The 144,179-nt window shown below is 43.8% G+C and overlaps 1 protein-coding gene across 1 annotated transcript; it reads left to right on the forward strand.

Annotated features, from left to right (window-relative positions):
• The first annotated feature begins 49,277 nt into the window (after positions 1-49,277).
• Positions 49,278-114,954, forward strand: LOC112265703 (melatonin receptor type 1B-B-like). Its single transcript, XM_024443254.2, is given in 3 exon segments — positions 49,278-50,171; positions 113,407-113,525; positions 114,077-114,954. Coding segments are annotated over 3 exon segments (1,104 nt in total). The 5' UTR covers positions 49,278-49,942; the 3' UTR covers positions 114,833-114,954.
• Positions 114,955-144,179: the final 29,225 nt, after the last annotated feature.

Genomic DNA, 144,179 nt, shown 5'->3' on the forward strand with positions numbered 1-144,179 from the left:
GAACAGAAAACCAGCAGGCTCCAAACCTCATAGGGTAAGAGTTGAAGACCCCTGCTCTAAAGCATTGTTTCCCAACTCTGGTCCTCAAGCACCGCCAACAGCACATATTTCTGTTGTGGCCCCGGACAAGCACACCTGATTCTACTTGTCAACTAATCATCAAGTCCTTAACAAGCTGAATCAGGTGTTTTTGTCTGAGGCTATAACAAAAACGTGTGCTGTTGGGGGTACTGGAGGACCGGAGCTAGGAAACAATGCTCTAAAGTACCACACAAGTCATCAAGCAGACCCATAAAAACATTACACAGAGATACATCGGTACACAGTCCAGCACTACAACAAAAAAACATTTAGCAACCCAGTGGACCATAGCACTACATTATGAGTAGCTATAGAAACCATGTAAACAGTGGTACAAAGCGCTATATAATTCTTTAATAAACTGTACTATTTTATAGAATACTATACTTCACACTGAAGTATACCTCAATCATGTAGTTCTTACTATAGAATGTTGTAGTATACAGTACTGTAGAATACTGTAGTGCTTACTATAGAATGTTGTAGTTGTGGAACACTAGATGCCTAACTTGGCTTGACTAGCGTATAACAAAGGAAAATGCTAATTCCAGGAGATCCTTGCGAACTGTCAAAGGCATAGTGTTGTATAGCAAGCATGTGTGTGTGGTCTTTTTGGCAGTTACGCACACTGGTGTACACAAAACAATAATACACGGTGGGAACCAATAGATAGAGCTGCCGACTGACGCGCACACACACACACACACACACACACACATCAGCTTGCATCAGGTGGAATGGCGCACTTATAACTCAAGTCCGTGAACCCACAAGAGAGAGCGAGAGCAAGGCTGTGTGCAAAAGGTGATTGCGCAATACACATAAGATTGTCAATTGACGGTGGGTTTTTCAACAGTTGGAGACTGTAGAATACTATATTGCATACTAGTATCCCTTGATCATGTGTAGTATTTACTATAGAATTACGTAGTAAACTGTAGAATACTACAGTAATGTCTGCAAAAACACTACGTTGTTTTAACTATAGTAATACAACAGTATTGCATTAGCATATATCCCACCCATTCCTCATATACCAGTTTGTTCATCCAATTAGTGAGAAACCTACATGCCAAGTATATACCATATTGTGTTCCCTAAAGGTTAGAGAAAAGAGTAGAAGCTCTACACTATCTGTTTAGATTCCAGATCTACCTACCTACAAGTTATGGAAAATGTGATCTTTTAATATTTGTCCAGTAGTTTTCCTCAAGGAGAAAACCCCCACTTCTATGCTGAAGATAAAAAAAATTAAACACTATAGTAAATACTATCGTAATGTCTGCAAAAACACTACAGTAATTACTATAGTATATGCTATAGTGTTTTTAACTAGAGTAATACTACAGTATTTATACTACTGTATTTATAAACTGTAAATACTACAGGAAAGTCTGCAAAAACACTACAGTGTATACTATAGTATATAAATAACTCCATACCTCATGTGCGTATGTGTTTATGTGTGCGCGCACACAAGGAGAGAGTGTGTGTGTGTGTGTGTGTGTGTGTGTGTGTGAGTCTGTGTTTATTAATAGCACATTAATGCAGTGGAAACCAGATAGGCCTGTTGTTTTCTCAATCTCATATTAATAGCTTAGAGTCACTAGAGACCTTTTCCCTCTGTCCCTCTCTCTCAAATGTTTTCTGTCTGTATGTCTGTCCCTCTCTTTCTCTCAAATGTTATCTGTCTGTATGTCTGTCCCTCTCTTTCTCTCAATTTTTTTCTGTCTGTCTCTCTCAGCTGTTGTCTCTCTCCTCATCCCTCTCTCTTTCTGTAGGCTATTTAGCTTTGTCATGCTAATTTCTCTTACATTTCTATTTTTCAGGGCTGCAATCGGTTTTAGAATAAGTTCCAATGTGTACAGTACATCTAGGCATACAAGTAGGAGGAAATGTCCTTGATTATGGACTTCCTATCTAAACCCTCAATGCCCTGTCTTTGACCTTCAACCTTTGACCTCTAAGCTGAGGTCAGCTGTCAAACACTCTGCTGCACTCTCTGAAGTCTCCTCCCATCTACCTTTTCCTTTCATTCACCTTTATTCACCCCAAAACTATTCCACTTTGTTCACTGTCACATCAGAACAAACTCCTGATGCATTATCAGCCTACAGGAACAACCGTTTGGAGTTTTTTGTTGTTTGAAATGAAAGTAAATAAATATGTAGACACACACAGTAGAGTAGTTTTCTCCTTTTTGTTGAGCTTCAGAGACCTAGGGGTTTCGCTATCTTTTGCTGACTCGTAAAAGAGCACTGACTGAGGTGGAGGACTGACTGAGGTGGAGGACTGACTGAGGTGCAAAACTGACTGACTCCCTCTGGGTTGTCATTGGGTTTCTTCTCAGCTTCAGTGTTTGGCTTTTCTCGCTTTGCAAATCGATGATCTTATGACGTTGACTGACACTCCATGGTTTGTGTGAGGATGATCTTATGATGTTGACTGACACTCCATGGTGTGTGTGAGGATGATCTTATGTTGACTGACACTCCATGGTTTGTGTGAGGATGATCTTATGATGTTGACTGACACTCCATGGTGTGTGTGAGGATGATCTTATGATGTTGACTGACACTCCATGGTGTGTGTGAGGATGATCTTATGATGTTGACTGACACTCCATGGTGTGTGTGAGGATGATCTTATGATGTTGACTGACACTCCATGGTGTGTGTGAGGAGGATCTTATGTTGACTGACACTCCATGGTGTGTGTGAGGATGATCTTATGACGCTGACCTGGTGTGTGTGTGTCTGTGTGTGTGTCCCTTCCTCTCTCTGTCAATGTCTAGCAGTGGGTTACTTTGGTTTGTTAAGTTAGATTTTTAGATTTACAAGACGCATGATGTTTAAACAGCGTCATTTCTACGGTAACTCACACATTCCTTTTCTAATCTGAAAGAGAACAATACCTTTTACTCAGATAAGCTATGGAGTGGATGGTTATCCATCTGTTTCTGACTGTGTTTGCAGAAGTGTGGGTTATTACTAAAGAAGATGATACAACCTCGGGCCACAACAAATGGGATTTAATGTAGTCTGACAATACCTATATGATATACGTATTGTGTTCACTCCTCTGGGAATGAAAATAAAGTGCATTAGGAAAAGTGAGCACTCTTGTAGGTTGTTAATTTGAGCCAGTTTGCTACAGCAGGAAAATAATCCTGCAGCAACAGGAAATGTGAATTATAATTAATGGACATTTTAGTAGGGTTCGATAAATTTTTCAGAAGGGAACAAGTCTGAAATTACTATGTGGAAATTAGAGACTTCAGAAGCATTTTCAAACCTCAAATACTGTCACGTTCTTTCAAAATCGAACCCAGAAGCAGACCAGGACAAGGAGAGTAGGAAGAAGGTGAGTATTTATTTACAAGTGAATGTGAATGGGTAGATATATCCAGGTGGCGTAGCGGGCAGCGGTGGTGAGTTGATGGGAGTAAATAGGTGGATCCAATGGGGTAGCGGAATCCTCCGACGACCAGGCGGGAATGGGGTAAATGATCCGGGTGAGTAACTGAAGACAGAACAAACGGAGGTAAGTTTAAGGCAAGCAATACGTAAAAAACAACAAAACAAATTCTATCCAACTTGAGGCTGATACTCTGGCACAACATACTGTTCATGGCTAACGATCCGGCAGGGAATGGATGTCAGGTCCGGGCTTATGAAGAGGAGAGATGATGATCAGGACCAGGTGTGCAGATAGCTGATGGGATACAGGTGCGGGTAATCAGAACTCCCAACTGGCTACATTGCCCGGCAACCAAACAGGGTGCGTTCCAGGATGCCGGAAAAAACACTCCAGGACAGAACACAGGCAAAAAAACAGACTCAGGAGACGGGATTCGTGACAGTACCCCCCCTCCGACGAACGCCACCGGGCGGACTACCCGGAGCGCCAGGGTGGAGCCGGTAAAAGTCATGAAGCAGGTCATCGTCAAGGATCTGACGCCGAGGAATCCAACTCCTCTCCTCAGGACCATATCCTTCCCAATCCACTAAATACTGGAAACCTCGACCCCGCCGTCTGGAGTCCATGATGCGGCGCACCGTGTAGACAGGACCACCTCCGATCGTCCGAGGAGGAGGAGGACGAGGAGGAGGGGGCAACAGAGGACTGAGGAGAACCGGCTTGAGGCAGGAGACATGAAAGGTGGGATGTACTCTTAGTGTAGCAGGCAACTTGAGTCGGACCACAACAGGATTAATGATCTTCTCCACTACAAACGGACCAATGAACTTCGGTGACAGTTTCCTCGACTCAGTCCGTAGAGGAAGATCCCGTGTAGCCAACCAAACCCTATCTCCGACGGTATAAGCGGGGGCAGGAATACGGCGACGATTCGCCTGGATCTGATACCGGTCAGAAACCTTAAGGAGGGCCTTCCTGGCCCGATGCCAGGTGCGGTGGCAACGACGAATGTGGGTCTGGACAGAAGGAACCGAGAGATCCCGCTCCTGAGAAGGAAACAAGGGAGGTTGGTAACCGTACAGGCACTGGAAGGGAGACATCCCAGTGGCAGATGAAGGGAGAGTATTATGAGCATACTCGACCCAGGGTAATTGAGAGGACCAAGAGGTGGGATCAGAGGAAACAAGACAGCGCAGCGTGGACCATCTTCTGGTTGGCTCTCTCCGCCTGACCATTAGATTGGGGGTGAAATCCAGATGTGAGACTGACTGTAGCTCCAATGGCCAAACAGAAGGATTTCCAGACAGCAGAGGTAAACTGAGGACCACGGTCAGAAACAATGTCACAGGGCAACCCGTGGACCCTGAACACCTCCCTAATCAGGATCTCGGACGTCTCAGTGGCAGAAGGCAGCTTGGAGAGGGGAACAAAGTGGGCAAACTTGCTGAATCTATCCACAATGGTCAGAATAACCGTGTTACCAACAGAAGAGGGCAACCCCGTGACAAAATCCAGGGCCAGATGCGACCAAGGTCGCCGGGGAATAGGTAGGGGGTGAAGAAGCCCAGAGCTGGCCCGATTGGTACTCTTATTCTGCACACAAACAGGACAAGCGGCAACAAACCTCCGGGTATCTTCTCCCATGGCAGGCCACCAAAATCGTCTGCGCAGTAGCGCCATAGTCCGAGCAACACCAGGGTGACAAGCTATCTTGCTGGCATGGGGCCGCCATCACCTCCTCCTCAATCCTCCATGTAACGGCTCCCACAACAATGTTCTGGGGAAGAATCGTCTCAGTCTTGGCCCCACTCTCCTCCGTCTTGGAGAACATCCGGGACAGGGCGTCCGCCTTCCCGTTCTTCGACCCAGGTCGGAACGTCAGGGAAAAATTGAAGCGTCCAAAAAACAAAGCCCACCGGGCCTGACGGGAGTTCAGACGTTTAGCCGATTGCACGTAAGCCAGATTCTTGTGGTCAGTCCAGACCACAACGGTTGGTCCACTCCCTCCAACCAGTGACGCCACTCCTCCAAGGCAAGCTTCACAGCGAGAAGCTCCCGGTTACCCACATCGTAGTTTCTTTCAGCTGGAGAAAGATGACAAGAGTAGAAGGCGCAGGGATGGAGTTTACCGTCAGTGGAGCTACGCTGGGACAGGATGGCGCCCACCCCCACATCAGACGCATCCACCTCCACAACGAACTGATGGGAAGTGTCAGGTTGAGAGAGAATCGGGGCGTTGGTGAATCGGCTCTTCAAATCTAGAAATGCTCGGTCTGCCTCAGGAGACCAACAGAACTTTCTGGTGCAAGACGTCAGTACAGTTAAAGGGGCGGCCACCCGGCTGTAATCACGGATAAACCTCCGATAAAAATTTGCAAACCCCAGGAATCTCTGGAGCTGCAATCTCGTACCGGGCTGGACCCAATCCCGAACCGCCCGAACCTTCTCTTGGTCCATCTTGATCTCTCCCCTGGAGATGATGTACCCGAGGAAGGACGTCGTGTGGGCGTGAAAATCGCACTTCTCAGCCTTCACGAACAGACGGTTCTCCAATAACCGCTGCAGGACCTGCTTGACATGCTGAACGTGGCTAGAAAGCTCCTTCGAGAAGATGAGGATATCATCCAGGTAAACGAACACAAAAATACCAATCATATCTCTCAGAACGTCATTCACCATACTTTGGAACACAGCAGGAGCGTTGGTCAGTCCAAACGGCATCACCTGGTACTCGAAATGTCCCATCGGAGTATTGAACCCAGTCAACCACTCGTCCCCCTCTTTGATCCGAACCAAATGATAAGCATTACGTAAATCAAGCTTCGTAAAAACCATAGCACCCTGTAAAGAATCGAAAGCCGAGCTCATCAAGGGCAGGGGATACTTGTTCTTGACCGTAATATCATTCAAACCCCGATAATCAATACACGGTCGAAGAGAGCCATCCTTCTTGCTCACAAAAAAAATCCTGCTCCCAGAGGTGATGACGAGGGCCGAATGAGACCTGTAGCTAGAGACTCCTTGATGTAGGTCTCCAAGGCCTCACGTTCAGATCGAGAGATACTGTATAACCGTCCCTTGGGAAAGGCGGCTCCAGGAAACAGATTAATCGCACAGTCATAAGGTCGTGGGGAGGAAGGGACATTCATAAGGGTCACAGGAAAACGGGGTCTGACAGGATTCTTGAGAGGTTGAAACTGGCTCGCTAAAATTCCTCCCAAAACTAGCGAGCCGGGCAGTTTAACGGCCGCTGTGGACAAGCGGAGATGTAATGTCCCGAGCTACCACAGTAGAGACAGCTGTTGGTCTCACGTCTACATTGGCGCTCCTCCTTAGTTAGCCCGTGTCGCCCCACTTGCATTGGTTCAGGATCTGGTGGCAAGACCCCTCCACTAATCCCGTGTGGGAAATAACGATCAATACGTTCTGGTTCACTTCCTGAACCGAATGGTAACCGAGTTGCTGATTGATTGGATTGGCCCCACTGCTTCTCTCTCGGACTCTATTATCTACCCGAATAGATAAAGTGACCAAACTATCTAGGTCACTAGGCTCTGGATAGGAGATCAGCTCGTCCTTGAGTTGCTCCGACAACCCCTGGTAAAAAACCGCTTGTAGTGATTCCTCATTCCAACCACTCTCCACAGCCAATGTCCTGAATTCTATCACAAAGTCTGCCACACTGCGAGCTCCTTGGCGAAGAGAGAACAAACGTTTAGCTGCGTCCTTACCTCGGACTGGATGGTCAAAAAGCTTTCTCATCTCTGCCGTGAAACCCTGGTATGACGTCATGCATGTGTCCCGTCGTTCCCAAACAGCTGAAGCCCATTCCAGAGCTCTACCACACAGCAGCTCAATAACAAAAGCTATCCTAGCCTTATCTGTGGCGTAAGAGTAGGGCTGCAGATCAAAAACTAACCCACACTGTAAAAGAAATGAACGGCATCCTCCCAGATCTCCCTCGTACTTCTCCGGTGTCGGAACCTTGGGCTCATGGAAGGAACCTGCTCCCGAATCGGCAGGTGATATGGGTGAAACAGGTGGTGGATGATCCGCCGGCAACCTGAGCTGATCCTGGATACTCGTTAATCGATCCGATAAGTTCCGGATTGAACCTGCTATCTCGTGTAGCGCCGTGTTGTGTTGTCCCAACATCTTCTCCTGCTGGGTAATGGCATGGCAAACGGAGTCCAGGTCCGCTGCGTTCATCCTTGGCCGGATCGTTCTGTCACGTTCTTTCAAAATCGAACCCAGAAGCAGACCAGGACAAGGAGAGTAGGAAGAAGGTGAGTATTTATTTACAAGTGAATGTGAATGGGTAGATATATCCAGGTGGCGTAGCGGGCAGCGGTGGTGAGTTGATGGGAGTAAATAGGTGGATCCAATGGGGTAGCGGAATTCTCCGACGACCAGGCGGGAATGGGGTAAATGATCCGGGTGAGTAACTGAAGACAGAACAAACGGAGGTAAGTTTAAGGCAAGCAATACGTAAAAAACAACAAAACAAATTCTATCCAACTTGAGGCTGATACTCTGGCACAACATACTGTTCATGGCTAACGATCCGGCAGGGAATGGATGTCAGGTCCGGGCTTATGAAGAGGAGAGATGATGATCAGGACCAGGTGTGCAGATAGCTGATGGGATACAGGTGTGGGTAATCAGAACTCCCAACTGGCTACATTGCCCGGCAACCAGACAGGGTGCGTTCCAGGACTCCGGAAAAAACACTCCAGGACAGAACACAGGCAAAAAACAGACTCAGGAAATGGGATTCGTGACAAATACACACGTTTTTAATTTCCTGCATTGCATAAAATGTATCCTGCAACAGGGTGATCACATTAAGTTCCTACATCTGTACGTCCCTATTTCCCAGCTCCAGGTGTGAGATCGGTGTGGGAATGCCGCCCCATACCGTACCCATTCCATTCCCTATTCCAATCCCCTCACACTGCCAGGATATTGACAAGTTTAATCACATACACATATTTCTGCTCGTAAATAAAACAAGCACTCACAAGTGATGTAATTAGAATGAATTATGGAGAAGAGATTAAGATTAGCACCAGCATCATTACACATATTATATTTATAAACTCACGTCGTTATGTTCACCTAGATTAAGCTCAAATAACCTTGAGTTTTTCCCTCTCTCTTCTTAGAAACACACAGATTCATTATATGGATATAAATTATATTAAACATGTTGGTTTGAGGGCTCTTTGTGTGAAGCCTGTGATGGCATGTGTTGCATGCATGATATGTCCATAGAGTGCAGTTAGAGGTCATGTTGAAGGAGTGAAAGGGAATTGAAGAGGAAGAAATCGTAGCCAATTCGAATGATCTGTACTAGGGTTGTTTGACTCTGGTTCTCAAGGGCCACAGAGTACTGGTTTGTGGAAAACTCCTAACTTCTTCAACCTTGACATGGAATGAGACAGAATTTGAACAGGTGTGTGAAATCTATGGCCTATCAGTAACAATGATTGATCAATGAAATAACATGAGGAACTTAAAACCAACAGGGACTGCATCCCTCGAAGGGCTGGAGCAGTACTCCTCGGATTTCAATTTAAGGATGTATTCTATCAAAAGTCGTACTCTCTCTGTTTGACAATAGCATTATCTCTGCAGACTCCATTGCATTATATTCATCCACAAACTGCTCTCATTGAAAAATGTTTTCCTGGCCACATTTTGACGCTTCATTTCTGTCTGTTTGAAGAGAGCTCTTGAAGAGGAAACGCTGATTCAGAGAGATGATTGCTTTTGAAAACCTGAACTACATTTGCACATGTTTAATGTGCATTGCAGTAGTGTGCTTACCACTTTCCATGCAGATTCATTGTGGCGTAGGTGATTACCTGAGAGACTCTTTTTGTTTCGCCCGAGTCTCTCTCTCTGCCAGACAAACAAAACAAGTGTTTATTCATCATCAACCCAGCAGTGTATTTTCCGGGTACTGAGTTCCCTCCCCTCTCAGTAAAAGTGTCTTAAACACTCCTTTCCCATCTAGATAAACCCATAATGAGTGTTATATTGAGGGTGGAATTAGAAGCCGGTGTCCACATGAATAGTCTCTCTCTCTCCCTGCCTTATCGCCGGTCCAGACGGAGCCTAGCTATATGCAAAAGGAAAGCGGACGGTAAGCTTCTTAGAGGAATTTCTCACATCTGTACTGCCTCCTAAAAACAAATACAGAGGACAGAGTTTATAGACAAATTTAAAGGCCTGAGAAAACAGAATTTTATTTAGATTTTATTTCGAACAAGCATGGGATCGGTCCTAGAAACTCCACTACCTACACCCTGACCCTTTTACTCCCTCCCTGTCCGTGTCGAGTCAGCCAATCAAACGACTCAATGGTGTCCTTCACATTACTGTATGGGCAAAGTGATGATCCACCACAAGTAAATTAAACTGGTGGCTTGCCATCCCCAGCCTGTGTGTGTGTGTGTGTGTGTGTGTGTGTGTGTGTGTGTGTGTGTGTGTGTGTGTGTGTGTGTGTGTGTGTGTGTGTGTGTGTGTGTGTTCACAATTGGAGCTACAGGGTCTGCAGGTTTTTGTTCCAGCCCAGCACTAACTCATCCGATTACAGTAACGGTGGACAGAAAATTACTCTCATCAACTGTTTGTGCCTGTAGCTCATCTGGACTATGCTTAATGACCATTATATAAAGGATGGGGGGGGAAAAGGTTTGCAAGTTAATTTGTTGACGTAGTAGCAAGTTGAGTACACCAGTCAGGGTTGGATAAGCACCTTTCATATGTAGATGTTACTTAAGCAGCCGTACTGTGTTTCTCCTTCTGTGGCCACCTCTGTGGCCATCTCTCCCAGGGCTGTTAGCTGTCATTGCAGGTGCAGAAGACAGGAAAGGTGGCTCATTGACTTAAACGGTTTCCTCATTATTAATTTAGCATGTTGCTGAGCGGTTTGAAAGGAGAGTGGTGAGACACCTTCTCCATGGTTCTGGCTGGCAGTGTTTCACTCTATTAAACGCTGTCTGGGGGCATCATTTATTAACATGATCCATGAGATGGATGACGGGGGAAGGCGGAGGGGGAGGAAGGGAGAGGAGGGGGAGAGGGAGGCAGGGAGAGGAGAGGGGGAAGGGAGAGGAGAGGTGGGAGGTAATACTGGGCCGCCTGTCATCAGTGGTTAGTTCAGTAAGAGCATGGAGACATGAACCCCCAACGGGAGAGCAGCAGGCTTTTATCCACCTGCCCTGCACGTCCCCGCTCCCTGCCTACTGTCAGGTCAGCCTGGGAGAGGATCACCCCTTCACCCCCACCTGACCTCTGGGTCTACGTTCATGGATAAGGGGAGAAAGACTGATGAGTAGACGCTATGGACACTGGGGATCCTGAAGATGACTTCCTTTATAATGGGCTTCTAGGGTTAGCCTGAAGAGGGCATGTAATGTCCAGAGTTTTAGTTATCGCCGCCAAAAGACTGTTTGTTACAGAGTGTAATTTTTATAGATGTTTGGCATAATGGACCGCAGTCATTTGAGAGCCAACTCAACTCACTGTTGGCTGTGAAAATACTGCAGCTCAGACTTTCTCTCACCCTCTCTCTCCCTCCCCTCACCTCACAGCCCTGCATTCTCGAACACTTCAACAGACCTCCCTGTGTCTTATTGTAATAAAAACAGTTTAACAGCTCGGTCCTGTAGCTCCTTCCACTTTTTCATGTCAGCCGGTTACTTCCTGGGGTCTGGTTAGATCCTGGGGTCTGGTTAGGTCCTGGGGTCTGGTTAGGTCCTGGGGTCTGGTTAGGTCCTGGGTCTGGTTAGGTCCCAGGGGTTCTGGTTAGGTCCTGGGGTCTGGTTACATCTGTCTGAAAAGCCCAGACATGTCATCAGGGTCGTCTCATTCAGTCTGACCTCCCGAGGTCCAGTAACACACTCACACACACCATGCCTTTATGTTACACCATTCATACAGTGGGGCAAAAAAGTATTTAGTCAGCCACCAATTGTGCAAGTTCTCCCACTTAAAAAGATGAGAGAGGCCTGTAATTTTCATCATAGGTACACTTCAACTGACAGACAAAATGAGAAAAAAAATCCAGAAAATCACATTGTAGGGATTTTTAATGAATTTATTTGCAAATTATGGTGGAAAATAAGTATTTAGTCAATAACAAAAGTTTATCTCAATACTTTGTTATATACCCTTTGTTGGCAATGACAGAGGTCAAACGTTTTCTGTAAGTCTTCACAAGGTTTTCACACACTGTTGCTGGTATTTTGGCCCATTCCTCCATGCAGATCTCCTCTAGAGCAGTGATGTTTTGGGGCTGTTGCTGGGCAACACAGACTTTCAACTCCCTTCAAAGATTTTCTATGGGGTTGAGATCTGGAGACTGGCTAGGCCACTCCAGGACCTTGAAATGCTTCTTACGAAGCCACTCCTTCGTTGCCCGGGCGGTGTGTTTGAGATCATTGTCATGCTGAAAGACCCAGCCACGTTTCATCTTCAATGCCCTTGCTGATGGAAGGAGGTTTTCACTCAAAATCTCACAATACATGGCCCCATTCATTCTTTCCTTTACACGGATCAGTCGTCCTGGTCCCTTTGCAGAAAAACAGCCCCAAAGCATGATGTTTCCACCCCCATGCTTCACAGTAGGTATGGTGTTCTTTGGATGCAACTCAGCATTCTTTGTCCTCCAAACACGACGAATTTGGTTTCATCTGACCATATGACATTCTCCCAATCTTCTTCTGGATCATCCAAATGCTCTCTAGCAAACTTCAGACGGACCTGGACATGTACTGGCTTAAGCAGGGGGACACGTCTGGCACTGCAGGATTTGAGTCCCTGGCGGCGTAGTGTGTTACTGATGGTAGGCTTTGTTACTTTGGTCCCAGCTCTCTGGAGGTCATTCACTAGGTCCCCCCGTGTGGTTCTGGGATTTTTGCTCACCGTCCTTGTGATCATTTCGACCCCACGGGGTGAGATCTTGCGTGGAGCCCCAGATCGAGGGAGATTATCAGCCTGGTGCAGGTCTACAATTTTGTTTCCTTTTTGTGTCCTTTGACAGCTCTTTGGTCTTGGCCATAGTGGAGTTTGGAGTGTGACTGTTTGAAGTTGTGGACAGGTGTCTTTTATACTGATAAGAAGTTCAAACAGGTGCCATTAATACAGATAACGAGTGGAGGACAGAGGAGCCTCTTAAAGAAGAAGTTACAGGTCTGTGAAAGCCAGAAATCTTGCTTGTTTGTAGGTGACCAAATACTTATTTTCCACCATAATTTGCAAATAAAATCATAAAAAATCCTACATTGTGATTTTCTGGATTTTTTCTTCTTATTTTGCCTATCATAGTTGAAGTGTACCTATGATGGAAATTACAGGCCTCTCTCATCTTGTTAAGTTGGAGAACTTACACAATTGGTGGCTGACTAAATACTTTTTTTGCCCCACTGTATGTGCTTCCTTCTATAGCTGGGGGACACTCCAGGAGTGATAAGTATAATTTTTGTCCTAATGTGTTGTTGTCAAGTACTGTCTTTTTCCTAGCTAGGGCCAGCTAGTGCTGCATGTCTTCCCAGTAACATACTTGGTGTGTGAACTGCTTTAAAAAATATTAAAAAATAACCTAGGCAAGTCAGTTAAGAACAAATTCTTATTTACAATGACAGCCTACCCCCCCCAGACAAACTCTCATGACTCTGGGCCAATTGTGCGCCGCCCTATGGGACTCTCGATCATGGCCAGTTGTGACACAGCCTGGGAACGAACCAGAGTCGGTAGTGACGCTTCTAGCATTGCAATGCAGTGCCTTAGACCACTGCACCACTAGGGAGGCCAGGTTATGAACTGACTGCTCATATCTTGCAGATGACAGTGACACATCAACCAGGATTAAAGGTCAGGGCAATTACGTTTGACTTCGTCTTTACTAGAGGCTGTTCGCCTACTAATCTCACTGCAACCCCCCTCCAGGTCTCTAATTATTTTCTTTTTCTGTCTCTCCTCCAACCCTAGCCACTCAGCCGCTACCCAGATGGTCATGCACTGTTGCAGTCTTCGCTCTCTCTCTCCCACTACTCTCTTCTCTTCTATCCTATCATCTCCTTTCCTTCTCCCTCCTATCTCCTGTTTCTTCCTCTTCGCCCCTACTCTCCTCCCTTTCCGCATCCTATGACTCGCACTGTCCCCTTTCCTCCCGGGTCGGCTCAGCCCTCCCCTCCATCTCCGTCGCTGAGTGACTCATTGCGAGCTTACAGAACAGGGCTGCAGGCAACTGAGCGAAAATGGAGGAAAACTAAACTCCTTTCACTCCCCCCTCTCCATGTTTCTGCTGCTAAAGCCACTTTCCTTCGCTCTAAATTTCAAGCTTCTGCCTTTAACCCTGGGAAACTATTTTCCACCTTCTCCTCCCTCCTTAATCGTCCACCATTGTCAACATCTTTGAAAAGAAGGTTGATGACATTCACTCCTCATTCACTCACCCACAACTACCCTACGCCTTGGTCTCTTTTTCCCTTCACTCTACAAATGAAATCCTGTGACCAGTGAAGTCCGGCCACCCGACAACCTGCCCGCTCGCCCCCATCCCCTCCTCCCTTCTCCAGATCATTTCTGGAGACCTTCTCACTTCCCTCATCAACTCATCCTTGACCACAGGCTCCTTCCCCTCTGACTTCCAAATGGCCAGAGTCGCTCCCCTCGTCAAGAAATCAACACTCGACCCTTCTGATGTCAAAAACTACAGACCGGTATCCCTTCTTTCTTTACTTTCCAAAACACTTGCGCACCCTGTCTCCGATCAACTTTCTCGTTATCTCTTGTACAACGATCTTCTTGACCCTAACCAGTCGGCCTTCAAGATGGGTCACTCAAATGAGACCGCTCTTCTCTGTGTCATGGAGGCTCTCTACACTGCCAACGCTGACCCTCTCTCCTCTGTGTCACGGAGGCTGTCCTCACTGCCAACGCTGACCCTCTCTCCTCTGTGTCACAGAGGCTGTCCTCACTGCCAACGCTGACCCTCTCTCCTCTGTGTCACGGAGGCTGTCCTCACTGCCAACGCTGACCCTCTCTCCTCTGTGTCACGGAGGCTGTCCTCACTGCCAACGCTGACCCTCTCTCCTCTGTGTCACGGAGGCTGTCCTCACTGCCAACGCTGACCCTCTCTCCTCTGTGTCACGGAGGCTGTCCTCACTGCCAACGCTGACCCTCTCTCCTCTGTGTCACGGAGGCTCTCTGCACTGCCAGAGCCGACTCTCTCTCCTCTGTGTCACAGAGGCTGTCCTCACTGCCAACGCTGACCCTCTCTTCTCTGTTCTAATCCTTCTGAATCTCTCCGCTGCCTTCAACATCATGAACCAACAGATCCTCCTCTCCATCCTTTCCAGATTGCATTCTATCTGACAGGCTGCTCCTATCAGGTGACGTGTAGAGGATTGGTGTCTGCAACACGTACTCTCACTACTGGTGTCCCACAGGGCTTGGTTATAAGCCCTCTCATCTTGTCTCCATACACCAAGTCACTCGGCTCTGTCATATCCTCACATCGTCTCTCCTATCACTGTAATGACGCTCAAATACTTTTGTCCTTGTCCTCTTCTGACACCCAGGTTGCGACACGCACTCTGCGTGCCTGGCAGATATCTCAGCTTGGATGTCAGCCCACCACCTCAAGCTCAACCTTGACAGAGATGCTCTTCTTTCCGGGGAAGGCCTGCCCGCTCCAAGACCTTTCCATCACGGTTGACAACTCCACTGTGTTCCCCTCCCAAAGTGCAAAGAACCCACTCACTGTTTGCTTGGCTCCCCGCTTGTGCCATCAAACCCCTGCAACTTATCTAGAATGCTGCAGTCCACCTGGTATTCAACCTTTCCAAATTCTCCCATGTCCCCCCGCTGTTCTGCACACTCCACTGGATTCCAGTCAAAGGTTGCATCCACAACAAGACCATGGTACTTGCCTACAGAACAGCAACAGGAACTGCCTCCCTACCTTCAGGCTATGCTCAAACCCTACACCCCAATCTGAGCACTCCGTTCTGCCACCTCTGGTCTCTTGGCCCTCCCACCCCTACGGGAGGGAAGCTCCCACTCAGCCCAATTCAAGCTCTTCTCTGTCCTGGAACCCCAATGGTGGAACCAGCTTCACTCTGAAACAAGGACAGTAGAGTCCCTGTACCTCTTCCAAAAACATCTTAAACCCTACCTCTTGCTCTGACTTTGCTGATAGCTACCTTATTGAGGAACAATTGACTTACTATGACTGTGATATGGGGTTGTCCCACCTTGCTATCTTAAGATGAATGCACTAACTGTAAGTTGTTCTGGATAAGAGCATCTGCTAAATGACTCAAATGTAAATGTGAGGAAAGTGAGCCACAGCGGACACACCTCTGTGGTCAACCCAGGGCAGAGCAGCTGCTCTCAACATAGGAGTCGATGGGAGGCCAAGGGCTTTGGCCCTGAACGCTTTGGCCTTGGCCTACTGTAATTATCACTCAGCTGGGAGGAGGGAAGTAGGGAAGGAGGGAGGAGCTGGAGGTGAAAAGTCATGGGGTGCGGTAAGAGGAGATATAAGTACTCTGTAGAGATACTACTGCAGTTAATAAATAAAAAAATGTAACCTTTCTTTTTTCAGGGAGTCATGCTGAGACCAAGGTCGCTCTTTACAGACAAACCCTGAATTACAGAAATTACAGAAAATAAAAACTTAAAAATACAAAATGCAAGCAGAAAGAAAGAAAAACACAGTTATTCATCAGTAATAGTTGTACAGTACCAGTCAAATGATTGAACACAGCTACTAATTTCAGGGTTTTTCTTTATTTTTACTATTTTCTACAATGCAGAATAATTAGTGAAGACATCAAAACTATGAAATAACACATGGAATCATGTAGTAACCAAAAAAAGTGTTAAACAAATTATGTATTTTATATTTGAGATTCTTCAAAGTAGCCACCCTTTGCACACTCTTGGCATTATCTCAACCAGCTTCATGAGGTAGTCACCTGGAATGCATTTCAATTAACAGGTGTGCCTTGTTAAAAATTAATTTGTTGGATTTCTTTCCATCTTAATGCGTTTGAGCCAATCAGTTGTGTTGTGACAAGGTAGGGGTGGTATACAGAAGTTAGCCCTATTTGGTAAAATACGAAGTCCATATTATGGCAAGAACAGCTCAAAAAAGCAAAGAGAAATGACTGTCCATCATTACCTTAAGACATGAAGGTCAGTAAATCTGGAAAATTTCAAGAACTTTGAAAGTTTCTTCAAGTGCGGTCGCAAAAAACATAAAGTGCTATGATGAAACTGGCTCTCATGAGGACTGCCACAGGAAATGAAGACCCAGACCTCTGCTGTAGAGGATCTTTCGAGGTCCCAGCGTCAGAAATTGCAGCCCAAGTAAATGGTTCACAGAGTTCAAGTAACAGACACATCTCAAAATGAACTGTTCAGAGGAGACTGCATGAATGAGGCCTTCATGGTCGAAGTGCTGCAAAAAAAAAACAATACTGAAGGACACCAATAATAAGTAGAGACTTTCTTGGGCCAAGAAACATGAGCAATGGACATTAGACCGGTGGAAATCTGTCATTTGGTCTGATGAGTCTAAATTGTTGGATCTATTTTGGTCTTTGTGAGACGCAGAGTAGGTGAACAGATGATCTCTGCATGTGTGGTTCCCACCGTGAAGCATGGAGGAGGTGTGATGGTGTAGGGGTGATTTGCGGGTGACTCTGTCAGTGATTTATTTAGAATTCAAGGCACAGCATTCTGCAGCGATACGCCATCCTATCTGGTTTGCACTTAGTGGGACTATCATTTGATTTCAACAGGACAATGACCCAAAACACACCTCTAGGCTGTCTAGGGGCTATTTGAAAAATAAGGAGTGTTTGAGAGTGATGGAGTGCTGCATCAGATGACCTGGCCTCCACAATCACCCGACCTCAACCCAATTGAGATGGTTTGTGATGAGTTGGACCGCAGAGTGAAGGAAAAGCAGCCAACAAGCGCTCAGCATATGTGGGAACTCCTTCAAGACTGTTGGAAAAGCATTCCTGGTGAAACCTGGTTGAGAGAATACCAAGAGTGTGCAAAGCTGTCATCAAGGCAAAGGGTGGCTACTTTGAATAGTATAAAATATAAAATACAAACTTTTGACTGGTACTGTACGTAGCACGTGTCTCTTCTCATTTGCCAAACCGTTGATACATAGAAACTTTGGTCTTAACAGTGCACAGGTATTCTCCTTTCTGTTATCCGGTATACCCTGCATCTTTTATATCTGTTGGGTGTGTGTACTACAGCAACTGCAAATGTGAAACAGAATGAGTCAAGAGTGAAGGTTCATTTATAGGAGTGGAGGAGAGTGATAGTGTCCTATTGTCCCAGACAAAGTTAGAGATAGAAGGCAAAGATATAAAAAGACTGAGCGATGAGGCACAAGTGTAGGAGAGGTAGAAAGAGATGAATAAAGACAGATCAAGCGATTGCGAGTGACTTACAATGTGCTTTCACAGCATATGTCTGTGTGTGTGTGTGTGTGTGTGTGTGTGTGTGTGTGTGTGTGTGTGTGTGTGTGTGTGTGTGTGTGTGTGTGTGTGTGTGTGTGTGTGTGTGTGTGTGTGTGTGTGTGTGTGTGTGTGTGTGTGTGTGTTATTGCAAATCCAGACGTATGTGTATGTAAGGTAAAACTGACCCAGATGTATTGGTACTGTAGTGGGATCTTTCCTGTCCTTACAGTGACACAATGAGTACTATAATGTATACTATTTCCAGTTAATCTAGACACACAGACTCATAACTGTATCTATGAAGTGTCCCCCTCACCCTACCAGCCCTCCCTGCTCCCTCCTCCTCCTTCCCTCCTCGTCTTCCCCATCTTTTCCTCACATTAGAACGAGCTCTGCATTCTCCTCGGCTCTGCATGAGTCATGACATTAATTGAAATACATTTACATTGCAGGCATGCACATATTATAATGGTATTTTTCATTGCCAGGTTCCACAGAGAATAGAATGCATCACAACTTGTCTCGCTTACAGTGAAATTGGTGTATGCTGATAATGCTACCACATGTCTGTGCTTTGTAGCACCTACACGAAAGGGAATACATTCTGAAATAAACTGCTCACGGTCATGAAAGCATATCCGTTCTGCTCTTGAAAACAAGTTGTTTATACATACAGTATTCATAGATTATGATTTTAAGAAGTCGCTCTGGATAAGAGCGTCTGCTAAATGACTGAAATGTAAATGTGTAATGTGTCACGTTCTGACATTAGTTCTTTTATTATGTCTTTGTTTTAGTATGGTCAGGGCGTGAGTTGGGTGGGTTGTCTATGTTCCGTTTTCTATGTTGTGTTTGCGTTTGGCCTGGTATGGTTCTCAATCAGAGGCAGGTGTCGTTAGTTGTCTCTGATTGAGAATCATACTTAGGTAGCCTTTTCCCACTTGTGTTTCGTGGGTGTTTATTTTCTGTTCTGTGTTTTATTTCACCGTTCAGGACTATTCGTTTGTCGTTTTATTGTTTTTGTTTCAGTGTTCACTATTCATATTAAAAATCAAGATGAACACTTACCACGCTGCGCTTCGCTCCTCTCCTTCATACGACGACCGTTACATAATGCTTCTACTCTTTTTCCACAAAGGCTAGTTTGAAGTTAGTTGCAGAAAAACAGACATTGGGAAAGAGTTAGTCAAGCCAAATGCCTTACAGGGACTCTTCTTACATTAACAACATAGTCAATCAATGTTTAACTGACTTTTCTGTTAATTGTAGTTTGTGGGAGAAAATGGCCAACTTAAACATCATTGAGTGGTTCCCTAATGGTGGATCTGTGAACAGTGGAATGATGGCTCTAATTGAATTATTCCACAGTAAGAGAAACAGTGAAATAGACTCAGTCAGAGACAGGCAGAGTTGTTAAAAGCAGGGTGAGGAAGGGAAAGGAAACCAATTAAACCACAACAAAAGAAATCAACTGACCGAAGCAAGTGACAAAATAGGATAATTGGATATTAGATAAGAAAAGCAAGGCTTGTATCTAAAATAGGATAATTATATATAGAAAAGCAAGGCTTGTACCCAATTTAGTGGAGGATCAAAGAAACTCTGAGAACTGCCAGGTGGTGAAATCCAGCATCATAACCATCATAACCATTCAGAAGTTTGATATGATTGTATGCCTCAATGTACTGTTTTAGTGCTGCATTCAGCCTTTCTGGCTGTGCTTGTGAAGTACTACCAGCCCTAGGTGACTCCGTGTCAATATAAACCACCCAAAGTTTGGGTTGGCCAGACTACCTTCGACTTGCCTGAATTCCTGCATGCTCTCTAGAGTATGACATGTAATAGTTCTCTCCTAAAATCAGAAACCCTAACAACTTTGCTATCTTTCATTTTGAAGGCAGGCAGTAGAGATGATATCATATTCAGAGACTTATTCAGACTGACAGGGCAGATAAAACTTTGAGTCTGAGGCGATATGTGTTGTTCAGCCCTTTCACATTGCTGATTAGTCATTGTCCTGCTGGTGAGGTGGGTTGTGTTGTCTTGGTGGTATTATACTGTGGTGGGCTGTGTGTGTGTGTGTGTGTTGTCTTGGTGATATTATACTGTGGTGGGCTGTGTGTGTGTTGTCTTGGCGATATTATACTGTGGTGGGCTGTGTGTGTGTGTGTTGTCTTGTTGATATTATAATGTGGTGGGCTGTGTGTGTTGTCTTGGCAATATTATACTGTTGATGGGCTGTGTGTGTGTTGTCTTGGCGATATTATACTGTGGTGGGTTGTGTGTGTGTATGTTGTTTCAGTTACATCATCTTTGTTTGCTTTCACATTAAGCGCTAAAGGGGGTTTGGTCTATTTGTTGACTACAGCACCGCCAGTTTCCACGAGTGTCAACAGAGGTGTGCTTTGATGAACAGTTCATTAGACCACGTTGCAAAATGTAAGCGCTTCTCATTAGGGTAATAATAGACTAGAATGTAACACAGGAGACATACACACAGGGATGTCCAGGTTTGTATAAACCATGTATGTTCTACACGGACATTCTACGAACACTCAACAGGGCCATCACCCAACAGTGTTGCTAATTGGATGGAGGGGGTTGTTTGTTTCCCATCCATCAACAGTGTGTGCATGTGTGTCGTAAAATGGAGGTACTCTTCAATTTGTTATAATGGCTTACAGTACAGGGTGGATAAGGTAAGGGAAAGAAAAAAAGGTTTGTAGACTAGAGCTTGTACAGTTAACAGTGGGCTGGGGAAAGACCTGTCTCAAGGAGGAAGAACCATAAGCTGTATAGAACACAACAGAGGATATTAATTACTATTATTGTCAGGTTGTCCACTACTGGTATAGAAGTCAGGGGCAGGAGAGCAGAGAGTTGTGATCAGGCGCGCACTTTATTTGACAGAAGCAACAAAAGACGGATGAAACTGCGTCTAAAACCTCTAGCCAATGGCAAAAGTGAAAAGCGCAACAACAGTCACAATAATGCAAATGTTTAACAATTAAACATACTTCAGGTTAAACATAGTACCCGGGGGAAAAACAGCCTGGCGAGTCACACAAAACATGTAACAAAACAATTCCACACAAAGACATGGGGGGGAACAGAGGGAATATATATGTAGTGTGATTATGGAATGTAAACCAGGTGTGCGGGGAAACAAGACAAAACAAATGGAACAATGAAAAGTGGAGCGGCGATGGCTAGAAGACCGGTGACGTCGACCGCCGACCGCCGCCCAAACAAGGACAGGAGCTGACTTCGGCGGAAGTCGTGACAATTATATTAGCATTACAGTATATTACCCAATTCATTTTTAACTGGTAAGACAATCTCCCCTCAGATGACCGAGAGGTCTTTGAAGAACAGTTTCCCCAAAGTCACATAATGGAGGTAATGGTAATAGGGAGCAGGGGGAGGATAGAATAGGTATGATATAGGTCAAAGTTCACATTAAACATGTATAGAACAGGACGACCACTTAGGGAAGAGGACGGATGAGGGAGCTATACCACTATGTGCTGGCTGCTTAACGAGATTCTTGGGAAATTGGACTTGTTTTTCAATACATGGTTTGTTAGGACCATGGGAAGTGTATTTTTTACCGTTTTCCTCCCCAATTGGTAGTTACAGTCTTGTCCCATAGCTGCAAATCCTGTACGGACTTAGGAGAGACGAAGGTCGACACACTGCTCGCTTAACCCAGAAGCTAGATGCACCAATGTCAACCGGAAACACCGTACAACTGGCGAACATGTCAGCGTGGATGAGCCTGGCCCGCCACATGAGTCGTAAGAACACGATGGGACAAAAACATCCCGGCCGGCCAAACCCTCCCCTAACCCGGACGACGCTGGGCCAATTGTGCACTGCCTCATGGGTCTCCCGGTCTGTGACAAAGCTCGGGATCGAACACGGGTCTGTAGTGATGCCTCAAGCACTGCGAAGCAGTACCTTAGACTGCTGCGCCACTCGGGAGGCCAGAGAAATGGTTTGTTAGGGCCGTGAGAAGTGGTTTATTAGAACCGTGAGAAGTGGTTTGTTAGGACCGTGAGAATTGGTTTGTTAGGACCGTGAGAAGTGGTTTGGTAGGACTGTGAGAAGTAATTTGTTAGGACCGTGAGAATTGGTTTATTAGGACTGTGAGAGGCATTACAAACATGTTACAAGACCCATGAGTAGAGAGTGTAGTGCCACATGTTTATCATCAAGGGCTCTTTTTCAAGGAGCTGACTGTCATTTCCTTTATACGTTTATGAAAGTGCAATACAACGCTTTACTGCTTCGTTTGGTCTTTTGCGATGCTAAGGGTAAGTGCCTGTCGAGGGCTCTCTGAAGCCCAATCAAACGCAAGAGTCAGCGAACTGTCAGCTTTATGGAGTTGCAAAAGCTTTTTAAAATATAAAATGGTCCTGATTTTCCCTGGCAATTTGTTAACCCTTCAGACCCCAATACAATTCTAGAATGCTGTTGTCGATTACTGAGAATGTTCACGATGAAGCTCATTTTCTCACACATTTCAAACAAACAAGCATAGCTCAAAAAACAAACAAATGAGAATTACAAGTTCACTTAGTTTCAAAGAACACAACCTCTTCTTTATTATTCATGTCAATAGGAACAACACTCATTTTGTTTTCCATTTGGTAAAGACTCTCACTATCAAAAAACTATTAACACTCAACACAAACAAATGTACAAATACAAACTATTCAGAGACTATATCAAAATAGAATAGATATGATATAGGTCAAAGTTCACATTAAATATGTATAGAACGGGACGACCACTTAGGGAAGAGGAGGGATGAGGGGAGCTATACCACTATGTGCTGGCTGCTTAACGAGATTCTTGGGAAATTGGACTTGTTTTTCAATACATGGTTTGTCAGGACTATGGGAAGTGTATTTTTTACCATTTTCCTCCCCAATTGGCAGTTACAGTCTTGTTTCATTGCTGCAACTTCCTTACGAACTTGGGAGAGACGAAGGTCTACACACTGCTCGCTTAACCCAGAAGCACCAATGTGTCGGAGGAAACACCGTACAACATGTCAGTGTGGATGAGCCCGGCCCGCCACAGGAGTCGCAAGAACACGATGGGACAAGAACATCCCGGCCGGGCAAACCCTCCCCTATCCCGGACGATGCTGGGCCAATTGTGCACCACCTTATGGGTCTCCCGGTCGCGGTTGGCTGCGACAAGGCCCGGGATCGAACCCGGGTCTGTAGAGATGCCTCAAGCACTGTGATGTAGTGCCTTAGACTGCTGCGCCACTCGGGAGGCCAGAGAAATGGTTTATTATGACAGTGAGAAGTGGTTTGTTAGGACCGTGAGGAGTGGTTTGTTAGGACCGTGAGAATCGGTTTATTTGGACCGTGAGAAGTGGTTTGTTAGGACCGTGAGAATCGGTTTATTAGGACCGTGAGAAGTGGTTTGTTAGGACCGTGAGAAGTGGTTTGTTAGGACTGTGAGAATCGTTTTATTTGGACCGTGAGAAGTGGTTTGTTAGGACCGTGAGAAGTGGTTTGTTAGGACCGTGAGAAGTGGTTTGTTCGGACCGGGAGAAGTGGTTTGTTAGGACCGTGAGAAGTGGTTTGTTAGGACCGTGAGAAGTGGTTTGTTTGGACCGGGAGAAGTGGTTTGTTAGGACCGTGAGAATTGGTTTATTAGGACCGGGAGAAGTAATTTGTTAGGACCGTGAGAATTGGTTTATTAGGACCGTGAGAATTGGTTTATTAGGACCGTGAGAATTGGTTTATTAGGACCGTGAGAAGTAATTTGTTAGGACTGTGAGAATTGGTTTATTAGGACCGTGAGAATCGGTTTATTTGGACCGTGAGAAGTGGTTTGTTAGGACCGTGAGAAGTGGTTTGTTAGGACAATGAGAAGTGGTTTGTTAGGACCGTGAGAAGTGGTTTGTTAGAACCGTGAGAAGTGGTTTGTTCGAACCGTGAGAAGTGGTTTGTTAGGACCTTCAGAAGTGGTTTGTTAGGACCGTGAGAATTGGTTTATTAGGACCGTGAGAAGTAATTTGTTTGGACCGTGAGAAGTGGTTTGTTTAGACCGTGAGAAGTGGTTTATTAGGACCGTGAGAAGTGGTTTGTTAGGACCATGAGAATTGGTTTATTAGGACCGTGAGAAGTAATTTGTTAGGACCGTGAGAATTGGTTTATTACGACCGTGAGAATTGGTTTATTAGGACCGTGAGAAGTAATTTGTTAGGACCGTGAGAATTGGTTTATTACGACCGTGAGAATTGGTTTATTAGGACCGTGAGAAGTAATTTGTTAGGACCGTGAGAATTGGTTTGTTAGGACCGTGAGAAGTGGTTTGGTAGGACCGTGAGAAGTAATTTGTTAGGACCGTGAGAATTGGTTTATTAGGACTGTGAGAGGCATTACAAACATGGTACAAGACCCACGAGTAGAGAGTGTAGTGCCACATGTTTATCATCAAGGGCTCTTTTTCAAGGAGCTGACTGTCATTTCCTTTATATGTTTATGAAAGTGCAATTCTGTTTCATTTGGTCTTTTGCGATGCTAAGGGTAAGTGCCTGTCGAGGGCTCTCTGAAGCCCAATCAAACGCGAAAGTCAGCGAACTGTCAGCTTTATGGAGTTGCAAAAGCTTTTTAAAATGTAAAATGGTCCTGATTTTCCCTGGCAATTTGTTAACCCTTCAGACCCCAATACAATTCTAGAATGCTGCTGTCGATTACTGAGAATGTTCACGATGAAGCTCATTTTCTCACACATTTCAAACAAACAAGCATAGCTCAAAAACAAATAACAAATGAGAATTACAAGTTCACTTAGTTTTAAAGAACACAACCTCTTCTTTAATATGACACCACATTCATGTCAATAGGAACAACACTCATTTTGTCTTTCATTGTGTAAAGACTCTCACTATCAAAAAACTATTAACACTCAACACAAACAAATGTACAAATACAAACAACTATTCAGAGACTATATCAAAATGTAGATAACTTATCTCAATAAGATTTAGTATAGACCAGGCCTGAAACAAAATGTAGAAATAGTAGCCTACTTTGACAACAATTCAGTGAATGCAACAAGTATTAGATAGAGACAGATAAAGAGACAAGATACAAAACTCTTCAGCGACAATAAAATATTTGTAAGACAAATTCATATTTCACACGGTCACTTTAGTGTTTGCATTTAGCCTACAACATATCATGGAACTTCTGGAAGCACGGCCTCATCCTGCAAAGTGGCTCAGAACACGTAGAGCCCCCAAAGGAGGTTTCTACACATCTGCCACTCTTTGCCCTGCGTCCACTCCAGATGCACACCACACAACCTCTCTTGTGCCCTTCAAACTTCACCTGCTTTCAAATGAGTTACAACTTGGTCTACACGCCCTGGTGCCGCCCTGGTGCTCTCCTCTTCCTGCCACTGTAGCCATATCACAAAGTGACTGCACAAGCTGCATTTTAAATGTCTTCAGGGACCAGCGCCTGCGGTTTCTGGGAAGGGGCCTTTGTAGGGTGCCCCACACAATGTACGCATTTATGATGGCAATGTTGAGCATCCCGCAAAACACGTACTTCCCCACCCCCATCCCCCCCCATTTTCTTATTGTAATCCATTACAAGCTCCGGAGCAGTTATAACTTCCTACCACTTTTAAAAACAACTCCAAAACAAGTCACTTTAGTCCCTGGCTGTGTGGTACAAGGGTGAATGGTGGGACATGCGGCAGATACACTCCATGGAAACATAGGCTCCCCTCTCGTGTGTGATCTCCCTCTTCCCCACCCTTTTCCTTCTCCTCCTCTCTCTGCTTCCTCCTCTCCCTCTGATGGCTCCTCGCCTACTGATTCTTCCTCCTGTTCCTCCTCCTCTTCCTCATCATGTTCCTCTCCCTCCAATCTCCTCTCCTTCACTCTCCTCTTCCTCTCTCCCTCCACTCTCCTCTCGCTCTACATCTCTATCCCTCCAGTCGTCTCTAACTCCTCTTCCTCCCTTCTCAACCATACACACTGACTTCCTAATAAGGGGTTTCCATAATAAAGTGTATTATACAGTTACAAGCCTCCCAGTCAACACACACACGCTCTTGCTGCGGGCAATTCCCTGATCCACCTCTACGCAGACGACACCATTCTGTATAGTTCTGGCCCTTCCTTGGACACTGTGCTATCTAACATCCAAACAAGCTTCAATGCCATACAACACTCCTTCCGTGGCCTCCAACTGCTCTTAAACGCTAGTAAAACCAAATGCATGCTTTTCAACCGTTCGTTGCCTGCACCCGCACGCCCGACTTGCATCACCACCCTGGATGGTTCCGACCTAGAATATGTGGACATCTATAAGTACCTAGGTGTCTGGCTAGACTGCAAACTCTCCTTTCAGACTCATATCAAACATCTTCAATCCAAAATCAAATCTAGAGTCGGCTTTCTATTTCGCAACAAAGCCCCCTTCACTCACGCTGCAAAACTTACCCTAGTAAAATTGACTATCCTACCGATCCCCGACTTCGGCGATGTCATCGACAAAATAGCTTCCAATACTCTACTCAGCAAACTGGATGCAGTTTATCACAGTGCCATCCGTTTTGTTACTAAAGAACCTTATACCACCCACCACTGTGACCTGTATGCTCTAGTTGGCTGGCCCTCGCTACATGTTCGTCACCAGACCCACTGGCTCCAGGTCATCTACAAGTCTATGCTGGGTAAAGCAACGCCTTATCTCAGTTCACTGGTCACGATGGCAACACCCACCCGTAGCACGCGCTCCAGCAGGTATATCTCACTGAACATCCCTAAAGCCAAAACCTCATTTGGCCGCCTTTCCTTCCAGTTCTCTGCTGCCTGCGACTGGAACGAATTGCAAAAATCTCTGAAGCTGTAGACTTTTATCTCCCTCACCAACTTTAAACATCTGCTATCTGAGCAACTAACCGATCGCTGCAGCTGTACATAGTCCATCAGTATATAGCCCACCCAATTTACCTACCTCATCCCCATACTGTTTTATTTTATTTACTTTTCTGCTCTTTTGCACACCAGTATCTCTACCTGCACATGTTCATCTGATCATTTATCACTCCAGTGTTAATCTGCTAAATTGTAATTATTCACTCATATGGCCTATTTATTGCCTACCTCCTCATGCCTTTTGCACACAATGTATATAGATAATTTTTTTCTGCTATGTTATTGACTTGTTTATTGTTTACTCCATGTGTAATTCTGTGTTGTTGTCTGTTCACACTGCTATGCTTTATCTTGGCCAGGTCGCAGTTGCAAGTGAGAACTTGTTCTCAACTAGCCTACCTGGTTAAATAAAGGTGAAATAAAAAAATAAAATTTTAAAATTAAATTTAAAAAAATAAAACACACACACACACACACTCTCTCTCTCTCTCTCTCTCTCTCATGACAAACAATAACCTAAGCCCAACAAATAAACACAAATTATTCTAGCCTAGTAAAAGTGACAGCTGAGGTTGACGCTTCGTGAGTGCAGCTCAAATTTACAGCTACATGCAACTTGTCTTGCCTGACAGACTAACAAGCTTGCTACAGTAGCTAGCTATAGCAAGCAGCTTGGGTCGTTTCCATATGATTTACATAGAAACAACACAAAACAACCAACTAGTTAGCTGACTATATACAGTTAAACACTGCAACTATTTCCATGAGACTGTCACGACTTCCGCTGGAGTCAGGCCCTCTCCTTGTTCGAGCGGCGTTCGGCGGTCGACGTTACCGGCCTTGTAGCCATCGCCGATTTCATTTTCCATTTGTTTTGTCTTTGTTTTCTACACACCTGGTTTCAATTCCCCCCCATTACATGTTCATTATTTAACCCTCTGGTTTCCCCCATGTTTGTGTGCGTGTTTGTTCTATTGTTCAGGCTGTTACTGACGGCTGGTATTTTGTTGCCGGGTTTCGTTATTATGCCCGTTTAATTCGTGGTACTGGTATTGTTCCCGCACCATAGTATTGTGTTTATACTGGTGTTATCTTGTATTAAATACCTTGTCCACGCATCTCAGCTCTCCTGCGCCTGACTCCTTTCACCAATTACCCACAGCCTTGACAGAGACAGAGAGCAATCATTAGAGCTCCACCGCTGATGTGCTCGCCTGTACCAACCAAGTTGTCATGACAGGGATTTGCTAATCTGAGAGCTATTCCCCTAGTTTCCCAGCATCAAACATCGACAACACCAAACATTAATCTGCTGTTTACTTATTTCACTCACCTTGACATCATCGCTTTTCAAAGTGTAAGCAACTGTCCGAATTTGTATCTTCAACCAGAGAGATAAAGCCTCGTTCACAGTGAAAAGTCGTGTCCCCTTCGGCACCCTCATTTTGAGTAATTATGTGCATAAAACTTTGAAAAGTCTGGTTGATGACAACCGCCACGCGAATATGACAACAGGTTGTTAGCAAGTTAACTTTGTGATATTGACACAGATATTATTGTTAGAAAAACAAGGCCATTCACGGCCGCTATAGTAATTTAAAGAAAGGCCTTCAACGACCACTTTGGGTTCTAAAGAGTTAATCAGAGAATAATTGCAGTCAGGGAGTAAGCATGGACTCAGACTTCTCCATCGGATGCTACTGAAGTTGTTTTATACAGCAAACGAGACAAACAAACACACACAATAACACTGACACTTCACTGACAGTCTGACAACCTCAGTCTTGTCAGCTTTCCACCTCCTCCTTATTAGAGTGGTTGTTTATGTCCTTTTTACTACCCACCCCCAGTGTAATTCCTTTTCCCTCAGGCTCATCTTGTCCAGAACAATTTATAAAGTAATTTAGAAACTATGTGTTTTGTCACTCTCAGAGTGTGACTCATCAGGCAGTGAGTTAGAGAGGGACTCATACAGACAGAAGCTCTTTCCCTGGCATAGATAGTTGTGGCTCTTTTGGCTTTTGTTTATATATGGTTGTTATTGTTTGAAAAAATCGTAAAAAATAAGTGAATAAAATAATATAAAAAGAGAGTTTTGCGTCTGTGTTGGGAAGCTGCCACATGGACACGTGTTTGAACTCTGAATCACTTGACCAATAGACATACAGTTGAAATAGGAAGTTTACATACACCTTAGGCAAATACATTTCAACTCAGTTTTTCACAATTCCTGACATTTAATCTGAGAAAGAATTCCCTGTCTTAGGTCAGTTAATTAAGATCACCACTTTATTTTAAGAATGTGAAATGTCAGAATAATAGTAGAGAGAATGATTTATTTCAGCTTTTATTTATTTCATCACATTCCTAGTGGGTCAGAAGTTTACATACACTCAATTAGTATTGTCACGCCCTGACCATAGAGAGCTTTTTATTCTCTATGTTGGTTAGGTTGGGGTGTGACTAGGGTGGGTTATCTAGGTGATTATATATATCTGTGTTGGCCTGGTATGGTTCCCAATCAGAGGCAGCTGTTTATCGTTGTCTCTGATTGGGGATCATATTTAGGCAGCCATTTCCACATTGTGCTTTGTGGGATCTTGTTTCTGTGTAGTGCCTGTTAACACTGCACGGTTGATTTGTTTCCTGTATTTGTTTTTGGGAGTTTTTTTATTAAAACATGTGGAACTCTAGGCACGCTGCGCCTTGGTCCAATCATTCTAACGATCGTGACAGAAGATCCCACCATGACCGGACCAAGCAGCGTGCCCGGGAGGAGATGTCATCATGGTCTTTGGAGGAGGTCGAGGAGAGAATATCCTGGACTTGGGAGGAAGTCTTGGCAAGATACAAAGGCCTGCCGTGGAAGCAGGCGGAGGCAGCGAAGGAGCAACATTTGTTTTGGTGAGTTTTTTTATTAAAACATGTGGAACTCTACGCATGCTGCACCCTGGTCCAATCATTCTAACGATCGTGCCAAGTATTTGGTAGCATTGCCTTAATTGTTTAACTTGGGTCAAATGTTTTGGGTAGCCTTCCACAAGCTACACACAATAAGTTGGGTGAATTTTGGCCCATTCCTCCTGACAGAGCTGGTGTAACTGAGTCAGGTTTGTAGGTATCCTTGCTCACACATGCTTTTTCAGTTCTGCCCACAAATTTTCTATGGGCTTGAGGTCAGGGCTTTGTGATTGCCACTCCATTACCTTGACTTTGTTGTCCTTAAGCCATTTTGCCACAACTTTGGAAGTATGCTTGGGGTCATTGTCCATTTGGAAGACCCATTTGCGACCAAGCTTTAACTTCCTGACTGATGTCTTGATGTTGCTTCAATATATCCACATAATGTCCCTTCTTATGATGCCATCTATTTTGTGAAGTGCATCAGTCCCCCCTGCAGCAAAGCACCCCCACAACATGATGCTGCCACCCCTGTGCTTCACGGTTGGGATGGTGTTCTTCAGCTTGCAAGCCTCCCCTTTTTTCCCCCAAACATAACCATGGTCATTATGGCCAAACAGTTCTATTTTGTTTCATCAGACCAGAGGACATTTCTCCAAAAAGTACAACCTTTGTCTCCATGTGCAGTTGCAAACTGTAGTCTGGGTAATTTATGGTGGTTTTGGAGCAGTGTCTTCCTTTGCAGAGCGGCCTTTCAGGTTATGTCGATATAGGACTCGTTTTACTGTGGATATAGATACTTCTGTACATGTTTCCTCCAGCATCTTCGCAAGGTCCTTTGCTGTTGTTCTGGGATTGATTTGCACTTTTCGCACCAAAGTACGTTCATCTCTAGGAGACAGAACGCGTCTCCTTCCTGAGCGGTATGACAACTGCATGGTCCCATGGTATTTATACTTGCGTACTATTGTTTGTACAGATGAACGTGGTACCTTCAGGCGTTTGGAAATTTCTCCCAAGGATGAACCAGACTTGTGGAGTTCTACAATTTAATTTCTGAGGTCTTGGCTGATTTCTTTTGATTTTCCCATGATGTCAAGCAAAGAGGCAGTGAGTTGGAAGGTAGGCCTTGAAATACATCCACAGGTACACCTCCAATTGACTCAAATGATGTCAGTTAGCCTATCAGAAGCTTATAAAGCCATGACATAATTTTCTGGAATTTTCCAAGCTGTTTAAAGGCACAGTCAACTTAGTGTATGTAAACTTCTGACCCACTGGAATTGTGATACAGTGAATTTTAAATTATATAATCTGTCTGTAAACAATTGTTGGAAAAATTACTTGTGTCATGCACAAGTCCTAACCGACTTGCCAAAACTATAGTTTGTTAACAATACATTTGTGGCGTGGTTGAAAAACTAGTTTTAATGACTCCAACCTAAGTGTATATAACTTCCGACTTCAACTGTATCTGCCTCTCTGTACTGTTAGCTGAGTCTGACTTTCAGTTGGTAAGGCAGAGGGTCCTGAGCTAGGACAGGCTTGTCTGCCATGCTCCGATTTGGTCTGCTAAACATGGTCTATTTCTACAGACGATTGTGTCTTGGGCTTTTGCAGTGGTGAAAAAGGGAGAGGGAGAGAGCAGAGCGTATGCCACAAGAGGAGAGGAGTCAGGAAAAACGACCCCTTTCAATCTGACATTTACACATCTGACACAGCTGCATGGAGCACATATGCACTGGGAAGATTACCAATTGGAGGACAAGGAGAGAACATGTGCATACATACAACAAACACACAGATAAAGACACACAATGTACAATGTATACACAATGTATAGAATAAACACACTGTATGCAAAAACACACACTTTTACAGAGGGGTGTATGGAGTCCCCCAGGTATATTTGGGGGAAGGCATAATCCCTCTGCATGTGTCGCTCGCTCGCTCACACAGGCACGCACACATGCATGCATACGCAGTCGCTCTACTTTGTAGAGCCAGTGAGGCCAACATCAAAGCAGATATGCCTTGGTGTTCATTCAGAGACAGACAGGCAGTTACATAACCTGTGAGCTCTTAACGAGACGGGCGCTGGAACAATCAAACTCTGCCCCCGCGTGCGCACCAACACCAGGCAGGCACTGAGAAAACAACTAACGCTTGAATGCTGTGTCCTCTCTTCTCAAGGGAAATGTTTTATCTGCCATGTTTTTACCTATATTTATTAATGCTGATAAAACATAATAACCTAACCTAAATAATTATAGTAGTTCTGTTTCATTTCTAGAGGTGGAAGTGTTTCACACTCCGTGAGGCTGCTCAAGTCTGGACAGCAGGGTTTGTCACCTCCTTATCAGCTGTCGAACTGTGTGCTGAAGCCAAGTCTACATTTTTATATGTATAATTTATATAGCTGACAAATGTGACTCCGAAATCAAGAGGGCATGCTGTATCCACAAGATAATAGTTTTTTGCTCCTTAAAAATACAACATTGACATATGATCCATCAAACAGCTCTGTTGATTTAGGATTACTTAACATTCATGAGAATAGATAGGCCTACAGGGAATGTAAACATACAGCACAAAGGCTTTGTGCTCCCTCCAGGCTGAAGTAAGGCGGGAAAGTGGGTGGTAGGTGGCGCTGGTAAATAACCGAAGAAATGTATAGACTATGTATGACCGTCTTCCAGCACAGTCAAACTTGTGTCTGTCACACTAGCTCACCTCTTTGTGTCCCTAGACAGCAAACTCACTGATATACCAGGTGGCCCTACTGATAGTCAGAAGCTCACAGCAGGGCTGCCAGTGCCGACAGGAGAAACACTTTGTAGCCTACATATAGGGGAAAGAACACTCTTGAATTCCACACAGTTCAAGTTTCATTTGGAGAAGATCAGCTAGGATATAACTTGTGGGCAGGCCTTATTTGAAGAGTTGAAAGGATGGTTCTAAAATCAAGTGTCCTCATGGTGTGAGGGCTGTAGCTTTGAAACAATGCTTTTGAGACTCTCAACCTTTTCTCCAACTTCATTTGTCCCTTTAACATCGTCATAGAACAATATATAGTCTCGGATATCCTAGACTTTGGAGCAGCGTATTTTAGGCAACGACACGAAGTCTGGGGAGGATATCGTGTCGGACAATTCGAAAAGGGGACATACATTGGTCAGGGGAGGGTCCTTTTCAGGCAGACAACTCTCCCAACAAATCATGAATTTGGGGAGGCTGGGCTTTTAAAATGCCAGCTTGAAATGTTCTCATGTTTAGCTAGCACAACAAGTGGATACGGAAGTGAAGTTACCGGTGACGCACTTCCCATTTCCGACTTGTCCTCTCTGTCCCAACCAAGGACCCAGGGTTCTGATCTGGAAGTACGGGTTTGACTGTGCCCAGAGGAAGGTATTGCAGTGATTATCTCTGACTCTATTCTGAGCGTGCACTATGTTGCCTGTGATAGGCCTATACAGGATAGTCGCGGCGCGCCAGCTCTGTTTTCACACCCTGATAACGTTAAATTGATGTTGTGAGAGAAGCTTTAGCTTGGCCCTCATTTGCCTTCAATTGTGTTCAAATCAAGATAATGGAGACTTTAACATGTGCGGGTGTGACAAATGCTGCTAGGGAAGTTTCATTTTGTGCAGTCTGCAGTTATCCTCGTGCCAATACATTTCTCACTCTGTCTCTCGCTCAATTTAATTCAATAGGCTTTATTGGCATGGGAAACATATGTTTACATTACCATAGCAAGTGAAATAGATAATAAACAAAAGTGAAATAAACAAATGAAGAGTAAACATTACACTCACACAAGTTCCGAAGGAATAGAGACATTTCAAATGTCATTATGGCTATGTACAGTGTTATAATGATGTGCAAATAGTTAAAGTACAAAAGAGGAAATAAATTAACACATGGGTTGTATTTACATTGGCGTTTGTTCTTCAGTGGTTGCCCTTTTCTTGCGGCAACAGGTAACAAATCTTGCTGCTGTGATTGCACACTGTGGTATTTTACCCAATAGATATGGGAGTTTATCAAAATTGGATTTGTTTTACAGATTCATTTTGGGTCTGTGTCATCTGAGGGAAATATGTGTCTCTAATATGGTCATACATTTGGCACGAGGTTAGGAAGTGCAGCTTAGTTTCCACCTCATTTTGTGGGCAGTGTGCACATAGCCTGTCTTCTCTTGAGAGCCAGGTCTGCCTACGGTGACCTTTCTCAATAGCAATAGCACTGAGTCTGTATATAGTCAAAGCTTTCCTTAATTTTGAGTCAGTCACAGTGATCAGGTATTCTGCCACTGTGTACTTTCTGTTTTGAGCCAAATAGCATTCTAGTTTGCTCAGTTTTTATCTTTTTGTTTACTCATGATTTGGTTGGGTCTAATTGTTGCTGTCCTGGGGCTCCGTTTGTGTTTGTGAACAGAGACCCAGGACCAGCTTGCTTAGGGGACTCTTCTGCAGGTTTATCTCTCTGTTATGGAAGGTTTGGGAAACACTTCCTTTTAGGTGGTTGTAGAACTTAACAGCTTTTTTCTGGATTTTGATCATTAGCGGGTATTGGCCTAATTCTGCTTTGCAGTCTCAATTTGGTGTTTGTTCCCTTTTAGTAATTATTGGTTGGTGAGCGGACCCCACACCTCACAACCATGAATGGCAATGAGTTCTATAACTGATTCAAGGATTTTTATTCAGATCCTAATTGGTATGTCCAATGTTATCTTCCTTTTTGCCTTGTCTCTCAGATTATTCACAGCTTTGTGGAAGTTACCTGTGGTGCCTTGACAGCGTTGCACACTCTTGGCATTCTCTCATCCAGCTTCACCTGGAATGCTTTTCCAACAGTCTTGTAGGAGTTACCACATATGCTGAGCACCTGTTGGTTGCTTAACATTCACTCTGAGGTCCAACTCATCCTAAACCATCTCAGATGGGTTGAGGTCGGGTGATTGTGGAGGCCAGGTCATCTGATGCAGCACTCCATCACACCCCTTCTTGGTCAAATAGCCCTTACACAGCCTGGAGGTGTGTTGGGTCATTGTCCTGTTGAAAACAAATGCTAGTCCCACTAAGCACAAACCAAATGGGATGGCGGATCACTGCAGAATGTGGTGGTTGCCATGCTGGTTAAGTGTGCCTTTAATTCTAAGTAAATCACTGACAGTGTCAATAGCGACGCACCCCCACACATCACACCTTCTCCTCCATGCTTCACTGTGGGAACCACACATGCAGAGATCATCCGGTCACCTACTCTGTGTCTCGCAAAGACACGGCGGTTGAAATCTCAAATTTGGACTCATCAGACCAAGGACAGATTTCCACCGGTCTAATGTCCATTGCTCATGTTTCTTGGCCCAAGCAAGTCTCTTCTTATTATTGTTGTTCTTTAGTAGTGGTTTCTTTGCAGCAATTTGACCATGAAAGCCTGATTGACGCAGTCTCCTCTGAACAGTTGATATCGAGATGTGTCTGTACTTGAACTCTTGAACTCTGCATTTATTTGGGCTGCAATTTCTGAGGCTGGTAACTCAAATGAACTTATCCTCTGCAGCAGAGTTAACTCTCGGTCTTCCTTTCCTGTGGCGGTCCTCATGAGAGCCAGTTTCATCATAGTGCTTGAGGGTTTTTGCGACTGCACTTGAAGATACTTTCAGTTGTTAAAATGTTCTGGATTGACTGACCTCAATGTCTTAAAGTAATGATGGACTGTCATTTCTCTTTGCTCATTTGAGCTGTTCGTGTCATAATACGGACTTGGTCTTTCACCAAATAGGCCTATCTTCTGTATACCACCCTTACCTTGTCACAAAACAACTGATTGACTCAAACACATAATTTGTGGAATTTCTTTCCTTTTTTAACTTTTAACAATGCACACCTGTTAATTGAAATGCATTACAGGTGACTACCTCATGAAGCTGGTTGAGATAATGCCAAAAAGGATCAGCCCCTTTTTTTCAACATACCCAAATCTGACTGCCTGTAGCTCAGGCACTGAAGCAAGGATATGCATATTTGAAAGGAAACACTTTGACATTTGTGGAAATGTGAAATGAATGTCGGATAATATAACACATTAGATCTGGTAAAAGGAAATACAAATTTAAAAAATAATGTTTGTATTGTTTTTGTACTATATCTTTGAAATGTAAGAGAAGTCACACATTCAGCTAGGAATCTGGAGGTAATTTAGATGGTGTCCACAAGAGGGCAACAGTGTATGTGCAAAGTTTCAGACTGATAACTTCAAGAATGAGCAAGCTACATTACATTTAGAATGAAGTCTCCGATGGTGTCCTTAACGATTTGCCCAAATGTACTCAAGTGGCCTCCAAGTGGCGAATTGGTAGATTGATACATTTTCAAGAAAGTTTACACACTCCCAGGAATGTCATACATTATGGATCATTAGCTTCCCCACATAAAATGTATTAAAAGGAGATTCGACAAGAATGATCCAATGTCTGCAAACACAGAAGTGAAATATTAAAGATAAGGGCCAAGTTAGCAGCCAACGCTGATCTAATATAAGTGAACAAACACACCATACACATGGTTAGCAGATGTTAATGCGAGTGTAGTGAAATGCTTGTGCTTCTAGTTCCGACAATGCAGTAATAACAAACGAGTAATCTAACCTAACAATTCCACTACTAGCTTATATACACAAGTGTAAAGGGATAAAGAATATGTACATAAAGATACATGAATGAGTGATGGTACAGAACGGCATAGGCAAGATGCAGTAGATGGTATCGAGTACAGTATATACATATGAGATGAGTAATGTAGAGTATGTAAACATTATAATAAGTGGCATTGTTTAAAGTGGCTAGTGATACATTTTTTACATCAATTGTCATTATTAAAGTGGCTGCAGTTGAGTCAGTATGTTGGCAGCAGCCACTCAATGTTAGTGGTGGCTGTTTAACAGTCTGATGGCCTTGAGATAGAAGCTGTGTTTTCAGTCTCTCGGTCCCTGCTTTGATGCACTTGTTCTGACCTCGCCTTCTGGATGATAGCAGGGTGAACAGGCAGTGGCTCGGGTGGTTGTTGTCCTTGATCATCTTTATGGCCTTCCTGTGACATCGGGTGGTGTAGGTGTCCTGGAGGGCAGGTAGTTTGCCCCCGGTGATACGTTGTGCAGACCTCACTACCCTCTGGAGAGCTTTACGGTTGTGGGAGGAGCAGTTGCCGTACCAGGCGGTGATACAGCCCGACAGGATGCTCTCGATTGTGCATCTGTAGAAGTTTGTGTGCTTTTGGTGACAAGCCGAATAGGCGCTGCTGCGACCTTCTTCACAACGCTGTCTGTGTGGGTGGACCAATTCAGTTTGTCCGTGATGTGTATGCCGAGGAACTTAAACCTTACTACCCTCTCCACTACTGTCCCGTCGCTGTGGATAGGAGGGTGCTCCCTCAGCTGTTTACTGAAGTCCACAATCATCTCTTTGTTTTGTTGAGTGTGAGGTCATTTTCCTGACACCACACTCCGAGGGCCCTCACCTCCTCCCTGTAGGCCGTCTCGTCGTTGTTGGTAATCAAGCCTACCACTGTTGTGTCGTCCGCAAACGGGGGTTTGTTGTGAAGCCAGAGAGAGCAGCGGTCAGAGGAAGTGGGGGATGGAGGACTTGAATGTGGTCTCTTTGAAGTCAGTCTTTACCACTATTAAAGTTTTTTTTTTTAATCCAGTAAGAACTCAGGAAATGTATTTTATTTAACCTTTATTTTAGCAATGCATCAAATAAACAACACATCTATAAACATATATTATATAGAGTGGAGAACACTGTGGTGAAGTGTTTGTACCAATTATTTTTTATTAACCTCTCTGCGCACAGATCCTGTTACCGGGATTAAATTGGACAACATACGGTGAGCGCTACATAAATAGTCATATTAAACATTCCTGAAAATACAAGTGTCTCACATGGTCCGAAAGCCTAGAATCTTGCTAATCCAATTGCGTTGTCAGATTTAAAAAATAATTTACTGCGAAAGAATACGATGCGATTAACTGAGGACAGAGCCCCATAAACAAACTTCAACCAGCACAGGCGTAACCAAATTGCAATAAAATAAATTGTTTATTAATTTTGCAAATTATGGTGGAAAATAAGTATTTGGTCACCGACAAACAAGCAAGATGTCTGGCTCTCACAGACCTGTAACTTCTATAAGAGGCTCTTCTGTCCTCCACTCGTTACATGTATTAATGGCACCTGTTTGAACTTGTTATCAGTATAAAAGACACCTGTCCACAACCTTAAACAGTCACACTCCAAACTCTACTATGGCCAAGACCAAAGGACACCAGAAACAAAATTGTAGACCTGCACCAGGCTGGGAAGACTGAATCTGCAATAGGTAAGCAGCTTGGTTTGGAGAAATCAACTGTGGGAGCAATTATTAGGAAATGGAAGACATACAAGATCACTGATAATCCCCCTCGATCTGGGGCTCCACGCAAGATCTTACCCCGTGGGGTCAAAATGATCACAAGAACGGTGAGCAAAAATCCCAGAACCACACGGGGGGACCTAGTGAATGACCTGCAGAGAGCTGGGACCAAAGTAACAAAGCCTACCATCAATACACTACGCAGCAGAGACTCAAATCCTGCAGTGCCAGACGTGTCCCCCTGCTTAAGCCAGTACATATCCAGGCCCATCTGAAGTTTGCTAGAGAGCATTTGGATGATCCAGAAGAAGATTGGGAGAATGTAATATGGTCAGATGAAACCAAAATATAACTTTTTGGTAAAAACTCAACTCATCATGTTTGGAGGACAAAGAATGCTGAGTTGCATCCAAAGAACACCATACCTACTGTGAAGCATGGGGGTGGAAACATCATGCTTTGGGGCTGTTTTTCTGCAAAGGGACCGGAACGACTGATCCGTGTAAAGGAAAGAATGAATGGGGCCATGTATTGTGAGATTTTGAGTGAAAACCTCCTTCCATCAGCAAGGGCATTGAAGATGCAACATGGCTGGGTCTTTCAGCATGACAATGATCCCAAACACACCGCCCGGGAAACGAAGGAGTGGCTTCGTAAGAAGCATTTCAAGGTCCTGGAGTGGCCTAGCCAGTCTCCAGATCTCAACCCCATAGAAAATCTTTGGAGGGAGTTGAAAGTCCGTGTTGCCCAGCAACAGTCCCAAAACGTCACTGCTCTAGAGGAGATCTGCATGGAGGAATGAGCCAAAATACCAGCAAGTGTGTGAAAACCTTGTGAAGACTTACAGAAAATGTTTGACCTCTGTCATTGCCAACAAAGGGTATATAACAAAGTATTGAGAAACTTTTGTTATTGACCAAATACGTATTTTCCACCATCATTTGCAAATAAATAAATTAAAATCCTACAATGTGATTTTCTGGATTTTGTTTTCTCATTTTGTCTGTCATAGTTGAAGTGTACCTATGATGAAAATTACAGGCCTCTCTCCTTTTTAAGTGGGAGAACTTGCACAATTGGTGGCTGACTAAATACTTTTTTGCCCCACTGTATTGTGGATTAGAGGGAGCATGGCTGAGATGCGTGTGTCTGCCACTCCACCCCACCCCCACATGAAATGGCTTATTTGAGGCTGTTGCCGGGAGGGCAGGCCCACAACAATGGCCAAAGTGAAATGGAGACCGTATATACAGCTGGTCTGTTGTTATATAATAAAGACAGTAGATCTAGCTGGTCTATAATAATATATTCAACCTTATGTTCCCTGTACTGTTGATACAGGACTCATATGTGAAACTATTCTAACTGAACATTTTCTTTCACAGTGACACTGACTCCGAATGGGAGCCCCCAGTGCCAAGGTGTCCATCCCCACTGAAGCTGTTTCATTCAGCCGGACACCTGTTGTCTCTGGCTCCACACCTCCCGGGCCATCTAGAGGTGTGAAGGCACTGACAAAGAAAAGGAGGAGGGGACAGGAGGGCGTTGGCACACTGTCCTAGAAGATGATGTGGAGCCACCTACACCAACATTTAGGCCGAAAAGGAAGCCAGCACCTCAGCTGAACATGACTGCTACGTACAGCCCCCTTCAGCTTTTTCAGCTGTTTTTCATCCAATCCGTTGTTGATTCGCTCGTGTCTAACACGAATAAGTATGGGAAGAAGCAAGCAGGCAAAAAATTAGCATGGAAGCCCATATCCATGTCAGACTTTCTGCTACCTTTCACTGGTCATCTACATGGGGCTGGTGAAGCTGAAAACCCTGAGGGACTAGTGGAAAACGTCATCTCTCTACCAACTGCCTTTCCCCATGACTGTTATGTCTTACAAAAGGTTTCTGGTTATCTCACAGGCACTTCATATCAGTGACCCAAAGGATGATGAAGCTTATGACCAGAAGAGAGGCACAGCATCGTTTGATAGACTGTGCAAAATCAAACCTCTCTACCCCAGCATTGTTGAGGCCTGCAAGACCTATTTTCAGCCAGCCCAGAATGTGTCAATAGATGAGAGGATGGTAGCCTCAAAGGCCAGAATTGGACTCAAACAATACATGAGATAACAACCAAGTGGGGTTACAAGCTGTTTGTGTTGGCGGATTCTGTGTGTGCATACACATGCAATTTTTTTGTCTATGAGGGGAAGAACAGTTTTGCTACTCGTAAGGGACTTAGCTATGACTCTGTAATGCAGTTATTGGATTTTCAACTGCTAGGGAAGGGCTACAAACTGTTTGTGGATTACTTCTACACAAGCCCTACCCTGTTTGCAGACCTTGTGTGGGCTTGGATGTGTGGGCTTGTGGCACCATTCGTACTAACAGGGTGGGCTTTCCGAAGACTAAGTTGAACGATATGCCTAAGCGGGCTGAGTGGGGGGACCATGCGATGGATCCGTGAAGATGGCCTGCTGTTTGTAAAGTGGATGGATACCAGAGAGGTGGTGATGTGCACTACAATCCACAAATCCTTCAGTGGCGATCACGTCGTCAGGCGTGTGAAGGGCGTTACTGGGGCATGGACCGCAAAAAATGTCCCCATTCCAACTGCAGTAAAGGACTACAACAAGAGCATTGGAGGTGTGGACCTGTCAGATGTGCTGATTAGCTATTACAATGTTCTCCATAAGACGATGAAATGGTACAAGACCTTCTTCTATCATTTCATCGACATTGCTGTGGTGAATGCATTCATCCTACACAAGGAAATGGTTAAGAGCTGTGGAAAGCCACCCATCTCACAGCTAGCCTTCAGAGAGCTGCTCATCAAGGAGCTTGCTGGCTACAGCACCACCGCACCACGTTCTGGCCCCTCTACCTCTGTCCCTTCTGCTCCTGCCACAAGTGGTGTTCATCTGCCCAAACGTATTTCTGCAGGCATGGATGTGCCTCAGGGCCAAAAGGGCACAGCATGGAGGTGTCGCTGTGTTCTTTGCAAAATGAAGCCCCCCATCACCTGCACCATATGCTTGGTGACCCTCTGCTTTACAGCAGAATGAGACGGCTATGGCCCCTGGCATCAGCAGCACAATATTGTGTAGAGGACTGAGGGTCTTCCAAATATTGAAAGTGTGTAAATAGTTACCCTTCTTATTTTGTAAATGTATATATTTTTTTCATGTTTTTTCTCAATTTTTTGGGGGGTGTGTTAGAATACTATTTTGGTATTTTGTATATAGTTATTTGTTTCAAAATGTATAACTTCACCAATTTGGCCACTTGGGTACATTTGGGCTACTTGTGTGGGACACCTGGGTGACTTCATGATAAATGTCATGTAGCACACTCATTTTGGAAGTTATCATTCTGAAACTTTGCACAAGTACTGTTGCCCTCTTATGTTTTTCACTGAAATTGTCCCCATCATTTTCATTTTAAAGATGATGATGATGATACAACAATAAAAATAAAAAACACATGTTTTTTTCATTGTATTACCTAAACCAGATCTATTGTGTTACATTTTCCTACATTCAATTCACATTTACACAAACTCCAGAGTTTTCTTTCAAATGGTACCAAGAATATGCATATCCTTGGTTCTGGGCCTGAGCTACAGGCAGTTAGATTTGGGTATGTCTTCAGGTGGAAATTGAAAAAAAAAGTCGGGGGTAGCTTTAAGAGGTTCCATTATTTAAATAGGCAAGTCAATAAAAAATCGTATTTACAATGACACCTTTTTTAGCAATACATCAAGTAAACAACACTTCTATAAACATATATTATATAGAGTGGAGTGTGTGAAGTGTGTGGACCAGTTATTTTTTTTAATGAACCTTTATTTAACTAGGCAAGTCAGTACAAATTCTTATTTACAAGGACGCCTACCCCGGCCAAACCAGAACGACGCTGTGCCAATTGTGCGCCGCCCTATGGGATTCCCAATCACGGCCTGGATTCGAACCAGGTACTGCAGTGTGTTCGCTCACTGTGCCAGTCGGGAGCCCAATGTGTATTGTATGTTGACTTTGACATGTTGTGGCTTTCGGATTTACAATATAAAAGATATACATATAAAGACTGGTATTTCACTTAGCAGTCTAAAGTAACTTTAGCGTCCTCTCCTTTAGCTGTTGTCTATGACACTTTCCCGGTAGATTTCTGCTAGAATATCATCCAAAATCTGTATACCTGGACTTTGATTTAGCTTTTCCAGTATTAATAGCCATATTCTAAGTTCAAAATTTGCAAAACACTTAGTTTTCATAACTTACAGATATAGTGCCTTGCAGAAGTATTCATCCTCAGAGTTTTTCCTATTTTGTTACAACCTGTAATTTAAATGGATTTTTATTTGGATGAATGAACATACATGAATAATACACACAATATTAATGAACATACACACAATAGTCCAAATTGGTGAAGAGAAATGAAAAAATAACTTTAAAAAAATATTATTTTTTAATTCACGAGAAGTGGTGTGCGTGCATATTTATTCACCCCCTTTGCTATGAAGAGCCTAAATGAGGTCTGGTGCAACCAATTACCTTCTGAAGTCACATAATTAGTTTAATAAAGTCCACCTGTGTAACAGGTGTTGTCTTCTGAAGAGGAGGAATCGGACCAAAGCGCAGCGTGGTAAGTGTTCATGACTTTTTATTTAACTGAACAAAATGAAACCGAAACAGTCCTGTCAGGTGCAAAACACTAAACAGAAAACAACTACCCACAAAAACCATGTGTGAAAAAGCTACCTAAGTATGGTTCCCAATCAGAGACAACGTTAGACAGCTGATTGAGAACAATTACCCGGCCAAAATAAAGAAATACAAATGCCCACCCAAATCACACCCTGACCAAACCAAAATGGAGACATAAAAAGCTCTCTACAGTCAGGGCGTGACAACCTGTGCGCAATCTAAGTGGCACATGATCTGTCACATAATCTCATTATATATACACGTGTTCTGAATGGCCCCAGAGTCTGCAACACCACTAAGCAAGGGGCACCACCAAGCAAGCGGCACCATGAAGACCAAGGAGCTCTCCAAACAGGTCAGGGACAAAATAGTGGGGAAGTACAGATCAGGGTTGGATTATGAAAAAATATCAGAAACTTTGAACATCCCACAGATTACCGTTAAATCCATTATTAAAAAATGGAAAGAATATGGCACCACAACAAACCTGCCAAGAGAGGGCCGCCCACCAATACTCACGGACCAGGCAATGAGGGCATTAATCAGAGAGGCGACCAAAGTTAACCCTGAAGGAGCTGCAAAGCTCCACAGCAGAGTATCTGTCCATAGGACCACTTTAAACTGTACACTCCACCGAGCTGGGCTTTACGGAAGAGTGGCCAGAAAAAAGCCATTGCTTGAAGAAAAAAATAAGCATACAAGTTTGGTGTTCGCCAAGAGGCATGTGGGAGACTCCCCAAACATATGAGGGAAGGTACTCTGGTCAGATGGGACAGAATTTGAGCTTTTTAGCATCAAGGAAAACACTGTCTGGCGCAAACCCAACACCTCTCATTACTTGGAGAACAGCAAGCCCATAGTGAAGCATGATGGTGGCAGCATCATGCTGTGGGGATGTTTTTCATCTGCAGAGACTGGGGAATTGGTCAGAATTTAAGAAATGATGGAGGGTCAAAATACAGGGAAGTTCTTGGGGGAAACCTGTTTCAGTCTTCAAATGATTTGAGACTGGGACGGAGGTTCACCTTCCAGCCGGACAATGACCCTAAGCATACTGCAAAAGCAGGGGTTTAAGGGGAAACATTTAAATGTCTTGGAATGGCCTAGTCAAAGCCCAGACCTCAATCCAATTGAGAATATGCCATTGGCTAGATGTACCAAGGTTATAGAGACATACCGCAAGAGACTTGCAGCTGTAATTGCTGCAAAATGTGGCTCTACAAAGTATTGACTTTAGGGAGATGAATAGTTATGCACGCTCAAGTTTTATGTTTTTTTGTCTTATTTCTTGTTAGTTTCACAATTTAAAATATTTTGCATCTTCCAAGTGGTAGGCATGTTGTACAAATCAAATGATACAAACCCCCCCAAAAATACATTTTAATTCCTGGTTGTAAGGCAACAAAATAGGAAAAATGCCAAGGGGGGTGAATACTTTCGCAAGCCACTGTATGCATAACGCACTTCGACATATTCTTGCATAAATGTCCAAACAAAACAAGACTCTTAGCGCGCGAGGTTAGCAGAAAGATTGTGTGATGGACAAATAGTTTCCACCTACTCTCATAAAGCACAGCTCATTGGCTATCTAGCTAGCTTGGTTTGAAAATGATAGGTGGTCATTTGACAAAGATACATTCAATCAAGTGAACACCGCCCGTGTCATCGGTGCACAATGACGCTGTATCTTCCTTGCTAAAATTGGCTTTCCAGTGGATATAATGAATGCAGAATGATATAGCAAAGGCTAATTACTTTTTATGGTGTCTGAGGAATATATACGAACGGAATTTGACTAGTTGAAACAACGTTCAGCATTCAATTTTCACAGATTTCCTTCTTGGCAAGTTGAACGAGTGGAAACACAAAATCGATTGTGCATACAAAATGGACCGTTTTAGGATATGAAAAAGGATTTTATCTAACAAAACAACACTACATGTTATCTCTGGGACCCTTAGGATGACAAATCAGAGCAAGATTTCAGAATGTAAGTCAATATTTTACCTTCAGATGTGAATGTATCAAACCTGTTACGTTGAAAAAATGTTTTTTGTTGTTCTGCACTCTCCTCAAACAATAGCATGGCATTTTTTGCTGTAATAGCTACTGTAAATTGGACAATACAGTTAGATTAACAATAATTTTACCTTTCTGCCCATATAAGACACTTATATGTACCAACATTTTTTTTCCCGCTAAAAACAACGTTGTTGAAACATTATGCTAATTGAGTAACACTTGTCCCATAGACGGGACAGCAATCCCTAACTTTTAACAAGGCACACCTGTTAATTGAAATGCATCCAGGTGACTACCTCATGAAGCTGGTTGGGAGAATGCCAAGAGTGTGCAAAGCTGTCATCAAGCCAAAGGGTGGCTACTTTGAAGAATCTAAAATATATTTTGACTTGTTTAACACTTTTTTGGTTACTACATGATTCCATACGTGTTATTTCATAGTTTTCATGACTACGCTATTATTCTACTGTCACGTTCGTCATAACGAGGAGACCAAGGCGCAGGGTGAGATGAATACATTCTTCTTTATTTAAACAAAGAACTCTAAACAAAATAACAAAATGAACGTGAAGCTATGAATATGAGTGCTGACATGCAACTACACATAGACAATAACCCACAAAACCAAAATGGGAAATGGCAAACTAAATAGGATCCCAAATCAGAGACAACGATAGACCTACATTTACCTAGACAAACCAAAACCCCATAGATGTACAAAAACCCTAGACAAGACAAAAACACACATACCATTCCTTGTCACACCCTGACCTAACCAAAATAATAAAGAAAACAAAGATAACTAAGGTCAGGGCGTAACATCTACTTTGTAGGAAATAGTAAAAATAAAGAAAAACCCTTGAATGAGTAGGTGTGTCCAAACTTTTGACTGGTACTGTATACAGTTGAAGTCAGAAATGTACATACACTTAGTTTGGAGTCATTAAAACTTGTTTCTCAACCACCACATATTTCTTGTTAACAAACTATAGTTTTGGCAAGTCTGTTAGGACATTTACTTTGTGCATGACACAAGTAATTTTTCCAACAATTGTTTACAGACAGATTATTTCACTTATAATTCACTGTTTCACAATTCCAGTGGATCAGCAGTTTACATAGACTAAGTTGACTGTGCCTTTAAACATCTTGGAAAATTCCAGAAAATTATGTCATAGCTTTAGACGCTTCTGATAGGCTAATTGACATCATTTGAGTCAATTGGAGGTGTACCTGTGGATGTATTTCAAGGCCTACCTTCAAACTCAGTGCCTCTTTGCTTGTCATCATGGGAAAATCAAAAGAAATCAGCCAAGACCTCAGAATAAAAATTGTAGACCTCCACAAGTCTGGTTCATCCTTAGGAGAAATGTTCAAACGCCTGAAGGTACCACGTTCATCTGTACAAACAATAGTACGCAAGTATAAACACCATGGGACCACGCAGCCGTCATACCGCTCAGGAAGGAGAGGCATTCTGTCTCCTAGAGGTGAACGTACTTTGGTGCAAAAAGTGCAAATCAATCACAAAACAACAGCAAAGGACCTTGCGAAGATGCTGGAGGAAACAGGTACAAAAATATCTATATCCACAGTAAAACGAGTCCTATATCGACATAACCTGAAAGGCCACTCAGCAAGGAAGAAGACACTGCTCTAAAATCCCCATTAAAAAAGCCAGACTACGGTTTGAAACTGCACATGGGGAAAAAGATTGTACTTTTTGTAGAAATGTCCTCTGGTCTGATGAAACAAAATAGAACTGTTTGGCCATAATGACCATCGTTATGTTTGGAGGAAAAATGGGGATGCTTTCAAGCTGAAGAACTCCATCCCAACCGTGAAGCTAGGGGGTGGCAGCATCATGTAGTGGGGGTGCTTTGCTGCAGGAGGGACTGGTGCACTTCACAAATAGATGGTTTCATGAGGAGGAAAATTATGTAGATATATTGTAGTAACATCTCAAGACATCAGTCAGGAAGTTTGGTCGCAAATGGGTCTTCCAAATGGACAATGAGCTTAAGGACAACAAAGTTGTCATATAAATAAAGTCATATAAACTTTGTTATAGAAATATCTTGGAATTTTAATTGATGACGGCCTCTCTTTTAAATTGCATATTCAACAACTTACAAAAAAATTGAAGCTGAAATTAGGATTTTATTTTAGGAATAAGGCCTGTTTTTCTTTTGAAGCCAGAGGAGGCTAGTATCAGCTACATTTATGCCTTTACTAGACTATGGGGATATTTTATATACTATGAATGCTTCTGCTCAGTGTTTGAGATCAATTGACACTCTTTACCATGGCACTTTGAGAATTATTTTAAACTGCAAAACCCTTACGCACCACTGCACTTTGGATACCAGGGTTGGCTGGCCTTCTAGTCACTCGTAGGCTCAGTCACTGGTATACTTTTATTTACAAAGCCATTTTGGGTTTACTACCTTCTTATTTGTGCATTTTTATTGTTCAGAAATGTGGTGGGTACTCTCTTCGTTCGCTGGACTTTATCCTGCTAACTGTTCCAAATGTCCGAACTGAATTTGGTAAAAGGGCTTTTATGTAGGAAAAAGGAAAAGCCTCAGGACTACCTGACATGATGACTCCTTGCTGTCCCCAGTCCACCTGGCCGTGCTGCTGCTCCAGTTTCAACTGTTCTGCCTTACTATTATTTGACCATGCTGGTCATTTATGAACATTTGAACATCTTGGCCATGTTCTGTTATAATCTCCACCCGGCACAGCCAGAAGAGGACTGGCCACCCCACATAGCCTGGTTCCTCTTTAGGTTTAGTCCTAGGTTTTGGCCTTTCTAGGGAGTTTTTCCTAGCCACCGTGCTTCTACACCTGCATTGCTTGCTGGCCACCCCACATAGCCTGGTTCCTCTTTAGGTTTAGTCCTAGGTTTTGGCCTTTCTAGGGAGTTTTTCCTAGCCACCGTGCTTCTACACCTGCATTGCTTGCTGTTTGGGGTTTTAGGCTGGGTTTCTGTACGGCACTTTGAGATATCAGCTGATGTACGAAGGGGTCTATAAATAAATTTGATGTACTCTGCGCCATCGTCTTGGAACACCTTACAAAATACTGAAAGAACTTGTCCTGATGTGTTTTTAAATCACTGATGAAGGATTTTGAGGCTGATTCCCTGACCTGTCAATGTTTTTAATTTGCTGTTTTATACTCTAGTGAATTCAATGGTTTTTACTAGACTACTTGTAGTTTTTCATGTTGTCTTGGTGCTGCTATCTTGGCCAGGGTGCTCTTGAAAAAAATATTTTAATCTCAAGGAGCCCTTCCTGGTTAAATAAAGGTAAAAAATAAATTTAAAAAGTCAAGGTATTGGAGTGACCATCACAAAGCCCTGACCTCAATCCTATTTAAAATTTGTGGACAGAACTGAAAAAGCGTGTGCGAGCTAGGAGGCCTACACACCTCATTCAGTTACACCAGCTCTGTCAGGAGGAATGGGCCAAAATTTACCCAACTTCTTGTGGGAGGTTGTGGAAGGGTACCCAAAACATTTGACCCATGTTAAACAATTTAAAGGCAATGCTACCAAATACTAATTGAGTGTATGTAAACTTCTGACACACTGGGAATGTTATGAAAGAAATAGAAGCTGAAATAAATTATTATCTCTTATTATTCTGACATTTCACATTCTTAAAATAAAGTGGTGATCTTAATTAACTGACCTAAAACAGGACATTTTTACTAGGATTAAATGTCAACATTTTTGAAAAACTGAGTTGAAATGTATTTGGCTAAGGTGTATGTAAACTTCCGATTTCAACTGTATATATATAAATCATATATAGTTGTTGGGGGAGAATATAGCACACTAGAACTGGTTGAGGGAACTCATAGGAGATGGTGCTCCCCAGAAGCCCAGAGAGGAGGTGCACAATACCCCCCACCCCTCTACACAGACATCATGTCAACATCTAGTTGTGATTCATATTTGGTTGAGTTGTCAACTAACGTGAATTCAAGGTGAAATCAACAAAATTCACAATGTCATTGGATGTTGGTTAAAAGTTGCGTGAAAAGACGAAATTCCCTTTCATAGATTACTTCTTGCCAATCCAGTCAGTTTTCCACGTTGATTCGTCGTCATCGCATTACATGTTTTAATTGAAATGACATTAAAAAAATATTGATTCAACCAGTTTTTGTCCAGTGGGTCTGACATTCCAGTCCCTCATATCCAATTCGCGCTCCGTGGTCACTTTTTGTTGTGAAAAGGTCGGTCACAGCCAGAATCTGTTGTGGAATAATAGTAATTTCGATGTCATACAACATTGTTTCCAGACGGCGCACCGCAGGCAGACAGACATCTTCAAATGAATGAACAAAATATTGTCACCGCACTGAGCGAAACAATAATCATGAAACAAACGCACGCTTCACTGAGCTCGTGTTCGAAGCACGAGTTAATGAATCCGCTCCCCCGATATATCCTCTTTCTGAATACAAACCAACCGTCTGGCTCTCGCTCGCTAGTCTGATTGCGCTGTGGATTCGCAATTCCGAGACAATTTGAAAACAAATAATTCAGATCCCAGCCAGACTTTGCCAAAGGCAAGACACACGGCAGCTCACAGCACTGCGGGCAAGGTTCGGTCCGACCGGAACAGGAGAGAGGAGGATTGAGAGAAAGCGATAGGCGCGTTCACACAGGGATAACAGCTGGACTGGATATGCAAATAAGCTGCCAGGAATGAGGGCACGGAGCACCCACGAGTCTTCTCAAGTATTTGATCGATAGGGGATATTAGGGTCAGCTAGCCAGAGCGGGCGCAGTTATAAACAACTCAATGAAGGCGCGCTCACTCGGAGCAAGTTGAGAAACTGTGCATCACAGACTGTCAAAACCCAACGCGACGTTTAACATAGTCAGCTATCAAATAGGCTACAAGTCTACTTTTGCAACAACATGTCAGTGTTTTGTCAGAAGGACAGCAGGGTTTGAATGTCTCGGACTGGGAGGAAATAAATTGGCAGCCCTAAGGTTTTCGAAATGCCAGAGAATGTTTCGTTCTCCAGGAACCGCACAGAACTGGAAGCGCGGCCGGGGGCGCGTCCCGCATGGGCTATCACTGTGCTGGCCAGCGTGCTGATCTTCACCACGGTGGTGGATGTCCTGGGCAACTTGCTGGTTATCATTTCAGTGCTTAGGAACCGGAAACTTAGGAATGCGGGTAAGTGGATAATTATTGTTTGTGTCTGTGTGTGTGTGTGTGTGTGTGTGTGTGTGTGTGTGTGTGTGTGTGTGTGTGTGTGTGTGTGTGTGTGTGTGTGTGTGTGAGAGAGAGAGAGAGACGGAGAAAGATGGCAGCCCTGGTTATAGCCTACCTTAATATTGTTGAAATTATTTGGCATAACATTGATTTATCGGCCAATCAAATATATATTTATATCATAAATGCAATGACAAGGAGAGATTCTGAAAATAGGATTTCGGTCTTATGCCAAATCTGAATCACTGAATGGTCTCATTCACATCAATAAACCTACATTCAAGACCCCATATGAATGAGACTGCTGAACATACTGAACGTATTCCTCCTATGCGGATGGTGTGAACCACATATGCATTTAGTTTACTTTATGCACAGAGAAAAACTATGATTGTATCGAATATTGATGATTGTTATGGGAAAATGTTGTCTTATTGTCTGTAAGGTGTTTTAACCTATGGCAATGCTTTGAGAGTCATTCGGGAGTCACTTGTGAAGAGCCACAGGGAGTTCTCAGATCTTATTGTGGCGCTCAATTCCTACCAAACAATGTGCACAAAGTATACATAGATTATGATTAGCACAACATATTTAAATCTCATGGGATTATTTTAGCTTGCTTTATTGTTGCCTTAATCCATTGTTCTATCAATATTGACCTTAATTGTTATTTAATAGTATTGTTATTAAATAATACATAAGCAAATATACATGTTTTTTTGTTTGTGTATAAACAGAGGCCTACACTTTTTTTTATTTCAAATTGGATTTTGACAAAATTTCTAAACTAGAACTGTTTTCATAGGTGTCACGTTCTGACCTTTATTTCCTTTGTTTTGTCTTTATTTAGTATGGTCAGGGCGTGAGTTGGGGTGGGCAGTCTATGTGTGTGTTTCTATGTTTTTCTATTTCTGTGTTTGGCCTGATATGGTTCTCAATCAGAGGCAGCTGTTTATCGTTGTCCCTGATTGAGAACCATATTTAGGTAGCCTGGGTTTCACTGTTGGTTTGTGGGTGTTTGTTTCCTGTGTCAGTGACACACGGGTCTGTTTCGGTTCGTTTATAGTCACTTTATTGTTTTTGTATTTCATAGTGTTCAGGCTTTTCTTATTAAAATCGTCATGGACACTTACCACGCTGCGTATTGGTCCAATCCTTGCTACACCTCTTCAGACGAAGAGAAGGAAATCTTCCGTTACAATAGGCCTGTCGTGTCCATAGTGAAAATGCAAAAGTAACACCGTATAAAACCGATGGATTCCCGCCAGTGGTATCCACCAGCGCGGAAAAAAAGGCGCACGAGCACCAATTATACCAACACAGGTCAGCTGTGTTACAGTTGCTGTAACATTATGTGCCCATTCGGGTGACTTATAATATATTTATTTTGTTTGGCGTTTTCTGACCGGGCTAGGTAGCTGTCATCTAGGTTACTGATTAATATTGTAATATATGTTTGAAAACAGAAAAACAATTCAGTTGTGATGGTTTGGGGATGTAATGCAGGGGCCGGGGATTAGTTGTAATATTTTCAGGTCAATTCCAGTCTTGTTCTCAACACTGAGCTCTCAAATCTCTGTAGCACTTTGACAGCAGTCACAGTCGTGATTTATCGTGCTCGGTTCACTTGCTTTTATTCAGGCATCATCTACTAGGGGTGTCATGCACCCTAAAAGTCTGAGGGGCAGTTTATTCCAGGAATCTAGAGCATAATTGTTAGGCTTAATTCTATGTATTTTTCTGCATATGTTCTGAATTTACGAACGCCCAGAGCACACTTTGAGCGCCCTCTGGCACTCCAGAGTATATTTACTAACACTCCCTAAATATGCTTCTCTACATCTTTTCTAAAATCTGGGTAAACAATTGAAAGGCATGTGAGTCTTATTCAGAACAACTTCATAGAACAACTTCATAAAACAACATACAATTGCAAAGTGGCTAGGAGTATTACAAAGAATCAACAAATAATATATAAAAAATATCAAAAGTTTGGACACACCTACTCATTCAAGGGTTTTTCTTTATTTTACTATTTTCTACATTGTTGAATAATAGCGAAGACATCAAAACTATGAAATAACACATATGGAATCATGTAGTAACCGAAAAAGTGTTAAACAAATCAAATATATTTTAGACTTGAGATTCTTCAAAGTAGCCACTCTTTGCCTTGATGACAGCTTTGCACACTTGGCATTCCCTCAACCATCTTCACCTGGAATTATTTTCCAACAGTCTTGAAGAAGTTCCCACGTCAGCTGAGCACTTGTTGGCTGCTTTTCCTTCACTCTGTGGTCCAACTCATCCAAAGCCATTTAAAAATATATATATATATATTTCACCTTTATTTAACCAGGTAGGCAAGTTGAGAACAAGTTCTCATTTACAATTGCGACCTGGCCAAGATAAAGCAAAGCAGTTCGACACATACAACGACACAGAGTTACACATGGAGTAAAACAAACATACAGTCAATAATACAGTATAAACAAGTCTATATACGATGTGAGCAAATGAGGTGAGATGAGGGAGGTAAAGGCAAAAAAGGCCATGGTGGCAAAGTAAATACAATATAGCAAGTAAAACACTGGAATGGTAGATTTGCAATGGAAGAATGTGCAAAGTAGAAATACAAATAATGGGGTGCAAAGGAGCAAAATAAATAAATACATTAAATACAGTAGGGAAAGAGGTAGTTGTTTGGGCTAAATTATAGGTGGGCTATGTACAGGTGCAGTAATCTGTGAGCTGCTCTGACAGTTGGTGCTTAAAGCTAGTGAGGGAGATAAGTGTTTCCAGTTTCAGAGATTTTTGTAGTTCGTTCCAGTCATTGGCAGCAGAGAACTGGAAGGAGAGGCGGCCAAAGAAAGAATTGGTTTTGGGGGTGACTAGAGAGATATACCTGCTGGAGCGTTTGCTACAGGTGGGAGATGCTATGGTGACCAGTGAGCTGAGATAAGGGGGGACTTTACCTAGCAGGGTCTTGTAGATGACATGGAGCCAGTGGGTTTGGCGACGAGTATGAAGCGAGGGCCAGCCAACGAGAGCGTACAGGTCGCAATGGTGGGTAGTATATGGGGCTTTGGTGACAAAACGGATGTGATAGACTGAATCCAATTTGTTGAGTAGGGTACTGGAGGCTATCGCCAAAATCGAGGATTGGTAGGATGGTCAGTTTTACAAGGGTATGTTTGGCAGCATGAGTGAAGGATGCTTTGTTGCGAAATAGGAAGCCAATTCTAGATTTAACTTTGGATTGGAGATGTTTGATATGGGTCTGGAAGGAGAGTTTACAGTCTAACCAGACACCTAAGTATTTGTAGTTGTCCACGTATTCTAAGTCAGAGCCGTCCAGAGTAGTGATGTTGGACAGGCGGGTAGGTGCAGGTAGCGATCGGTTGAAGAGCATGCATTTTAGTTTTACTTGTATTTAAGAGCAATTGGAGGCCACGGAAGGAGAGTTGTATGGCATCGAAGCTTGCCTGGAGGGTTGTTAACACAGTGTCCAAAGAAGGGCCAGAAGTATACAGAATGGTGTCGTCTGCGTAGAGGTGGATCAGAGACTCACCAGCAGCAAGAGCGACCTCATTGATGTATACAGAGAAGAGAGTCTGTCCAAGAATTGAACCCTGTGGCCATCTTTGAATTGTGTTGAGGTCGGTGATTGTGGAGGTCAGGTCATCTGATGCAGCACTCCATCACTACCCTTCTTGATCAAATAGCCCTTACACAGCCTGGAGGTGTGTTGGGTCATTGTCCTGTTGAAAACAAATGATAGTCCAACTAAGCGCAAATCAGATGGGATGACGTATCGCTGCAGAATGCTGTGGTAGCCATGCTGGTTAAGTGTGCCTTTTAATTCTAAATAAATCACAGACAGTGTCACCAGCAAAGCACCCCCACACATCACACCTCCTCCTCCATGCTTCACTGTGGGAACCACACATGCAGAGACCCAACCAGGGTCAATGTTAGCTAGCAAACATTAGGCTATAACTAGCAAAGCAAATGGTTCTGAGATATGAATAACCAGATCATACATGTAACGTTAGCTAGCGAGCCAGCGAGCTAATGTTAGCTAGCTAGCTAACACTATAGTTTAACTTGAAATGAAAATGACTTTGTCAAAATTAGAAACGTGTAATATCTGAAAATGTAACAGGCTAGACTATCTTACGGTGCTCTGAAATCAGAGTGGATAGCCAGAGTGAATTTACCAGCTACGTCTATCAACCATTGTTGCAGTGACATTCTATTGAAATTGATACTTGCATTTTGTCTTTTGTTATGTCTTTTGTTAAGACATTTAGCTAGCTAGCTAGCTAGCTAAACAATGTACCATAATCCCAACTCATGATGATACTACCCTGCATGAATCTGCAGGTAGGTAACCAATCAAGTTCAATGTTAGCTAGATAACATTAGGCTATAATTAGCAAAGCAAATGGCTTTGAGATACAAATAATAAGATCATACACGTAACTTTAGCTAGTGAGCCAGCCAGCTAACATTAGCTACCTAGCTAACAGTGCACTTTAACTTGAAATGAAATCAACTTTCTGTTGAAATTAGAAACGTTTAATATCTGAAAATGTAGCTAGCCGTTAGCTATACTATCTTACCCGTCCGTATACAACATGGATGGATGGACGCTTCTCCCTGTCACGGATGCCATGGTTTCCCTTAGTTTGAAAATGTAATCCGGAGACAGTTGTTTTCTCCATTCCCTTAGCTATCATACTCTAATTCCACTGATTTCAAAATTTGGTCCTCCAGAAAGTGGAGAGCAACACGAATGCAGTTCTACTACACGATATAACACTATATATATATATTTAAACACTATTACCTACAGATACTGACCAGCTCAAATAGACAAAGCGTGCTATATGGCAGACTAATCCGAAGTTATCTCTCGGCATATCCAGCCCACTCATTATCTCAGCCAATCATGGCTAGATGTTGCTCCCTTTTTCTGTGGTTAAAGCAACCAAGCTCATAATTTAAAAATGTTATTTGTATTTACAGATGGCATACATGTTTGCTATTAAGGCACATGAAAGTTCATATGTTCAAGAAGGCATCTCTGCAAAAAAACACATTTTGATTTAAAAAATGTTACGTTCAAAAGGCTCTCCTGTGAAGTAGTGACCCGCGACATACGCCTACTTTCCTGAACCGAGTCACATTTGGGCTGTTCTTGCCATAATATGGTCTTTTACCAAATAGGACTATCTTCTGTATACAAACCCTACCTTGTCACAACACAACTGATTGGCTCAAACGCATTAAGAAGGAAATACTTTCCACCATTAACTTTTAACAAGGGACACCTGTTAATTGAAATGCATTCCAGGTGACTACCTCATGAAGCTGGTTGAGAGAATGCCAAGAGTGTGCAAAGCTGTCATCAAGGCAAAGGGTGGCTACTTTGAAGAATCTCAAATATAAAATATATTTTGATTTGTTTTAACACTTTTTTGGTTACTACATGATTCCGTATGTGTTATGTCATAGTTTTGATGTCTTCACTATTATTCTACAATTTAGAAAATAGTAAAAATAAAGAAAAACCCTTGAATGAGTAGGTGTGTCCAAACTTTTGACTCGTACTGTATATACAGTGCCTTGCGAAAGTATTCGGCCCCCTTGAACTTTGCGACCTTTTGCCACATTTCAGGCTTCAAACATAAAGATATAAAACTGTATTTTTTGTGAAGAATCAACAAGTGGGACACAATCATGAAGTGGAACGACATTTATTGGATATTTAAAACTTTTTTAACAAATCAAAAACTGAAAAATTGGGCGTGCAAAATTATTCAGCCCCCTTAAGTTAATACTTTGTAGCGCCACCTTTTGCTGCGATTACAGCTGTAAGTCGCTTGGGGTATGTCTCTATCAGTTTTGCACATCGAGAGACTGAAATTTTTTCCCATTCCTCCTTGCAAAACAGCTCGAGCTCAGTGAGGTTGGATAGAGAGCATTTGTGAACAGCAGTTTTCAGTTCTTTCCACAGATTCTCGATTGGATTCAGGTCTGGACTTTGACTTGGCCATTCTAACACCTGGATATGTTTATTTTTGAACCATTCCATTGTAGATTTTGCTTTATGTTTTGGATCATTGTCTTGTTGGAAGACAAATCTCCATCCCAGTCTCAGGTCTTTTGCAGACTCCATCAGGTTTTCTTCCAGAATGGTCCTGTATTTGGCTCCATCCATCTTCCCATCAATTTTAACCATCTTCCCTGTCCCTGCTGAAGATAAGCAGGCCCAAAGCATGATGCTGCCACCACCATGTTTGACAGTGGGGATGGTGTTCAGGGTGATGAGCTGTGTTGCTTTTACGCCAAGCATAACATTTGCATTGTTGCCAAAAAGTTCAATTTTGGTTTCATCTGACCAGAGCACCTTCTTCCACATGTTTGGTGTGTCTCCCAGGTGGCTTGTGGCAAACTTTAAACGACACTTTTTATGGATATCTTTAAGAAATGGCTTTCTTCTTGCCACTCTTCCATAAAGGCCAGATTTGTGCAATATACGACTGATGGTTGTCCTATGCACATAGTCTCCCACCTCAGCTGTAGATCTCTGCAGTTCATCCAGAGTGATCATGGGCCTCTTGGCTGCATCTCTGATCAGTCTTCTCCTTGTATGAGCTGAAAGTTTAGAGAGACGGCCAGGTCTTGGTAGATTTGCAGTGGTCTGATACTCCTTCCATTTCAATATTATCGCTTGCACAGTGCTCCTTGGGATGTTTAAAGCTTGGGAAATCTTTTTGTATCCAAATCCGGCTTTAAACTTCTTCACAACAGTATCTCGGACCTGCCTGGTGTGTCCCTTGTTCTTCATGATGCTCTCTGCGCTTTTAACGGACCTCTGAGACTATCAAGGTGCAGGTGCATTTATACGGAGACTTGATTACACACAGGTGGATTGTATTTATCATCATTAGTCATTTAGGTCAACATTGGATCATTCAGAGATCCTCACTGAACTTCTGGAGAGAGTTTGCTGCACTGAAAGTAAAGGGGCTGAATAATTTTGCATGCCCAATTTTTCAGTTTTTGATTTGTTAAAAAAGTTTTAAATATCCAATAAATGTCGTTCCACTTCATGATTGTGTCCCACTTGTTGTTGATTCGTCACAAAAAAATACAGTTTTATATCTTTATGTTTGAAGCCTGAAATGTGGCAAAAGGTGGCAAAGTTCAAGGGGGCCGAATACTTTCGCAAGGCACTGTACATACATTGAGTGGACAAAACATTAGGAACACCTTCCTAATATTGCGTTTCACACCATTTTGCCCTCAGAACAGCCTCAATTCATTGGGCATGGACTACAAATGGTCGAAAGTGTTCCACATGGATGCTGATCGATGTGGACTCGAATGCTTCCCACAGTTAGTGTATGTCCAGTTGGCTGGATGTCCTTTGGGTGGTGGACCATTGATACACATAGGAAACTGTTGAGCGTGAAAAACCCAGCAGCGTTGCAGTTACTATCATACCCCATTCAAAGGCACTTCAATCTTTTGTCTTGCCCATTCACCCTCTGAATGGCTCACATACACAATCCATGTCTCAATTGTGTCAAGGCTTAAAATTCTTTTAACCTGTCTCCTCCCCTTCATCTACATTGATTTGAATTGGATTTAACAGGTGACATCAATAAGGGGTCATAGCTTTCACCTGGATTCACCTGGTCAGCTTATGTGATAGAAAGAGCTCCAAGAGGACCACTGTGAGAGGGCACGTGCCTCTGCGCCCCCTATGGACATGACACCTCTACCCTGATCTAACGCATGGGTGCAGCCAGTCAAGATGCCAAGATGTGACAGTTTGCCTCTAGCCCCAATGCACAAAGAAAAAATAAGTGCTTGTGTCCTAGCCGCCTCCTAGTTGCATAAAAATTGCATTCCAAAGACAACATCTATTGATAACATTTCTTGAGTACTTGTTGGTAGTATAGGTTTTTATGTCATTATTGTAATAAGAGAGAAATTGCTTTAGTCTGGGAATGGAGAGAGAATTCATTGGAATGGCTGTGCTAAACTGTAAAGAGCTAGTTCATTGTGCATTGTATTGTCTTGTGTTGTGTAACAGAGCAAGAGAGTTGTCAGCATCACTGCACACACACACACACACACACGGATGTATGTAATCCCATGACTCTGGATCAGAAAGTTGTTTGATATCTGTAGTGGAGGCTGTTTATTTTTTAGGGGAAGCAGCTCATGCCGCCTCTGTGTGTGTGTGTGTGTGTTTTTTTGCACGCGTGTGTGCACGTATTGACCGATAGGAGAAAAATTGACATGTTTTATTCCCACATACACAGAATAGGGGCAGTGAAATGTGTTGTTTTACTGGGTCAGCCATAGTAGTACAGATCTCCTGGAGCAAATTAGGGTTAAGTGCCTTGCTCAAGGGCACATCAAAATATTTTTCTCCTTGTCTGCTCGGGTATTCGAACCAGCGACCCTTCGGTTACTGACCCAATGCTCCAACCTTCGGTTACTGACCCAATGCTCTAACCTTCAGTTACTGACCCAATGCTCTAATCTTCAGTTACTGACCCAATGCTCTAACCTTCAGTTACTGACCCAATGCTCTAACCTTCAGTTACTGACCCAATGCTCTAACCTTCGGTTACTGACCCAATGCTCTAACCTTCGGTTACTGACCCAATGCTCTAACCTTCGGTTACTGACCCAATGCTCTAACCTTCGGTTACTGACCCAATGCTCTAACCTTCAGTTACTAACCCAATGCTCTAACCTTCAGTTACTAACCCAATGCTCTAACTGCTACCTGAGATGAGGGTGAATATCTAATTGAACCTCTTATAAATATGCCTGGCTTGTTAACAGGTCCCAGAGCTCTCCTATCCCCCACTCTTAATGAGCAGGAGCCAATTAAGGGCAGGCACAGAGGTATTCTTCCTAAATGTGCCAGGGGGGAGACCTTCCTAGAGCCAGACCTCATCCCAGACACAGCGCCCGGGCCCATTGACAGCACGTCGCCAGACATTGCCTTTGAAGCCTACATGGCACTCTATCTCACCCCAGATTCTCTCTCTCTGTCACTCTCTCTCATCTCTCTCTCTGTCTTCTCTCTTACTCTCTCTCTCTCTCTCTCTCTCGCTTAACCCTGCTCTTTCTCCATGTTATCTATCCCATTCCTCTCTCTTTCCCCCACTCCTCTGTTTATTTCCCTCTCTCTCTATCTCCCTTGTGGAGTGTGCCAGAGCTGGTGAGTTGGTAGTGTGTGTGTGTGTGTGTGTGTGTGTGTGATGTGTTTTGTGTGTGTGTGTGTGTGTGTGTGTGTGTGTGCGCAGCGCTCTACCCCTGCAGCTTCTCTTTTTTCCCCTCCAAAACTTTTTGAACGTCTGTTCTATGTGCTCATAATTGCCTTCCCCTGTGTGATGTTCTCAGGTACTAAAGGTTAGAGGCTAAGATAACTGAGTATTAGGCATAAACTTATAAACATTTTAACATCCTATTTTCGGACTGCCAGCCACCCATGCACTGTAAAACCTTCCCCCTAAATACCATTTACAGCTCTCTCCATCTAACTCTGCCCCTCTTTTACGATAACCATCGACCAGAAAATCTGTCTATTAATACCTTTTGCCACCTGATGTCTGAATATTTAATTGGTAGAGATATTCAAACTATTTTGGTTTGGAAAAAGTTCAGTTAGAATTGATTCCATTAAAAAGTATTTATCAGGGTTATGGATATATTGCCTAAAATCTGTCTATTAATACCTTTTGCCACCTGATGTCTGAATATTTAATTGGTAGAGATATTCAAACTATTTTGGTTTGGTAAAAGTTCAGTTAGAATTGATTCCATTAAAAAGTAATTATCTGGGTTCCGGATATAATGCCTCAGTTTATTATCAGTCTGCACCAATAATCACATTCTCTCTCTATTACACCTCCCTCCCCTCCTCTACCTCCCTCCCTCTGTTCCACTCCCCCCTCTCTACCTCACACCCTCTCTGTGCCTCCCCTCTCTCTCTCCCCTCCATCCCTCCCTGTGTCTTTCCTCCCTCCACCACATGTTTCTGTCCATCCAGTGAGATGCGTGTGGTTTGAGTTCAGAAAATAGGCCACCTTTTCGTGTGTGTGTGTGTGTGTGTGTGTGAGTGTGAGTGTGTGTGTGAGTGTGTGTGTGAGTGTGTGTGTGAGTGTGTGTGTGAGTGTGTGTGTGTGTGAGAATATATATATATATATAGAGAGAGTGTGAGGGAGGGAGGGAGGATGGTAAAGTCAGGGAGTTAGACAGAGATAGGGAAAGAGGGAGTGAGTATGCGTGTGTGTGTTAAATGTTGTGCAAATGTGTGTGTACACACTTGTGTGTGTCTGTGTTTCTGCGTATTACAGTGTGTGGTTTGAGTGTGGCCAGTGCTGTAAGTTGGTTGACCGTTCCCAGAAAACCGTTGGGGGCTTTGATCTGTACCCCTCTCCTCTGCTGGTTTTCTGACTGGTTTCTGAGTGCACTACTACTATTTTCTGATTGGTTTCTGAGTGTACTACTACTATTTTCTGATTGGTTTCTGAGTGCACTACTACTATGTTCTGATTCGTTTCTGAGTGCACTATTACTATTTTCTGACTGGTTTCTGAGTGCACTACTACTATTTTCTGACTGATTTCTGAGTGCACTATTACTCTTTTCTGATTGGTTTCTGAGTGCACTACTACTATTTTCTGATTGGTTTCTGAGTGCACTATTACTATTTTCTGACTGGTTTCTGAGTGCACTATTACTATTTTCTGACTGGTTTCTGAGTGCACTACTATTATTTTCTGATTGGTTTCTGAGTGCACTACTATTATTTTCTGATTGGTTTCTGAGTGCACTATTACTATTTTCTGACTGGTTTCTGAGTGCACTACTACTATTTTCTGATTGGTTTCTGAGTGCACCACTACTATCTTCCTGAGTATGCTTAGGCACAGGTTCTCTGAATGCACTAAAGCAGACTGGTCTCATTAAAAGGGCTTTGAGTCTTTTTCATGGTCGTAGAGTAACGATGAACACCCTGTCACGTACAGCAGCGTACATGCCTACACAAATCTACCCACCGACAAACTCTCTCCTTGGTCATCTTTATCGTGGGTTTGAGTTCAGAAAATAGGCCACCTTTTCGTGTGTGTGTGTGTGTGTGTGTGTGTGTGTGTGTGTGTGTGTGTGTGTGTGTGTGTGTGTGTGTGTGTGTGTGTGTGTGTGTGTGTGTGTGTGTGTGTGTGTGTGTGTGTGTGTGTGTGTGTGTGTGTGTGAGAATATCTGAGTGCGATTCAGAGAAATACATTAGTTTGTCTTGGTAAAAAGACAGAACCGTAGAGAGAGAGAAAAAAAATAGCTTCATCGGGAGAGAGTGACAGAAAGATTCAGACAGCAGGTTCAAGTGCTGTATCACCAAGAAGTCACTCAAAGCAGGCTTTCAGCTTTCAGCTCGCTGTGTCTCCTAATGAATCCCCAGTGGATGTGTATGTTGTGTGTGGGGATATTCTTTATCTATAGTGTGTGTGTGTGTGTTTGACATTGTGTCAGTATGTCTCTATAGGATCTCTTCTCTGATAATGGATCCTTTCAGTGCTTCACTGTCACTGATGTATGACTTGTATGTTATTAAGTGTAGCTCTCCATTGTGCTGTGCTCTACCTGCTGTGTGTGTGTGTGTGTGTGTGTGTGTGTGTGTGTGTGTGTGTGTGTGTGTGTGTGTGTGTGTGTGTGTGTGTGTGTGTGTGTGTGTGTGTGTGTGTGTGTGTGTGTGTGTGTGTGTGTGTGTGTGTGTGTGTTTAACGTGTTTAACTATAAGTCCCCACAAGATCAAATGCTATTTCTAGGGGGTTTAGGGTTAGTAGCTAGGTTTAGTTTTAGGGTTAGGAGCAAAGGTTAGGTTTTCAGGTTAGGGTTAGGAGTTAGGGAAAATAGGAATTTGAATGGGTTTGAATTGTGTCCCCCCGCAAGGTTAGTTATACAAGACTGTGTGTGTTTTGACTGATCATATAAGTGTCTTCTTGTGTACGGAGAGCGAGAGTGTGATGAGACAGAAACAGAAACAGAGCCATTGCTGGTGTAGCTCTCTCTCTCTGTCTCTCTCTCTGTCTCTCTCTCTCTCTGTCTCTCTCTGTCTCTCTCTCTCTCTCTGTCTCTCTCTCTCTCTCCCGCTCTCTCTCTCTCTCTCTCTCTCTCTCTCTCTCTCTCTCTCTCTGTGTGTCTCTCTCTCTCCTCTCTCTCTCTCCCGCTCTCTCGCTCTCTTCTCTCTCTCTTACTCTGCTGCGCTCTTCACTAATGTAACGTGATTTGGAGGATTCCCATGACATTTACTTATCTGAAAGAGTGCAGGCTCCGTCACTTCACAGGCGTGTGCGGCTCTGCTCTGCCAAAAGCCTCCTCCTCCTCCTCCTCCTCGCCAAACCAGGGAGAGACGCCGGGTCCACTAAGACTTCTGGCTGCTCCACTCCAGACCCCATTTACATGATTATATTCATGAAGTGTACCCAATGGAACCTCTCCAGAGCTCACTACAGAGAGCCAGAGAAGGTAGGCGTGACAAGGCCATGAAGATGACTGCAACGCCCCCTATCCTTCCCATTCCAGAATTATGTGAAAGAGGGAAATGAGACAATAAGAGAGTATTAGAGAGCATTATAGAATATTATAGAGTAACTGTAATGGGACTAGTGGCTGTAATGGGACGAGTAACTGTATGGGACTAATGTCTGTAATGGGACAAGTGACTGTAATGGGACAAGCGACTGTGATGGAACTAGTGGCTGTAATGGGACCAGTGACTGTAATGAGACTAGTGACTGTAATGGGACTAGTTGCTGTAATGGGACTTGTGTCTTTATTTATTTCACCTTTATTTAACCAGGTAGGTTAGTTGAGAACAAGTTCTCATTTGCAACTGCGACCTGGCCAAGATAAAGTAAAGCAGTGTGACACAGACAACAACACAGAGTTAAAAATTGAGTAAACAATAAACAAGCCAATAACACAAACAAGTCAATAACACAGTAGAGAAAAGAAAGTCTATATACAGTGTGTGCAAAAGGCATGAGGAGGTAGGCAATAAATAGGCCATAGGAGCAAATAATTACAATTTAGCAGATTAACACTGGAGTGCTAATTTAGCAGATTTTTTTATCTTTATTTAACTAGGCAAGTCATTTAAGAACAAATTCTTATTTTCAATGACGGCCTAGGAACAGTGGGTTAACTGCCTGTTCAGGGGCAGAACGACAGATTTGTACCTTGTCAGCACGGGGGCTTGAACTTGCAACCTTCCGGTTACTAGTCCAACACTCTAACCACTAGGCTACCCTGCCGCCCTGGCATGATGATGTGCAAGTAGAGATACTGGTGTGCAAAAGAGGAGAAAAGTAAATAAAACAAAAACAGTATGGGGATGAGGTAGCTAGATTGGGTGGGCTATTTACAGATGGACTATGTACAGCTGCAGTGATCGGTTAGCTGCTCAGATAGATGATGTTTAAAGTTTGTGAGGGAAATTAAAGTCTCCAACTTCAGCAAATTTTGCAATTCGTTCTAGTCACTGGCAGCAGAGAACTGGAAGGAAAGGTGACCAAATGAGGTGTTGGCTTTGGGGATGATCAGTGAGATATACCTGCTGGAACGTGTGCTACGGTGTAACGGCCGTCGTCGGTGGAATAAGGTGAGGACCAATGCGCAGCGTGATACGTGTTCATCTTTTTAATAAAGTGAAATGAACACTGAATAACGAAACAACCGGAACAGTTCTGTCTGGTGTAGACACACAAAGACTGAAAACAAAGGAACTAAGGTCAGAACGTGACATACGGGTGTGTGTTGTTATTGTGACAAGTGAACTGAGATAAGGCGGAGCTTTACCTAGCATAGACTTATAGATGACCTGGAGCCAGTGGGTCTGGCGACGAATATGTTGCGAGGGCTAGCCGACTAGAGCATACAGGTCGCAATTGGGGGTGGTATAAGGTGATTTGGTAACAAAACGGATGGCATTTTGTTGCGAAATAGAAAGCAGATTCTAGATTTGATTTTGGATTGGAGATGTTTAAAATGAGTCTGGAAGGAGAGTTTACAGTCTAGCCAGACACCTAGGTATTTATAGTTGTCCACATATTCTAGGTCAGAACCGTCCAGGGTGTTGAAGCTAGACGTGCGGGCGGGCGGGTGCGGGCAGCGAACGGTTGAAAAACATGGTTTTACTAGCGTTTAAGAGCAGTTGGAGGCCACGGAAGGAGTGTTGTATGGCATTGAAGCTCATTTGGAGGTTAGTTAGCACAGTGGCCAAGGAAGGGCCAGAAGTATACAGAATGGTGTCGTCTGCGTATTTGTGGATCAGGGAATCGCCCGCAGCAAGAGCAACATCATTGATATATACAGAAAAAAGAGTCGGCCCGAGAATTGAACCCTGTGGTACCCCCATAGAGACTGCCAGAGGTTCGGACAACATGCCCTCCGATTTGACACACTGAACTCTGTAAAGTAGTTGGTGAACCAGGCGAGGCAGTCGTCAGAAAAACCAAGGCTATTGAGTCTGGTGATATGGTGATTGACAGAGTCGAAAGCCTTGGCCAGGTCGATGAAGACGGCTGCACAGTACTGTCTTTTATCAATGGCGGTTATGATATCATTTAGTACATTGAGTGTGGCTGAGGTGCACCCATGACCGGCTCGGAAGCCGGATTGCACAGCGGAGGAGGTACGGTGGGAAACGAAATGGTCAGTGATCTGTTTATTCACTTGGCTTTCAAAGACTTTAGATAAGCAGGGCAGGATGGATACAGGTCTGTAACAGTTTGGGTCTAGGGTGTCACCCCCTTTGAAGAGGGGGATGACCGCGGCAGCTTTCCAATCTTTAGGGATCTCAGACAATACGAAAGAGAGGTTGAACAGGCTGGTAATAGGGGTTGCAACAATGGCGGTGGATAGTTTTAGAAAGAGAGGGTCCAGATTGTCAAGCCCAGCTGATTTGTACTGGTCCAGGTTTTGCAGCTCTTTCAGAACATCTGCTGTCTGGATATGGGTAAAGGAGAAGCTGGGGACGCTTTGGCGAGTAGCTGCCGGGGGGGCAGAGCTGTTGGCCGGGGTTGGAGTAGCCAGGAGGAAGGCATGGCCAGCTGTTGAGAAATGTTTATTGAAATTTTAGATTATCATGGATTTATCAGTGGTGACCGTGTTACCTAGCCTCAGTGCAGTGGGCAGCTGGGAGGAGGTGCTCTTGTTCTCCATGGACTTTACAGTGTCCCAAAACTTTTTGGAGTTAGAGCTACAGGATGTGAATTTCTGCTTGAAAAAGCAAGCCTTTGCTTTCCTGACTGACTGCGTGTATTGGTTCCTGACTTCCCTGAACAGTTAGTGGGGACTATTCGATGCTATGGCAGTCCGCCACAGGATGTTTTTGTGCTGATCAAGGGCAGTCAGGTCTGGAGTGAACCAAGGGCTATATCTGTTCTTAGTTCTGCATTTTTTGAACGGGGCATGCTTATCTAAGATGGTGAGGAAACTACTTTTAAAGAATGACCAAGCATCCTCGACTGACGGGATGAGGTCAATATCCTTCCAGGATACCCGGGCCAGGTCGATTAGAAAGGCCTGCTCGCAGAAGTGTTTTAGGGAGCATTTGACAGTGATGAGGGGTGGTCGTTTGACCGCGGACCCATAACGGATACAGGCAAGGAGGCAGTAATTGCTGAGATCCTGATTGAAAATAGAGGAGGTGTATTTGGAGGGCAAGTTGGTCAGGATAATGTCTATGAGGGTGCTCATGTTTATGGATTTAGGGTTGTACCTGGTGGGTTCCTTGATGATTTGTGTGAGATTGAGGGCAACAACGATCATTGAAGTCAACAAATGAGGGTCCCTGGGGACTAAAAATACAACTAAAAATTACAAAATTACACGAGAGGATGAACAAAACACATCTGCACTGCTACGCCATCTTGGATACAAGCTGTAATGGGACAAGTGACTGTAATGGGACTAGTGGCTGTAATGGGACTAGTGAATAAAATGGCGCCGGTAGAATTGTGCTATCTTACGGCAAAAAAGAGCTTCTGGATATCAGAACAGCGATCACTCACCTCTGATTAGACTAAGATTTTTTCGTCAACAAACAGGAAGCACAAGACGTCCTCCAAACGGACCGACATCCACGTTATTTGCAAGAGGAAACAGGTACAGAGGACAAAGAGCCGGATGCCTGGTCAGGACCCGGCGAAGGCGACTGGGAAAGATGCCGTTACAGTCAATACTACGTGCAATCATTGGACAATAAACTAGACAAGGTACGATCATGAATATCCTACAAACGGGACATCAAAAACTGTAATATCCTATGTTTCACGGAATCGTGGCTGAATGACGACATGGATATTCAGCTAGCGGGATGCATGCTGCACCGGCAAGATAGCACAGCACACTCCTGTAAGACGAGGGGGGGTGGTCTGTGCATATTTGTAAACAAGAGCTGGTGCACGAAATCTAAGGAAGTCTCTAAATTTTGCTCGCCTGAAGTAGAGTACATTATGATAAATTGCAGGCCACACTTCTTGCCTAGAGAGTTCCCAGCTATACTTTTTGTGGCTGTTTATTTACCACCACAGACAGATGCTGGTACTAAGACCGCACTCAGTGAGTCAGCTGAAAAAGGAAATAAGCAAACAGGAAACCACTCACCCAGAGGCGGCGCTCCTAGTAACCAGAGACTTTAATGCAGGGAAACTTAAATCAGTTCTACCAAATTTTCATCAATATGTTAAATGTGCAACCAGAGGGAAAACAATTCTAAATCACCTGTACTCCACACACAGAGACGCGTACAAAGCTCTCCCACGCCCCACATTTGGTAAATCCGACCACAACTCTATCCTCCTGATTCCTGCTTACAAGCTAAAATTAAAGCAGGAAGCACCAGTGACTCGGTCTATAAAAGAGTGATCAGATGAAGCAGATGCTAAACTACAGGACTGTTTTGCTATCACAGACTGGAACATGTTCCGGGATTCTTCCGATGGCATTGAGGAGTACACTACATCAGTCAATGGCTTTATCAATAAGTGCATTGAGGACGTCATCCCCACAGTGACTGTACGTACATACCCCAACCAGAATCCATGGATTACAGGCAACATTCGCACTGAGCTAAAGGGTAGAGCTGCTGCTTTCAAGGTGCGGGACTCTAACTCGGAATCTTACAAGAAATTCTGCTATGCCCTGCGACGAACCATCAAACAGGCAAAGCGTCAATACAGGGCTAAGATACAATCATACTACGCCGGCTCCAACACTCATCTTATGTGGCAGGGCTTGCAAACTATTACAGACTACAAAGGGAAGCACAGCCGCGAACTGCCCAGTGATACGAGCCTACCAGACGAGCTAAATCACTTCTATGCTCGCTTCGAGTCAAGCAACACTGAGGCATGCATGCGAGCATCAACTGTTCCAGGCGACTATGTGATCACGCTCTCCAAAGCCGATGTGAGTAAGACCTTTAAACAGGTCAACATACACAAGGCTGCGGGGCCAGACAGATTACCAGGACGTGTGCTGGGGCATGTGCTGACCAACTGGCAGATGTCTTCACTGACATTTTCAACATGTCCCTGATTTAAGTCTGTAATACCAACATGTTTCAAGCAAACAGTTTTTACACCCAAGCCATAAGACCCCTGAACAGGTAATCAAATGGCTACCCGGACTATTTGCATTGTGTTCCCCCCAACCCCTCTTTTTACGCTGCTGCTACTCTCTGTTTATCATATATGCATAGTCACTTTAACTATACATTCATGTACATACTACCTCAATTGGGCCGATAAACCAGTGCTCTCGCACAGTGGCTAACCGGGCTATCTGCATTGTGTCCCGCCACCCACCACCCGCCAACCCCTCTTTTACGCTACTGCTACTCTCTGTTCATCATATATGCATAGTCACTTTAACCATATCTACATGTACATACTACTACAATCAGCCTGACTAACCGGTGTCTGTATGTAGCCCTGCTACTTTTATAGCATCACTACTGTATATAGCCTGTCTTTTTACTGTTGTTTTATTTCTTTACCTACCTATTATTCACCAAATACCTTATTTGCACTATTGGTTAGAGCCTGTAAGTAAGCATTTCACTGTACCTGTTGTATTCAGCGCACGTGGCAAATAAACTTAGATTTGATTTGACTGTAATGGGACAAGAGACGGTAATGGGACTAGTAACTGTATGGGACTAATGTCTAATTGGACAAGTAACTGTAATGGGACACGAGACTGTAATGGACTAGTAACTGTAATGGGACTTGTGACTGCAATGGAACTAGTGACTGTAATGGGACTAATAACTGTAATGGACGAGTGACTGTAATGGGACTAGTAACTGTAATGGGACTATTGGCTGTAATGGACTAGTGACTGTAATGGGACTAGTGACTGTAGTGTGACAAGTGATGTAATGGGACTAGTGGTGTAATGGGACTGTGGCTGCAGTGGGACTAGTAGTGGTAATGGAACTAATGACTGGAATGGGACAAGTGACTGGAATGGGACTAGTAGCTATTAAGGGACTAGTGACTGTAATGTGACCACTGGCTGTAATGGAACTAGTGACTGTAATGGGGCATGTGGCTGTACTGGGACTAGTGCCTGTAATGGGACTAGTCACTGTAATGGGACTAGTGGCTGTAATGGGACCAGTAACTGTAATGGGACATGTGCTCTATAATGGGACTAGTGACTGTAAAGGGACTAGTGGCTGTAGTGGAACTTGTGACTGTAATTCGACTAGTTGCTGTAATGGGACTAGTGGTTGTAATGGGACTAGTGACTGTAATGGGACTGGTGATTGTAATGGGACTAGTGATTGTAATGGGACTAATATCTGTAAAGGGACACATGGCTGTAAAGGGACATGTGGCTGTAATGGGACTAGTGTCTGTAATGGGACTAGTAAATGTAATGGGACTAGTGACTATATTGGGACTAGTGACTGGAATTGGACTAGTGGCTGTAATGTGACTAGTGACTGTAATGGGAATAAGGACTGTATCGGGACTAGTGGCTGTAATGAGTATAGTGACTGTAATGGGACTATTGATAGTTATGGACTAGTTCTCTAATGTGACTAGTTGCTGTAATGGGACTAGTCACTGTAATGGGACTAGTGAATGTATTTGGACTAGTGACTGTAATGGGACTAGTGACTGTATTGGGGCTAGTGACTGTAATGGGACTAGTGACTGTTATGGCAGTAGTGGCTGTAATGGGATAATTCGTGACATAATTTATGACATCATCTGAAAGTTAGTCAGAATGAATCTTAAATGTTAATCATAGATTGAATGAGAAGGATGTGTAACGTGTTGAATGACTGGTTCCCAGGAAGTCAGGCGCAGGAGAGCAGAGATGGGTGATAACAGGAGAATTTTAATATACACCCTGGCCCAAAGGTACAGTTGAGGCAGCACAAAGCACAACCACGGTAACATGAACCAAATTAAACAAAACAAACAAACCTAGGTTTGAAACAAACCTAGAGCAAGCCAGCCTGTAGTGTAACACCCTACACAAAGAACAATTTCACACACAGACATGGGGGAAACAGAGGTTAATATACATTTCGTCTGATGAGGGAATGTGAACCAGGTGTGCGGGAAAACAAGACAAAACAAATGGAAAATGAAAGGTGGAGAGGCAAAGGCTAGAAGACCGGTGACGTCGACTACCGAACGCCGCCCGAACAAGGAGAGGGACCGACCTCGGCGGAAGTCGTGACAGGATGTTCTTTTTCAATATTTAGGTAGGATGAGGTCTGAGAATTTGGCCATAAAAGCCTTTAAAAGATTTGGCCGTTCTTGAATCGTATCAAAACAAGTATTGTTATTTGTTGTGATTTGCTATCGGGCTTAGCACCAGCTATCCCTACCTGATGGTATATCAACTGTCACCTCTACACCCTACGGTAGCTGAGTTTGTGTGTGTATGTGTGTGTTTGGAACTGCTTCCCTTGGAGGTCACCTTCTATCATACTGCCATTCACACTGTCATTCTATGAGGCCGTTGAAGAGGGGCTCTCGAGGGGTTGGGGAAGTTGTCTTGTGACTTCTAATACAACTGATGAGGGAGGAAGGGAATTCAGAGAGGGTATTGTCGGTGGCCATCATGCTAAGAGCTACACACACACGGAACAAGCCAAGGGTGTGGGGCATCAACGCTCTGTCGCCTCTGCTAGCACTCCCCTCCGTTTTCCGTGCTGTCAGCAAACAGCTTACATGCACACTATACTTGCGTGCCAAGGGACACACACACTATACTTGCGTGCCAAGGGACACACACACTATACTTGCGTGCCAAGGGCCACACACTAAGCCTGTGAGGGGTGCAAGGTGACTTTGAAATGTCAGCCTCATTTTCATTTCATGATAAATATGGAGGGCTGAGTCTGGTTTCAGACGATGTGAAGCGTAACCCAACACAAAGGCCCTCATCCCTCCAACCCTTCATCCACTCCCTCATCCAACCTCTCATCCACCCCCTCATCCACCCCCCTCTCTCACCTCCACGTATTTGGGCTGATAGAGGTGAATGCGGCTGGCCCAGTGAGGCCCAAGTAAGAACCCAGCAGTCTCTGTGTTAGCACCCGGAGCTGAGCTAAGTTGGGATGTGTGCCGGCTGCTGGGGAGCTTGACCAACTGACTCACTGGCTGTTTTGAAGGGGATGACTGGACTGGACTGGACTGAATGGCTCTCCTTCTCCTTTCCGTGGGTGGAGCGGATGCGTCAGTATAGAGACAAAGTAGAATCTCAATTCAACGGCTCAGACGCAAGAGGTATGTGGCAGGGTCTACAGTCAATCACGGACTACAAGAAGAAAACCAGCCCAGTCACGGACCAGGATGTCTTGCTCCCAGGCAGACTAAATAACTTTTTTGCCCGTTTTGAGGACAATACAGTGCCACTGACACGGCCTGCAACGAAAACATGCGGACTCTCCTTCACTGCAGCCGAGGTGAGTAAAACATTTAAACGTGTTAACCCTCGCAAGGCTGCAGGCCCAGACGGCATCCCCAGCCGCACCCTCAGAGCATGCGCAGACCAGCTGGCCGGTGTGTTCACGGACATATTCAATCAATCCCTATACCAGTCTGCTGTTCCCACATGCTTCAAGAGGGCCACCATTGTTCCTGTTCCCAAGAAAGCTAAGGTAACTGAGCTAAACGACTACCGCCCCGTAGCACTCACTTCCGTCATCATGAAGTGCTTTGAGAGACTAGTCAAGGACCATATCACCTCCACCCTACCTGACACCCTAGACCCACTCCAATTTGCTTACCGCCCAAATAGGTCCACAGACGATGCAATCTCATCCACACTGCACACTGCCCTAACCCATCTGGACAAGAGGAATACCTATGTGAGAATGCTGCTCATCGACTACAGCTCGGCATTCAACACCATAGTACCCTCCAAGCTCGTCATCAAGCTCGAGACCCTGGGTCTCGACCCCGCCCTGTGCAACTGGGTACTGGACTTCCTGACGGGCCGTCCCCAGGTGGTGAGGGTAGGCAACAACATCTCCACCCCGCTGATCCTCAACACTGGGGCCCCACATGGGTGCGTCCCTCTCCTGTACTCCCTGTTCACCCACGACTGTATCACCGCCTGGTACGGCAACTGCTCCACCCACAACCGTAAGGCTCTCCAGAGGGTAGTGAGGTCTGCACAACGCATCACCGGGGGCAAACTACCTGCCCTCCAGGACACCTACACCACCCGATGTTACAGGAAGGCCATAAAGATCATCAAGGACAACAACCACCCGAGCCACTGCCTGTTCACCCCGCTATCATCCAGAAGGTGAGGTCAGTACAGGTGCATCAGAGCTGGGACCGAGAGACTGAAAAACAGCTTCTATCTCACGGCCATCAGACTGTTAAACAGCCACCACTAACATTGAGTGGCTGCTGCCAACACACTGACTCAACTCCAGCCACTTTAATAATGGGAATTGATGGGAAATGATGTAAAATATATCACTAGCCACTTTAAACAATGTTACCTAATATAATGTTTACATTACCCTACATTATTCATCTCATATGTATACGTATATACTGTACTCTATATCATCTACCGCATCCTTTTGTAATACATGTATCACTAGCCACTTTAACTATGCCACTTTGTTTACATACTCATCTCATATGTATATACTGTACTCGATACCATCTACTGTATCTTGCCTAAGCTGCTCTGTACCATCACTCATTCATATATATTTATGTACATATTCTTTATCCCCTTACACTGTGTATAAGACAGTAGTTTTTTTTTTGGAATTGTTAGATTACTTGTTGGATTATTACTGCATTGTCAGAACTAGAAGCACAAGCATTTCGCTACACTCGCATTAACATCTGCTAACCATGTGTATGTGACAAATAAAATTTGATTTGATTTGATTTGCTTAGTCAACAAGTTGAACAGAGGCTCAAAATGCTCAACTCTTTTTATGCCAGAGATTCCATTTATTGTAGTTAAGAGCTTGCTTTGTGTGAAAATAATTTGTTTGGTGGATTTTCTCATTACTGAAAGAGGGGTTATGTCTGTTGCAACCTCGCCATACTACCCAGGCTTACCCATTAGGAAACTGGCCATTGCAGTGCGACAGTGGTCATCGTATGAGAATGGAACATGGCTTATGTAACCTGCGAGGTTCAGCCACAGGGGAGGTGTGTGTGTGTGTGTGTGTGTGTGTGTGTGTGTGTGTGTCAGGGTGGGTGGTTAGAGGTTATATAGGCTAGGCTTTGAGGTGGACCCAACATTTCCATGAGCCTTTAAAAAGAACGGCAATCATTAGTGCACATTACACCAGCCACGGTACACACACAAACACAGAAACACACACACACACACACATACTCTCCCTCAACAGTCATCTTTATTCAACAGCAAGCTTTGTCACAGCTAAACCTCCCTGATGGCATGGTATAAAACTGAAGGAGCATCTCTCCCAGACAATTGGCTCCCATTTCAAAGAGATGATCCCTCTGTACCCATGCACCCATAGAGTGGGTAGAAGGGAGAGGAGAGGAGAGGGAATGGGGATAATTATGAATAGACAAGAGAAGATGAGAAAGGAAAGGAGAGATCAGGGGAAAAGAAGCATGGAGAGGGAATGAAAGGGGACAGCAGAGAGAAGATGAAGAGGATGAAGCAAGGGGAAGTGTAGGACACCAGAGAGGAGGAGTGGTGAGGAGGGGAGGAGAGTGGAGGAGAGTGGAGGAGTGGAGGGATGGGAAGGAGGAGAGTGGAGGAGTGGTGGTGGAGGAGTGGTGGGGAGGGGGGGAGGAGAGTGGAGGAGTGGTGAGGAGGGGAGGGGAGGGAGGAGGAGTGGCGAGGAGGGGAGGAGTGAAAGTGGAGGAGTGGGAGGGGGGAGGGGAGGAGAGTGGAGGAGTGGTGGTGGAGGGATGGGAAGGAGGGGAGGAGGGGAAGAGTGGAGGAGTGGCAAGGAGGGGAGGGGAGGAGAGTGGAGGAGTGGCAAGGAGGGGAGGGGAGGAGAGTGGAAGAGTGGAGGGATGGGAAGGAGGGATGGGAGTGGTGAGGAGGGGAGGGGAGGGAGGAGGAGTGGAGGAGTGGAGGAGTGGTGAGGGGGAGGGGAGGAGAGTGGAGGAGTGGCAAGGAGGGGAGGGGGAGGAGAGTGGAAGAGTGGAGGGATGGGAAGGGGAGGAGAGTGGAGGAGTGGTGAGGAGGGGAGGGGAGGAGAGTGGAGGAGTGGTGAGGAGGGGAGGGGAGGAGAGTGGAGGAGTGGAGGGTGGGAGGAGGGGAGGGGAGGAGAGTGGAGGAGTGGAGGAGGGGGGGAGGAGAGTGGAGGAGTGGGGAGGGGAGGAAAGTGGAGGAGTGGCGAAGGAGGGGAGGGGAGGGGAGGAGAGTGGAGGAGTGGTGAGGGGAGGGGAGGGGGAGGAGAGGGGGGGATGGGAGTGGAGGGATGGGAGTGGAGGAGTGGGAGGGGGGGAGGGGAGGAGAGTGGAGGAGTGGCAAGGAGGGGAGGGGAGGAGAGTGGAGGAGTGGCAAGGGGAGAAAGGGAGGGGAGAGTGGAGGGGAGGGAGAGGGAGGGATGGGAAGGAGGAGAGTGGAGGAGTGGAGGGTGGGAAGGAGGGGAGGGGAGGGGAGGAGAGTGGAGGAGTGGCAAGGAGGGGAGGGGAGGAGAGTGGAGGAGTGGCAAGGAGGGGAGGGGAGGAGAGTGGAAGAGTGGAGGGATGGGAAGGAGGAGAGTGGAGTGGTGAGGAGGGGAGGGGGGGAGTGGAGGAGTGGGAGAGGGTGGAGGAGTGGAAGTGGAGGGATGGGAAGGAGGAGAGTGGAGGAAAGTGGAGGAGGGTGAAGAGATGAGAAGGGAAAAAGAGAAGGATAAGGGGGATAGAAGAGAGGAAAGGACATTGGAGTAGAGAAAAGAACAAAGTGCGTACTCACACCAAGTTACTCTAGGGGGTATAGTGAGCTGATAGCAACCCAGTTCACGTTCCTGTGTGTACCTCCAAATCCCCTGTGTGTTATTTTGGTAGGGAGCCATGGCCCAGAGCATATGCTAGAATGCTCTAACATCGTGTTTGCTTCCAGTGATGTATGATTCATTTGAATGACTTTGGCACCTAGGCCATCCTCTCTGATAAATTATTTCAATTAAACCTGCTGGGACTATGCTTAATGCTAACTCTAGCCAGTTAACACATACTAAAACACACACGAGGTGGAAAATGGCGCCGACAGAGAGGGCTGCCTCACTTCTAGTCCTTAGGGAACTTTGCTGTATTTTGTTTTTTTATGTATTATTTCTTACATTGTTAGCCCAGAAAATCTTACGTTTTATCACATACAGCCGGGAAGAACTATTAGATATCAGAGCCACCCCAACTTACCAGCACTACAACCAGGAATACGACTTTCCCGAAGCGGATTCTTTGTACCGCACTACCCAGGGCATTTGAACTGATTCCAGAGGCTGACCCAAAACAACGCCGCTGGAGAAGAGGGAGTCGGAGCCACCGACGCGGTTCGCTACCAAGGCGTGTGGGCTCTCCTTCTCTGTTGCCGACATGAGTAAGACTGCACACTGCCTTATCCCATCTGGACAAGAGGAATATCTATGTAAGAATGCTGTTCAATGACAATAGATCAGCATTCAACACCATAGTACCCTCCAAGCTCATCATTAAGCTTGAGGCCCTGAGTCTCAATCCCGCCCTGTGCAATTGGGTCCTGGACTTCCTGATGGGCCACCCTCAGGTGGTGAAAGTAGGAAACAACATCTCCACTTTGCTGATCCTCATCACTGGGGCCCCATAAAGGTGCGTGCAGAGTCCCCTCCTGTACTCCCTGTTCACCCATGGACTGCGTGGCTATGCACGCCCCCAACTCAATCATCAAGTTTACAGACAAAACAAAACAGTACTGTAATAGGCTTGATTACCAACAACGACGAGACAGCCTATAGGGAGGAGGTGAGGGCTCTTGGAGTGTGGTGTCAGGAAAATAACCTCTCAATCAACATCAACAAAACAAAGGAGATGATCATGGACTTCAGGAAACAGCAGAGGGTGCACCCCCCTATCCACATCGATGGGACAGCAGTGGAGAAGGTGGAAAGTTTTAAGTTCCTCGGTATACATATCACTGACAAACTGAAATGCAGACAGCGTGGTGAAGAAGAACAGCGCCTCTTCAACCGCAGGAGGCTGAAGAAATTTAGCTTGTCACCTAAAACCCTCACAAACTTTTACAGATGCACAATTGAGAGGATCCTGTCGGGCTGTATCATCACCTGGTACGGCAACTGCACCACCCACAACCGCAGGGCTCTCCAGAGGGTGGTGTGGTCTGCACAATGCATCAACAGAGGCAAACTACCTGCTCTCCAGGACACCTACAGCACCCAATATCACAGGAAGGCCAAAAAGATCATCAAGGACAACAACCACCCAAGCCACTGCCTGTTCACCCCGCTACTATCCAGAAGTCGGAGTCAGTACAGGTGCATCAAAGCTAGGACCAAGAGACTGAAAAATAGCTTCTACCTCAAGGCCATCAGACTGTTAAACAGCCACTATCACAGAGAGGATGCTGCCTGCATGCAGACTTGAAATAATTGGCCACTTTAATAAATGGATCACTAGTCACTTTAATAATGCCACTTTAATAATGTTTACATATCTTCCATTACTCTCATATGTAGATACTGTATTCTATACTATCTATTGCATCTTAGCCTATGCCGCTCTGACATAGCTCATCCATATATTTATATTTAGGTATTCTTATTCCATTCCATACTTAGATTTGTGTGTATTAGTTATTTGTTGTGGAATTGTTATATATTACTTGTTAAATATTGGTGCAGTGTCAGAACTAGAACTAGAAGCACACGCCTTTCGCTAAACTCGCAATAACATCCGCTAACCATGTGTATGTGACCAATACAATTTGATTAGATTTAATGCTAACTCTAACCATTCAAACACACTCTAAAACACATGCTTTGCTAATGCTAACTCTGTCTGTCTGTCTGTCCTCTCCGGGAGTGAACTGCCTCTTTTCCTCTATACACAGAACCTGAGTCTGCCAGGTTGGTCTTCATGTCATTTTCAGGATCACCCTGGCAACTGACGAGCTCGTTAACTCACAGCAGTGATGTCAACGCTGGAAAGTTACATAGATACCTATGTTATGTAATGTCAATGAAAATATAATAACTGCCAAAGGCTTGTGTTCTCACAGGCACAGCATGTACACTGATTGTACAAAACATTAGGAACACCTTCTCTTTCCATGGCATAGACTGACCAGGTGAAACCAGTTGAAAAATATAATCCCATATTGATGTCACCTGTTAAATCCATTTATGAGTGTAGATGAAGGGGATTACACAGGTTACAGAAGGACTTTTAAGCCTTGAGACAATTAAGACATTGATTGTGTACGTGTGCCATTCAGAGGGTGAGTAGGCAAGGAAAAATATTTAATGGGGTATGGTAGTAGGTGTCAGTAGGTGCCAAGCTACTGCAGTGCTGCTGGGTTTTTCACACCGAACAGTTTCCCATGTGTATCAAGAATGGCCCACCATCCAAAGGACATCCAGCTAACTTGACACAACTGTGAGAAGCATTGGAATCAACATCGGCCAGCATCCCTGTGGAACGCTTTTGACACCTTGTAGAGTCCATGCCCCAACGAATTGAGGCTGTTCTGAGGGCAAAAGGTGGTGCAACTCAATATTAGGAAGGTGTTCCTAATGTGTTGTACATTCAGTGTATATATTGTATATACAGTGGGATTTTTTTTTACATCCCTGTTAATGAGAATTTATCCTTTGCCAAGATAATCCATCCACCTGACAGGTGTGGTATATCAAAAAGCTGAATAAACAGCATGATCATTGCACAGGTGCACCTTGTGCTGGGGACAATACAAGGCCACTCTAAAATGTGCAGTTTTGTCACACAACACAATGCCACAGATATAAGTTTTTCTGCAGGAGTGTCCACCAGAGCTGTTGCATATTAATTTATCGACCTTAAGCCGCCTCCAAAGTAGTATTAGAGAATTTGGCAGAGTGTCCAATCGGTGAGCAGTTTGCTGATGTCAACACTGTGAACAGAGTGCCCATGGTGGCAGTAGGATTATGGTATGAGCACGCATAAGCTACGGACAACAAACACAGTTGCATTTTATCATTGGCAATTTGAATGCACAGAGATACCGTGACAAGGTTTAGTGTCATGCCATTCATCCGCCCAAGGTTAGCAATGTGGTTAGGGTTAAGGTTAGGGTTAAGTTTAAAATCAGATTTTCCAACTTTGTGACTGTGCCAGTTTGTGACCACTCTGCAGAGCTGCCTCCAGAATAAGATTTGTGACCGACTGGCTCAATTCGATCTTATGTAGCAAAATTTGAAATGCTGTTTTTTTACATTGGATGGAGGTAGAGACTCAGAGCTATAAAATTGTATATTATCATACACTACAGTTGAGGAACAATGGGAAAGTAATTCTGCTTTGAAAGTGTATAAACTTGTAACCTCACTTTTGAGAAAATGACCCTTGAATGTTTTAGTACTACTACTGGAGAGCCCTTCTTTGTGGACACCCATTCAGCACCCTCCACACACTTTTAAGCTTTAGCCCCACCCATCTCTTTAAGGATTCACATGTGAAACAACCAAAGATTTCAAGACTAAAGGCTGGATTAAACACTACAGGTGTTTTCGTAATTTAATCTGGAGTGCCAGAGTGTGCTCTTAACGCTCTTAAACACAGAGTGTTGTCAGATTGGCTGTTCGTAAATGAAGAGCGTTTTTCTCTGGGAGCATTCAGAGCCCACACTGGAGGCTCTGGCCGAAAAGTATGGTTGATCCGAGCGTTCTGACCTAACAGCAGTCAAACACCCAACGTAACTGGCTAACGTTGGCTAGCTTGCTAGCTACTTCCAGATAGACTCTGATCATTTTACTCACCCTAACAGAAATGGTTAGGGTGTTTTTATGTTATCCAGAGTGTTGGTGACTGCAACTGTGCTGCTGGCAACAATTTAATTACACTTTTTTTGCCAATGTTTACTGACACCGGCCATATTCAACGGATGTTGACCGTACATAAATTCATGAGTTATTCTGCGCTCTTTACCAGCTATGTCTATCATCAGTTAAATTGTTGCCATAAACATTCTATTGAAATAGTTACTTGCAGAGTGGAGTCTTTTGTTTAGACATGTAGCTAGCTAGCTAAACAATGAACAACAATCCTGAACTCATAACCTTACTACCCTGCATGAATCTGCAGGTAGCTAACCAACCAGGTACAATGTTAGCTAGCTAACATAAGTCAATAACTAGCAATGCAAATGGCTCTGAGATACGAATATTTCTACACAGGTCATACACGTGATGTTAGCTATCAAGCCAGCCAGCTAACGTTAGTTAGCTAGCTAACAATACAACTTAACATGAAATGAAAATGACTTTCTGACTAAATTAAAAATGTGTTATATCTGAAAATGTAGGTAGATAGAATCACTTCCTAATACATGGATGGACGCTTCTACCTCTGTCATGGATGCCATGGTTGCCTTTAGTTTGAAGATGTAATCCGGAGACAGGTGTTTTATACCACTTCTCATTTCGACGCCGTCTGCATATTTGCAATCAAATGCCAGAATTTTCTCCATCTCTTTAGCTATCATACTCGAATTCCACTGATTTTAAAGCTCGGTCCTCCAGAAAGTGGAGATCAACACTTATGATGTTCTACTACGTGATGTCTGTCAAAAAAGTTGTGTTATAAAGGACTACCTACACATACTGACCAGCTCATATTATAGACAGAAGCACGCTACATGGCAGACCAATCCAAACTCCAGCCCACTCATTATCTCAGCCAATCATGGTTAGCAGTAGGTCGCTGACTTTTTCCAACCAACTTGGCTCGTAATTTAACAATTGTATTCGTATTTACAGATGGCATACAAGTTTGTTATTAAGGCACATTGAAGTTCACATGTTCCAAAGGGCATTTCTGCCCAAAAATGTATTTTGATAAAAAAATAAGTTTACTTTCAAATGGTGCTACTGTGAAATAGTGACGCGAGACATATGCCTAGTTTCCGGAAATTAGTCACATTTGTGACAAAAATCTCTAACCTGCATGGATATAGCAGCTCTAACGTGGTTCCACCTCCTCCACTGCCAAAACAACCGCTATGCAGATGTCAGCTAAAACGGATTGAATAGAGCCTATCATCTAAAAATAATAATTCTTTAAGAATGACCCACCGTTCCAATGAATGAAGCACATTCCACGGGATGAGATTCATTTAGAGACTTCTCTGTATTCAGCAGTTTGGCCCCGTGTTTTTATCCAGAACATTTGTTTTTAATTTCTTATTAAGGATTAACAGCGTTGGCAGGAATGATGAGGGGAAGAACATGCAGAGCGAAAAGGTCAAAAGTTGAGGGATTTTAGAGCGATGCCAACTCAATGCTTGGCCTCAGGGGTACGGCTTTTGATTGGCTACCTGAAACTAAAGGGATGAAAGGAGTAGAGAGGGCGTCTTTTTGCTGCCACAGGGAAACCGCTCGGTGTCAGATATCGCTTTGTGTGTGTGCCTGCATTTATGATCGCCTTTGCGCATGTATATGCGTACATGCATTCCTTGATTTCCACTAACTAAAAATGTATGAGAGAGAGAGAGAGAGAGAGAGAGAGAGAGAGAGAGAGAGAGAGAGAGAGAGAGAGAGAGAGAGAGAGAGAGAGAGAGAGAGAGAGAGAGAGAGAGAGAGAGAGAGAGAGAGAGAAAGAGAGAGAGAGAGAGAGAGAGAGAGAGAGAGAGAGAGAGAGAGAGAGAGAGAGACTTTGACTTTTGGTCTTTCTTTATTGAAACATTCTCAATTCATTTAAAACTCACCCCCCCACTCCTAAAATAAAAATATAAAAACCCTCTCCTACAACCGTATATCCAAAACATCTTCCCCAGCAATACAGACAGCCCCCCCAACACACCATATCTCCTCAAACATCTCCACACATTTGATCATTTTATAGAACTCAAACTCAACCCTAAGGCGCGCAGAGACCATCCCATTAAACAGTAGTAAAGGGTCTGTTATCCCCCACCTTTGAACCTGTTCCTCCTTGTTAGCCAAATAGCTAACTTTGCCTGAGCAAACAGAAAATTCAACAAAACACATTTTTCTTTCTCCTTACTCGAATACCTGTATCCCATTATAAACATCCCAACAGCAAAAACCACCCCCAACCTGTCACACAGACATTCCAACAGAGACATTAATGGCATTAACCTGGTGCACACAGAAAACACATGAATTACAGTTTCTTTCATTTGACAGAAAGGACACCCCTGCCCAATTCCCGGATCAACCCGTGCCAACCAGCTGTTAGTGGCCAGGGCTCCATGAAGAACCCTCCACTGGAGGTCCCCTGACCTCTTTGGTACTGGGGGTTTGTAGAGCGCCCTCCATCTAAAACCCACCATACTCTCCGCCCCACATACCCCCTGCCACTGATGAGCCTTCACTCCTGTTAGGCTTCTAATGCTCCTAACCTTAACGCAGAGGTTGTAGAGGGCTTTACCTCCCACCCCCTCAAACTCCCCAGGCTCGGAGTGTTAAAATCTAACAAGTCCTCCAGACCCCCTTGCCAGTCTCCAGTCTCTGCCGTCACCTGCAGTGGCGGGAACATTGGTGGCCCCTCTCCCTTTGGCCTCTCAAACACCCCCCTTACCGGCTCAGACAGTGCCTCCTGGACCTCCTCCAGGAATCTCTCCAGCAGCCTAAGAGACGTTATTCCTGTTTGTTGCGCCAGGACCTCCGGGGTTTTCCACCCCTCCTCTCCCAGCAGTCTCAGGTCACCCAGCCTTTGTAAACCCCCTGCCATCAGTTGCCTCTGCAGGGTGGCCGACTGAACCGATCTCAAAGGGATGGCTGGGTTGTGGAAGATAGGCTCCTCCCACACCCACTGCCCAGGCTCCACACCCCCTTCTCGTGTGGGCCTTAGCAGCTGCCAGGCCCTCAGCACCGCAGAGTAAAACTCTGAGAGACCTGCTGTACTCAGCCTCTCCAGCTTCATGAGGAACAGCTGCCGGTCCAACCCTAATCCGCCAGCTCTCCTCAGCAGCGCGCATGCTGGTTCCCTCCAGCCAACATCAGTGTGGTACAGCAGTCTCTGCACCGCCTTTAGTCGGAAAGCAGCCATCCTGCTCTCCAGTTCCACCAGGCCCTGTCCTCCTTCGTGGACGGTCATGTACAAAACTGTTGCCTTCAGCCAGTGATGTCCCGACCAAAAGAAGTCCACCAGCTTGCGTTGCAGGTCTGCAAGCAGACCGGCGGGGGGGTTGAGGACAGCCAGTTTATGCCACAAGGAAGATGCCACCAGGTTGTTGATTATCAGCACCCTCCCTCTATATGACACTTGGGACAGGAGCCACCTCCACCTGGCCAGTCTTGACACCACTGCCTGTGACAGCCCCTCCCAGTTCTTGCTGACCCACCTCTCCGAGCCCAGGTACACCCCCAACACTTTAAGCCCTTCACAACCCCACTGCAAACCCCTGGAAGCAGAGGAGGAGCCCTATCCCCCATGCCCCACATAACAGAGCTTTGCTCTTTCCCCAGTTTACCTTAGCTGATGAAGCTCCCTCGTACACCTTCAGACTGGTCTCTAGTTCCTGCATATCTTGCCCATCCCTGACCATCACAGAAACATCATCTGCATATGCTGAGACTGCTATTCCTGTCACCACATCCATGCCTGTCCAGCACACTCCCCGCAGTCTCCTGCGTAGCAGTCCTAAAAAAGGCTCAATGGCTAGTGTGTACAGCTGCCCAGATAGAGGGCATCCTTGTCTAATGCCCCGTCTCACCCAGACTGGCCTACTGAGCCCCCTCCCACCTTAACCATACATGACGCCCCAGCATACAACAGCTTCACACAGGTCACAAAACTCTTCCCAAACCCAAACACAGACATCACATTAAACAGATACTCATGATCCACTCTATCAAAAGCCTTCTCTTGATCTAAAGAGACCAGTCCAAAGTTCACATTAGAACCTCTCGACAAGTCCAACATGTCCCTAATCAAGAACAAGTTGTCCGTGATTGAGCGTCCCGGTACACAATATGTCTGGTCCTTGTGTATTATAGAGTCCAGATGGGACTTCAGTCTGTTAGAGAGGACCTTGGCAAAAATCTTGTAGTCCGCACAGAGTAATGCCACAGGCCTCCAGTTCTTAAGTTCACACAAGTCCCCTTTTTTGGGCAGGAGAGTCAGAGCCGCCCGACGGCAGCTCATCGGCAACTCCCCTACCCCGACGCATTCACGCAAAAGAAATCCTGTCCAATTGTTCCCCAGAATTTTTTGTAAAATTCCACTGGAAGTCCATCGACCCCGGGTGCACGACCGGGGGACATCTGGGTTACTGCCTCTGCCAGTTCATGTGACAACAGAGGAATGTCCATTTCATCCCTCTGTGCCCGAGAGAGCTTAGGGAGTCCTGCGAACAAGACCTGAGCACACATAGGATCACACATTTCTGCCCTATACAATTCAGTATAAAACTCCACAGTCCGCTCCCGCATCTCCCCCACCACAGAGGTCACCCGCCCATCAGACAGCCGTAGACAATGCATACCCTTGGCTTCACTGCTCTGTCTTTCCAAACCAAAGAAGAAGGAGCTGGGAGCATCCATCTCCTTGAGCATGGAGAACCTAGCTCTTACAAGTGCTCCCTTTGCTTTAACCTGGAAAAAACTGCCCAGGTCCCTACGTATTCGGCTAAGTTAGCCTGGAGGCCTACATTGCCTTGCCCCACCATCTCTACCTCCATCTCACTAATACACCGCTCTAGTTCCCCCAATACTCTCCTAGCCTCTGAGGATGAGAGAGCTGTGTACTGTTGACAGAAAAGCCGAATTTGCACTTTCCCCACATCCCACCATTGACTCAGAGACTCATACTCCTCTCTTCGCTGCCCCCATCTTTCCCAAAAAGTCTGGAAACCTGAGCAAAAAGTGGCATCTTGTAAGAGCTTTACATTGAACTTCCAATAAGATGCCTGCCGGGGCCCTGGTGAAATAGACAGCCGAGCCATGGTTATGTGGTGATCCGAAAACCCCACTGGGAGAATGGTAGCACCCAGCAGCCTATTGCTCTGATTCCTGGACATGTAAAAACGATCAAGTCGAGCTGCACTCACCCTAGCCCCAAAAACCTTCACCCACGTACACTGTCTTGTGTTTGGATGTTTAGTTCTCCAAACATCCACTAGGTCAAACTGATTAAAGATATCCCTTAACACTCCCACTGACACTGAATGAGGCTCTTCCCCATTTCTGTCTTTTGTAAAATCCATTGTACAGTTCCAGTCACCTCCGATCACCAGCGTCTCCTCAGGCGCTACTTGTGAGAGTTCCTGTCTAAGACTCCCAAATAGAACCCCTCTTTCTCTCCCTGTGTTAGGTGCATACACATTTATAAAGACAAAACACATGTTGTTAATTTCTGCTTTAACAACAAGCAACCTACCCCTACACACCTCCTTTGAGGAGCAAATTTTTATAGCCAGACCCGGTGCAAAAAGGACTGCCACCCCTGCACTAAGATTTGTCCCATGGCTCAACACACTTGCCCCTTTCCACCAGAGCCCCCAATCAACTTCATTCACCACATCACTATGCGTCTCCTGCAGAAACAACACCTGTACTTTTTTTTGTTTTACATATTCACCCAACACACTCCTCTTTCCCGCATCTCTGGCGCCATTTATATTGAGCGAGCCTACCCGAAGAGTCTCCATAAGAAGTGGGAGAAAAGCTAGCAGAGAAATAGACCAATAGCAAAGCTCAAAAAGCCCCAGTGTCAGTAAGAAATTAAACATTTAAACAGTGTCTGAAGGTAAACCTTTACGCACTGTTGTGACCCACTTCCTCAACCTAAACCGTTTCCTGGGTGAGAGGACACCATGCCCCTCATTTGTCATAGCATGTTGTACTGATCTTACAAACTTTCTAGGATCCGGAAAAAAAGCCTCAAGATTAACTTTTTTCCCCTTAGTCTCATTCAGGAACCTTGTCAGTTCTCTCAACGTGTACTTAGACCCCTCTGGTTGACTGGCTGTCAGCTCCGGGCCAATTGAAGAGGAGTCTGAAAAAAATAACTCCTCATCCTCTTCCTCAGACTCACTTTCCTCCTCTTCTCTATCTCCCACCCTGACCACCTGCCCTTTCTCTCTGGTTAGGGCCTCACCCACAGCAACAGGTAACATTTCCATGGTGCCTTTGTCCACACCCTTTTTCCTTTTCCTCTTGACACCCTCCTCCTCCCCCCCTAATCTCTTACACTTCCCCACTATACTCTCCTCATCCACTAGAATAACCTGACTAGACGCAGTATCATCTGCACCACCCTCCATAGCATGACTAGGGCCAGCCTCAGCTACACCACCCTCCATAGCATGACTCTGGCCAGCCTCAGCTACACCACCCTCCATAGCATGACTCTGCCCAGCATCATCTGCACCACCCTCCATAGCATGTCTAGGCCCAGCCTCAGCTACCCCACCATCTCTAGCCTGACTAGACCCAGCCTCTGCTTCTCCACCATCTCTAGCCTGACTAGACCCAGCCTCCACTACCCTACCATCTCTAGCCTGACTAGACCCAGCCTCTGCTTCTCCACCATCTCTAGCCTGACTAGACCCAGCCTCCACTACCCTACCATCTCTAGCCTGACTAGGCCCAGCCTCATCTACACCACCATCTCTAGACTGACTAGGCCCAGCCTCTGCTGTCTGCATCTCCTTACCCCCTGCATTTTGACCTCGATTTCCCCCACTTGCGCTTGTACCCTCACCTTGTCTATGGCCTTTATGTGGGCACGCAAAACTCTTGTGCCCCAAATCCCCACATTCAAAACACCGTAGACTGTGCTGGCAAAACCTGCATAGAGCCCCTCCCCATGCCTCACTTTAAAATGCACATTTAGCTGTTGCTCATTATTGTTCAGAAACATAAACACTTGCCTCCTGAACGAAACAACGTGCTTAACGGCATCTGCCTGAAAACCTGCTGACAGTACACGGAAACCGCTAGCAAACTTACCAAAACGACTCAGCTCTTTCCTAATTTGATCATCCGTAATAAACGGAGGCAAATTTGCCACTACAACTCTTGTTGAAGGGGTAGAGAGAGGTGAAATTGACACCAACACATCCCTTACAAATATTCCGCTAGCAATTAGCCTACCGACCAAATTAGCCCTTTTCATGAACACAACCACAGCTTTGTTCATTCTAGAAGCAGAATGTATAAACTCAGCTCCTACCTGTTCACCGACCGCGAGCAGAACCTCCTCCACCTTAACTCCATTCTCAGGAACACACCTGAATCCATGCTGTATCGACAGCGTCTCCTCCGCGCTAGGCTGAGAAGCCATTGCGCACACTACACCTTCCAACCCCCAGGAAAGTTACTCTGTCCTCTTCCACCCTAACTTTGAAAAAAAACTTTGGATACCGCTAAAAACAAATATTGCATTAACCAAATATTGCATTAATATCTCTCCCTATCTCTCGCTCTATCTCTCCCCCTCTCTCGTTTCTCGTTCTTTCCCTCTTTCTCTCTCGCTCTCCCTCAGTGCATAACTTGGGCATAAGGCCATGGTCCTGTGCTTGTGGTGTCTTCCAATGTTTGTGCGTGTGTGTGTGTTAGAGCCAGACAGTAGAAGGTAGTCAGGATGCCAACATTAGGTCAGATGTTGATTCTAACCCTAATTTCATACAGTGTCACTCATCCTCTCTGCTTTTGCTGGGGCTGAAGACAGACAGACAGACACACACACACACACATACACATGCACAGTGTGTGATTATCCTACCAACGGGACACACGGCAGCAGTGATGGCGCCGGATCTTAACCAACCATGCAATTTATTTATTTTGAGCGACTGCTCACCTCAAACTGGACGAAGAGCCCTTCTTCAATGAGTCTGATGATGAGTCTGATGGGAGGGATATAATACAGACAACCGACCAGGCCCAGAAACTTATCCCAGAAACTCTAGACCCACTCCAATTTGCATACTGCACCAACAGATCCACAGGTGATGCAAAATGCTATTGCACTCCACACTGCCCTTTCACACCTGGACAAAAGGAACACCTATGTGAAAATGCTATTCATTGACTACAGCCCAGCGTTCAACACCATAGTACCCTCAAAGCACTTCACTAAGCTAAGGACCCTGGGACTATACACCTTCCTCTGCAACTGGATCCTAGACTTCCTGATGGGCTGCCCCCAGGTGGTAAGGGTAGGTAACAACACTTCCGCCACGCTGATCCTCACCATGGGGACCCAGATGCGTGCTTAGTCCCCTCCTGTACTCCCTGTTCACTCATGACTGCATGGCCAGGCACGACTCCAACACCATCATTAACAACCTAACATGGTCCAAGCACAACAAGACAGTCGTGAAGTGGGCTCAACAAAACCTATTCCCCCTCAGGAGACTGAAAAGATTTGACATGGGTCCTCAGTTCCTCAAAAGGTTTTATAGCTGCACCATCGACAGCATCCTGACAGGTTGCATCACTGCCTGGTATGGCAACTGCTCTGCCTCTGACCGCAAGGCACTACAGAGGGTAGTGCATATGGCCCAGTACATCACCGGGGCCAAGCTTCCTGCCTTCCAGGACCTCTATACCAGACGGTGTCAGAGGAAGGCCCTACAAATTGTCAAAGACACCAGCCACCCTAGTCAAAGGCTGTTCTCTCTGCTACCCCATGGCAAGTGGTACCGGAGCGACTTCTAAATAGCTTCTACCCCCAAAAGCATAAGACTCCCGAACAGCTAATCAACCCCCCCCCCCTATTGTTATTCTTATCCCTTACATTTTTTTGTTTTTTCTTAAAACTGCATTGTTGGTTAAGGGCTTGTAAGTAAGCATTTCACTCTAAGGTCTACACTTGTTGTATTTGGCGCATGTGGCAAATAAAATTTGATTTGATTTGTACACACACAGGCACGCACACACACACACACACACACACAAACACGTTCCTGTCTCTTCAGCGCAGCATGATTGATTGGGAAGCCCTGCCACAGTCCAGGGGAGGATTTCATTATTTGCATAGTAAATGGCTTGTTTGTTTATTCATCGCCTTGAGAGGGACAGGAGTGGAACGTCTGCCTGTCACTCTCACTCAGATCTCCAGGCAACTGTTTGTGTGTTTGTGTGTTTGTGTGTTTGTGTGTTTGTGTGTTTGTGTGTGTGTGTGTGTGCGTGTGTGTGCGTGCGTGCGTGCGTGCGTGCGTGCGTGCGTGCGTGCGTGAGATTGGGAGTAATGTACCCATACCTTCCAGTTAAACATACAGTCTTCTTGAGATAAGTGTAAACTCTGTTTTTGAATGCAGGTCATGATCAAAATTCAAAGAAAAAAGTCCAACCAACTTTTTTTTACTAAATTACTAATACCATTGCACTTTTCAGAAGTTAATTGTACTTTCAGTTGTAATTGCAATTCAACAGCTCAGACATGAGACATATGTTGCAGGGTCTATAGACAATCTCTACAAAACAAAAATCAGCCACGTCGCGAACACCGACGTCTTGCTTCCAGACAAACTAAACACCTTCTTTCCCCGATTTGAGGATAATAATGTGCCACTGACGTGGCCTGTCGATGGAACTGTATTATGTGGGCTCTCCTTCTCCGTGGCCGACGTGAGTAATACATTTAAACGTGTTAACCCTCGCAAGGCTGCCGGCCCAGACGGCATCCCTAACCGCGTCCTCAGAGCATGCGCATACCAGCTGGCTGGTGTGTTTACAGACATATTCAATCTCTCCCTATACCAGTCTGCTCTCCCCATATGCTTCAAGATGGCCACCATTGCTCCTGTACCCAAGAAAGCAAAGGTAACTGAACTAAATGACTATTGCCCCGTAGCACTCACTTCTGTCATGAAGTACTTTGAGAGACTAGTCAAGGATCATATCACCTCCATCTTACCTGTCACCCTCGACCCATTTCAATTTGCTTACCTCCCCAATAGGTCCACAGACGATGCAATCTCCATAACACTGCACACTGCCCTATCCCATCTGGGCAAGAGGAATACCTATGTAAGAATGCAATTCATTGACTATAGCTCAGCATTCAACACCTACAGCACCCGATGTCACAGGAAGGCCAAAAAGATCATCAAGGACAACAACCACCTGAGCCACTGGCTGTTCACCCCACTACCATCCAGAAGGCGAGGTCAGTACAGGTGCATCAAAGCTGGGACAGAGAGACTGAAAAACAGCTTCTACTTCAAGGCCATCAGACTGTTAAACAGCCATCACTATCACAGAGAGGCTGCTGCCTACATACGGACTTGAAATCATTGGCCACTTTAATAAATGGATCACTAGTCACTTCAATAATGCCACTTTAATAATGTTTACATATCTTGCATTACTCATCTCATATGTATATACTGTATTTTATACCATTTATATTCCATTCCATACTTTTAGATGACCTGTTAGATATTGCTGCACTGTCAGAACTAGAAGCAGAAGCAATAACATCTGCTAACCATATGTATGTGACCAATAACATCTGCTAACCATGTGTATGTGACCAATAACATCTGCTAACCATATGTATGTGACCAATAACATCTGATAACCATGTGTATGTAACCAATAACATCTGCTAACCATGTGTATGTGACCAATAACATCTGCTTACCATGTGTATGTGACCAATAACATCTGCTAACCATGTGTATATGACCAATAACATCTGATAACCATGTGTATATGACCAATAACATCTGATAACCATGTGTATATGACCGATAACATCTGCTAACCATGTGTATATGACCAATAACATCTGCTAACCATGTGTATATGACCAATAACATCTGCTAATCATGTGTATATGACCAATAACATCTGATAACCATGTGTATATGACCAATAACATCTCTCCATGTCTTACAAATACCATCTCTCTCTCTCTTTCTCAATTCAAGGGGCTTTTTTTGGCATGGGAAACATATGTTTACATTGCCAAAGCAAGTGAAAAGGATAAGCAAAAGTGAAATAAAGAATTAACAGTACACACACACAAGTTCCAAAATAATAAAGACATTTCAAATGTCATATTATGTATATTGCTCTCTCCCTCTCTCAATTCAATAAAATTCCAATTTAAGGGCTTTTTTGGCATTGGAAACACAAGTTAACATTGCCAAAGTAAGTGAAGTAGATAATAAACAAGTGAAATGAACAATAAAAATGAACAGTAAACATTGCACTCACTGAAGTTCCAAAATTATGTCTATATACAGTGTTGTAACGATGTGCAAATAGTTAAAGTACAAAAGGCTAAATAAATCAACTTAAATATAGGTTGTATTTACAATGGTGTTTGTTCTTCACTGGTTGACCCTTTTCCTGTTGATGTTGCTGCTGTGATTGCACACTGTGGTATTTCACCCAATAGATGTGGGAGTTTATCAAAATTGGATTTGTTTTCAAATTCTTTGTGGGTCTGTGCAATCTGAGGGAAATATGTGTCTAATATGGTCATACATTTGGCAGGAGGTCCGGAAGTGCAGCTCACTTTCCACCTCATTTTGTGGTTCTTCTCTTGATAGCCAGGTCTGCCTTCGGCAGCCTTTCTCAATAGCAAGGCTAAGTTCACTGAGTCTGTACATAGTCAAGCTTTCCTTAATTTTGTGTCAGTCACAGTGGTCAGGTATTCTGCCACTGTGTACTCTCTGTTTAGGAAAAAATAGCATTCTAGTTTTCTCTGTTTTTTGTAAATACTTTCCAATGAGTCAAGCAATTATCTTTTTGTTTTCTCGTGATTTGGTAGGGTCTAATTGTCTTGCTGTCCTGGGGCTCTGTGGGGTCTGTTTGTGAACAGGACCAGCTTGCTTAGGAGCCTCTTCTCCAGGTTAATTTCTCAGTAGGTGATGATGGTTTTGTTATTGAAGGTTGTGGAATTGCGTCCTTTTTAGTGGATGTAGAATTTAACGGCTCTTTTCTGGATTTTGACAATTAGTGGGAATCAGCCTAATTCTGCTCTTCCCCAACACCACTTTCCATCAATTTCTATAGCAGACCCTCATGCCAAATTGAGTCAAAAGTTTTTTTGAAATTAACAAAGCATGAGAATACTCTATCTTTGTTTTGGTTTGTTTGTTTGTCATTTAGGGTGTGCAGGGTGAATACGTGCTCTGTCGTATGGTAATTTGGTAAAAAGCCAATTTGACATTTGCTCTGTATATTGTTTTCACTGAGGAAATGTACGGGTCTGCTGTTAATTATAATTCAGAGGATTTTCCCAAGGTTGCTGTTGATACATATCCCACAGTAGTTATTGGGGTCAAATTTGTCTCCACTTTTGTGGATTGGGCTGATCAGTCCTTGATTCCAAATTTTGAGAAAGATGCCAGAGCTGAGGATGATGTTAAAGAGTTTAAGTATAGCCATTTGGAATTTGTGGTCTGTATATTGTATCATTACATTGATGATACCATCAACACCACAGGCCTTTTTGCGCTGGAGAGTTTGTATTTTGTCCTGTAGTTCATTCAATATAACTGGAGAAACCAGTGGGTTCTGGTAGTATTTAATAGTTCATTTTAAGATTTAAGTTGAATTGAGATTCTACTTTGTCTCTGTACTGACGCTTAGCTTGTTTGATTTGTATTTGATCATATATATATATATGTTCTATATATAGCCTGGGCGTATCATATATATCTATATATATATATATGTTCAAAAAGATTGGATTGGTTTACCTATGCATCTCCGTTTTGATAGATAACTCTTCGTGTTGTTGTTTATTTAGTGTTTTCCAATTTTCCCAGAAGTGGTTAGAGTCTATGGATTCTTCAATTATATTAAGCTAATTTCTGACGTGCTGTTCCTTCTTTTTCCGTTGTGTATTTCTATATTGTTTTAGTGATTCACCATAGTGAAGGCGTAGGCTCAGGTTTTCTGGGTCTCTATGTTTTTGGTTGGATAGGTTTCTCAATTTCTTTCTTAGGTTTTAGCATTCTTCATCAAACCATTTGTCATGGTTGTTCATTTTCTTAAGTTTTCTGTTTGACATTTTTAGACTTAATAGGGAAGCTGAGAGGTCAAATATACTGTTTAGGTTTTCTTCTGCCAAGTTTACTCCTTCACTATTACTGTGCCAATATTACAGTGGAAATTTTTGTCCAGGAAGTTGTCTAAAGGGGATTGGATTTGTTGTTGCCTAATTATTTTTTGGTAGGTTTCCACACTACTTTCCTTCCATCTATAGCATTTTTTTATATTATTCAGTTCCTTTGGCTTTGATGCCTCATGATTGAGTATTGCTCTGTTCAAGTAGACTGTGATTTTGCTGTGATCTGATAGTGGGCTGACTGTGAACGCTCTGAAAGACTCTGGGTTGAGGTCAGTGATAAATTAGTCTTCAGTACTAGCTACAAGAGATGAGCTATAGATGTACCTTCCATAGGAGTCCCCTCGAAGCCTACCATTGACTATGTACATACCCAGCGTCCAACAGAGCTGCAGGAGTTGTGACCCGTTTTTGTTGGTTATGTTGTCGTAGTTGTGCCTAAGGGGGCATATGGGGGAAGGAATGCTGTTGGGCCTGGGGGTTGGGCCTGTTTGCCTGCTCACAGCCTGGGCTTATATGTGAGTTTCATGTTGAGTCCCTCTTTACGGGAGTGGGGGACATTGGGTGGGCAGGAGCGGCATAGGTCTGATCTGAGGCAGCCTAAATGGGGTGTGTGCATGGTTGACTTGGGGGGGTTTTGATGTGGCTGGTGGTGCTGTGGTCTGGATGTAGGTCCTCTCGGCGTGGGTCCTCTATGTGTAGGTCTGGGGGAGGGGGTTCTGGGAGATTGTCTTGCTGGTCTGGATGGGGTGTCTATTGATCTGTTGCTCCTTTGTGAGGTGTTGGGGCTGCGGTTGAGGGCGATGTCCTTTAGGGTCTGGGCGAAGGTGGGAATTGCTGCCTTGTATAGGTGGACCTGGTCATAAAGGCTGTTCAAGTCCAGGGTGGATTGGTGGGCCAGGTGCCCCAAAACCAAATGTTTACCTGGCCAACCACTCCACCCTGGACTTAAACAGCCTTTATGACCAGGTCCACCTATACAAGGCAGCAGTTCCCACCTTCACCTGTACCCGAAAGGACATCGCCCTCAACCGCAGCCCCAACACCTCACACCAGGCACGGGAAGTACTTGCGTTTACACACTGTATGGTAGCAAGTTGGAAGTATTTTCATGTTAGCAGGGTGGAGATAACCACTTGTGTATTGGGGAAAGTAGAATAAGCTTTTTCAATCACTCCTATGTGTGCTGTGGCCACCCTTTCCTGCTGTGCTCTCAGGTTGTTTGTGCCTGTGTGTATTATTATGTGGCTGGGTGACCCTAGTTGGTCCTCAGAAGGTCTAGGGCACGCTGGGTGTTTGGACAGCAAAGTTTAGACACTGTGTGTTTGGGAAAAAGTTTAATTTATTTTATATATTTCCCATTTGAGTCTATAAGGTGTACAATCTGTGGCTTGTGTATGTCCTCAGTTGGTGTAGGGGGGGGGTTGTCAGGAGGGCTATCAGGGTGGCTTACAGGGGGTGCTCAGAGGGGGTGGGATCCCCTGGGCTTGGGGTTCTTCATGTGTCTGTCCTGCTGTGATGTCGAGGCTATGGTCAGGGTCTGGGGTGGACTGTTCTGCTGTGGTGTCAAGACTGGTCTGGGTCTGAAGTGGGCCGTTCTGCTGGCTTCTCTGCGGGAGTGGTCAGATCTCTAATGGGTTGTTCTCTGTCACAATCCATCCCCCTCACCCCCTCCTCCAGCACTCTGATCCTCTCTAGTGCGCTGTTCTTGTCCTGCTCCTGTTCTTTCTCCTGATGTTGTTGTCTCACCACAGTCCAAAGTGCAGATATGTCTCTCTCCACCTCCAGCTCTCTAGGTCTGGTTGAGAGGGTTTTGTTGAGCTGGACTATTTTTTTGTGCTGACTGGAGTGTGTTCATTTGCTGTTCCAGCTCCACCTGTCTTACCTCCAGCTGGGTGAATTCATCCATAATTTCAATGAGGGAGTAGTACTCTGTGCTGGGAGGTTGACTTTCCGCTTCGGGTTGCTCGTCTGTGGGGTTGTATAATGAAGAGGTCTGGTCTGACACGCTCAGGGTGGGGGTATCTTTCTCAAGAGAGAGATTATCCTGCTGAGCTATCTCTTTGATAATGTGAAAGTCCAGCTGAAACTGTTTGATGTTGCCCTGTACCATTACTGTTCCAGATTTGTACAGGTTCACATTGGCTGACTCAGAGTCTTCCTTGTCTAGTATACTGAGGTTCCACCCATCGCTAACACAGAGGGGTAGTGTGTTAATAGAGCACTGTGCCATGCCAGGGGATGGTCTGTGTGGAAGATTAAGTTGCTTATGTTCCCATTTTTATAATAGTCAGCAAAAAGTGTCTCTTGATTTTCCATAAGCAGCTTCTTTTTGTATTCGTTTTGTGCCTAATAATTTTTACATCCAGAGACTACTGTATTGTAATTACATGTGAACAGCAGGAGGGGGCTTCAAATGCCTCTGCATTTGAGTGGGGTCAGCTGTGAGACTCTCCTGCCAGTGTTGGGCTCAAGGGATTTGACACCTCTCACTTCAATGCTAATTGAAGTTGTATCTGTTCTGTACTAGCAAACTAGTAGCCTTAACTTAGCATTCAGTCCTTATAAAGTGAAATATATCATTGTAATGTATTTGTCTTCTTGGCTAAAAAATAGCTTCAGACTAAACATTATTCATTCATTTCCAGGTTGGATGGTGTTTTCAGGGTTATGTTGTTTGTTTGCCAGAGCATTTGCTGTACATCTTGAGAAATAAGAATCTTTTCCGGGTAATTTTGTCCGAAATCAGGTTGACGGTTTGGAGTTTTGATTTGGAGTGAAGGTTATGTTGTGGAGGCTAGTATCCTGTATATGTCCTTGCCGAAAAATCCAAGTTTATCTAACTCTAAATCGATCGATCTCTCTCTCTCTATCCCACCCTCCCCCATCTCTTTCTCTCTCCGTCTGGCCGTGGCAGAAGCTACTATAGGTGGTGCCACCAAATCACCAAATATATTATCTCTTCAACATGCCCACAGCCACCACATCACCACATATATCATCTCTTCAACATGCCCAAAGCCACTGCATCACCAAAAATATTATCTCTTCAACATGCCCACAGCCACTACATCACCAAATATATTATCTCTTCAACATGCCCACAGCCACTACATCACCAAATATATTATCTCTTCAACATGCCCACAGCCACTACATCACCAAAAATATTATCTCTTCAACATGCCCACAGCCACCACATCACCACATATATCATCTCTTCAACATGCCCACAGCCACCACATCACCAAATATATTATCTCTTCAACATGCCCACAGCCACACACCTAGTGGGCAAAATTGGCTGACGTCATTTGTGACATCATGGTCATGTTGTGTACTGAATTGAAATCTTTCTGTATGACACCCTCAAAACAATTTGTACAGACACCGGCACACGTTCACTGCACATTTCTACATATGGGACCTTTTTGGTGTGACTGAGAGAGAGCCTGAATAGTAACCTGCAAACTAAACTGGCTCACTCTCTGCCAACTCATAGTCTTCCTCTGTGAATGCTCAAACACAATTCCTTCATGGTCTTAGTTAGTGTCACCGTTCTCAGTCACTGCTCAAATATATACAAACCTGCCTTCTACTCAGGGCCTTGGCCCCTAGCGACTGACAACTGGAGAGAGTCAGAGGGCAGAACTGAGAGAAAATGAGAATGAGGTGGAGGGAAAGAGGAGGAGGGAGGAGAAGGAAGGAGGGAGGGATGGATGAGGGGAACAGTGGGAATATATTAGGGAGCCCTATATGGAAGTGCCACTCAAGCAGAAATGATCAGTCTTCATCTGGACAGCCAGGGAGAGACAGGACAGGAGATGAGGGATGTGACCGAGATGGAGAGAGAGGGGAGGGTGGGAGAGGGGGAGGCATAAAAAGTGGGAGAGAGAGAGGAAGGAAAGGAGAAAAAGAGAGAAGAACAAGGGGTACAGCAACCTCTCATTCTCCTCCTCCTCAATCTCTCTCTCGAACATAAATGCTGTGCTCATGGAATGACATGCTTTGAGCACTACTGAGAAGTGATATTTACATGGGGAAAATGAATGCCATATGCTGCATTTGCTATAGGACTATTGTTTATCTTTTTGTTGGTGACACTTTGATATTTTGATAATATGCAGCTGTTTAAAGGGCAAATCCACAGATGAAACATTAACAAAAAGTTCTGCATCTGTTTTGGTAAAAAGCTGAGGGATGGGCCTGGAGAAATGTAACCACTCTCAGATTAATAGACAGAGCTATGGATGCAAGGACTGACCGTCCAGGATATCAACATTATTGTTTTAACCATGTGATGATTCTATACCGTGTTTGTTTACAAAAACAAGCTTATATTTTGTGTTCTCGTGGAGTGTGACAGTTGAATTAAGCTCATGAGGCATTTATAAGTTATATTCTTCAACAATCAATGGATATATATACTACCGTTCAATTTTTTTTCAATGTATTTATTTATTTCACCTTTATTTAACCATGTAGGTCAGTTGAGAACAAGTTCTCATTTACAACTGCAACCTGGCCAAGATAAAGCAAAGCAGTGCGACAAAAACAACAGAGTTACACATGGGATAAACAAACGTACAGTCAATAACACAATAGAACAATCTGTATACAGTGTGTGCAAATTAAGTAAGGAGGTAAGGCAATAAATAGGCCATAGTGGCGAAGTAATTACAATTTAGCAATTAACACTGGAGTGATATATGTGCAGATGAGGATGTGCAAGTAGAAATACTGGTGTGCAAAAGAGCAGAAGAACAAAAACAAATATGGGGATGAGGTAGGTAGTTGGTTGGATGGGCTATTTACAGATGGGCTGTGTACAGCTGCAGCAATCGGTAAGCTGCTCTGACAGCTGACGCTTAAAGTTAGTGAGGGAGATATAAGTCTCTAACTTCAGTGATTTTTGCAATTCGTTCCAGTCATGAGCAGCAGAGAACTGGAAGGAAATGCGGCCAAAGGAGGTGTTGGCTTTGGGGATGACCAGTGAGATATACCTGCTGGAGCCCATGCTATGGGTGGGTGTTGCTATGGTGATCAGTGAGCTGAGATAAGCAAGAGCTTTACCAAGCAAAGACTTACAGATGTAATTTACAAATGTCCTTGTTTTTGAGAGAAAAACACATTTTCTGTCCAGTAAAATAACATCAAATTGATCGGAAATACAGTGTAGACATTGTTAATGTTGTAAATGACTTTTGTAGCTGGAAACGTTTGATTTTTAATGGAATATTTACGTAGGTGTACAGAGGCCCATTATTAGCAACCATCACTCCTTTGTTCCAATGGCACGTTGTGTTAGCTAATCCAAGTTTGTCATTTTAAAAGGCTAATTGATCATTAGAAAACCCTTTTGCAATTATGTTAGCACAGTTGAAAACTGTAGTCCTGATTAAAGAAGCAATAAAACTGGCCTTCAGTACATCGCCAAAGCCGTACGATGCTGGTGCAAATGTGCGCCGCCCTATGGGACTCCCAATCATGGCCAGTTGTAATACAGCTTGGAATCGAACCAGGGTGTCTGTAGTGACACCTCAAGCACTGAGTACCTTAAACCGCTTGTGCCACTTGGGAGCCATCCACAACAACCACAATCCGTAAGGCACAAATAGCTAAATGAGAGAGCAGCAGTGTGATTCACATCAATGCGCTATGTAGATATCAATAATAAGTGATATCCATATCGCTGTAGTCTACACCACTGCTGTCACCTTCACCTACAAGCGTTTATTCAAATTGGATAATCTTTGGATGCTGACAGCAGTCACACCATTGGAAGACATGGCTTGGACTGTAGCATACAAAAGTCTGTTCCTGCTCTTTTCCCGCAATCCATCAAACACATTCGGTGTGTCATCATAGTGGTCTCTGACTCGGTCTCTGATTCGGTCACGTTGAACAAATTTAAATTTGAGCCTTTTTTCAATGCTGATTTGAATGTCATTGAGAAAACTGAGAAGTGTCAAAGATTTTTTCGCAAACATTCTTTCTGAATTTAAAAGTAATCCTCAAAGTAATCAACTAGTTTTTCAAAAGTATATGTAATCTGATTACAATATTATTGCTGGTAATGTAACGGATTACAGTTACCATTTTTTGTAATCCCTTACATGTTACTCCCCAACCCTGGCTGTTAATGGATCCTCGCTGTACAGCCGTGACTGAAGCTGGTAAACAGATAGACAGGTGAATGGAATTACTGGCAGAGCTGTTTCAAATCAAATCACATTTTATTGGTCACATACACATGATTAGCAGATGTTATTGCGGGTGTAGCGAAATTCTTGTGCTTTTAGTTTCGACAGTGCAGCAATATCTAACAAGTAATCTAACAATTCCACAACAACTACCTAATACACACAAATCTAAGTAAAGGAATGGAATATGAATATATAGATATAAATATATGGATGAGCAATGACCGAGCGGCATAGGCAAGATGCATTAGATGGTATAAAATACAGTTTATACATATGAGAGTAATGCAAGACATGTAACATTATTAAAGTGGCATTATTAAAGGGACTAGTCTGTATGTAGGCAGCAGCCTCACTGTGTTAGTGATGGCTGTTTAACAGTCTGATGGCCTTGAGATAGTCTCTCGGTCCCAGCTTTGATGCACATGTACTGACCTCGCCTTCTGGATGGTAGCGGGATGAACAGGCAGTGGCTTGGGTGGTTGTTGTCCTTGATGACCTTTTTGGCCTTCCTGTGACATCTGTAGGTGTCCTGGAGGGCAGGTAGGTTGCCCCCGGTGATGCGTTATGCTGACCACACCACCATCTGGAGAGCCCTGCACTTATGGACGGTGCAGTTGCCGGTGTGAGGAAGAGGAACTGTCAGATGTCTTTGTTACATGTCAGGATGGGTGTCGGACGTTAAAGAGCGCATCCGGTACAACTAATGAGATGCCAGGTTGATAAATGCAGGTATAATAGGAGCAGAGTAGGTTTCTGCCCAACGTTTGTACTGCCATGTCTTCTCTGAAGTGTGTCTGTATAGTCGGAGTGTGAGGAACTCACTTTAGAGTGCTCAACAGTCAAAACAGGGCTCATGTGATGGAGAGTAGAGAAAGGGTGAGGCTGTGACGCTAGCTAGAGCAGCGGACTGGGGTGGAGAATGAATGACCCATGGCTCTCACCATTCATCAATGTGTAATATGCAGCTATATATATCTTGATACTCAGCTCTGTCTTGGAGAGAAATGTTATTATTTATCCCCCAGACTGGTGTCTTCAATCAGAAGTCAGGCACACAATATCACTTTACAGACACAGCGCACTGAGCAGGGATCATGATCATTTTGCACTTTGATCCAAAGTGAATCCTCAGTTTTGACCAGGGTTCCCCGAATGCCGGTCCGCGGGGGATTTTATTTCTCCCCCCAGGTTTTCTGAGCAAATAAATCAACTTTTTAAAATGTTTATTGTTGGAACGTAAAAGGCTATAAAAACTCCTGCAATCAGCTCCATGTGATTTTACATTTTGAATGCTGTTCCAAAGTATTCCCGCGCATAATAGAGAGGTAGCCTACTGTACAGTATATATGATCACATACAAATGTAAGCAAGGTTGGATTATGTTCTCGTCACATATTATATTTGTTTGGTTTTCTTACTGTCAATTTGCCATCTACAAATTATTTGTAATTATGTTCCACCCACTTACTCAAGAAAAAATCTAGTTGATGATCCCTGGTTTAGACATTTCATAGTGGAACCTACCTCACTGTCGTGGTGGTTTTGCCTCGCTCTCGCTCTCTCTCTCGGTCACTCTCGCTCTCTCTCTATTCAATTCAATTCAATGGGACTTCATTGGCATGGGAAACATATGTTAACATTGCCAAAGCAAGTGAAGTAGATAATATACAAAAGTGAAATAAACAATAAAAATGAACAGTAAACATTACTCTCACAGAAGTTTCAAAAGAATAAAAACATTACAAATGTCATGTTATGTATACATACAGTGTTGTAACGATGTGCAAATGGTTAAAGTACAAAAGCTCTCGCTTTCTCTTACTCTCCAATTCAATTGATGTAGTGTTTCAGGTTTCAGATCGTCCACCGGCACTGTGATGTAAAACAAATGTGGGTGTGTGTGGCAACGAGTACTACATTTTGCATCGTAGTCAGCATCCTCATCACCCTGACGTTCATCACCCTGACGTTCATCACCCTGACGTTCATAACCCTGATGTAATTGCAGTCAGACGTGGCTAGTTTTTAAAAGTAGATGTCTTAATACGCCCTTAATGGTTGTGTCTTATTTAGTGCTTCCTCAATACATGGGTTATGCAGGAGATTAGAGAGACGGAATAAATAGCATTAACAGCACCAGAGATTAGATTATAGCTCATCAAGATTCCAGGGCTATGTGGAATCACCTTCTGATGTGTTCATACTAGGATGTTATGCGGTGTAGCTTTTACCACAGGAGGTTGGTTGTACCTTCATTTGGGAGGATGGGCTCGTCGCAATGGCTGGCGCGGAATAGGTGGAATGGTATCAAATACATCAGACACATTTACTCCATTCCGGACATTATTATGAGCCATCCTCCCCTCAGCAGCCTCCACTGGCTTTTACCCACGCTATTCCCTATATAGTGCACTACTTCTACAAGGGTCCATAGGGCTTGGGTCATAAGTAGGCCACTATATAGGGAATAAGAGGCCAGATGTAGCCCAACACTTGTTCTATCCCTAACAATGCTCTGTTCCCCCTGTCTGTTTGTGTGGAGGAGCACATTAGCATGTCCACAACAACCCCATCCATCAATTATACACCAATTAAAGAGCTCCAAGGGTGTAATTGGCTCATTAGCTAATTGGAAATGTATGAATGGAGGACCTTTTTCAAATGGCCAAACGAGCACTAATGGCATATTTAGGATGCAAAAACCTTTCCTCTCCTCTCTCTTTTTTTCTCCAACCCTCATTCTGTTTTTTCTTTCCCTCTCATTATCCTCAGGCCCTATTATGTTATGTTTTTATTATGTTTTTTTACATTTTTGGGGTAACTTTTACTTGAGTCATTTTCTATTAAGGTATCTTTACTTTTACTCAAGTATGACAATTTAGTACTTTTTCCACCACTGGTTATTTTCTTAGTTACGGCAGAATGGTTTGTTCCATTTGTTCTGTTCATCTTGTTATCTCTTTACCTACTTATGGTTTCTGTTGTTTAGCAGCACATTGGCTTGTCGATTGTCTCTGCACCGTTTAGAAAGAGAGAGCAGAGCTGGTACAGGAATGAGACACCTCTAACGTCACTTATACCCCTCAATGCAAAGTGATACCTGATGGAGGCTCTTTCTTTTTCTAGACTAACTTTATTTCTCCCTTGCTGTTCTTGTATTTCTTAACTTGCCCTGACATCGTCTGCCTCAGTGTATGTCTGCCAAACCAGCCTTAGTTTTATTCTACAGAACCAGCCGTGGCTTTTGTTCCCCCTCAGTGTTAGTATCTGGACAAGTGGTGTTGTCTCCTCCCCTCCAACCTGTAATTATAAACCAACCAGGTGTAGCTATTGTAGCTGAGGCACCCTGCAGAACGACGAGGTTCACTCACCCTCAGCCTCTCTTTCTAAATCCTTTATTTACCCCGATTAACCTAGCTGTTGTTAGCGCTGACCTCAACACACCCCATCCGGCCACCAGTGCTGTGCTACCCACTCTCTGCTCTCTCCAGACTGACCCCAACACAGCCCATCCTGCCACCCACTACACACTCTCTCCTCTACCCTCCGGCTTTCTCCAGCTAAGCTGTGATGATCGTGATGAGTAAGAGCTGGCCCGGGGTCAGGGTTGTATAACGGGGTCACAGTTAGGGCTCTAGTAAATCTGTATCGCTAACTCACAGGAAGCTACGAGATAAAACTGGGAACAGCTGTTTGTCTAATGAGGAAAGAAGGGATAAATGCATTCAGCACACGATTAAATCATTCATCGTTCAGAACATAGGTTTTCTTCACAGTTCCTTATTCATATTTACTGGGAACAAGAGCAGAATGTGATATGGAATTTGAATATAAATATAGGAAGCTATGAATGACTCAACAAACATTTTTACATAACAATAGAGAAAATAGAAAAAGTACAAGATATTTCCTGAAAATCTTAACAATTTGGGATTAGCACAAAAAGCTCAACTGAGATTGCCTTCGGTAGGTCAGTTCTTGTCTCTGTAGTGGTTGTTTCTTTCCATAGCTAGGTCCATCTTGGGGAATTATACACAGGCATGTAGTGCTAAGCCTGGTAAGACCTTGAGGCTCTGCACTGCTCTATGGACTTACTTATTGATGTAAGCAATTACAAAACTGTGTTCTAAATGTGCTAAATAAAATAGACATGCTTTTTATTTTACATGAGTGTAGGGGTTAATGTTTAGGTTAAGGTCTGACACTGTAGTTCAGACTGTCAGTTTATCTCGCTGTCTGTCTGTCTGTCTGTCTGTCTGTCTGTCTGTCTGTCTGTCTGTCTGTCTGTCTGTCTGTCTGTCTGTCTGTCTGTCTGTCTCTCTCTCTCTATCTCTTTCAATTCAAAGGGCTTTATTGGCATGGGAAACATATGTTTACATTGCCAAATCAAGTGAAATAGATAGTAAACAAAAGTGAAATAAACAATAAAAATGAACAGTAAACATTATATGTCATATTATGTCTATATACAGTGCTGTAACGATGTGTAAATGGATAAACTACAAAAGGGAAAATAAATAAATATGGGTTGTATTTCCAATGGTGTTTGTTATTCACTGGTTGCCCTTTTCTTATGGCAACAGGTCAGAAATCTTGCTGCTGTGATGGCACAATGTGGTATTTTACCCAATATAGATATGGGAGTTTATCAAAATTGGATTTGTTTTTTAATTCTTTGTGGGTCTGTTCTCTCTCTCCCTCTCCCTCTCTCTCTCTCTCTCTCTCTCTCTCTCTCTCTCTCTCTCTCTCTCTCTCTCTCTGGTTGCATCCATTGTGTGGCTATGTCTGTGTGTAGTTATCAACATAGTTAGTATACGAGTGATACACCACATTCTGGTAGTTATAATGAAGAAACACTCTGAAGTGTATGTAAATCAGAAATGGCACCTGTCATAACTGTCCTGTAAGAATCCGGTTACAGTGGATAGTTAGTTCTACAGAGATATTGCTCACTCCTGCAATCGGGGAGGTATAGAGGGATTGATGTTTTTTTTCTTTTTTCTGTGGTGCCCCAGGTTACTGAGTTAATTGTTACATGATTAAATTAATCAAGTAATAATAAACATTGTTTCTTTTTCGATAAATAGCATGTCATCACATTAACGATAACAACGTCACGACACACCCTATTCCCTATATAGTGAACCCATCAGGCTCTGATCAAAAGTAGGGCACTATATGCATTCTTAGAAAAAAGGGTTCCAAAAGGGTTCTTCAACTGTCCCCATAGGAAAACAATTTCTGGTTCCAGGTAGAACCCTTTTTGGTTTCAGTTAGAACATTTTGGGTTCCATGTAGTACCCTCTGTGGAAAGGTTTCAAAATGGAACCCAAAATGGATCTACCTGGAACCAATAAGGGTTCTTCAAACAGTTCTCCTATGGTGACAGCCACAGAACCTTTCTAGGTTCTAGATAGTGCCAATTTTCTAAGAATGTAGTCAATAGGGTTCCAGACACACCCTGGGGGTTTCTCCAGGCAGAGTCCGGTGGATGGTAAAACTTTAGGTTGGAGGTGAAGGGTTAAAGTTCAGTTGCCTGATGATGCCATTAGAGAAGATGCGTAAGGTGACACTGAATCAAACTTATCACACCACTGGGCTGCAAGGGAAAAGATTAACCATGAGGTCATCATCTAGCAGTGTGTGTGTGTGTGTGCATGTGTGTGTGCGTGTGTGTGAGAGAGAGAGTGATTAAACTAGGAATAAAGTAAAATTGTTTGATGTAAAATGTGGTCCGATTCAGGAAACTAGGCGTGTATCGCAGGTCACCACTTCAAAATGTGTTTTTTTGGCAGAAATGCCATCTTGAACATGTGAACTTTCATGCGCCTTAAATAACAAACTTGTATGCCATCTGTAAATACAAATAAAATTGTTAAATTACGAGCCTTGTTGGTTAAGCCACAGAAAAAGCGAGCAACCTTCCCACTAGCCATGATTGGCTGAGATAATGAGTGGGCTGGACATGCCGAGGGAGGAGTTCAGATTGGTCTGCCATAGAAGCTTGTCAGTCTGTGTTGGTAATCCTGTCGAACGCTGCATGTAAAAAAATATATATTGTGTAGTGGAGCTGCATAAGTGTTGCTCCACTTTCTGGAGGAGCACATTTTGAGTATGATAGCTACAGGAAACACCTGTCTTCGGATTACATCTTCAAACTAAGGGCAACCGTGGCATGGCATTCCTGACAGAGAAACACACCCATGCACAAGGATGTATAGTGGCCACTGGGATTTTTGCCCATTCTTCAAGGCAAAACTGCTCCAGCTCCTTCAAGTTGGATGGGTTCCGCTGGTGTACAGCATACCACAGATTCTCAATTGGATTGAGGTCTGGGCTGCCACCACCATGCATCACTGTGGGGATGGTGTTCTCGGGGTGATGGAGGTGTTGGGTTTGCGCCAGACATAGCGTTTTCCTTGATGGCCAAAAAGCTCAATTTTGGTCTAATATGACCAGAGTACCTTCTTGCATATGTTTGGGGAGTTCTCACGTGCCTTTTGGCCAACACCAAACGTGTTTGCTTATTTCTTTCTTTATGCAATGGCTTTTTTCTGGACACTCTTCTGTAAAGACAAGCTCTGTGGAGTGTACGGCTTAAAGTGGTCCTATGGACAGATACTCCAATCTCCTCGGTGGAGCTTTGCAGTTCCTTCAGGGTTATCTTTGGTCTCTTTATTGCCTCTCTGATCAATGACCTCCTTGCCTAGTCTGTGAGTTTTGGTGGACGGCCCTCTTTTTGCAGGTTTGTTGTTAATGTAATTCCATAATTCCAATATGTTTTCATTAATTGAATTCACTTAGTCTATTCTATGAGAATTTGTAAGATTCTTATTTGCATAAAATAGACAGAGACCAGTCTAATCAATATTAGATAATAGTATTTATTCTCAGAGCGCTCTCCAATGAAACCACGAACAACAGTTTATATACAAAATATGATGTCATAGGTTATTTATTCTAATTCCTCCTATCGACAAGGACACAACAGGTTCAATAGTTTATTCCAACCCACTAGCTCGCTCACTCCAGACACAAACCTATCTAGATTAGCTTCTGGAATCTGCACCTTCATCCATCACTATTTAGAAGACAGTTCCAGATAATGGAAAACCCAGGAAAACACTCGCTGCCTTATCTAAACATCCCAGAGCTAAGTTGAGTCGGTTCAACCATAGGTTAACGATCCTTTCTGCTAACTTAAAACCCACAATTCCAGTCCTCCCCAACCTGGCTGGAATGGTATTTATTTTATTTAATTACCCCCTGTTTCATGCTCCACAATCCCTTCCTTATGAATTAATATTATTAATCAGATATAATAAAACAGAGTATAAGTTTCATTAGTTATAGTTTTATTTAAAATGTAGATATTGTTTCGTCATTATTCATAAAATTCCTAACAGTTGTGGTGCCATGTTCTTTCCATTTTTTAATAATGTATTTAATTGTGCTCCGTGGGATATTCAAAGTTTCGGATATTGATGGCAATTTTCTGATAAAGATGACAATTCTCCATGTGACTATAGGGCTGACAAGAGTGGCATTGACCTCACGGCAGGCACAGGATGGACTCTGGTTGACACTCAGAGCTCCTGCTGGGTAGAGATGATCAGGCACAGTTTTGGCCAGCCAAGGACCCTGCCTGCCAGTGGAGGGGAGTGGGATGGAGGCTGCTGCAGGGTGGCTGTTGGGACTGTCCTGCCCTGTCTTGCATGGGCATTGCCCAACATCAAATGAAGGAGAGATGGATAAGGAAAATAGTATAGGAATGGACACCACTATGGCCACCTTTTCTCCATTAAATACCACTAGGCCAGCCTAGGGGACACTGAGAAAGAAAAGTGGTGAATTGCTTGGCAGGCAGTTAGGACTGACCTTGGCCTTGTCTGACCGTAAGAGTGATGGATGAGGGAGGTTAGTGTGTGAACAGGCTCTTCTATGGCCATCTTTTCCAAGTGAAAATCCTAGGAGAATTGGAAACTGTAGCGGGGGCAAGTAGGGTGCTAGATTAGTTTGGTCTGGCCTTGCCTAACCACAAAACAAGGTCTGATGAATGACAGAATCAGCTCCTGTACATCGATAAAAGGATATCGATTGCCACTCCCCTTAAACATGTATAGATGAGTTACAGTACGTGCCATAGATACTGGAGACTGCTTTGGAGGATCTAGCAGAGCAGTTGGGATGCGTATCTTGTCAAAAGTTTGGACAAACCTACGCATTGAAGGGTTTTTCTTTATTTTTACTATTTTCTACATTGTAGAAAAATAGTGAAGACGTCAAACTATGAAATAACACATATGGAATCATGTAGTAACCTAAAAACTGTTAAACAAATGGACGCAATCAGAGAAAGAGAGAGAGAGAGAGAGAGAGAAAGAGAGAGAGACAGTTTCATCATAGCGCTTGATGGTTTTTGTGACTGCACTTGAAGAAACTTTCAAAGTTCTTGACATTTTCAGGATTGACTGACCCTCATGTCTTAAGGTAATGTTGGACTGTTGTTTCTCTTTTCTTATTTGAGCTGTTCTTGCCATAATATGGACTTGGTCTTTTACCAAATATCTTCTGTATACCAACCCTACCTTGTCTCAACACAACTGATTGGCTCAAACGCATTAAGAAGGAAAGAAATTCCACACAACTTTTCACAAGGCACACCTGTTAATTGAAACGCACTCCAGGTGACTACCTCATGAAGCCGGTTGAGAGAAGGCCAAGAGTGTGCAAAGCTGTCATCAAGGCAAAAGGTGGCTACTTTGAAGAATGTCAAATATATATCTCTCTCTCTTTCTCTCTCTCACTGTCTGTCTCTTTCTCTGATTGTATCCATTTGTAGGTAGGTGTTCTAAAACGTTTGACCGGTAGTGTATATAGAGCGACTTATAAAGCAAAGAGTGTGAGAGGTAGAAAAGTGCCAGAGGGACCACAGTGCCAATGTGGTTGGGGAATGCCAAAAGGGGTGGTAGGAGGAAATTGCATTGGCAGAGAAGGGTATATTAGATTATGTTAAATCAATAACAAAGCACAGTTTTCCTCATCAGTTTTCCTCATCGGTTAATGCACATTTAAAATTAACATTGCATTCTAAGTGGGTTATGCCAACTGAGACAACGAATGTGTTTGTGTGTGCCTAGCAACTGGATTGTGTAATTGCTGTTTGATGGAACACTCCAAAGACACGCTTGTGTTTGTGCGTGTGTTTGTGCGTGTGTGTCTCTGTCTTTCTCCCAGAGGAAAAGTTCTCAGATCGCGCATAGCCTTGGCCCCGTTTGTGCTAGCGTGGAGAGGGAAATTAAAAAAGGCCTACAGCAGCCCTCTTCTCTCTCTCTCTCTCTCTCTCTCTCTCTCTCTCTCTCTCTCTCTCTCTGTCTCTCTCTCTCTTCTCTCTCTGTGTCTCTCTTCTCTCTCCCTCTCTCTTCTCTCTCTCTCACTCTGTCTGTCTCTCTCTCTCTCTCTCTCTCTTCTCTCTCTGTCTCTCTCTCTCTCTCTCTCTCTTCTCTCTCTGTCTCTTCTCTCTCCCTCTCTCTTCTCTCTCTCTCTGTCTCTCAGTCTGTCTGTCTGTCTGTCTGTCTCTCTCTCTCTCTCTTCTCTCTCTCTGTCTGTCTCTCTCTCTGTATCTCTCTCTTCTCTCTCTGTCTCTCTCTCTCTCTCTCAGTATTCAACTGGATAATCTCTTATATTCCCTCGCTCCCGCCCCAGGTCTGAAGCTTTACTCTCCAAAGAGTCTGTTGGTGGGTTTTTATATCTCCCTATCTCCAGTAGACTGTATTGGTGCCAAGTACTGTAACTACCCAGTAAACATGCCCACATTGGCATCAGGGGGCTGTCACCAGCATTTGCGTTTTAGTGAGATCCATCTGGGAGTGGTGGCATGGTGGGGGGCTACAAATAGATACCGTATTTATGTAAAGAGAGCTACTGTATGAGATGTTCAAATTGAAACATATCTTATTTTTTTAAAGTTATGTTCCTAACATGTTTGATAAGATTAGTACAGATTTTCTCAGGAACCCCGCATGGGGGTCTGACCCCAAGTTTGGGAACCACTGTACTAACCTCTCTTTCTGCTTGCTCTCTCGCTCTCTCGCTCTGCTTCTCCTGCATGGATTGCAGCCTGCCTCACCACTGAGCGCCACATCACTGTCTCTCTCAGTAACCTACTCTATGCAAAGCAAAGTTATTATGAGAACTTAGTAGCCTATCTGTTTCAGATGTGATTAGAACTCAGTCAGATCATGAATATAAGCATTCTGAGCTTTGATCAATGCTGGGAGCAATATTTAGATGTTGACTATAATTTATTCTCTTAATTGTGTACGTACAGTTGAAGTCGGAAGTTTACATACACTTAGGTTGGAGTCATTAAAACTAGTTTTTCAACCACTCCACAAATGTATTGTTAACAAACTATAGTTTTGGCAAGTCGCATGACACAAGTAATTTTTCCAACAATTGCTTACAGACAGATTATTTCATTTATAATTCACTATATCACAATTCCAGTGGCGTCAGCAGTTTACATACACTAAGTTGACTATGCCTTCAAACAGCCTGGAAAATTCCAGAAAATTATGTCATGGCTTTAGAAGTATCTGATAGGCTAATTTGAGTCAATTGGTGGTGTACCTGTGCATTTTAAGGCCTACCTTCCAACTCACTGCCACTTTGCTTGACATCATGGGAAAATCAAAAGAAATCAGCCAAGACCTCAGAAGAAAAATTGTAGACCTCCACAAGTCTGGTTCATCCTTGGGATGAAACACCTAAAGGTATCCGGTTCATCTGTACAAACAATAGTACACAAGTATAAATAGCATGGGACCACGCAGCCGTCATACCGCTCAGGAAGGAGACGCGCTCTGTCTCCTAGAGATGAAGGTACTTTGGTGTAAAAAGTGCAAATCAGTCCCAGAAAAACAGCAAAGGACCTTGTGAATATGCTGGAGGAACCAGGTACAAAAGTATATATATCCACAGTAAAACGAGTCCTATATCGACATAACCTGAAAGGCCGCTCAGCAAGGAAGAAGTCACTGCCCCAAAACCGTCATAAAAAAGCCAGACTACGGTTTGCACATGGGGACAAAGATCATACTTTTTGTTGAAATGTCCTCTGGTCTGAGGAAACAAAAATAGAACTGTTTGGCCATAATGACCATCGCAATGTTTGGAGGAAAAAGGGGGAGGCTTGCAAGCCGAAGAACACCATTCCAACCGCGAAGCACGAGGGTGGCAGCATCATGTTGTGGGGGTGCTTTGCTGCAGGAGGGACTGGTGCACTTCACAAAATAGATGGCATCATGAGGGTGGATAATTATGTGGATGTATTGAAGCAACATCTCAAGACATCATTCAGGAAGTTAAAACTTGGTCTCAAATGGGTCTTCGAAATGGACAATGACCCCAAGAATACTTCCAAAGTTGTGGCAAAATGGCTTAAGGACAACAAAGTCAAAGTATTAGAGTGGCCATCACAAAGCCCTGACCTCAACCCTATGGAAAATCTGTGGCGAGGAGGCCTACAAACCTGGCTCAGTTACACCAGCTCTGTCAGGAGGAATGAGCCAAAATTCACCCAATTTATTGTGGGAAGGTTGTGGAAGACTACCCAAAACGTTTGACCCAAGTTAAACAATTTCAAGGCAATGCTACCAAATACTACTTGAGTGTATGTAAACTTCTGACCCACTGGGAATGTGATGAAAGAAATAAAAGCTGAAATAAGTAATTCTCTCTACTTTTATTTTGACATTTCACATTCTTCAAGTAAAGTGGTGATCCTAACTGTCCCAAGACAGGGAATTTTTACTAAGATTAAATGTCAGGAAAACTGAAAAACAGTTTGGCTAAGGTGTATGCATTTGGCTAAGGTGTATGTAAACTTCCGACTTCAACTGTATATATATATATATAAAATAACCAAGGTCCGGACCTCGTTGTCCTCATATTTAGTTACGGCCATGAACGGCATGATGTGGGCCCAGGGCTAAAATAATGTCCTCATGTAGGCTGACCACATTGGGCTAATCGGCTTCACCTTGGCCCTATTTGTACCCAATGTGAGCTCATGGTATTATCCACATGTGTTTCGCCCACCATGTGCCAATTTGTCCATACATCCATAGCTCTGTCTATGTGGTGACATTTTTCGGGGGGGGTCAGCTTTGTCAAGGTATGTTGTTTAACACCTATTATAACTTCACAACTGTTGTTCTAATAGGTGTAGAAAGTATAGCCATAGATATGAGGAAGTAGAAATGACAGAGAGTGATATCGAGATGGGGAAAAGGACAAGCAGAGGGGAATAGTGAACAGAGTAAAGATGGAAGCACAGTGGAAAAGTCTGAAGGAGAGAAATGTCTTTGAAGTGGCAGGCAATTTTTGGAAATAATTTTTTCATGAAGCATAGGCCTCTTTCCCTTCCTTCCGTAGCCATTGGACCGGAGCAGCAATATCATTCATTTTAATACCTGGAAGATTAACTGGAGGAGACAGTAATGGGTCATTCCACGGTAACGAAATTGCACTGAGACTCAGATTTTTTGCATCTAAAATGTATGCCAAACAAAAAACGATTGATTTAAAATTTTAACAAACCATACAAATCCATGCACAATGAATATTTTTTTACAATTTACACTGAAAATGTTACAAAAACAAATTTACTGTAAAAACTGTGCAGATGCAAAGTTTGGTAACAGAATTTAGGTAAAATCTCCCTCAGTTTTTTATGTGACCATGTCTAAAAACTCTGTATCAAAGATGTCTGTAGAAGAATGAGGTGTCAGCTATGACATGAATTCTTGACTTTGAAAAAACATATTTTGGTTATTGAACTACAGTAAGTGAAGGGGAATTATACCTGGTAACGGAATTGCGGTAACAGAATTTCATCATTGGTCCCTAATCTGTACTATACAGAAGTGCATAATTATGGATATGAATGTCATTCTCTTCATAGTGATGTATCCCGAATAGGTACACAAAGGTAGGAATATCCAATAACCTCCTCTGCATATTTTGGGTATTATTCTTCACACTGGCTATTATTTTTATGAGCTCAGCCCCCAAACAAGACCAAATCTGAACCAATCATAAACGTCTATGTTTCACAAGTTTGGACATCAAAGTATAGCACAGTAGAGCTCAGTAGTGTACAGTAGAGTACAGCACAGCACGGCACAGTAGAGTTGAGTTGAGTTCAGTACAGTAGAGTTCAGAACAGTACAGTACAGTAGAGTAGAGTTCAATGGAGTACTGTTGAGTAGAGTAACGTTCAGTATAATACAGTACATTGTAGAGGGACAATGTCTGGTCTGAGGTAAGGCCTTGCATCGGAACAATTTAGACTGACGATTATGAATATTAGTACGCAGGCTAAGGTGGAAATTAACTGCCATTCAAAATGAGGAGCGAATCTAGGATAATGAAAAGTACATAGTGCATGCTAATATGCTAACCCTAACAATCTACTCCCCCGTGTCCACTGCACAGTACACATACTTTATTTTGTCTTGGCAAAGTGGGAGTGACTTGACACAATGATTGTTTTCACAAGGCAATTAGGAGCCGTGTACCTTTTCTCATTCAATTAGCTTGGTGACGAGTGATCAAGTGAGTCAGCTCTGAGACCGCATTGCTTAACTTAGCATCCTGCATGCTAACAACACAACAGATCTGTCCGAGAAATCGTGCTCATATCACTCTAGTTCATATATTCTTCTACTAAAGATATATCCTCTTTCTATTCTCTCTACACCGTCTCTAAGTCCCTTAATATTCCATACTTGTCCTCAAGTCAATCTCGACTTCCAAGTCATTACCGAGCAGAAATCTCCTTTAATCTTGGTTGACCCGTGTGGTGGGAATAGTGCAGTATAACACAGGAAATTAGACCCAGGGAATAGGTAATGAGATGTGATTCAATGAGCAAATGTATTTGAATGATAGCAGGTGTTTGTTTTTCGGTGGATAGTTGTGTGTGATTGATATGCAAGGTAGGATGATAGCAGGTGTGTGTTTCTAGTTGGATGGTTGTGTGTGATTGATATGCAAGGTAGGATGATAGCAGGTGTGTGTTTCTAGTTGGATGGTTGTCTGTGTGATTGATATGCAAGGTAGGATGATAGCAGGTGTGTGTTTCTAGTTGGATGGTTGTCTGTGTGATTGCTATGCAAGGTAGGATGATAGCAGGTGTGTGTTTCTAGTTGGATGGTTGTCTGTGTGATTGATATGCAAGGTAGGATGATAGCAGATGTGTGTTTCTAGTTGGATGGTTGTGTCTGTGTGATTGATATGCAATGAAGTATAAATAGTACACAGTATGCATTTTAAGTATGCAGATGAAATAAGTAGTAGGTAAATCAGATTTTGGTCACGGCCCTTGACTTCCAGCCTGATCGTGAAGTGGCAGAGTATGCCATGTACTGTATATGTATGGAGGCTGCTGAGGGGAGGACGGCTCATAATAATGGCTGGAACGGCGCTAATGGAATGGTATCAAACAAATGGACACCACATGTTTGATGTATTTGCTACCATTCCACTTATTCCTCTCCAGCCATTGCCACAAGCCCGTCCTCCCCAATTAAGGTGCAACTAACCCACAGTGTACTACATACTCTTTATAATGTACTGTTTAGTAAAAACTAATGCAGTAAGCAAAAAATATCATCATACTAGGTTCATCCTACTGAGAATGGGTCATCTAATGCACTATTGCGTTGATTCCAGCCATGCGTTCATTTTGGTACAGCGCATCGCCTCAGCTGTTGTCAGACACACGTGGGTCTCGAAAGACGATTCTCTTCCTTAATTGTGTGCAGCGAATTCTAATAGATCAAAAGCCTAAATTAATATGACATCCTGTCATTTAAAGCATACAGCATTTCTAAATTTCACATGCTATAAAACTACATTTTTTCAAATACCCAAAATGTCTACTATTTAGAACACAAATACAGGTATTGAGACACGGCCAAGCACTTTTTAACTCAAATGCAATTTTAAGCACTAACCCTAACCTTTACCTTCACACTAACCCTAGCTTCATGTGCACACCCCGGTTCAACCCTAACCCCAAACCTATCCCTAGCCTCAAACCTAAACCTAACCTTAGCCACAATCCTAACCCTTACCTGTAACCCGAACCCTTTCCCTTGATAAAGGACCAAGAAGCTAATGTGTTGTGGTCTCTCTCCTCTGTAGGGAACGTGTTTGTGGTGAGCCTGGCCTTTGCTGACCTCGTGGTGGCCTTCTACCCCTACCCATTGGTGCTCTACGCCATCTTCCATGACGGCTGGTCGCTGGGAGAGACACAGTGCAAAGTGACTAAGACCTGTCTGTCTGTGTGCCTGCCTGTCTGTGTGCCTGCCTGTCTGTCTGTCTGTCTCTCTGCCTTTCTAGCCCTGTTTATACCTGGTTCTAACATGTTATTTGTCTTGATCTTGACCACATTCTGATTGTGCCCACATTTTTATATGTATATTTTTATGATTAAAATACAGATTGTCATTTGACTATGATTAGATCTTCCTGACCACCTCGGGAGGTAGTCAGGCACTCATTGTGTCTGGATATCTTACAAATATAGACGTAGCTGGACAATGAAACCATTTAAATCATAATAATCCTGAAATCATTTACAGGTGGCACCATTGACTTATGGCATCCATGTGGCTTAAAATAAATAAATATTATTTTGAAAGAATAGCTGTCAAATAATTTACATACAGGGAGGGACGAGGAAATATGGTCACAATGCGGAGACATATTTCTGAAAATGTGGGCAAATTCAGAATGTGGACAAGATCACGACAAAGGCTGAATGTTAGAACCAAGTATAAACAGGGCTTCTGTTTTCGCTCTCTCTTTCTAGGTCAGTGGTTTCCTGATGGGCCTGAGCGTCATTGGCTCCATCTTCAACATCACCGGCATCGCCATCAACCGCTACTGTTACATCTGCCACAGCTTTGCCTACGACAGGCTGTACAGCTACCGCAATACCCTCTTACTGGTGGGGCTCATCTGGCTTCTCACCATCCTGGCCATCATACCAAACTTCTTCGTAGGGTCGCTCCAGTACGACCCCAGGGTGTATTCATGTACCTTTGCCCAGGCCGTCAGTACATCGTACACCATCACCGTGGTGGTGATTCATTTCTTTGTGCCCATAGCTGTGGTTACCTTCTGCTACCTGAGGATCTGGATCCTGGTCATCCAGGTGAGGAGGAAGGTGAAGTCAGAGGTGAAGCCCCGACTCAAACCCAGCGACATGCGCAACTTCATCACCATGTTCGTGGTGTTTGTGCTCTTTGCCATCTGCTGGGCGCCACTCAACTTCATCGGTCTGGCCGTGGCCATCGACCCAGAGACGGTGGCGCCACGGATCCCCGAGTGGCTGTTCGTGGTCAGCTACTTCATGGCGTACTTCAACAGTTGCCTTAACGCCATCATCTACGGCCTGCTCAACCAGAACTTCCGTAAGGAATACAAACGGATTATCATGTCCATGTGGATGCCTGGTCTGTTCTTCCAGGAGGCGTCACAGGGGGGTACAGAGGGTATGAGGAGCAAGCCCTCGCCCAGACTGGGACTCAACAACAATGATCACGTCAAGGCAGAGGCTTTGTGACGCTGACTCCAAGGTTCTTCTCTCCTCCACTCCTCTCCCCCACTCCTCCCCTATGGTGTTGTTGGACTTGTTTCTTTTTTCTTCTCTCTCTCTCTTTTCAGTCATGGAGTTCCATTTCTCTCCTGTATCTCACTGACTGCACAGTTGTGCTGTTACCGAAGCCTCAAAGAACAGTCAGAATGGTGCGTATTAAGAGGGAGAGACACACACAAAGGTGTTGACTGATGCTAACTGACTGTGTTATTCACAATTCGAAGAGTGCCATTCATGAAGCATATATGTTCTAACTTATTATGTATCATGTCCTTAAGTATACACCTCAGGCTGCCTGCCTCCTCTCTGCTGCTGTAGCATTATGCATTTCAAAGTTTAAGCCCCAAAAGTATTATTGCTTTTTTTTTTTACCCCATTACGCCCATGACATTTTTGTATAAGACAGGGTATTTAAAGACACATTTGTTATCTTCACAGTTTCCTCTGTAAAAGTATTTATCACACAGTTTATTTTCTTTTCTATATCGATATATCTATATCATTATGACAATCATTATGGCCAGCGTACATTAGCGTAGAAAACAATTTGTAAAAACCCTATTGGTTGTAAATAACAAATAAGCGATGGAGCATGCCAACGGTAGGAGCTCACAAGGTCCTACTACTAACTAGGCAATTGGATTGTCAAACGGTGCCTGATTTTATGCTCATGCGCTCAAACAGGAGATTTACCAAAAACAACCCCTTTACAATTTAACCCAGTTAGTATGGGTTAACTCGTTAGGGTTGGAGTCAGCATATAGCGTTAGGCTTAGAGTTACACAAGGATATAAGACTGAATAGACAACTACATTAGATACATCAGCAGATTTGGTCATTTCTGTTGAGTCAGGAATGGGGTGCTGTGATGCCCCTCGACGGAGTGTCCTGAAAAACCCTCACTGGTACATTATAAGCACAATAAAGCTGTTTTATCTCGGACAACATTGTACTTATGCAGTTTACAGGTTTCAACTGTACTCTTAGTAATGCATGAAGACATGTGACCTATTCTATGCATTTTACACTTCATGTCATTACCTTAAAACACTACAGCAAACCAACTTACTCAATACGATATGTGAATAAGGACAATACTGTTTTTATGAAGAAGTTAATCTTAGTACAAATCAAGTGAATTCATTCAGGCCGTAATGACGCTGAATACCGTTGTTGTGATACTGTGTTCCATGATGATGAAGAATGTGCATGATAAACTTTGATGCTTTGTGTATTGTTTTGGTTGTTTGTTTGTTTTTTATTTTATTTTTGCTTTGAAGAATCTAGGGTCTCTATTCAATCCGTATCGCGGAAGTTCAGCGTTACAGCGTGATTGAAATTTAAAAGCAATGTTCCCGCGTTAGCAGAGACTACATTCACTGCACACACTGCATATGTCAGCTCAATCGGAAATTACCTTCATATTTCTATTGATGATCTTGTGAAATCTGCTGCTGAAGATATCGATGATGTTGACAAAGATTATATGATGATGATGATGATGATGGTAAGAGGAAGATCATTCTTAATTGGCATGTATGCATGTGGATGCACAGGGAGAAGGAGCGCAGTGGTCAAGCTATAAGATTTTTATTTTTTAATTAAGAGAAATACATTGTATTTATTGCTGTGATTTACGTATAAAACTGATGAAGAATATGCGTTTGAAGGGTTGTCAATGTAAAAGTTTAGATGTTAATAAAAACCTTTACTTTTAATAACTTTTCTCAGTTATTATTACTGCTTTTCAGACACATTGATAACAGTGTAAATAATAACTGAGATGGCTAAGACAATTCATTTAGAGGATGCAGATGCACTTTTGGAAATTGCTGGATTTGTAAAATACACTTACATGTTTTTCTGTGCAGTGATGTGAAAACTACAGCTGCTGGTGAGAAGTCTCTCTCTCTCTTCCTCTCCCTCTCTTTCTCCTTGCTCTCTCTTTCTCACTCTGTTCTTTAAGCACTGTTTTTCATTCTTTTTTTCAATCCCCTCACACCCTCCCCTCCTTCCTCTTTCTCTCGCCTTTCTCCCACTCTTTCTCTCATTATTTCCTGTCTGCTCTTAGCTATTCCTTCTCCGTTCACTCCACTGCTTGCCCCATGATTCTGCACATGCTCAGTACTTGAGGCCACACTCTGTGAGCACTGGTTAGGGGTGGATGGGAGATTAATGCATACAAATTGCCTCTGTCAGCCCAAACATTGCTGAAGTTCCAGAGCACCCTTCATCTCCCTGATTTATTTATTTATTTGTTTATTTACATCCCCATTAGCTTTTGCAGAAGCAGCAGTTACTTTTCCTGGGGTCCAGTGTGTGTGCATGGGCGGGGGGACATTCTCCTGGAACATCTCACATTGGGTGAGACCTCACAAGTTCTGACAGACAGTACTGCTGCACTGGCCCAGATAGTGTGGCTATTTTAGGGTTTGTTCCAAGGTGCACACTTGTCACCTTTATTTGGTTTGTTCACATATGACATTGTGTTAACACACATCTCCAGGCAAAGTCTCTTCCATCTTAGTTATTCCACACACACACACACACGCACGCACGCACACACACACACGCACGCACACACACGCACACACACACGGACGGACGGACGGACAGACAGATACACGTTTCACAGAGGGTAGTGCACAACAGAGGTGTTTAATTGATCTCTCAACGAGAGGCTGGCAGATTGTCATCGGTAAAAATGCAAATGACAAAGTCATTGCGGTGAGATAAAGCATCTGAACAGCCGGGAAAAAAGCTTGTCAGGGGGATTGTCATCGCTCAGCCCCCTCCTCCCCTTCCCACCCTGAGTGTGTGTGTGTGTGTGTGTGTGTGTGTGTGTGTGTGTGTGTGTGTGTGTGTGTGTGTGTGTGTGTGTGTGTGTGTGTGTGTGTGTGTGTGTGTGTGTGTGTGATGTGTGTGTGTGTGTGTGTGTGTGTGTGTGTGTGTGTGTGTGTGTGTGTGTGTGTGTGTGTGTGTGTGTGTGTGTGTGTGTGTGTGTGTGTGTGTGTGTGTGTGTGTGTGTGTGTGTGTGTGTGTGAAGAGATGTGGGCCTGCCTGCATGACAGCAGCCTGAGATTTATGTCTTGACGCATCAGAACAGGAGCAGACTTAACAATGGCAGGATTACATTTCTCTGACAGTTACGTCCGACCTGGCATGGACCATAGAAGGGTGGGTGGTAAGGGAGTTAGGGGATAAAGAGAAAGCGAGGACGGTAGGATGGTATAGAGTAAGCCATTGAAATATCAAATCAAATGAAATAAAAACATTTGTGTACACAGTTTAGCAGGTGTTATGACAGGTGTAGCACAATGCTTTTGTACCTAGTTCCTATCACTCAATGCAGTAAATGTCAACAAGCACAGAATAATCCAAAATCTTTAAATAAATCCAAAATGTTGTACAGCAGTAAATACATAAATAGTATGCAAACATTATTAAAGTGACCAGTGTTCAATGACTATGTACATAGGGCAGCAGTCCCTAAGGTGCATGGTAGAGTACACCCGGCAAGTGACTGAAAGGCAGAGTAGGGTACTGGATGGAGTAGGGTACTGGGCAGGGGGCAGGCTACAGGGCAGAGGCTGTCTAGTGGTGGCTCTTTAACAGTCTGATGGCTTGGGGATAGAAGCTGTTTTTCAGTCTCTCGGTCCCAGCTTTATGCACCTGTACCGTCTCCGCCTTCTAGATGATAGTGGGGTGAATAGGCCGCGGCTCAGGTGGATGAGGTCATTGACAAAACAGAGATGCTAATTTTAGGTCCCAAGAAACAAAGAGATCTGCTGTCGAATCTGACAATGAATCTCGAATATTGCAAGATGTTTGTTATCTCAAATAAGGACCTCAAGTTACTCTGGACCCTGATCTCTCTTTTGAACAGCCTTTTTACAACTTAGTAACATTGCAATACTTTTGTCACTTCAAGATTAGACTACTGCAATGCTCTACTCTCCGGCTACCCAGATAAGGCAGTCAATAAACTTCAGTTAGTTCTAAATACAGCAGGCCTTATTGTTCATACAATTTCCAAGCAAACAGCTGGAGGCAGGGCTTTCTCCTATAGAGCTCCATTTTAATGGAATGGTCTGCCAACTGTCATGACGTTGGCCTGGGGGTAGGTTTATGACAGTCATAAATACCTCTTCCCCCCTTTTTCCTCTCTCTACCCTACTGATGTTACATTTAAAAACCCTTGGTTAACATAGAGATTCTGGGAACATCAGAAGGTGGGGGGAAATTAACTATATTCTGGTAATCCGACCAATTGAACAAATGCGGTGGTGCTTAGTGAATATGATGTCAGTTCGGTTGTCATCTGAGACATTCTCATCAATGATAAGATGACATAAACTCTTCAGTGGAAAGTCTACACATCAGAGTTATCGGATTCACATGGAATTGTTGTTCAATTTAAATGTTTGAATATGAAATTCTTTGTGATGGGATGAAATGTGATTTTAGCTTCTAAAATGTGAGAATTGGGTTTTCATAAGGTTAGGGCTCTGCTCAATCAGTGGCCCGCCCCTGGGAAGAGTCTTGGGTTATAAAACTTTTCAGACACACCCTTCTCACTCCACTATATAAAGCCTTGACGAAAATGTAACCTCCTGTTCCGAGGATGTGAGGACGACGGTCCGATGTCAGAATGGTTCAGATAATAATTACAGAACAAAGCCAACATCAGCGTGAGCTTTGGTTACGAATAGTATGAACTTTGAACTCTTATTCACTACAGAAGTGATACCTCCTAGCCGTTGAGTTAGCAACAGCAGCTGCTCGCGAGGGTTAGGAAGGAACAGACAGAGTATCCCGTCTATCACACAACAACGTTACTAAAACGTATCCAATTGACCAGCAGAGACATTCTTCAAAGGACAAAGGACTCGGTTGGGCAACACGGCTTTCCATCTACCACCAACCTACCGAAGCGAAGCTCAGAGTAAATATTTATTGCATTTTCCTTTTCCAAATGGGCGGTAATTTAGAATGCATAAGATACTGTATTTACAATAGCACAGCTTCTCCCTGTGTCCCTCAGTCTTCCCACTCTTTCACTCAAACCCAGCCCCTTTTCTTTTGTGTAACAAGCTGCCATATCTGTTCCACGTTTTCCTTTATGACGTAATTTATTTTTAATTTGACTAGGCAAGTCAGTTAAGAACAAATTCTTATTTTCAATGACGGCCTAGGAACTGTGGGTTCAGTTCCTAGGCCTCAGAACGACAGATTTGTACCTTGTCAGCTCGGGGGTTTGAACTTGCAACCTTTTAGTTTCAGTCCGACACTCTAACCACTAGGCTACCCTGCCGCCCCATGTCTATGTGTAATTCTGTGTGATTAGTTAGGTATTTAGTAAATCAATAATTAAACCCAATTTTGCATTGCTGATTCAACTTGTTAGCCAGGGTTCGTGAAGAAAACCAATAATTTACAACTTTCAGATGAGACTGAATTAAGGTGATGATTAATATTGACTGCTATTGATGTAAAATATTACTAGGTCTTTAAGAGTTTATTTGGAAGATAACAGCTCTATAAATATTATTTTGTGGTGCCCCGACTCTCTAGTTAATTACATTTACATGATTAGCTCATTCAGGTAATATTAATTACGGAGAAAGGATTTTATAGAGTAGCATGTCATATCACTTAATCCGGCATAGCCAAAGACATGACACAATCTATGTGAGAGATGCCGACTCGGACTCAACATTTAAGTCTTTACTGAAGACTCATCTTTTCAGTACGTCCTATGATTAAGTGTAGTTTGGCCCATAGGTGCGAAGGTGAACGGCAAGGCACTAGAGTGACAAAACACCCTTGTTGTCTCTGCCTGGCTGGCTACCCTCTCTCTACTGGGATTCTCTGCCGCTGACCCTATTACGGGGGCTGAGTCACTGGCTTGTTCAGGCTCTCCCTTGCCCTCCCTGGGAGGGGTGCATCATGCTATACTCGACCTGAGTGGGTTGAGTCACTGATGTGATTTTCCTTCCTGTCCTCAGGCTTGTGCGGTAGGTCAGATCTTCGTGGGCTATACTCAGCCTTGTCTCAGGGTAGTAAGTTAATGTTGATAACTCTTTGGTGGTGTGGGGGCTGCGCTATAGTGTCCTCTGACCCCCACTGTCTCAGTCTCCAGTATCTATGCTGCAATAGTCTATGTGTCATGGCTTTCATCCTGTAGGCCTGGTGCGTGGTGCCGGCACTGGTGGTACTGGGCCGAGGACACGCACCTCAGGGCGAGTGCGGGGAGCTGCCACCGGAGGGCTGATGCGTGGAGTTGGTACTGGATAGACCGGACCGTGCAGGTGCACTGGAGCTCTTGAGCACCGAGCCTGCCCAACCTTACCTGGTTGAATGCTCCTGGTCGCCCTGCCAGTGCGGCGAGGTGGAATAGCCCACACTGGGCTGTGCAGGCGAACCAGGGACACCATGCGCAAGGCTGGTGCCATGTATGCCGGCCCAAGGAGACGCATTGGAGACCAGATGCGTAGAGCCGGCTTCATGGCACCTGGCTCGATGCACCCGCACTGGGGACACCGTGCGCTTCACAGCATAACACGGTGCCTGCCCGGTCTCTCGCGCCCTCCGGTAAGCACAGGAAGTTGGCGCAGGTCTCCTACCTGGCTTCGCCACACTTCCTGTGTGCCACCCCCCCCAATACATTTTTGGGGCTGACTCTCGGGCTTCCTTGCCAGCCATGTTCCATCGTATCGCCGGCTCCTCTCTCTGGCTGGCTCTGCTCTCCTAGCTGCCTCCACCTGTTCCCATGGGAGGCGATCCTTTCCCGCCAGGATCTCCTCCCAAGTGTAGCAACCCTTGCTGATGCGTGGAGGTGGTACTGGATAGACCGGACCGTGCAGGCGCACTGGAGCTCTTGAGCACCGAGCCTGCCCAGCCTTATCTGGTTGAATACTCCCGGTCGCCCTACCAGTGCGGCGAGGTGGAATAGCCCACACTGGGCTGTGCAGGCGAACCGGGGACACCATGCGCAAGGCTGGTGCCATGTACGCCGGCCCAAGGAGACGCACTGTAGACCAGATGCGTAGAGCTGGCTTCTTGGCACCTCGCTCGATGCCCACTCTAACCCGGCCGATCCGAGGAGCTGGTATGTACCGCACTGGGCTATGCACCCACACTGGGGACACCGTGCGCTCCACAGCATAACACGGTGCCTGCCCGGTCTCTCTCACCCTTCGGTAAGCACAGGAAGTTGGCGCAGGTCTCCTACCTGGCTTCGCCACACTTCCACTTCCACACTTCCACTTCCTGTGTGCCCCCTCCAATACATTTTTGGGGCTGACTCTCGGGCTTCCTTGCCAGCCATGTTCCCTCGTATTGCCGGCTCCTCTCTCCGGCTGGCTCTGCTCTCCTAGCTGCCTCCACCTGTTCCCATGGGAGGCGATCCTTTCCTGCCATGATCTCCTCCCAAGTGTAGCAACCCTTACCGTCCAACACATCATCCCATGTCCATTCCTCCTTGCGCTGCTCCTGCTGCCGCTGCCTGTCACCACGCCGCTTGGTCCTGTTGTGGTGGGTGATTCTGTCACGTCTTTCTTCCTGGGAAGGAGAGGCGGACCAAAACGCAGCATAGTTGAAGTTCATGGTTCTTTAATAAGATACACTTAACATGAACAAACTACAAAACAATAAACGTGAAAACCGAAACAGTCCTAACTGGTGCATAAAACACAAAGACAGGAAACAATCACCCACAAAATACCCAAAGAATATGGCTGCCTAAATATGGTTCCCAATCAGAGGCAACGATAAACACCTGCCTCTGATTGAGAACCACTCTAGGCAACCATAGACTTACCTAGACAACTAAACTGAACACAACCCCCTCGTCGCCGACCTAGGATTGGCAACCCTACTAAATGGCTCCACAGGACTGAGGGGCAGCTCCGAACTGAGGGGCAGCTCGAGGACTGAGGGGCAGCTCCGGACTGAAGGGCAGCTCCGGACTGGCTGACGACTCTGGCGGATCCCGGCTGACTGGCGGCTCTGGCGGATCCCGGCTGACTGGCGGCTCCGGCGGATCCCGGCTGACTGGCGGCTCCGGCGGATCCCAGCTGAAAGGCGGCTCCGGCGGATCCCGCCTGAATGGCGGCTCCGGCGGATCCCGGCTGAATGGCGGTTCCGGCGGTTCCGGCGGCTCCTTGCAGACTGGACAGGCGGAACTGGGTTGTGGACATGAAGCAAGGTTTGGGCATAGACATAGTTAGAGGACTCAACTTGGCTATAAGTGCTTCCATTGAGTGCTTCCACCATTTTAAAGTAGTCAACTGGATGGGGATTCCTATTGGTTAAGAGCAATCAGTCAATGATCATATCATTGTCTTCGTCTTCAAAATGGCTTTAGCACTGCTGGTGGCGGTAAATCACAAATATTAGCTTACACTTTTTTCAAACACAACAGAAGAAGAAAAATGACTAATTTAAAATGAAGATATAGCCTAAATGGCGCTATGGAGCTGATCATGCTTCACAGATGCCGTAATGGTATATATACAGAGTTAATACCTCTTTCCATCTCTATGGGTTATGACTTTACTTTCTATTGTCTTTGTGATGTGACTGCTCACTTCTTGTTTTCTCTATGTCACTAACCATTCTAATTGGGGCGTAAAACCGCAGTGATGCTTCCTCTCACAGTTCAGTTATGAATAATTGAGATGCTATCACTGTTCTGTCTGGTGCTGCTTTGGCTTTGCCTTCTGTTTTCACCCTGCTTCTCTAGCAGAGGCACGGTACGTTTCCAGTCCTCTGGTATGTTTCCAGTCCATAAGTGAGGCCTAACATGTCCTCCCTGCCAACTACTTTTTGTCAGTTACCATAGAAAGGGTCAGGCAGACATAAATGCCACACACACACACACAGACTACACACACTAAAACTAGGAGCAGCAGAGAATAAAGTGGTCTTCAAGTTTTCTGAGATTTTTTATAAATACAGGTTTCTATTTGGTGTGGTAAATCTTCACTGTATGTTTACAGTAGTGCCCTTTGTCTAGACTTCATTCTACCCTCTTCTATTTGCTTTGATAATGCTCTGAATAGAACATCTGATGTATAATCCACAGCTAGCTAGTGTATGTTTCTGGCACAGCAGTTGCAACAGATATATTCATTCAGTATTTAAGAGAGCTGGGGCCAACTGCAAAGCAGCACAAAGAACATATTTTCTTCACTAAGTGGAATTTACGCCTTTTCTACACACTTATCAGCATTTGGTAATCAGACTTACTTTATTCAGTTGGATAACCCGCTCTGCAGGTGTGGCTACCTTGCACGCTCTGAATAAATTTAATTAAACAGCTGAAAACGCTCCCACTTGCTGGCCAATAGATTTTCTTGTGGTTTTCATTCAATAGGGGTTTCAGTACATTTATACAGTGCAGTACATTTATACAGTGTACCTTTTATTTTATTTTTTTAATATATATTTTAATTTTTTGACCTTTATTTAACCAGGCAAGTCAGTTAAGAACAAATTCTTATTTTCAATGACGGTCTAGGAACAGTGGGTTAACTGCCTGTTCAGGGACAGAACGACAGATTTGTACCTTGTCAGCTCGGGGGTTTGAACTCGCAACCTCCTGAACCCCTTCCTTAGTCCAATGCTCTAACCACTAGGCTACCTGCCGCCCAATTTTGTCGACAGACTAACTAATATATATTGAGAGAACGGGTTCAGAATATTAGGGATCAGGGAGACATCTAAATATATGCATATTCGAAACCATTTCAGCACCAATTGGTAGATTTAAAAATACTCTGGCCTAGTAGATTATTTAGGTTTAGGAAATGATTTATTCATCATGAAAAAAGGTTAGGAGAGTCTTTACGCACGAAAGAAAACGGTTGTTTGATTCATTGGTAACACTTTACTTGACACCCAGCGTCATAACACATTATGACACGGTCATAACCATGTCATAATATGCCATAACAGCTGACATAACTTGTCATAACCTTTCATAATATGGTCATAACACTGTCATGACCCATATATTTACACCAGTTGTGACATACCGGGCATTCGTAAAGTTACAGCCTTATTCTAAAATTGATTAAATATTTTTTTCCCACATCAATCTACACACAATACCCCATAATGACGAAGCGAAAAGAGGTTTTTAGAATTTTGTTTGCAAATGTATAAAAAACAAAAACAGAAATACCTTATTTACATAAGTATTCAGACCCTTTACTATGAGACTCGAAATTGATCTCAGGTGCGTCCTGTTTCCATTGATCTTCCTTTATATGTTTCTACAACTTGATTGGAGTCCACCTGTGGCAAACTCAATTGATTGGACATGACACACCTGTCTATATAAGGTCCCACAGTTAACAGTGTATGTCAGAGCAAAAACCAAGCCATGAGGTCGAAGGAATTGTCCGTACAGCTCAGAGACAGGATTGTGTCAAGGAACAGATCTGGGGAAGGGTACCAAAACATTTCTGCATCATTGAAGGTCCCCAAGAACAAAGTGGCCTCTATCATTCTAAAATGGAAGAACGACCCTAAGCACACAGCCAAGACAACGCGGGAGTGGCTCCGGGACAAGTCTCTTGGTGTCTTTGAGTGGCCCAGCCAGAGCCCGGACTTCAACCCGATTGAACATCTCTGGAGAGAACTGAAAGTAGCTGTGCAGTGACACTCCCCATTCAACCTGACAGAGCTTGAGAGAATTTGCAGATAAGAATGGGAGAAACTCCCCCAAATACAGGTGTGCCAAGCTTGTAGCATCATACCCAACAAAACTTGAGCTGTAATCACTTCCAAAGGTGCTTCTGAATACTAATGTAAATTTGATATTTCAGTTTTTTATTTTCATACATTTGCAAAAAGTTCTAAAACCTGTTTTTGCTTAGACATTATGGGGTATTGTGTGTGTATATTGATGAGGTAAAAAAAACAATTTAATCAATTTTAGAGTAATGCTGTAACGTAATAAGATGTAGAAAAAGTAAAGTGGTCTGAATACTTTCTGAATGCACTGTGTTTTGCATTATTTTATGGCTGGTTATGACACCGACATATTTATTCAAATGTGTTTTTTTCCCTGCCAAGAAGTTTCCATTGGTTTGAAAGTTTGTTTCTGAAGTCCTTTGTTTTTGTTGTAATGACTTCTTAACAGTCATGTTTTTTCATCATATTTTAAATAACTTCAATCCCAAAGTCCAATTCAGACTATGGGAGGCACACAGTATTACATAGAGCCATGACTACATGGAACTCTATTCCACATCAAGTAACTCATGCAAGCAGTAAAATCTCATTTAAAAAACAGATACAAATACACCTTATAAAACAGCAGGGACTGTGAAGAGACACAGGCATAGACACATGCATACACACACGATAACATACACACAATACACACACGTACACATGGATTTTCTGTTGTAGATACGTGGTAGTGGCCTGAGGCACACAATTCATGTGTTGTGAATGCATTGTAATGTTTTAAAAACGGTATAACTGCCTTAATTTTGCTGGACCCCAGGAAAAGTAGCTGCTGCCTTGACAGGAACTAATAGGGATCCATAATGAATACAAATGATCCTAAGCAACACAAATGTAACGCTTTTTAGACAGGAAGCAAATTAAGGTAAACGAAACAATGTAATTAAATGGAATGATAATGTAGGCTATACCAACTGAAGGGAGCTAACAGTAAATGATCAGTTGAATATGTGTTGTTATACAAGGAGTGGGTCTAATCCTGGATGCTGATTGGTTTAAACCGCATTCCAGCCAGTGTCTATTCCACAAATTACCACCGGCTAAATCTATGACGTTAAAATACCTATTTACTCTGTTCCATCTGACTACGCAATCCACTGTCTCATCAGCCCAGCCAGGCAACTAACAAACTTGATCTCCACAATAAAAAGCATCTAGACATTATCTCAACAGTGGAGAGTTGTATAACCCTTGCTGTCTGAATATTGTTTCAATATTCAAATAAAATATCCATCTGTCTCATAGTAATGAACGTTTGGAGAATCGGAATGAGACAGACAGGTAGGTAGCGTTTCTCAGCCAGTCGAAATCATGAATCAGCTGGCATCATTTTTCTGGATATATATTCAAAGAAATGTAAATGAAAAAGGTAAAACAAAACGGAGTGCAGCTATTTTGCAGTCGTTCCTGCTTCAGTTTGAAGGGATTGTGTTAGCTGTGTTGTTGGCCCAACATTTCAATATGTTGGTAACTATTTGTATAAAAGTGATAATGTCCTCGAAGCCAGTGTTTGGAGGATATGTTGGCCCAATATATCCTCCAAACACCAGCTTCGAGGGCATTATCACTTAATTATTAGGCCTTCTGGTCAATATTGACAGTGGCTAATATTTAACATGATAGAAATAGGAAACAGAAAGTTGGGGTAGACCATAATCTTTTACTGCATTGGGCTAAATCAAAAAGTATACACCTCACACACATGGTTATGGGCTTAAAAAAAGAAGACACATGTACCATGTCAGATATAGAGTTGAAATATATTCAATTTGGAGTTTTCATCCCAATAGTACACTTTATATACATCACAGAAGACTGAAATACAATAAAACCGTTTGACATAGAAACACCAGATTTTTGGTGTTTATTAAAATATATTCATGTTTATTAATTAGGAAATTAGGAAAAATATTAAGAACATTCCACCCATGAGGCTACTAGAGCACGATTTGGTAATTTGATTACAGGAAAAGGCTACCCTGGGTCAGAATTCCCCCCTATGCTAGCAGGCCAACAGGCAGTAAATACAGACAGGAGAGGCAGAGAGGGAAATCCTCATTGGACGATTCAAAGTCTCAGGAGCCATTCACCTTCAGCTACAAATGTCCTCGGCAAAGTTAAAGAAAAACAGGAAAGTTATTTATATGGAAGAAATCCCAGACTTAATGGAAATGTGACAATACGCAGAAAGGTCACCCGTGATAGAAGTCACTATTCAACACCCATCCACGTCTGAGGAAAACATGGAATCTGGCCACTGTGAGCACTGTTACCTTCAAATAGGTTTCAGTTTAGCTAAGACATTGGGGATAGCAGATTTGCATAAGCATATTTTATTTTACCAGTTGACTGAGAACACACTCTCATTTACAGCAGCGACCTGGGGAATAGTTACAGGGGAGAGGAATAAGCCAATTAGAAGCTGGAGATGATTAGGTGGCCATGATGGTATGAGGGCCAGATTGGGAATTTAACCAGGACACCAGGGTTAGCACCCTACTCTTACTATAAGTGTCATGGGATCTTAAGTGGCTACGGAGAGTCAGGACACCCGTTTAACGTCCCAACCCGAAAGACTGCACACTACACAGGGCAATGTCCCTGGGATATTTATTTTTAGACCAGAGGGAAGAGTGCCTCCTACTGGCCCTCCAACAAACTTCCAGCAGCACATGGTCTCCAATCCAGGAATTGACCAGGACCAAACCTGCTTAGCTTCAAAGACAGCAGTGGGATGCAGGGTGGTATGCTGCTGGCAATCTGCCCCTGGTCCCAAAGGTTGCATGTTTGAATCCAGAGTTATGCAATTACTTTTGATATTTTTGTTTTAAAACTATCCCAAACCTTAACCCTTACCTTAACCATTCAGAGTTAATGACTATCCTTAAGATTTCTAAATGGCAATGTCTAAACTTAACCCTAACCTTACAAATTCTCAGTTAATGCCTAAACTTAACTTTAAACAATTCAAAATGTGACGTTTGGAACAACTTCGAAATTTGACATTTGAGAAACATGGATGAATGAATGTCTAATTCTGACATGTTACTGTACAATATTTATTTATTGTCTTCTGTTCATACGTTCAACATACATTTTATTAATATGTGATCTAAATGCAAATTATTAATCTCAACAGCTGATTTCCCCGAGTGTGTCAGTGGGCACATGATGTAAGTGTTAGTGTGTGTTTCTAACAGAGAAGGAAAGGAAACAGTTGATGAAGGACCAAATTAGACATACATGCTCTATTACAAGTTCAACAACAGTCACTGGACTGACATCGGGACATTGAGCCTAGTCACTGGACTGACATTAGGACATTGAGCCTAGTCACCAGACTGACATTAGGGCATTGAGCCTAGTCACCAGAATGACATTAGGACATTGAACCTAGTCACCAGACTGACATTAGGACATTGAACCTAGTCACCAGACTGACATTAGGACATTGAGCCTAGTCACCAGACTGACATTAGGACATTGAACCTGGTCACCGGACCTACATTAGGACATTGACCCTAGTCACCAGACTGACATTAGGACATTGAGCCTTGTCACTAGACTGACATTAGGACATTGAGCCTAGTCACCAGTCTGACATTAGGTCATTGAACCAAGTCACCAGACTGACATTAGGACATTGAGCCTAGTCACCAGACTGACATTATGACATTGACCCTAGTCACCAGACTGACATAAGGACATTGAGCCTAGTCACCAGACTGACATTAGGACATTGAGCCTAGTCACCAGACTGACATTAGGACATTGAATCTAGTCACCAGACTGACATTAGGACATTGAGCCTAGTCACCAGACTGACATTAGGACATTGAACCTAGTCACCAGACTGACATTAGGACATTGACCCTAGTCACCAGACTGACATTAGGACATTGAGCCTAGTCACCAGACTGACATTAGGACATTGAATCTAGTCACCAGACTGGCATTAGGACATTGAACCTAGTCACCAGACTGACATTAGGACATTGAATCTAGTCACCAGACTGACATTAGGACATTGAGCCTAGTCACCAGACTGACATTAGGACACTGAATCTAGTCACCAGACTGACATTAGGACATTGAATCTAGTCACCAGACTGACATTAGGACATTGAGCCTAGTCACCAGACTGACATTAGGACATTGAGCCTAGTCACTAGACTGACATTAGGACATTGAGCCTAGTCACCGGACTGACATTAGGACATTGAGCCTAGTCACCAGACTGACATTAGGTCATTGAACCAAGTCACCAGACTGACATTAGGACATTGAGCCTAGTCAACGGACTGACATTAGGACATTGAGCCTAGTCCATATCATGATGTCATTCAATGACATTCAATAACACATTGACCAAAGATTTTAGTTCTTTTGAGCAATTTTTTAGGGATTTGTTAGACTTCCAATCTTTCTTCAAACTGTCATTAAGTAAAATGATTCAATCAAAATGTCAGTGTCAGTGTGGAGGGTTGACTTCCTCCCAATAGGATGAAGACAGGACGATTTCAGGAATTATGGACTCTATTTAATCCGTATCATGGAAGTTCAGCGTTACAGTGTGATTTAAATTAAAGGCAAAGTTCTCGGGTTAGCAGAGACTGCATTCACGGTAAACAATACATATACTGGCTCAAACAAAAATAAATGTTACATTTCTATTGCGTAATCTGTAGTGCTTCATTTATGCCGGATAAGAGATGGCACTTATGGAGGCTGAGAGGATAAGATGGAGAGAGGTGTTGACATGTCTGACTGCTATTGTGCAGTCTCTGGCAATTAGAAATCTGGCACTAAGGAGACACACAGAAACACTGTACTCTCCATCAAATGGAAATTTCCTCAAAGAGGTTGAACTGATGGCACAATTTGATCCAGTCATGAAAGAGCACCTTAACCGTGTTCAAAAAGTGACCTCGAGTCACACCACCAGCTACCTTGGCCACCAAATACAGAATGAACTCATTGATTTGTTGAGCAGCAAGGTCATTTCAATAATGGTGAGTGACATCACGCTGGAAAAATGATTCTCTATCGTTCTAGATTGCACCTCAGATATCAGCCACACTGAACAGTTGTCAGTTGTGATTAGAATTGTGTCACTGAAGGAGGAGCCCCACATAAAGGAACATTTTATGGGGGATTTGGAGGCAGAGAAGTCCACGGGCCAACATTTGGCATCCCTCTCAAAAGATTAGAGGAGCTAACAATTCCTTTTGAGTACTGCAGAGGACAGTCTTATGATAATGACGCCAACATGAGAGGCAAAAACAAAGGTGTCCAAGCCAGACTCCTGGAAATTAATCCACGAGCTCTATTTGTGCGATGTGGGGGTCCCACATTGAACCTGGTTGTGGCTGATGCTGCCAAAAACCACAGGTTACTTTGGCATCTTACATAAACTGTACACCTTGTTCTCAGCCTGCACACAGCGACGGGCCATCCTGAAGAAACATGTGGACATCACCTTGAAGATGTGGACTGAGACAAGGTGGGAGAGTAAAGTTAAGAGTGTCGAGCCACTGAGGTATCATGCAGTAGCGTTGAGAGAGGCACTGATTGAGGTGAGGGATCAAACCAAAACCCTATGGTAAAGATTGAGGCCCAGTCCTTGTCAGAGGAGGTGGGATCATACTGCTTCAGCATCTGTACAGTGGTGTGGTGTGACATCTGGAGCCAGATCCAACATGTGAGCAAGCTGATGCAGTCTCCCAGTATTCATGTGGTTGTTACAGTCAGTCTTCTCAGAAAAACAGAGAGAGGTCTCAGCTACTACAGGACAACAGGCTTTATGACTGCACAAACATCAGCCAAGGATATTTGCGAGAGTATGAAGGTGGAGGCCGTTCAACAACAAAAAGCCTGAGGTCCACAAAGCGGCACTTTCATATAAATAATTTGATGAGCCTTTGAGTGATGCCCTGAAGAAGCTGGAAGTGACATTTTTCAATGTCGTTGTTGATGCTGCAACCTCAGCCGTTCAGGAAAGATTTTCCACGTTGGAAAATGTGGGAGAGAAGTTTGGAGTGCTGTCAACCTTCCAATGTCTCTCAAATGAGGAGCTGACAGAACAATTTGAGGCCCTTAGTATGACCCTGCACTATAAAGACACTCAGACTTGGATGGCAGAGATCTTGCACAGGAACTGAAGAACTTGCCTGACTTGGCATCAAAGACCATGACCCTGCTTGAGTTGCTGATATGTATACATGAAAGGAAGTGTATCCAAATTTGTGTACACCTTAGTGACCTTGCTGTCATCAGTATTAACCATGCAACTGCTGGGCAGATTTCTTATGATGATGTAATTGATGACTTTGCATCAAGGAAGGCAAAAAAGGTCTGGGTTTATTTTTATTTTCACTTATTTCACCTTTATTTAACCAGGTAGGCTAGTTGAGAACAAGTTCTCATTTGCAACTGCGACCTGGCCAAGATAAAGCAAAGCAGTTCGACACATACAACAACACAGAGTTACACATGGAGTAAACAAACATACAGTCAATAATACAGTAGAAAAGTCTATAAACAGCATGTGCAAATGAGGTGAGATAAGGGAGGTAAGGCAACAAATAGGCCATGGTGGCGAAGTAATTACAATATAGCAATTAAACACTGGAATACTAGAATGTGCAGAAGATGAATGTGCAAGTAGAGATACTGGGGTGCAAAGGAGATAAATAAATAAATACAGTAAGGGGATGAGGTAGTTGGATGGGCTATGTACAGGTACAGGTGCAGTGATCTGTGAGCTGCTCTGACAGCTGGTGCTTAAAGCTAGTGAGGGAGATAAGAGTCTCCAGCTTCAGTGATTTTTGCAGTTAATTCCAGTCATTGGCAGCAGAGAACTGGAAGGAGAGGCGGCCAAAGGAAGAATTGACTTTGGGGGTGACCAGTAGGATATTCCTGCTGGTGCGCATGCTACGGGTGGGTGCTGCTGTGGTGACCAGTGAACTGAGATAAGACGGGGCTTTACCTAGCAGAGACTTGTAGATGACCTGGAGCCAATGGGTTTGGTGATGAGTATTTTTTATTTAATTTTTTTATTTCACCTTTATTTAACCAGGTAGGCAAGTTGAGAACAAGTTCTCATTTACAATTGTGACCTGGCCAAGATAAAGCAAAGCAGTTCGACACATACAACGACACAGAGTTACACATGGAGTAAAACAAACATACAGTCAATAATACAGTATAAACAAGTCTATATACGATGTGAGCAAATGACGTGAGATAAGAGAGGTAAAGGCAAATATATCAAATCAAATCAAATCAAATCAAATTTTATTTGTCACAAACACATGGTTAGCAGATGTTAATGCGAGTGTAGCGAAATGCTTGTGCTTCTAGTTCCGACAATGCAGTAATAACGAGCAAGTAATCTAACTAACAATTCCAAAAAAAACTACTGTCATACACAGTGTAAGGGGATAAAGAATATGTACATAAGGATATATGAATGAGTGATGGTACAGAGCAGCATAGGCAAGATACAGTAGATGATATCGAGTACAGTATATACATATGAGATAAGTATGTAAACCAAGTGGCATAGTTAAAGTGGCTAGTGATACATGTATTACATAAGGATGCAGTCGATGATATAGAGTACAGTATCAACGTATGCATATGAGATGAACAATGTAGGGTAAGTAACATTATATAAGGTAGCATTGTTTAAAGTGGCTAGTGATATATTTACATCATTTCCCATCAATTCCCATGATTAAAGTGGCTGGAGTAGAGTCAGTGTCATTGACAGTGTGTTGGCAGTAGCCACTCAATGTTAGTGGTGGCTGTTTAACAGTCTGATGGCCTTGAGATAGAAGCTGTTTTTCAGTCTCTCGGTCCCAGCTTTGATGCACCTGTACTGACCTCGCCTTCTGGATGGCAGCGGGGTGAACAGGCAGTGGCTCGGGTGGTTGATGTCCTTGATGATCTTTATGGCCTTCCTGTAGCATCGGGTGGTGTAGGTGTCCTGGAGGGCAGGTAGTTTGCCCCCGGTGATGCGTTGTGCAGACCTCACTACCCTCTGGAGAGCCTTACGGTTGAGGGCGGTGCAGTTGCCATACCAGGCGGTGATACAGCCCGCCAGGATGCTCTCGATTGTGCATCTGTAGAAGTTTGTGAGTGCTTTTGGTGACAAGTCGAATTTCTTCAGCCTCCTGAGGTTGAAGAGGCGCTGCTGCGCCTTCCTCACGATGCTGTCTGTGTGAGTGGACCAATTCAGTTTGTCTGTGATGTGTATGCCGAGGAACTTAAAACTTGCTACCCTCTCCACTACTGTTCCATCGATGTGGATGGGGGGGTGTTCCCTCTATAGCAAGTAAAACACTGGAATAGTAGATTTGCAGTGGAAGAATGTGCAAAGTAGAAATTAAAATAATGGGGTGCAAAGGAGCAAAATAAATTAAATAAATACAGTAGGGAAAGAGGTAGTTGTTTGGGCTAAATTGGGCTAAATTATAGGTGGGCTATGTACAGGTGCAGTAACGTTTGAGCTGCTCTGACAGTTGGTGCTTAAAGCTAGTGAGGGAGATAAGTGTTTCCAGTTTCAGAGATTTTTGTAGTTCGTTCCAGTCATTGGCAGCAGAGAACTGGAAGGAGAGGCGGCCAAAAAAAGAATTGGTTTTGGGGGTGACTAGAGAGATATACCTGCTGGAGCATGTGCTACAGGTGGGAGATGCTATGGTGACCAGCGAGCTGAGATAAGGGGGGACTTTACCTAGTGGGGTCTTGTAGATGACATGGAGCCAGTGGGTTTGGCGACGAGTATGAAGCGAGGGCCAGCCAACGAGAGTGTACAGGTCGCAATGGTGGGTGGTATATGGGGCTTTGGTGACAAAACAGATTGCACTGTGATAGACTGCATCCAATTTGTTGAGTAGGGTATTGGAGGCTATTTTGTAAATGACATCGCCAAAGTCGAGGATTGGTAGGATGCAGCAAATCTGTCAGTGAACAAACAGCATGCAGACATAACTGGCCTTTGGCCAGACTTCAAATACAATTGCTGGAAAACACAAGTATTGCTCAGCAAATGGCTCCATCTGAAAAGAGAAGACTCTAAACTGGCAGCTGTTTTGATAAACTTTCAAATAGGTATATTGTTTTACAAAGTAAAACAAGTGAGAGAAAGGTTTTTGGCACGAGCACATCGGCATCACCAGCGAGTCAGCTGCGCATCATTGTGTGAGTCAGTGAAGCTAGAAAGTGTTTTTAGGACTTTAATTTCCTCCTCATATTGTAGCCTACATTGTGTCTGCACACACTATAGGCTATTGATGGATTTAAGGTTGTTTTTTGTTGATCTCAGATTCTCAGTTTGTGTCAAAGTAGCCTGTAATTTTGATCATTTCTTTGCTATTATGGTGCTTTCATGACAACTGGGAACGATGTTGAATCATGACGTCAGTAATCTTCAGGTGGGAAAGTCAGAGCTCTAGAATGAAGCCTGAGTTCCCGACTTGGAATTCAGAGTTGGATGATTTGTTCCCCCAGTTCCCAGTGGTCTTTGAACTACTGAAGTCGGAAGTCAGATATTCCCCAGTTCCGAGTTCCCATGTTTTTAACACTGCATAAAAGTCTCCAGTCATGTAAAATTATGTAGAATTGCACATTTTCCCAGACCTTAGGCCACTAAAAATGTTATCCATGTGTGCAACTTCCGTCAGTTGCACTATAAAGGTGAATTTGTTCTCTCATGCGTTCCGGTGTGGTGCCGAACATCTCCCCTGCCAGAATCCCCCCTCACGTTCTTCATTGCTGCGACTTGCTTGCTAGTTGAGATTGAGATTTCTGCTCTTCACTCCATTGTCAGTTTAGCCTACATTTTATCGATCTTAGTAGCAGAAAGCATTTTGTCTGCAGTTTATGGTTTGGCTATTTGTTTCAAGTGTATGTGGCGGTTCTAGCTTGTATGGCGCCCTGGGCCCATACCTAAATCCGCTCCTGATTTGTATTAGTCTATAAATAAATCTCTTTGCCAAAATTCGTCATCTCTCCCGTCTTATTCGACTCATATTTTGAAAGTGTAAGGATAATAATGCAGCCATAGTTGTTCTGAAATGTTTATTGCTTGCCAACATTTTACTCCCTCTTTGATTAATATAACACACACAATTATTATTAATTTTGGTTGCCTATCCTGACGTGAAGTTTGTTCTATAGAAAGTATTTGACTCTGATGTGTGTCACAGAAAGTATTTGACTCTAGCCACAAAATTAAGGAAATTAGAAGGGCGAGATTTTTGACACAACATCTGTACCAGCTACAAAGGAAAATCTCCTTTATAGCATGGTCTCTCCTGCCTATTCCTGCTCCAGTGCTCCGTTGCTCTCTACCTCTCTCTCTCTCTCTCTCTCAATTCAATTTCAATTTAAGGGCTTTATTGGCATGGGAACATATGTTAACATTGCCAAAGCAAGTGAACAAGATAATAAACAAAAATGAAATAAACAATAAAAATGTACAGTAAACATTACACTCACAAAAGTTCCAAAGTACAAAATGGAAAATAAATCAATATAAATATGGGTTGTATTTACAATGGTGTTGGTTCTGCACTAGGAAACAGGTCACACTGCTGTGATTGCACACTGGTATTTCACCCAAAAGAGTTTGTTTTTCGAATTCTTTGTGTTTCTGTTTAATCTGAGCGAAATATGTGTCTCTAATATGGTCATACATTTGGCAGGAGGTTAGGAAGTGCAGTTCAGTTTTCACCTCATTATGTGGGCAGTGTGCACATAGCCTGTCTTCTCTTGAGAGCCAGGTCTGCCTACGGCGACCTTTCTCAATAGCAAGGCTATGCTCACTGAGTTTGTACATAGTCAAAGATTTCCTTAAGTTTGGGTCAGTCACAGTGGTTAGGTATTCTGTCACTGTGGTCAAGTATTCTGTCACTGTGTACTCTCTGTTTAGGGCCATAGAGCATTCTAGTTTGCGCTGTTTTTTGTTAATTCATTCCAATGTGTCAAGTAATCATCTTTTTGTTTTCTCATGAATTGGTTGGCTCTAATTGTGTTGCTGTCCTGGGGCTAACCGTCTGGTTGTGCCTAATGTGGTCTGGTCTCAGGTCCTGGAATGCGCTCACTCCTCCAGGCTTACCTGTCATCCTGGTACTCGTCAGACCCTGGCTTTCCTCCGTCAACACTTCTGGTGGCCTACCATGGTTCCTGATGTCTCAGCCTTCGTCACTGCATGGTATGCGCGCAAAGCAAGACTCCGCGGCAAGCTTTGTCTGGCCTCCTACAGCCACTTTCTGTCCCATATTTCTCTGGATTTCGTCACTGGGCTTCCTCCGTCAGATGGCAGATTCTGTCCTGGATCTGCCAGTGTATATGGTGAGATGCCTCCTGAGGGTTCGACCACGGGGCAGGGGTTTCCAGTATCTGGTTGACTGGGAGGGTTATGGCTCGGAGGAGAGGTGCTGGGTTCCGGCTAAAGACACTGTCACACCCTGATCTGTTTCACCTCCCAAGTGTTGCAATTTTCCCTGGTGTTTTTATCCCTGTGTTTCCTGTCTCTCTATGACAGTTCGTCTTGTATGTTCAAGTCAACCAGCGTGTTTTTCCTGTGCTCCTGCTTTTCTATTCTCTTTTACTAGTCCTCCCGGTTTTGACCTTTGCCTGTTTTTCTGGATTCCATTCCCGCCTGCCTGACCATTATGCCTGCCCTGACCTCGAGCCTGCCTGCCATTCTCTACCTCTGGAACTCTGAACTGGTTTTGACCTTTTGCCTGTCCCCGACCATTCTCTTGCCAATCCCTTTTGGATTGTTAATAAACACCTTGGACTCTAACCATCTGCCTCCTGTGTCTGCATCTGAGTCTTGCCTTGTGCCTTATACAATTGGAATTTGTTGTCTGTATATTTTATCTCATTTAGGATACCATCAACACCACAGGCCTTTTTGGGTTGAAGGGTTTGTATTTTGTCCTGTAATTCATTCACTGTAGTTGAAGAATCCAGCAGGTTCTCAAAGTCTTTAATAGTTGACTCTAAGATGTATTTTTGATCATATGTTTTTGCTGTTATAAAGGCCAAAAAGATGGAAGTGTTTTATCCATACATCTCAGTTTTCGACATAACTTTGTTGAAAGTTTGTTTAATGTTTCCAATTTCTCCCAGTAGTGGTTAGTCTATGGATTCTTCAATTGCACTGAGCTGATTTGGAACATAGGTGTTCCTTTTGCATAGTGTGTTTCTGAATTGTTTTAGTGATTCACCATGGTGAAGACGTACAGTAGGCACAGGTTTTCTGGGTGTTTTTGGCTGGATGGGTTTCTCAATTTCTTTATTTTTTTATGCATTCATTTTTTTTTTGCATTCTTCATCAAACCATTTGTCATTGTTCGTTTTCTGTTTTACATTTTTTTATTTGATAGGGAAGCTGAGCGGTCAAATACAGTTGAAGTTTACATACACCTTAGCCAAATACATTTAAACTCAGTTTTACACATTTCCTGACATTTAATCCTAGTAAAAATTCCCTGTCTTAGGTCAGTTAGGATCACCACTTTATTTTAAGAATGTGAAATGTCAGAATAATAGTAGAGAATGTTTTAATTCTGTCATCAAATTCTCAGCAGGTCAGAAGTTTACATACACTCAAGTAGAACAATTGTTATATAGGGTTGAGGTCGGGGCTTTGTGATGACCACTCCAATACCTTAACTTTGTTTTTCTTAAGACATTTTACAACAACTTTGGAAGAATGCTTTGGATCATTGTCCATTTGGAAGACCCATTTGAGACCAAGATTTAACGTCCTGACTGATGTCTTGAGATGCTGCTTCAATATATCCACGTTATTTTCTACCTTATGATGCCATCTATTTTGTGAAGTGCACCAGTCCCTCCTGCAGCAAAAGACCCCCACAATATGATGCTGCCACCCCCATGCTTCACGGTTGGGATGGTGTTCTTCGGCTCCCCCTTTTTCCTCCAATATAACAATGGTCATTATGGCCAAACAGTTCTATTTTTGTTTCATCAGACCAGAGGACATTTCTCCAAAAAGTACAACCTTTGTCCCCATGTGCAGTTGCAAACCGTAGTCTGGCTTTTTTATGGCGGTTTTGGAGCAGTGGCTTCTTCCTTGCTGAGCGGCCTTTCAGGTTATGTAAAAATAGGACTCGTTTTACTGTGGATGTAGATACTTTTGTACCTGGTTACTCCAGCATCTTCACAAGGTCCTTATCTAATGTTCTGGGATTGATTTGCACTTTCGCACAAAAGTACATTAATGTCTAGGAGACAGAACGCGTCTCCTTCCTGAGCGGTATGACGGCTGCGTGGTCCCATGGTGTTTATACTTGCTTACTATTGTTTGTACAGATGAACGTAGTACCTTCAGGCGTTTGGGAATTGCTCGCAAGGATGAACCAGACTTGTGGAGGTCTACACATTTTTTTCTGAGGTCTTGGGTGATTTCTTTTGATTTTCCCATGATGTCAAGCAAAGAGACACTGAGTTTTAATGACTCCAACCTAAGTGTATGTAAACTTCTGACTTCAACTGTGTAATGTTTAGGTTTTCTGCCAAGATTACAGTGGACATTTTTGTCTAGGAAGTTGTCTAAAGGGGATGGATTTGGTTTTGCCTAATTGTATTTTGGTAGGTTCCACACTACTTTCTTTCCATCTGTAGCTTTTCTTAATATTATTCAGTTCCTTTAACTTTGATGCCTCTGTTCATGTCACGACTTTCTCCTTGTTCGGGTGGTGTTTGGTGGTCGACGTCACCGGCTTTCTAGTCACCACCGATCCTCAGGCCGGTGATGGCTGGTCCGCTCCAGCAGTCTGAGGTGAGGGAGGTTCCTCCGCCCCCTCTGGACATCGAGGGGATCCCGGCGTATACCGTACGAGCCATCATGGACTCAAGGCGTCGGGCGAGGGGCCTTCAGTACCTGGTGGAGTGGGAGGAGTAAGGCCCGGAGGAGAGATGCTGGGTACTAGTGGAGGACATCCTAGATCCCTCATTACTACAGGAGTTTCACCGTCTCCACCCGGATCGCTCTGCGTCCCGTCCTCCAGGTCGTCCCCGAGGCCGGTGTCTGCGCGCTGCTGGAGCCGCGCGTCAATGGGGGAATACTGTTACGACTTCCGCCGAAGTCAGCCCTTCTCCTTGTTCAGGTGGTGTTCGGTCGACGTCACCGGCTTTCTAGTCACTACCGATCCATGCTTCAGTTTCGTTTTGTTTTGTCAGTATTAATCACACCTGGTTTCAAGTCCCATATCATGTTCCTTATTTAACCCTCTGGCATACACGTCTGTTCTGTCCGTGATTGTTGGTGTCTTTAGTGGTTGTTGATTGTGCTAGTGTATATGTATGATCCTATTTGGAATTTCTGCTTGACTTTTTGAGTAAACTCCGTTGTGTTGCTCAAAACCTGTGTCCTGTGCCTGACTCTGCTACATCTCTGCACCCAATTGCTGACAGTTCAAGTAGACTGATCTTTTTTGTTTGTTGCTGTGATCTGATAGGGGTGTCAGTGGGCTGACTGTGAATGCTCTGAAAGACTCTGTTGAAGTCAGTGATAAAGTAGTCTACAGTTCTACTACCAAGAGATGAGCTATAAGTGTACCTACCATAGGAGTCTCCTCGACGCCTACCGTTGACTATGTACATACCCAGCATGCGAAAGAGTTGCAGGAGTTGGGACCAAATTCAGTTGGTTATGTTGTCAAAGTTGTGCCTAGTGGGGCATATGCGGGAGGTAATGCTGTCACCTCCAGGTAGGTGTTTGTGCCCCTGTGTGCTGAGGGTGTCAGGTTCTTGTCCATTTCTGGCATATAGGTCGCCACAGACTAGTACATGTCCCTCGGCCTGGAAATGATTGCTTTCCCCCTCCAGGATGGAGAAGCTGATGACCTCAGTCTTTGGATATTCCAGGATGAGAGTGAAGGCTTTGTGTTCCATGAAGTGTCCAGTTGTGTGGTTTGGCGCCTCTTTCTCTCTTTTGTGTACCCTGATGCTTCTCTCACACAGCCCTGGAGAGCTCCTAAAAGGCTTTCTCTAGGTCACCCCTCTCAGGGGACTTCTCTAGCAGCTAGCTACCACCTCTCAGTGTCTAGGAGAACCTTCAAGGTAATCTCTCTTCAGCTTCAAGGTAGTCCCCCATATCACACCAACACTTCAAAAGCCCAAATCCCAGCTCCAGTAAGGATAAGGAGCAAATAAACTACTGACATTGAACTGCATAATCCCCTGTTCATGGACTTTTATTGTGGTGGTTAAATAACATTGGTGGCAGATGTCACTCTGTGACAGAGTGGGAGAGACAAGGTCATAGGAATCAGAATGCTTAAGTTAAGTGGCCAGTTCCAATTCACAGGACCTCTGGAGAGAGAGACTGAGGGGAAGCTGCTAGTAAATAAAATGTAGTTCCACTGCCAGGAGCTTTATATATTGGCACTCACTAGAACATTGTTTTTTTTATGACAGGAACAGACCATGTCAAAGAAGAATAATACAGAATAATATAGACTGAATAAGCAGAAATCATAGATTCCCCCCCACCCCTCTTTTCTCTCCCACACTGAGCTGGAAATCAATATTTAGTCCTCAGACAGGATATGGAATTCTGTGGGGGTATTCAGACGGCTGTTGGAATGTGGTCTATCATTTCAACAGCTGGAAACCACAATTATGCCATCCTCACAGTGCCTCGTTCTCTCAACAAGGTTGCATAATGATTACTCTCCACAGGAGTCATTTGATCCTCGTACCCATCAGAGATGGTTGCAAAGCTCCTTCATGTTTTTTTGTGTGCAATTCAAACAACTCATTGGTTGAACAAATAAGCTGCCCTTCGGTGCTTGTTGCCCCTCCAACCACTGTTTGAGTAATAGCAGGGCTGTAGAACGGATGGCAGTTACAGGAAGCAGCTAGATTCAATCAGTGCTCACCGCAGGACACATTTTCCAAGGTTCTGTGTCTGGATGACCACAGGTGAGTGAGCGGAATGGACAGCTGCTGCTGTAACTTAAATCATTTATTTTATTCTGTTTTTAGTGGATCCAACAGCTAGCCCGGAGCTGTAGTCTGTCTGGATATAATAGTGTTTGAAATGATATATTTTGAGGATGAATAATAATAATAATAATAATATATGGTGAAAGAATTTGGTAGATTGAAGAGGTGTCACATTCTGACCTTAGTTCCTTTGTTTTGTCTTTGTTTTAGTATGGTCAGGGCGTGGGTTGGGGTGGGCAGTCTATGTTCTTTTTTCTATGATTTGGGAATTCTGTGTTTGGCCTGGTATGGTTCTCAATCAGAGGCAGCTGTCAATCGTTGTCCCTGATTGAGAACCATACTTAGGCAGCCTGTTTTCACCCTTGATTTGTGGGTGATTATTTTCTGTTCTGTGTTTTGCTTCACCGTTCAGGACTGTTCGTTTTTGTTCAAGTGTTCAGTATTCGTATTAAATACAATACAATATGGACACCTACCACGCTGCGCATTGGTCTGACATTTCTTACTCCTCGTCTGAGGAGGACGAAGACAAGCGTTACAAGAGGCCAGACCTTCCCTACTGGTGATTGAGAGGAGGAGACTCTACAAGACAGAGAGGCCAAAGCCTTCTGATTGAAGGATGGAGGTTAAAGGAGAGGTGAGAGGAGTGTGAGCCCAGTTCCTCTCCTTCGCCGAGCTAATTTTGATCCCTTGCTAATCCTGCATCATGTCCTCTTTTCTACAATGTTATGAGGAGCACTTTTCCTTTCCCTCTCACTCTGTGCTGCCCCCTCCCATTCTCTCTCTCTCACTCTCTCTCTCTCTGTCTCTATTTCTCTCTGTCTCTCTCCTCAGAAAATTACACCTAGAGCCAGGCCAACAGGCAGGGAACACAACACTCTCCATGGCTGCACGTGCTGTGTATTAATGCAACGTGAGAAGATTAAAATGTTGTTTCCTTATGAACATGTAAACCGGGCCTGTCATATTCATATAGACAGATCAGACAGGAAACCAATATCTGAGCTCTCAAGTAATGATGAAAATGTCAATTATCTCCAGCATGGGGATACAGTGTTGCATAAAGTAAAGTTTACAGTATAGATTAGAGGAGATGTAAGTCAGAGGGAGATTCTCAATGGAATGAAGATATGAACCCATCTACTGCGGATGATCATAACCTCTTGATCAGGTATAACAAGCCCAGACGTGTCGATACAAAGGTCACCAAAAGGTCAAGGTAGCACCACAACTGTCAGTCCCAACCTCCAGACTCAACCAGCCATGGAACTCAACCCCTTAATTTAGCAGACGCTTTTGTCCAAAGTGACTTAGTCATGCATGCATACATACATTTTACGTGTGGATGGCCCTGGGTATCGAGCTCACAATCCTGGCGTCCTCTCTCATATGTCCCTCTCATATGCCCTCTTGCCACCCTTGACAAAAATGGCATGAGGACGATGCAATTTCCACCATTGTTTTGAGAAGCTGTTCCAGGTAATGAAAACATAATTGCCCTGATTGAAAGGACACCAGCTGGCTGAGCACGGTGCAGCGCAGGCCTGGTGTGATCACAGAGAGTCTTTTAGAGGCTGAAACAGCCTGCTATCCCTCTGTCACTATAGAAAAGCCCCCTGGAGGCATCTCAGTACCACTACTCTGTCTGTCTAGCCCTCCTTCTAGCCTCCGGCCAGCTGCTGTAGGTGGAAAAACTGTTATTTCAGCTTTCTATTTATGCCCCGGGGAAGCGGGGAAAGCTGGAAAGTATATGGATATCCAAACCACAGTGCAGCCTATATCTTATGTATAGCCTCTCTAGACAGACAGGTTGCCTTCCAAAATGTACCAATGTTCGTGCATACATGTTCTGTGGAAGTTCCAGAGTCAGTTTGGATAGAGAGAAAGTGTCAGAAATGGGCAGCGCGTCATCGGTGACATCAGGGACGGATCCCCTTGTTGTCCTAGTGAAAACAATTCTGCCAGACACACAGTAGCAAGCTAGCTAGCAAGATGGAGAACACAGAGGTTACGAGTGCATTTTGGAACTGGCTAGTTTGCATCCACTACTTTCAATAAAACCACTTAAAAGATTTTGCCTGCAAACTTTAATTTTGAAACTCGAGGTTCTGGCATGTCTGCCTACAGGCTACAGAAAGAGTTTGAATTTTACAGTCGTAGCCCGCCTACCCAACTTCTTGGAAGTTGCCTGTCTGAAGACGATCCCCCCCAAACACTTTTTTCACCCTTTCACAATGTCCTAGAGAATCCAACATCCTCCCCAGACCTAGTTCATTGAAATGACGTGGAAACAGCGTTGAATCAATCAGTGTGTGCCCAGTGGGATGTGACGCGTGGTACTGTACCAGTTAGAGCTTTCTTTAGTGACTAAAGTGTCTTAGTGTGGTCACTTATTTATGTGCTTGGGGGAGTCCATGATGACTGCTTATGGCTGGAAATGACAGTGCCAGGAGTTACTGCTCTGACCGGAAGACCTCATAGTGTTGCTGCTGTCACTCCCTGGCCAGGAGTTACTGCTCTGACCGGAAGACCTCATAGTGTTGCTGCTGTCGCTCCCTGG

This window comes from Oncorhynchus tshawytscha, linkage group LG13 (assembly GCF_018296145.1).
Source record: "Oncorhynchus tshawytscha isolate Ot180627B linkage group LG13, Otsh_v2.0, whole genome shotgun sequence".
Taxonomy (NCBI): Eukaryota; Metazoa; Chordata; class Actinopteri; order Salmoniformes; family Salmonidae; genus Oncorhynchus; species Oncorhynchus tshawytscha.